We start from the raw sequence: 112959 nt of genomic DNA on the forward strand, positions 1-112959 counted from the left end.
TCCAGCACCCCGTGACAGTATTAAAGGATAATAAACATCACTCTCCTCATATTCTGATTCTGTCTTCATTGTGTTTTAATATAGAGAAATTTATTTTGCTGATTTGTGTTAGTTTTGCCAGACAACTGAAAGTGTGTGGACTGATAGCAGGGCTCTAGAGTGCGACCAATTTGGTCGCAAATGCCACCAAATTTTTCAATGGTGCGACCAAATGTTCAAGTGGGGGAAGAAAAAAAAGACTACGCAACTCTGAAAGTCTCCATGTGGTCAACAGCAGACACATATTATGCTCCTATCGTGGTCTAAACCAATCAAAGATAGTCAGGGGCGGGACCTCTCTGATTGGCCGTGGTCCAGTTGAAAGTGCAGGCAGATAGAGGTGAGTAGCTTGAATAAAGCCGTATCGATTCATTAAATCCTGAATTGACTTTTAAATATAAATGTATTTGGCCAGAAACGCCAGAATCTCAGGTTAAAGCTCACAAAACTATTTCAACAAACAGTAAATGAGAGCAGGTAAACGGATTCTGCACAAAGACGTAAACACACAGCGCGGACCCGACGCATCAGAATCAGCTTTCTCTTTCTCACCCGACGACACGGACACGCCGTCGGGGCTGAAAGCCGACAGCTCGCTGACTCTGATGCGTGGGGTCCGCGCTGTCTTTACGTCTTTTTGTGCTCGCTTCTGAGCAGCAGGTTTTGTCTCTCTCCAACCAAAATTCGCTGAACCAGCAGCAAACTACGCTTCACATTTGATAAACGTCGTCATGAATTCACTCTGACTTTTGCATTTTTGCCTGTGAAGGTTCTCAGTCATCCAGGTCATCGTAGTCTAAGAAGCTTGGAAAGAAAATGCATTTTTGCTTCCACCACGATAAAAATCACACTTCATGCACAGCTCTCTCTCTCTCTCTCTCTCTCTCTCTCTCTCTCTCTCTCTCTCTCTGTACTTCAAGAACAGTTTCCCGTCTCAAATCTCTGTTTTCTGTATTATTCATTTGCTTATTACCCACCAGTCTACCGTTGTTTACAGCGCTGTCAGCCGCTGTTTTTGTTTTTTTTATACTTAAATGTCCTCGGACAGGAAAGCCTAATTTCTGCTGTTCAATACTGAAGAAATTTACACTTTTTAAAATGATGCAAAATTGCAGAAGATTTTTAAGGTGTCTGCTATAAAAAGCCAGGCCAGGAAAATCTCCTTCATGTTTTTCTGTGTTTTATTCTCAGTTACTTTGACACAAAGGCATCTGCTGTGATGTTCACATCTCTGATAAAGTCTAGTGTCAGTACTGATAAATAATCAGAATTATAATATTTCTGACTGTCTGAGGCAAAATTTAATCGAATCGAATCGGGACCTTGTGAATCGAATGGATTATAGAAATCAGTGATGATACCCAGCCCTGGTGAGCAGCCTAGGCCCGACAGAGGTGGATGTAGCTGTGGGTAATGAGAAAAGATGAAAAGAACGATTGATAACTTTTTTGTTAAGTTAAGGCCTGATCCGTCTGAAATTCATAGCCAGTGCTCTGACATGGAGCCATCAATCTTTGAACGCTGAAAAAGCAGCAGTGTATCCAGAAAACACATTATATGCTGCGATAAATGCCCTAGTGTCCCCTCCCCCCACTGCCTTTCAGCAGCATGCAACAGCAAACAGGTCGTCAGAGGAGCCGATGTGATGATTAAGTTTAACATTACCCACAATATTACCAAAGAGGGCCAACGCACTTTAAGCACAAGCACAAGATTGTTAGTTAATCATTTACAAATCAATATTGTCTTTATGGACAGCAATTTTCCCCACAAAAAAGTGCACATGTAAAACTGCGGTGTTAAGCCATGTGGTTGAAAAATTTGGGTGCACCTAACTTTTGTGCTGGTTTCCCCCAAAGAAAAAAAAAGTTAGGTGCAGCAGTGCAACCGTAGCAAAAAGTTAGTCTAGAGCCGTGCAATGAACAGAGTAAGTGGTAAAGCATCACCCAGTTACAAGAATCAGATTCAGATAAGGACATTCTTACCCTGTGAAACTTTATTCTTCGTTTCCCCTTTCTCTACTTTCATTTTCTTGGAATTAGAGAAGAAGTGTTTTAAAAGTGTACAGTTACCATAATGTGCTGTTCGTAAGTTTCTAGGCAATTTTTTGTAAGGTTGCAAGGCTAAGAAAAGTGGCATTTTTAGTTGTGTTATTATGCAGTGTTTCTGATAATTCCACTTCTGTCACTGTAGAGAAGAATATATATATTTATATATACAATATATTTGTTTCAGCCATCCAATGAACAGAGACAGTTTATGTTCAACACCAAACCTCTGCAGGTCTCTGCAAAAACACAACAGCCTGCATCAGGTTTCAGCTTTAAAACTGCGCAGCAGATTCATTTGCCCACACAGTTCTCTCTGTAGACCAACCGGATGTATTCACTGTCACTGCAAAGACTGTCAGTGGGAAGTTGTGCCTGAACAATTAAGCTCTCAGCCACAAACTACAAACAGCAGAGTTTCTATGTGACCATGAGGTGAGACCGCCATAAGAGGAAAACTAAACCCAACCATGGTGCATCAGTGTAAACAATATTACTGAAGAAGAGATTTTCCTCTTCTCCAACTAGACAAATCTGGACTAAAAAAAATCATAACAATCATAAAAATAGAAATCTTCGAAATGTCCATACCACTAATACAATCATCAACTTTTTTGGTGGTTTGAGAACATTTGGTAATGTAGAAAACACAAAACACAGCTGAGGTTGATGGGAACAGCATGAGTCTGCATGCATTTGGCTACAAACCACTTCATCGGGCAAATTAAGGATTTGGCTCAGTTTATTTTTATAGAGTCAATTCAAAACAGTCATCGCCTTGAGACATTTGATATGTGGAGGTGATATGCAGGACTAAAATACTGCTCACGTAAATTCAAAATGTGTCGTTGTGTCTAATAATTATGGACAAAATGACTTCTTAATTGTCAGGAACCGAACAGTACGGAGTACACAGGTGTTTAATACAAAAATATGAAAGATTATTAACGAAGCCAAAAACTTAAACTGGCAGACCAATAAAAGAGGTCGACTCAATAAACTAAACTCAAGATAACAACTAAGAAAACCTCAAACAAACATGAGGCAGACTGACACATGAGGGAACTTAAATACTGGCTTAGCTAAACCAAATGACACACAAGGAGGAAAAAAAATGGCTGCGATATAACCAAACACCCCTGAGGCAGCGAAGCATGTGGTTCAGTCCAAAGAGGCTGTCAGCAGTACTTCAGGCCAAAACCACACGGTTTGCCAACCAGGAAGGAGAAGCCAAAGCCCGAGGTAACTCAAACAAAGAAAGCTGAACCAATACAACACAAAAGACCTTTGACCCTACAGTGCTGCTGTGTGTGTGCGCCATGTAAACACTGTAAGGTGTGGTGGAAAAACACATTTAATAAATAAACTGTGTTAAGTAGCGACTGCAAAGTAAACTAAAGTGAAACAACTAATGGTGAGCTGTGGATTTTAACATGTGTGGCTCGCCATCACATTTATCCTAATTTAAGGAAGTGACATTGGAAACTCCCACACCGTGCTATGATTACCCAAGGACACACTGAGTGTTTGGGGGAGGGGGGGAGGGGGGGAGGGGGGGGGGGCAATCATATTTCCCAGAATTACAGGTCGAATTTTAAAACACTATAAATTACTTATAACAGATATTTTTTATTATTTTTATAACAGATAAGTCCAACTTGAAGCTGAGCTCACATGGTGTGCAATATGATGACAAAGGTGAAGCAACACTTGTCTGAAAACTTGACTGCGTGAAAGATAGGCAGACGTAGGCTTTATTGCATTGTTGTTCTGCTATTCTCAGCTGTTTCTATGAACGGTTTTCACAGAACTCCAGTCAAATCTGCACAATATTCCAGTGAAAATGTAATGTGTTGCTTAGATCCCAGGCATCAGTGCACTGTAAACACATCTCAGCCCATACAATGCAGATCTAAAGATAAAACAGAGTAAACAGAGCAGTCGGCAGCTGGTCTTTCCTCCGTCTCACTCTTTGACTACGTCCACACTAGCCCGGATAGATTTGAAAACGGTGTTTGCGTCTGAAAACGCTCTGCGTCCACACTAGCGTTTTCAGTCGTTTTCACAGAGTTGTGCGTCCACATTGAAACGGTCGAAACTTCACCCTTCACTGTTTGCAATTTTTATTGAACCACTAGCAGCAGCAATTAGACAGAATACAGTAATTAAGGGCATAAAATGCAAGAACGTGGAACATAAAATCAGCCTTTGTGCCGATGATGTGTTACTTTTTCTCCAAAACTCACAAACCAATATCTCTGGGGTAATTGCACTGATAAACTCTTTTGCAAGAATATCAGATTATTCAATTAACTGGTCAAAATCTACAGTCCTTCCGATTAATTGCTCCTTCCATAATTCTTCTACACCACTGCAATCGGGATATATAAAATATTTAGGTATTATTGTTTCTCCCAAGCTTGCAGATCTAACTAAATTAAACTATATCCCACTTTTAAAGAAAGTAGAAGGTGATCTGGCTAGATGGAAATGTCTACCCATATCACTCATGGGAAGGGTTGCCGCTATGAAAATGATGGTCTTACCAAAAGTAAATTATTTATTCTCAGTGATCCCAACTAAACCGCCACAAGATTGGTTCAGATCTCTAGATTCATATATGTCCAAATTCCTTTGGAAAAATAAGCCCCCACGTATAAGCTTAAAAACACTACAAAAGACCAAGGATAAAGGAGGATTAGAACTACCTAACTTTCAGCACTACTTCTTAGCCAACAGGCTTCAATTTATCTCAGGATGGCTAAAACATACCCTCTTAGATGAACCTTGGCTAGATGTAGAACAAGCACTTTGCAATAGTCTAGAGATTTCAGACCTACCATTTATCAGCTCAAACATCCAACGACATGAATGCTTCAAAAGCGTCAGCATCAGCTCTTCTCTGACAGCATGGTGGGAGTTTCTAAAATTGACGGAGTCGTCATTAATCCCATGCAAACGTACACCTATCTGGAACAACCCTGACATATTACAAAACAATAATATGATAAACTTTCCAGATTGGAGTGGTAAAGGAATCAAATACTTAGAACATATATTAGAAGGAACAGAATTTATTCCCTTTGACAGACTAGTTACACAATATGGGATCAACAAGAAAAGATTTTTAGAATATCAACAAATTAAATCCATAGTAAAAAAGAAATTTAAACCGGGTCAAGTTGAACTACAAACACCACCAAGTGTGGTACAATTTCTTACTCTTAAAACCCCCAAATTACTTTCCAAAATATACAGAATGCTTTCTAAAACAGATGAATCAATATCACTTCCTATTGCAAAATGGGAAGCAGATTTATCAGTTAACTTAGACCAAAACTTCTGGTCTCAGATATGCATAAAAACCTTTCATTTAATTAGAAATCCCAGTGTTGGGTCTGTGCTTCCACAGGCCCTGCTGGTTTAGAGACTTATTCCCGTTAACGACAAGCAAAGAAACAAGACGAACATCTTTAACTGGTTTTTGCTTGCTAGCAAGGGAAGCCCGCTCGGTGTCTCAGGAAAGCACTCTGAATCCAACCACAGACGACCTCGACTCAGGCCTCCGCTTGCCGCCTTTTATTGAAAACAGTTACAGTACACACAAGCACCTCCCATTGTAAAACCCCCCCTATGGTCACAAAAGATAAGGCACTATGTGTATGTGTGTGCACGTGTAAGCATGTCTGTGTGTGTATGCATGTGTGAGAATGTGTGTGTGTGTCTGTGTGTGTATGCATATGCGAGAATGTGTGTGTGTGTGTGTGTGTGTGTGTGTGTGTGTGTATGCATGTGCGAGAGTGTGTGTGTGTGTGTGTGTATGCATGTGAGTGTGTGTGTGTTTGTGTTCGAGGGTGCGTTTGTGTGACCTCCTGCCCACAAAAGAGTCATAAAAGCAGGAAGCTTACTAACCAAGAAAACAGAACCCTCACATAGATGTCCCTATGATAAAACACTATAGCCTCCCCCACCAACAAACTGGCTGGGGAGGGAGTCAGCGACAAAGGAATGTCTTTGGGGTGATCGTGGCTCAAGAGTTGGCAGTTCATCTTGTAATCGGAAGGTTGCCGGTCCGAGCCCCGGCTCGGATAGTCTCGCTCGTTGTGTCCTTGGGCAAGACCTTCACCTACCGCCTACTGGTGTTGGCCAGAGGGGCCGATGGTGCGATATGGCAGCCTCGCTTCTGTCAGTCTGCCCCAGGGCAGCTGTGGCTACAACTGTAGCTGCCTCCACCAGTGTGTGAATGTGAGAGTGAATGAATAGTGGAATTGTAAAGCGCTTTGAGGGTCTCGAAAAGCGCTATATAAATGCAATCCATTATTATTATTATTATTATTATTATTATTATTATTATTAAAGGAATGTCTTTGATCCTGCTGCTTGAACTAAGACTTACAAATTTAAGTAAAACAATGACAACATTTAACAATTTGACTCCAACACCCAGTCTTCAATTAATTCAATACAAAATACTACATAGAGTGCACTATACAGGTCATCGGATGTTCAAGATGGGCTTTACGTCTTCCAACAACTGCTCACTAGGGATGGGTACCGGTGTTCTGACATAAACGGTAGTAACCAGACCGAAAAGCAGCGCACATTTCGGTGCTTTATTTCGGTGCTTTTGTTTTTCCTGAGCCAATTCTAGCCAATCATTTTACCTTTCCAAGGATAGTAGGCGGGGCCAGGTATGTACGTTCTTTTAGAGCAGAGCTACAGATTAAAAATGCCCAAGATGAAGCGGTCAAAAGTCTGGCTGTACTTCACAGCAAAAGATGCAAACTCAGCAGCCTGCAACAAGTGCTTTAAGGTGATACTGTGATACTGTCAAAGGAGGTAACACCTCGAATCTGATGAAACACCTGGCGACGCATAGCGTTTTTTTTTAAAGCCGAGAAATGCACCGTATTTGATAGCTTGCTGTGAGACCTCACGCCGTGCACATCTACTGCGGGTGTGGTGCCTGTTATCGGACCTGGAGTTAGCAACATCCCCCAAGAACCCGAAGAGTAGAGTCCTGGCCCCTAGCCCTGCCAGTGTAGCAGAAATGATGAGGATGATGATGGCAGCAGCAGCCATTCTTCTCTGCGTGAGTAGCTTAATGTTGTTCGTGTGTAATTTACGTTGAGTAGGCTAACCACGTTATTACATTAATGCACGTAAGGTGAACTAGCAAACATCATCATAGCTACATGCGGCTGTCTTCTTGTTTGATAGCAGATACTCCCTTCACCCTGGCCAAAAAGGCTAAAATGACCAAAAGAAAAAGTGGAAAACAGTTAAACATGAGAGGTTTTTGGACAAAGTTTGTGTTTTTTCCATTGTTTAAGCACTGCTTCCAGCCAAGAGTGATACCATATATGCCCTATAGCTGCAGAAAAGGCTAACATTGTTATCTTTTTACAAAAAAACAGCTGAACATGAGAGGTTTTTGGACCAATTTTGTGTTTTTTCCATTGATTAAGCACTGCTTCCAGCCAAGAGTGATACCATATATGCCCTATAGCTGCAGAAAAGGCTAACATTGTTATCTTTTTACAAAAAACAGCTGAACATGAGAGGTTTTTGGACCAATTTTGTGTTCTCCATTCTTTAAGCACCGGTTTGAGCACCGTTTAAGCACCGGCACAGTTTCAAAAGTACCGGTTTGGCACCGGTATCGGATAAAACCTAAACGATACCCATCCCTACTGCTCACACTGCCAAACCAATTCACCGGACAATTATATCCACGCTCTTTGGTTCTGTCCACCAGTTCAGAAGTTTTGGCGCAAGATATGTGAAGACTTATCAAAGTGTCTGAAATGTAACATTCCAACTTCCCCTTTAGTGTGCTTGTTGGGCAGCTTAGATTATGTCACTACAGAATATAGCCCATATGGTTTTCACTGCCCTATGCATAGCCAAGAAAACAGTCCTCATGAACTGGAAAAATAAAAATAATCTTAATTCTAACCAATATAGAAATTATCTATTAGATTACATTAGTCTTGATACAGCCTCTGCCACCACATCAGATCAATTGCTCTGGGCTCCTTTGATCAGCTCCATCACCTAGTGGGGGTGGGGGGTCATAGTTTGGTCCCACCTTCGCTGTTGTGATTGGAGGTAGGGACAGGCTTGGGGCGTCGGGGGATTACCTAGGAGCTAGTGATGTGTCGGTCGCGAACGAAATGGCTCTTAGAGCCGGATCTTTGACGTGAACGACGCGAGCCGGCTCCTTATCGCGAGCCGTGGGGTTTTTTTTTCTTTCTCTCACCCTCTCTCTCACACTTTTTTTCCCCTTCACTCCGCACGCGAGCCTTGTGCTTTACGCTGGGATGAGGGGGGAGGGGCGGTAGTTACACTCAGTAGCACTGTAACAGAGCGGGAGGGAGAGAGAGAGAAAGAGCCAGGGACAACAACGTCACATTAGAAAGGTATAGTAATCATCCACAACTATTTTTAGTTGCAGATGATAAAGGATTCAGAAAGTTTATTCATGCAGGCCCATATGACAGAGAATGTGCATCTTCTTTTTCATATTTTAATTTATATTTAATTGTGTTGTGGTTTGCAGTGTTTTGTGTTGTTTCATTTTAAATTTGTTTAAAAGGAAAAAGCTGAAAATTTAAATAGTTAAAAGTTGAAATGTGACTAGTTGGTTTTTGTATTATATGATTTATTTATTACATTTTATGTGGAGTGAATAAATAAAAGTATATTTACGGTGGCCCCTAGAGACAAAGCACGTACGAACTCCAAAACACGTAAAAACTCTAAAACACGTAAAAACTCCAAAGCACATACAAACTCCAAAACACAACAGAAGTGCTCCAGGATGCTAGGGACAGTGTTGCGCTTTTGTTACCTAGTGGCTACACAAGCCAGGAAGTACCAACGACCGGATTTGGTGTGTGGTAGTAACAGGTAAATGAACATTTTTTTTAAATTATTTGAATATATATGAGTGCTTGTGTATAAATACACAAACAATACACATATGCTTTCAACTGTGTAATTTAAGTGATCTAGGTAGCTCTGTTTGGAAGTTCAGTTAACTCTAGAAATGTGTTTTGGAGTTTGTACGTGCTTTGTCTCTAGGGGCCACCGCATATATTTATATATAAACATATATAAATAAAACCACTTTTTTTTTACATTAGTAATTCCTTTTGTGCATAATTTTATATTATTGTTAATAATAAATTAATTAAAGCAACAAAACAACCTGAGGAGCCGGTTCGGAGCCGAAAGAGCCGGCTCTGTTTAGTGAGCCGAGCCGAAAGAGCCGGTTCTCCAAAAAGAGCCGGAAATCCCATCACTACTAGGAGCGTCTTCCTTGGATGGCTCAACCCGGGGTTGTGGTCATGACCTGTTACGGGCTCTGGTGGCTCTTAGATGATGGTTTCCTTGTTGCTGCGTGCAGCGGAGATGGGGGAGGGTCTATGCTGACGGACGTGGGTTACTGACCTGGTAGCCTGGCTGCCCCTGGGTGGGTTCGGGGCGGGCGTGGGATTCTGGGGGTGCTCCGTCTCCGGGCTGGGGCTCTGGCTGGGCCTTATGGGCTTGGGGCCTGGTTGGTGTGTCGCCGAGGTTGTGGGCGGATGGGTGCATGGGGGCTCAGCCCTGGCGTGGGGGACCTCTGGTGCATCGAGCCAACTGGGGGCTCTTCAACTGGTGGGGAGGCTGTTACATCATTGCAGAAGTTCTCTGGTGTCCAGGAGTTCACTCTGCAGGTGGGGGAGAGAATATAGGAGAGGTGGAGAAAGAACTCAGCCTGGGTGTCTATTGTCTTGTGTAGTCTGGGAGATGAGTGAATGTTGGGGGGGCCCCTTGCCCCTCCCTTCCTTCCCTCCCCATTCCCAGCTGCCTCCCTCTTCCCGCTCCACCACAATCACCCACACATGCAGGGCCTTGGGGTGCAGGTGTGTCACCAGGAGGCATTCCCCCCTCTGTCCCCTTCTGGCCGCCCCTGTCCCAATTTTATTCAACAACTTACACATTCACATTACTCACACTCTCATAACACATACATATAGGACCTTGGGGGTGGGCATTAGGGGTGGGTTTTGATTATCTATTTATCGATTAAAATTGATTCTAGCTCGGATAACGTGATATTGATTCATTAAAATCCTGAATCGATTTTTTAATATAAATTTATTTTGGCCAAAACGTGAGAATCTCAGGTTAAACCTCACAAAATTTCAACAACCACCAAACAGCTAAAACAGTAAATGACAGCAGGAACACGGATTCTGCACAAAGACGCAAACACAAAGCGCGGACCCGCCGACGCATCAGAATCAGTGAGATGTCGCCTTTCTCACCCGACGGCACGGACACGGTCGGGGCTGAAAGCCGACAGCTCGCTGATTCTGATGTTTCGGCGGGTCCGCGCTTTGTGTTTTTTTGCGCTGATTCTGAAGCTGCAGGTTTTTATCTCTCTCCAAACAATATTGACTGAACCAGCAGCAAAAGAAGATCCAAACTACGCTTCACATAAACATCGTCATGAATTCACTCTGACTTTTGCTGTTTTGCTTCCACCACGATCACACTTCATGCACAGCTCTCTCTCTCTCTCTCTCTCTCTCTCTCTGTACTTCAAGAACAGTTTCACGTCTAAAAATCTTTTTTCTGCATTATTCGCTTACGCACAAGTCTGCCGCTGTTTACAGCGCTGTCGGGCCGCTGTTTTTTTTTACTTTTACTTACTTCCGAAAAGAAAGCCTCATTTCTGCTGTTCAATACTGAACAAATTTAAACTTTTTAAAATTATGCAAAATCGCAAAACTCTCAGCTGTGTCTCTAATCAAACCTCTGTAACTTTGCTTCACTTCAGCAGCATCAGGTAATGTTCATATGTTGATTAATGGATTTACTGCAGAATATTTTTTATAAAACCCAGACCAGGAAAATCACCTTCATGTTTTTCTGTGTTTTATCCTCAGTTACTTTGACCCAAAGGCCTCTGCTGTGATGCTCACACCTTTGATAAAGTCTCGCAAGTGTCAGCTTTCTTTTTATATGTATATATGTACTGATGCATGATCTGAATTAATAATTATTCTGACTCTCTGAGGCAAAATTTCCCAGATTCAAATCGAATCAAATCAAACTGAATCGAATCGATTCGGGACCTTCTGAATTGGAATCGAATCGATTCTAGAAATCAGTGACGATACCCAGCCCTAGTGGGCATGCCACACGGCATCCAGAAGACCATCAGGGTGTACAACCTCACCTCTGGCGCCGTTGCCCACCTCTCAATTTTAAATACACGTATACATTGAGGGTTCTCGGGAGGGTCTGTGCGCTAACCTACTGCTCTCTGGCAGGAAGCTCCATGCCCTCCTGGGTTTTAAATGCACCTTAGAACCCACATGCATCAACACTACATATGAGCGGGCGGAGGGAGGTTTGGAGTCTTCACACACACACACACACACACACACCCCCCCCCCCCAATTCTCTGTTGCCCGTTGGGGCAGGGCGGAGGAGTTGGCCGTCCTATTGGGGTCTGGAATGTGGGGCCACCCTGCTGCTGCGGATTTGGGAGCGGTCTGCTTGTCTCCACCCCAGGGAAAAGGGTGACACCTCCTGGGTCTGGGTGCTCCCCCTACCACTCCCCCTGCCAGTGGCTGACGCCCTCAGACATCAGTGCATTGGTGGTACAGCAGGGTGATATGACCAAAAATATTTATCACGATATACATTTGAAAATTTGCGATAACGATATAACTGACGATATAATTGACACGAGACAAAATACTTTACAACTCCACAAATTTATTAGTGCAAAAAAAACAACAATGTATTTTCACCTAAACAAGCAGCTGTTTTTTATGTGCATTAAAGTTATATAAAAATTTAACAGTGCAAATGCAAATTCCTTGCTGACAGTTTAACCAAAAGGCATTTCCAGTGGAAATTGGCCGACATATCCTCAGCATAACCATGTATAATATCAACAAAACTTAAAAAGAGGTTATACACACACAATACGGTAATATTATGTTGAAGCACAGTACGTATCACTCCGCGAGGCTCCTGCCTACGATAGCCGTAATGCTCCGACAATCCATCAAGCGGTGCGGGTTCGTAGCTTAGCAAAGTCGTACTAAAACATGTGACAGATTTTTGAGCGCCGTGTAGCACATAACATCGTTTCGAGGTCAGTAAACACAACCAGAATTCATACATAAGGCGCACGGGATTATAAGGGGCACTGTGGATTTTCAGAAAAATCAAAGGATTGATTTTAAGTGTGCCGTATTTTCCAAAAAACACGGTAATAACGACGGCCCGCTAGCATGCTCTACCAAAAATAGTGCTTTGTTGTGTATCTGACGGACGAAAGCTAAACCAGTTCCACACCACTGAAGTTGCAGCATTTTTACAAACCAGTTCTGGTTCATCCATTTCATTCAACGATCCGCTTTCGCCCTTCTCATTCTCTGTCGCCGCCATGATTTTTCCACCATGTGCGTATGAAAACAAAGGCACTGCGCATGCGCGTTTTACCCATATTCTATCGCCATATTTCATTTTCTTATCGTTGCCCAACATTATACCGGTATTACCGTGAACGGTATGATATGGCCCAGCCCCAATTGGTGGTTCTTGGTGTCCAGGGCTGCGCGCTCAAGTACGCACCGGCTCACTCCCGGTGGCTGCTTGTCAGGGCCTGGCGCCTAAGGCTCGGTCGGGCCCCTTCAGCCTCTGGGCCTGGGGCTCGGTCACTCTGGCACAGCTGGCTGCCGGTGGAGCTCACGGGCACGTCACTGCAACCCCCCCTGGCTTCTGCTCCGTGGCTGCTGAGCGACCCCTCACCTGGGGCTCTCCTCAGCTCTTTCCGGGAGAGTGGCATGGTTGCCCCTCTGTTGGTCTTCCTTGGTTTCTTGTGTTCTGAGGGCCTCTGGATGTCTGGAGTTTGGATCTCCTCCATATTCACATAGATCATCGCGATGATGTTGTTTATTATATTGCTCTCTTTTTTGCTTTTTTTTTCTCTCAACAGGTGATGCAGGTGATTGATATATATATTTGTATTTTTTGTCCCCCCCACCTCTTTTTTGTTTTGTGCCCTTTATCACCGTTCCTCTTCCCCGCTGTTTTTCTTTCCCTCCCTCTCTTTCTTTCTCCCTTTTCCCAGTCATGTCTGTCCCGTATGTAACAACTGAAAATAAAATAAAATAAACAATAAAAACAAAGGTCAATCAAATGGACGGCAAGGCCGGGATGGTCCACTTGGTAAAGTGAATCTGTTGGGCATCTTTCTTTGCCTTTAGACAATAATTCTGATGACAAAAGATCCAAACGGGACAGGCGAAAAAAAAAAAAAAATGAAACGGCCGAAAACGCTTACGTTCCAGTTCTGCGCATGCGTGAAACGCATGAAGATTCGGCCTGCCTCATTTCTGTCTGCCGTTTATTTACTATCTGGTTCGTTGAAACGTCGCCGCAGAGTGTGGAGGAAAAGCACCGAGTTTTTTAAATGGACTAACGATGAGGTGGAGTTGTTGCTGCGAGTAAAACAAAAGTACAAAGTTACAAAAGCGAGTGAGAATTAAAGAATTTGAAGAAAAGCTCTCTGGAGCATGTACAGACTGATATTAATCTTTAATAGGACTGTCAAAACTGAGAGCAAACAAAACAACTGCTGTATAATGCCCTCCGCTATCTTTGGTTAGTTGGTCACATGACTGCATCACATGACTAAAATACGTCATCGTTTTAGAAAGTCTCCGTTTTCGCTGTCCACACTGCGACGCAAACGCACTGTCTTCAAATGTATTTGTTTTCAAGAGTGTTTTCAAAACGCTGCGTTTTCCTTCGGGGAAAACGCCGTCTCAGTGTGGACGGGAGGCCAAAACGGAGAGAAAACGATGTGTTTTCAAACGAAAACGCATTAGTGTGGACGTAGCCTAAGTCTCTCTCTCTCTCTCTGTGTGTGTGTGTGTGAGCAGAGAGAGGTGAAAACACAGCGTCCCTGCAGTGTGAGCCGTAACACTGTCCCTGATGTTGTTGAGACTGTTGTGTTTGACACACCTGAGCAGACTTCCTGTGTTGTGTCTCCATGAGAGCAGCACATCTTAATTCACAAAGATCTCATATGAAACACTTAATGATATATGTCCACAGTGGACAATGTAAGTATATGTGATTATACGGTGAAGCTTCGAGTGGCTAACCTGTTTGTGTCACGCAGGCGAAAACGGACTCAGGCGCAGACCAGCTGAACTAAAACAGCAATCACAAGTTTATTTACAAAACACCACGTGAAAGTATATAAAGTGTACAGGGCAGTGATATTCAGTGGTCCAGGGGAAAAGGGGAGAAAGTCCAAAACATGCTCCGCTCGTTCGCTCCTTTCGTATTTGTCTCCAGCACACTCACTCTCACTCCACTCCACGCCACGCAGCCAGGGAAACAGATCAGGATTATGGACGAGTCCGAGAACCTATGCACAGGAGAACTGCGGTTAGCATAAACAGAGAAATCACACGAGAAACAGGGTTTATCAGGGCTGTACTGACGAGAGTAACTCGTCAGTACAGCTATTTAAGCTGAGGGCTCAGCTTAAATAGCAGCCCAGAAGTCCAGGTAAACAGGTAGATTCACGGCAGGTGCGTGGGCCAAGGGCGGGAGCCCAGCTGAGCTCCGCCCAGGCAGACAGGTGAGAGACAGGAGAGAGAAAGAGACACAAACTAAAAACAACATGTGGCCTGGAGCCTAGGTCCACCAAGGACACACAGACACCGTGACAGTTTGAGTGCTGCCTCTGAACAATACGCTTCTCAAATTTTTCACCACTTTTCACCAGACTAGTCAGAACCTCGGTCAGAGTGTTAAACAATCTCTGCGTAGGAGCATGAAGCTCATTTCCACGTCTTGTGTTCACAGTCTTATTCTTTGTGTCACTACCCAAAGCTCATGACCAAAGGATAGGCTAAGAAGTCACCACAGCTGACTGGTACAGTGCCAGTATCACTGCTGATCAACCTCCTGTTTCACTCTGCATGCTCGTAGAAGAAAGCCAAAAAATTACAGGTAATGATTAATTGCAGAGTGGTTTAAACGTATGGTGAGTGAAAAAGAAACACTCAGAGCATCAAACGGCCCCAAGTACCTCGGTCTATTGTCGCGTAGCTGAGGGAGGATCCAGGGTCACCTGACCCACTGCAACTATCTGCTTTATCATAAAGGAAAGCAGTCTGTTGCTGAAGACTGACGAGTATGAAATAGCATTTTTGCACCAACAAGGTGATTCTCAAAGTGCTGTTGGCCAAAAACGTGGTAGATCTCGGCGTGGTCTGCAGTGTGCTGTTAATAAACTGGGGAAACAGGACAAGTAAACGTCTAAAGAAGAAGTGGAGAGCTTTAAAAAATATCTGCAGCAGATGAACAGCATTTAAAAATTGTGTCCATAAGAAATAGAAAAAAAAACAGAAGAAGTGAAGAGTTAAAACATCTTAAAGAAGTCCAGTCACTTTCTCTCCAAGCTCCTTAGACTGTAATGTATGTACGGAGGTAGTCAAGAGTGTCTATGACTATTTGTACAGCACAGTGCTTTTCAGCCAGCAGTGTTGGGTATTTTGTCAAAATGTGTGGAATTGTAGATGCAGAGAAGTCAGATTTTGACCGACTACACAATGCTGTCTATAAACCATTGGTTGGCAACAGCTTCTTCTTTCAACGTGACAATGATCGGAATCAAAGCTGTATAGGAAACCACACAATGGAACTAATCAAGGACTCTTACCAGAGTCCAGAGCTCAAAAGTATTTAAGCGATATGGAACAAAATGCATCCAGCATCTAAAGAAGAGCTTAGACGTGTCCTTTCAGAAGGCTGGAGAACTATTCTCAAAGAAATTACAAAAAGTTTTCCCCAAAAGATTTCAGGCTGTATTGAAGAATAAATAGTCATATCAAATATGACTATAAATATATCAAATAATGTCAAGTTCATAAGAATTGTAAAAAGTCAGTTTTTGCCTTTTAAACTGTGCTTCCATATATGGTTGGACATGTTGTAATAAACTGTTGCACCCATTTCTCATTTTCCTAGCAAAATATGAGGAAATGAAATTATACTTGAGGCTTTTTCATAGTATTGGAAAGACCCTATGAGGAAATACTTTTTTAGACATAACATTTGCTTTCTCAGTGGAAAATCACGGAAAGGAACCAGAGAGAAAGAGGAATTTAAAAGAGGAAAAAGAGGAACAGTTTCTTTTAAGAGCAGCATAAAAGTACTCACACAGCTCAGACCTGAGTTTGTCATAGTTGAAGCTGAAGCTATGTCTCCACAAAGGTAACGTACATGTTCATCTCTGGTACATCTATTTTTCTATTTTATTGTACAGCTTTGAAACTGAATACAATGATTTTCAGATCAGTCAAATTCTCTGTTTGATGCTGGAATCATAGTCAAAATATCTTATTATGGCCGTATACTTTACTGTAAACTTTAAATGGTGTGCATTCTACTTTTATTTACATTTCAGGCGGTGCTATTTTTGGAAACATAGCTGTGCTAAGATATTCCTTGCACAATAAATGGTCGTGTCTTTGAATGACTTCTCTTATTCATGTTGGTGTTTTCAGCACATCTGTGGCTGTTTTGATTGGGACCATAGTCATCGTGTCCCTAATGAAACCGGACTGCACAGCTATTAGGGAAAATAACGAAGGATTCAAACTATGCGTCACATCAATGCGAGGTGTCAAAGACCTCTCACATCAAAATATCACCAGTGTTCCATCAAGTCTTTCCAACGAAACACAGTATTTGGACATCTCCTACAACGTCATCCAAACGCTGGAAGGAACTGAGTTTTCCGGACTATCCCAGCTTTGTTTTTTGAAAGCAGCTCACTGTGGACTTCGGGAGATTTCAGCCACAGTGTTCACCCACACACCAGCACTCAAAATTCTCAACATATCTAACAATGACTTACCTTTCATCCCTGACATTTCCTTGAAACAGCTGAAAATTCTTGATCTGGCCAACAATCTGTATACCAGCTATGAATTACCGGCATCCTTTCAGAACTTTACGAAGCTAGACTTCCTGTCACTGGGTAGCACAGCTGCTCTGTCAGTGAGCTACAATGACTTTGATGCCCTGATGAATGTTTCTGTTCAGCATCTGGCTTTGGGAGCAGGAACTCACTGGCAAAAGTATGAATCTGGTTCTCTTGCAAAAATCAAGTCTCTCAAAAAACTGTCCCTTTTTGCATCTTTCTGTGGAACCTTTGGAATGTTTGAGAACCTCCTTGTGGACTTGAATGTGACACAAGCAAAAATGTTGCGATTCATCTCTCTATTTCCAGACAGCTGCAATGTGAGCGACAACCCCTTTAAGAACCTGAGAACAATGCCTTTTATACAGAACCTCACCTTAGAAAACACATGGATAAACAGCACGTTTATGGTGGGGTTTATGGAGAACGTGTGGCTTTCCCCTCTCCACGAGCTCTCATTTGTCAACATCACTTACAATGAGGATACACCAGATGGCTTTCATTTACCACCCATTAATCACACAATCAGTCTTTCCTCAGTTATCTTTAATGGTGTGAACCATTATCAATACAGATATCCCACGATAAACATGAGCTTTGAGGCCTTCTCCAGACTGACCTATTTAAAGTTCTCTGGGACTGGAATGAATATTTTACCCTGCAGAGTCATGACTGCCCTGCCATCACTGGAGATTCTCGATCTGTCAGATAACCTGCTGACAGAGTCGGGCTTCTGGTGGACTCCGTGTTCACACAGCTCTGTTTTTCCCAAACTGCGGAAGCTGTCTTTAAGCAGGAACCGCTTCAGCAGTCTTTCCTTTATCTCTCAGAAGACACATCAGATGAACACACTAGAGTCTCTGGATCTGAGCTTCAACTCCATCCACTTGGATGGGGACTGCTATTGGCCTGCTCAGCTGACTGAGCTTAGCCTTGGAAACAACAACCTGGGCAACAGTGTCTTTGCATATCTGTCATCAGACTTTGAGAAGATTGACTTGTCAAAGACAGGAATAACGTCCATAATGCAAAAGGATCTGACTCGCTTTTCCAAGCTGACACATCTTACACTTAGCTCCAACAGCATCCAGGTTATCCCGGTAGATCTTAGTGTCCCAGCTCTGCTAAGTCTTCACATAGACCAGAATGCTATCACATCTATATCCATAGAGGTCTTGGCAGGGCTTCCCAGGCTTCAGAAACTCAAAGCTGGAGGCAATCCGTTTGTCTGCTCATGTGACTCCTATTGGTTCATCACTGCTTTCAACAAGTCCTTGTTAATGGACTGGCCCTTAGATTATACATGTAACACACCACTGTCATTTGCAGGTCTGCCATTGTCAGAGTACAAACCCAGTAAGCTGTCGTGTGAGATGTGGCTTCAAGCTGCAGTTGCGCTGCCCGTGCTAATAGTTATATCTGCAGCCGTAGGTCTGGTTTTTCATAAATGTGATGGAGCATGGTACACAAAGATGTTATGGGTCTGGATCAGGATGAAAAGGAGAGGCAAGAAACGTTCCAATATTTTGAACAATGCATCATTTAGTTATCATGCGTTCATTTCCTACAGTAATCAAGATTCTGACTGGGTGGACACCCACCTGGTTCCCACTTTGGAAGGTGCTGGATTTTCCCTATGTGTCCATGAGAGAGACTTTGTCCCTGGAGAGTGGATCATAGACAACATCATCAACTGTGTTGAGTCCAGCTACAAGACGCTGTTTGTCCTCTCCAAACACTTTGTGCAAAGCGAATGGTGCAACTACGAGCTCTTCTTCGCTCAGCACCGAGCCATCAGTGTCCATCAGGACTCACTGGTCTTCATATTATTGGAGCCCATTCCGACAGACTCTCTTCCTAAGAAGTATTTGAGACTCAGAAGTTTGCTGAGGCAGCAGACATACCTTGAGTGGCCAAAAGATGACAGGAAGCAGCAGACTTTCTGGGCAAGCCTGAAATCCACGCTGCATATTGCAGACAAATCTGTTGTTCTGAAAGACATTGCACTGGCCATTTCAGATACAGTACCTCTGGTTGCAGACCAAATGTAAGTCACGAAACAATTTTATTCAAGCATGAAATGTGCACATACTAATCTGCACAATGAAACAGGTTTGGGTTGATGATAAAAAAATGATTTTTGTCAATGAAAAAAATGAAAACAAACCATTATAAATATAATCAATAACTGGTCAATATTAAATCTGAAATATTTCAGTATTTCAATGATCCATTGTACTTTGCATGCAGAGAAATGTGGTGTCTGTTCTGATGTGGCTTTGTCTTTGTGTCTCCATCTACTGTTTTTAATGACACTTTGCAACACACAGCAAGGAATGATGATGCTGTACAGCACAGGTGACATATTTGTCCATATAGCACCAAATCACAGTCGTCTCAAGATGGTTTGTATTCTAAAGTAAAGACACTACAATAATACAAAGAAAACCCCAACAATTGGTGACAGTGAAAAGCTCCCTTTTAACAGGAAGGACCCTTTAGCAAAAACAGGCTCTGGGAGGGGCAAATATCTGGGTTAGGAGAGGAAGACAGGACAAAGACACAGTGTGAAAGAGAGATTAATAATAACTAATGATTAAATGCAGAGAGGCGTATAAATACACAGATAGTGAAAAAGAAACAAGGGCTATTTCTGTGTCATGTCTTTGCTCTCAGTTTATGTTGGCAGTCGTTACTCATCATTGCCATTGTACAAACTGCAGAAACGACTCTAACCACAATGACTTTAGAAGACTGAATTTTGTCCGTGTGAGTAAATATATGTTATTTCCACTTTTTGATTGGTTATATAACGCTAGGTACAACTGCTGTTATGTAGTCACTAACTAGGTGTTTTATAGAAACTGTCATCAGTAGATTATTATTTTATCTTTTCTATCTTTTACTTTGTTTGTTTGTTAAATAAACATTTTATTAAAAATGTATGTGTTTTCATATTTTGGCAAAGCCCTTCTCTGAGAACTCAGTACTATTCTTTTGATGCATGCTGTGTAAAATAGTGTTTTGGGACATAAGTTAAGATAAGATAAGACTTTTTGATCCCACGACGGGGAAATTTTTGCATTACCTAAGCTCAGGTACAGATATCAGAAGGAAATACAAAAATACAAATAAGTACAACCAATGAAAAAAAAAGTAAGATAATACACTATATACAATGGTAACATACTGGTTGTCAGTATCTTATAAAGGTGTGAAAAAACAAACATCTATTCCCTGAAGACAACTGTGCTTGAGCCCCAGCAGCTCAGCAGCTCTGTGTTGCAAAGTGAACACTGAGACATCTCCATTAACATCATGTAGAGAAATCTTCATGTACAGCAGGGTCTGCCCTGTCCTTCAACTGTTTGGATTTGGGATTCTTACAACACTGCCACAAAATAACCTAACAGCGTAAAATTACAGCAGGCAATAAAGATGCATGATTGTTCAGCCGAAGCAACATCCAGAACTGCATGAACTCAGACATCTAATATACCAGTATGTGAGGGAACACGAGCTACGCTGTGACAGACTGCTCCAGAGCACAAAGGTTACAGGCTACCCTCTGTTGACTTCAGGCAGGACTGACAGTAGCCAGTGGCTTTCCAAGATGGAAGCTATTTGGAACAGCTGCCTTAAAAGCTGCATTTACTTATCACCCATCTCAGATTTGTGTTGAGAACTTTTTTTTAGAGTCATCCTCCTCAACAGAGAGGTGTCCACAGGCAAGCCTCAGTGATGCTTTTTCTGGCCAAAGTGGCCTTAAAGTTTTCTAATTTGTGCAGTTTCTTAGTACAATGTTTAAGGAGTTCATTAATTTAATTATAAAAAATAAAAATCCTCTCTCGCCCCCGTGGGTGGTCTATCCTTCAAGCTGAGGTCCTCTACCAGAGGCCTGGGAGCTTGAGGGTCCTGCAGTATCTTAGCTGTTCCTAGGACTGCGCTCTTCTGGACAGAGATCTCCGATGTTGTTCCCGGGATCTGCTGGAGCCACTCGCCTAGCTTGGGAGTTACCGCACCGAGTGCTCCGATTACCACGGGGACCACCGTTACCTTCACCCTCCACATCCTCTCGAGCTCTTCTCTGAGCCCTTGGTATTTCTTCAGCTTCTCGTGTTCATCTCCCATTTTGACCTCGGGACTTCCAGGGTATATAGTCGGCACAGATGTTCCTGTACACTATGCCGGCCACTTGGTTATGGTGTTCCATGTATGCCCTGCCTGCTAGGATCTTGACAGGGTACCTGATCACGGGCAGGGCGTAGGTGTTGATAGCCTGGATCTTGTTCTTACCGTTCAGCTAACCTCTCAGAACTTGCCTGACCCTCTGCAGGTACTTGGTGGTTGCAGCTTTTCTAGCGGCCTCTTCATGGTTCCCATTTGCCTGTGGGATTCCCAGGTACTTGTAGCTGTCCTCTATGTCGCAATGGGGCGATCGTGGCTCAAGAGTTGGGAGTTCGTCTTGTAATCGGAAGGTTGCCGGTTCGAGCTCTGGCTCGGACAGTCTCGGTCGTTGTGTCTTTGGGCAAGACACTTCACCAGTTGCCTACTGGTGGTGGTCAGAGGGCCCGGTGGCGCCAGTGTCCGGCAGCCTCGCCTCTCTCAGTGCGCCCCAGGGCAGCTGTGGCTACAATGTAGCTTGCCATCACCAGTGTGTGAATGTGTGTGTGAATGGGTGGATGACTGAATGTAGTGTAAAGCGCTTTGGGGTCCATAGGGACTAAGTAAAGCGCTATACAAATACAGGCCATTTACCATTGTTGCTGTCTGGTAGCTGGATCCCCTCAGTTCTGACTACCTTCCCTCTCTTTGTTATCATCTGACTACACTTCTCCAGTCCGAGCAACATTCCAATGTCATTGCTGTATAGCCTGGTAGTGTGGATCAGTGAATCGATGTCTCGTTCACTCTTGGCATACAGCTTGATGTCATCCATGTACAGGAGGTGGCTGACAACTGCTCCGTTCCGTAGTCGGTATCCGTAGCCAGTCTTGTTAATGATCTCACTGAGGGGGTTCAGGCCTATGCAGAACAGCAGTGGGGACAGAGCATCTCCTTGGTAGATCCCGCACTTGATGGTGACTTGTGCTATGGGCTTGGAGTTGGCCTCTAGTGTTGTCCGCCACATCCCCATTGAGTTCCTGAAGGCTCTTAGGGTCCTGTTGATCTTGTATAGTTCTAGGCATTCCAGTATCCAGCTGTGGGGCATTGAGTCATAGGCCTTCTTGTAATCAATCCAGGCAGTGCACAGGTTGGTCAGTCTGGTCTTGCAGTCTCGGCTGACTGCTCAATCTACCAGTAGCTGGTGTTTTGCGCCTCTGGTATTCTTGCCCGTCCCTCTCTGCACCACACTCATGTATTGACCCATGTGCCTGTTCATCTAAGCCGCTATGATGCCTGACAGGAGCTTCCACGTGGCGCTGAGGCAGATTATTGGTCGGTAGTTGGAGGGGACCGGTCCCTTCTGGGGGTCCTTGAGGATCAGGACTGTCCGACCTTTGGTTAGCCATTCCGGGTGTCTCTCGTTAACTAGCAGCTGGTTCATTTGTGCTGCCAGACACTCGTGGAGTTCAGTCAGCTTCTTCAGCCAGTAGGCGTGAACCATGTCAGGGCCTGGTGCTGTCCAACTCTTCATACTGGAGACCCTTTCTTGGATGTCTGCCACTGTGATGATTACTGGTCCCTGTTCAGGGAGGTTGCTGTGGTCTGCCCTCAGATCCACTAGCCACTGAGCATTGCTGTTACGGGTTGTGTCCATCTCCCATATGCTCTTCCAGTATTGCTCTGTCTCCAGCCTTGGTGGTGCTGTTCTTTTATTGTTCACCTGCCACTCAGAGTACACCTTGGCTGGTTATGTGGAGAACAGCTGGTTTGTGTGTATATATATATATATATATATATATATATATATATATATAGGGCTGTCAGTCGATTGTCAGTCAATTAAAATATTTAGTCACGATTAATCGCATACTCATCAATAGTTAACTCAAGATTAATCGCAAATTAATCACAGATTTTTTTTTAAATCTGTTCTAAAGAAACTTTAACAGGATACTCTTCATGTTTCTAATACCCTTAACAGTACGGGAGTGAACAAATATACTTGCTTTATGCAAATATGTTTATTTTTATTGCAACAATTCAAAACAATGAAAAGTCCAAAATATTCTTCAGAAAAACCTCAAAGGTACTGAATGCTCAAAAATATGCTGAAAGGAAACTTAAGCATATACTCCCACACAATGTAACTATTTAATTTACCATTAGACAGTTAAGGCTCACAAAACATATTCCCATCTAAGTGGAATCAAAACAGGGAGACACAATACACATTAAAAATAAAAATACAATAAATAAATTGCATATGTAACTGTGAGGAGTGTAATACATAAGCCTATAAAGTGCAGTTAGGCTATACCTTAATACTTCCAGTGTCTTTGACTAAAAAAGTTTGGCTATACTTCTTGTTGCTCTCCAGTTGTATTTAGCAGAGGCTGAGCAACGCAAGCCGCTTCCTTTGTCTGTTTTCCTTACAAAACATGAACATGGAAACACCACAAAGGAGAAAGAAAAAAAACTAAAAGCATACAGTGCATGGGTTGTCCCTATTACTTTTGTTTCTTTGCACTGAACCAGTTGCTCAAACAGACAAGCATTTTGACATTTTCAGATGACAGGACAGCTCGCTTCTTCTGAACAACATGCTCAGAAAGTGAAAATAACCTCTCACATGGTACGGATGTGGCAGGTGCTGCCAAGTACTTGCGTGCAAGGTAGGCCATCTCACTGTGTGCCCCTTAATGCTTGGACCACCATTTCTGGGGACAGTCCTCAATGTCAATAGTTGGCTCTGCCCTGTATTGCTCCACACATTTCTCAATCCAGTCCTCCTCTTCATCAGATGAAGACTCTGAGGCAAGCATGAGAGCTGATCTTTTCTTAGATGGCTCATATGTTGCTGGTTGTTCAGGCTGTGCAGGCCTCTGCCTCTCCCTCAGCAATGCACTGATCAAGCGCCACACCTCAGCCCTGTCAGGTCTGCTCAGACACTTAAGATCCTTAAACCTGGGATCCAGTGCTGTTGCAACCCTGAGCCACATGATGTTAGTTTTTTCCTTGCGCTTCTCCAGTTCTGCTCTGAAGGTCTCCTTGAACTTATCCATGTACGCTGGGTCATCCTCAGAGACCTCCATCACTCGCAACAGGTGACACAAAGCTGGCAGCACCACAAACTTCTCCCCTGCAGTCATGGAGAAATACACTTCATTAAGGATTTGTTACATTCACTCACATAAAGTTAAAATACTTTACACACACACACACACACACACACACACACACACACACACACACACACACACACACACACACACACACACTTTCCTATGTCAAAAGTGGTAAGAGTAAGTATTAATAAATTACCTGCAGTGTTCCAGCACAGTCTCCAGCTTCTTCAGTTTCTCCAGTTCAGTTGTTGTTGGCATTGTGACATTGGTTGGATGTAGTGCCAGTGCATCTCTCAGTGGTTCTTGATTTCTTAGAACACGCTTGATCATCTCCACGGTACTGTTCCATCTTGTTGATACGTTCTGTGTAAGTGATTCTTTCTTATGAAAATGTGCAATTTGCCATTGTTCGAGCTCCAGCATTTGGTGGGCTATGCTTGAAATGACCTTTTTGCATTTTGCCAGTGCGCTGTTAAATGGGCTGTTCTGTAGAGAAACTGTGATTGCTCCATGGAGGCTGTGTGCGACGCAAGGCATGTGCTCAAACGGCAGCTGCCTGGCCGCTGCAACCATGTTGCGTGCACTGTCAGTGGTCAGCATGCTGACTTTATGTTGAATTCCCCACTGTCTAACTACCTGCATAAAGTGCTTGGCACACGTGTTAGTGAAGTGCCTCTCCTCTAGGGCTGCCACAAACGATTATTTTGATAGTCGACTAGTCACCGATTATTTTTGTGATTAGTCGACTAATCAGATCATCATCCATTGGACGTAAAACGTACAGCTTATTGCACCAGCATCATCTGCTCTTATATAACTATCATTAGCTTACAGCTTTAAGTGTTTAAGGTGCTAACTAAAAATAAAGACAAGATGATAGTTTAAACTTTTAATGAAATCTGCAGATTGTCTCGGTGGAGTTTAATAATAAACTCAGCCGTCTGCTCCTTGCTGCCTAAAATATATCAGGACACCGGAGTAAATTCTCGAGCATCTCACACTTCTGATAATCAGCTGTCTGCTTGACGTTTATTCAGCTGTGTAAAAACTATAACTTTAATCTCAGCCAAACCGATTTACTCAGGAACAAATAAAACACTGAAAAAAGACAAACAATAACATTTTTAAGTTATCTAAGTGACTTATATATCATGTTTAACCTGAGTAGCGAAAGACGGCGGTGGGTTTGAAAACGATTTGCCGGGAGTCCGGTGTTCTCAGCGGCTCTAGTGAGCCTTTCTCCCGGCTAGCTATCGAGCTGGTGGGTAACAGACGTCTCCGAAAACGTCGGAGCGCTTTTGAAAATATGTGGTGTCTTGATAAACTGAGCAGATATTTGATGTTTACACAGCTACATTCTCGCCTGAAAATATGTTAAACATTTATTTTGTGACCCAGAAAGATTAATAAGAGCAATATTAAAACTAACTAGCTGCCGCCATTGTTGGAAACTGAGCAGGGCCGCGCTATGAATTCTGGGATAGGTTGGGCCACGAAGTGTACACCCGACTCATCCTTCAAATCTGGGGAAACGAAGGACGCATTTGTCGGCCGCATTTGTTGGAGTCTTCGAATTTGGACAGCCTTTGTTGTGTCGCTCTAACGTAATCGGCCTACAAATGCGGCCTCAGGAGGATGCGGTTCGCGAATTTGGACACAGCTACAATACACAGCTTCTTCTTCTTCGGGGTTTAACAGCAGCTGGCATCCTTGTACATGCAGTGCTGCCATCTTCTGTTTCAGTCCGTTATTACACTCTTAAATCCAACTACTTATTCCTGCGTCTTTTGGGATCTTACAAAGCTTCAAACGACGCGTCGACTATTAAATTAGTCGTCGACGATTTTGATAGTCGACGTAATCGTGACTAGTCGACTAATCGTGGCAGCCCTACTCTCATCCGTCTTCATAGCAGTCAAAGCATGCGACTGAATGGTAAAATGGCCTGTATTTATATAGCGCTTTAATAGTCCTAAGGAAAAATAATGCGCTGTTACCCCAAGGTAGCTGTGATACCTTAGAGAAGTCCAATAGTCTCCGGTGAGTGCAACCGTGTTGGTCTGCCCCAAAGCCTCCTCAACTTTGGATTTCTTATTTTCATACAAGTTGTGTATCTTGGTTACTGTGGTGGCTCTTGAAGGCATTTCATACATGCAGTCGTTGGATGCTATGCAAATGATTTCAAGTAGCCCCTCATCCTCCACAATGTTAATCAGCCTGCCAGCTGTAGCCACCCATTTTGCTTTTGGTTGTAGAATTGTCCAGACGTCTCCTTTGAAAGCTATGGTCTGCCTTTGGCGAGAGGGAGGAGGGCTCTCTGCGTTAGCTGTGTGCTTGGCTAGCAAGTGGTATTTGAGGCTGGGCGTACTGCGGTGATAACACAGTTCACGTCGAGAGTAAATGCAAATTACTTTGGTCTTGTCAAGAGAATCATCTGGCATTGCTTTAAAATGGAACTTGCTGTTCAAAAGACCTTTTTCTTTATCCATTTCTGCTCACATCTACAACTGCCGCATCGCTTCCTGATTTCTGAAAAAACGGGGCGGGCCAAAGGTCACAGGCCGGAAGTGTGTGAGTGCGTTAATTCCACGTCAAAAAAATGTGTGTATATATATATATATATATATATAGAAGCCACTGACATAAAGACAAGAAAGCTCCTGACCATGCATGGAGGGTTTCACCCCAAGTCCAGCATCCTGAGGCTGTACGCTAAGCGGAAGGAAGGGGGCCGAGGACTGGTGAGTGTCAGCACCACAGTCCAGGATGAGACAACGAACATCCAAGAATACATTGGGAAGATGGCCCCAACTGACCGTGTGCTCAGTGAATACCTCAGGCAGCAGAAACCCAAGAAAGAGGAGGAAGACGAGGAACCATCATGGAAGGACAGGCCCCTGCACGGTATGTACCGCAGATAGAGGAGGTGGCTGATATCCAGAAATCCTACCAGTGGCTGGACAAAGCTGGACTGAAAGACAGCACAGAGGCACTAATCATGGCAGCACAAGAACAAGCTCTGAGCACAAGATCCATAGAGGCTGGGGTCTATCACAGCAGGCCAGACCCCGGGTGCAGGCTGTGTAAAGATGCCCCTGAGACAATCCAGCACATAACAGCAGGGTGTAAGATGCTAGCAGGCAAGGCATACATGGAACGCCATAACCAAGTGGCCGGCATAGTGTACAGGAACATCTGTGCCGAGTATAACCTGGAAGTCCCGAGGTCAAAATGGGAGATGCCCCCAAGGGTGATGGAGAATGACCGAGCTAAGATCCTGTGGGACTTCCAGATACAGACGGACAAAATGGTGGTGGCTAACCAACCGGACATAGTGATGGTAGACAAACAGGAGAAGACAGCCGTAGTGATCGATGTAGCGGTTCCGAATGACAGCAACATCAGAAAGAAGGAACACGAGAAGCTGGAGAAATACCAAGGGCTCAGAGAAGAGCTCGAGAGGATGTGGAGGGTGAAGGTAACGGTGGTCCCCGTGGTAATCGGAGCACTCGGTGTGGTGACTCCCAAGCTAGGCGAGTGGCTCCAGCAGATCCCGGGAACAACATCGGAGATCTCTGTGCAGAAGAACGCAGTCCTGGGAACAGCTAAGATACTGCGCAGGACCCTCAAGCTCCCAGGCCTCTGGTAGAGGACCCGAGCTTGAAGGATAAACCGCCCGTAGGGGCGTGCTGGGTGTTTATATATATATGTAAAAATAATAATAATAAAAATTAAATTAAAAAAATCCCCTGCTTGCACTCAACGATCCTTCTCCTATCGCACTTGGGGCTTGGTACCCAATCAGGGGGGTGATGATATCTCCCCCCTGACCTGGCGTCCTGACTCCCCCTTGCCGTAGCATTTATGTTGTACCTCGTCAATCTCTAGCTGTGAGAGCAGCCTCTTCTTTCGAATGTTGGAACACTGAGCTACTAGCTGTTTCGCCGTCATTGTGGATGTTGGGTATCGAAGCATCCATAGGTCCCTCATGCTATTCATGTAGCCCCTTCCGCCAGGGTTACTTGCGAAGTAGCACCCACCGATGCCTTCTTGTTCCAGTAGCCCACTTGTCGTCAGGGTGCCCTGGTTCCTCAACACCTGACGCGGACCTTGTTGATCCAGGCGACGTCCGAGCCGGCATGCCTTCATATTTATCTGTCTCGCTCATGTCTGTGGTAGGCTCGCTTAATATATATATATGATAAAAATAAATAAAAAAATACATGTAACATGTAATCTAATTGTAATGAGGAAGATATAAAGGAAGATATAACGAGGAAGAATATGTGTAAACTATTAATTATTAAATAGTGGAAAGGGGGTGGGACTAAATAAGCTCCATTTTGAACATGTAAGTTATTTATAATTGTTATTGTTTTGTTTTCCTTTTGTTTTGCTTTGTTTTTTGTCTTTTTTTTCTCTGTTGATGTTGTTGTTGTTGTACTATTATAACATGTTAGAAATAAAGATTCATTACAAAGAAAAAGAAAATACACATAGAATAGAATAGAATTCAAATTTATTGTCATTGCACGTGTCACAAGTACAAGGCAACAACATGCAGTTTGCATCCATCCAGAAGTTCTTTAGCCATAATATAGATATATTACAAAAATATATATTAGCAATAATATGGATATGTAGATATATTACAGAAATGAGTCTGTTATAGGTATGAGGGTACAAAAATATGGGTCTATTATGGGTATGTTACAATGTACACGGTATGAAGGTATGTTATGAATATGCTATAACTGTACAGGCTATGAACAGGATATAATTATGAAAACTTTACAGAAATATGAACTATAAATATGAAATCTAATGGATTCTAATTGTTGTTATGCTTTACAGGTGAGACAGATAGAGCACTGCCATGAAACTAATAAAACTCAATTCATAATTCTTAACTTCATTACATGATTTTTTAAATTTGTGGGTAGACATATGCTCATTTGGACCACTTGGTGGCAGCACTGCATGCAGGAACACCATCATATAAACGTCCAGTCTCTTTTTTACCACTTGGTTCCACTCTGCTGTGAAGAAGTGGAAATAATCTGTTTGTAAATCCTATGATGAATAATTATTTTACTTATTAAAAGCACCTCCATAAATGATCTCACTCCAGTCCACATCACATCAGATAAGACCCTCATGCTGCTTTAAACTTTAAACTTTTCAATTCATTACAGATACTGTATTGCCCAATTAAATCTCTTAACGCCATCAGCTCTTCCCATACCTTCTCTGTGCACTCACAGGTTGTAGAACAGAGTTTAGTGTAGATGAAGTGGTGAAAAGCTGAGACAAAAAAATAAAAATAAACTAAAAATAAAAGCAGCAAAATGAGTCAAAATTAACAGACAAGTTAGTTGTTGGAGCTGCTGTTGCTGCACAGTCAACAGTGGTAACAGCTAGTAACGAGTCCTCACGGGCACAGGAGGCTGTGACTCCATAGAGAAGTGCAGGAGGAGAAGCAAAAGTGAAAGGTGAAATTAGCAAGGTAAGAAAAATAGATGGAGGGACGACCATGTCCATGAGCCACTGCTCATAGATAAAGTGTATTTTTTGCCACATGCTGCAGTGCAGTGCAACTAAGAATTACTAAGAACTAACCCAATAACAACTGCACAAACCTGATTAAAAAGAAAAACTATTTCAAAAAAATTCCCCGCTTACCCCTGCAGGGGGTCTTCATTCTTCCAGCTCGGGTCCTCTACCAGAGGCCTGGGAGCTTGAGGGTCCTGCGCAGTATCTTAGCTGTTCCCAGAACTGCACTCTTCTGGACAGAGATCTCTAATGTTGTTCCCGGGATCTGCTGGAGCCACTCGCCTAGCTTGGGAGTCACCGAGTGCTCCGATCACCACTGGGACCACCGTTACCTTCACCCTCCACATCCTCTCGAGCTCTTCTCTGAGCCCTTGGTATTTCTCCAGCTTCTCGTGTTCCTTCTTCCTGATGTTGCTGTCATTGGGAACCGCTACATCGATCACTACGGCCGTCTTCTCCTGTTTGTCTACCACCACTATGCCCGGTTGGTTAGCCACCACCATTTTGTCCGTCTGTATCTGGAAGTCCCACAGGATCTTAGCTCGGTCATTCTCCATCACCCTTGGGGGCGTCTCCCATTTTGACCTCGGGACTTCCAGGTTATACTCTGCACAGATGTTTCTGTACACTATGCCGGCCACTTGGTTATGGCGCTCCATGTATGCCTTGCCTGCTAGCATCTTGCACCCTGCTGTTGTGTGCTGGATTGTCTCAGGGGCATCTTTACACAGCCTGCACCCGGGGTCTTGCCTGCTGTGAAGTATGAGAAATATGAGCACAAGATCCATAGAGGCTGGGGTCCATCCTCTATGGATCTTGTGCTCATATTTCTCTTTAAATCTTAAAAAAGGATTTAGAAAGAATGTTAGGAAAGCCTTGCATTACAGATGGTCTTGCACACCCCATGCCCCCCTTTTAAACTCACCCCTGCTTGCTGCAGTATAATATATACTCAACTGAATTAATTTGTATTTATATAGATCTAAGCGGCAGTCACCTAAAGGTGCTTTATATTTAAGATAAAGACTGTAAAATAAAGAGAACCCCAACAATCAAACGAGTGAGCACTTGGCGACAGTGGGAGGGAAAAACTCTCTTTAACAGGTAGAAACCTCTGGAAGAACCAAGTTTAGGGACCGGCCGCCATCTCTTGTGACTAGTTGGGGGTGAGAGTATAAGGGTATATTTGGAATATATTCCTCAAACTGTACACAACAGTATGGCAATTACATCACACTTCCCAAGAATAATGTGATCTGAGTAAGACCTGAGATCTGATTTGTATCCTGAGTCCAGGATTATACTCACCATTAGAAATGCACTCAGTCAGGCACTTGTTCTTATTACATTATTTCATAGTCTATTCCTTGGAGGACACACCCAGAGTGTGCTGCACAGTGTAGTCTGGGACTCTACTGTAGTGACTGCTTGTATGCTGCAGGCACGTGGACTTCCAAACAAAATTGTTTACCCACTAATGACAAAATTTGCATGACCTGGATGCAAGTGCACCCTCACATAATTGCAAAAAGTACAACACTGGCATGAGCCTGGAGTGCATGCACCTTTGGGCAAATTGTACAGCTGGTATATTTTCTGCTGTGGCTCAAAAGTAGATCTGTGGTTAAGAGCTGAAATCATTGAGGTCTGAGACACTGCAGAGAGCAGACCTCACGAGAGCCAGTTTCCATGGCTCTATGCATAATAAATACTGACAGTATGATTCATTAACCTCCATAACTACAACATCACTGCGGAACAGAACAGACTATGGAAATCATTTACTACAACATGTGAAGAGACGTCTTTACCATGTACATTTTGTCTAAGAGAGCTTCTACTTACATTCAGCTTTTTAATTAATTACTGTGAAGGAATAACCCCAAAAATGAGCAATACAAAGCAATCCTCCATCAGTATTCCCCTGTTATCCTCACTTAGCCCTCACCAAGGCCCTTTCTTCATTTTAGTCAGGCTGTCATTCAGGGATGCATCACTGGCATTAACATCACCACCTATGTTGCCATTTGCATCCACAGACAAACAAGAGCCACGATGTTTAATTCATGAGACTTCAAAATCACTCTTAAGTTGTCAAATGCCACTCCTTTTATAGGAATGAATTATTTAGCACTGCATTAGGTGATGAATTTTATGAGTGCTATGATTGGAAGAATGAGACTCATCTTCTTTAACTAATATCCTATAACAATTATATAAACATTATATAAGACCACAAGCTGCAAACGAGATCACTGCAGAAATGTGGACAGCTACAAACTGGGAGAGCAGAGCTGCATGGTCTGAATCATTTCTGTATGATCCATGAGAAAGCAGATTACTCTGTTTGCAAGCCGATACCGTAGCCTTATTTAGATTTTACAGCATTTCTAGTAGATAATTGCAGAAGGAATAAGTTACGGTTTGGGAAGGCCTCAGAGGCCAGGCAGATCCTCATATACTAATGAGAGGTTAATGAATTGAAAAAGGCAGAGTGGGGCACGAAAAAAAGAACAAACAGATTTTAGTGCAGGGGGTTTATATGAACAGAGAACCTGGAAGACGAGTCTGTGAGGTCTGATCCAACTCCTGAAGTTTACATAAATAATCTCCAATTCACAAGCTGAGACCACACACTCGTTTAGACTTGACAGCACTTCTGGTAGATAATGGATGAATTGAGGCTGCAGCTTGGGGAAGTAGTGCATGACTGTTCATTTGTTCAAAGGCCCTCCGGTTGGGAATCAGAGTAAACAAAGTATCACTGGTATTTAAGGTTAACTGTGTTTTACTTTAACTGAGTTGATCAGTTTGCATGTTCCACTTTCTGTGTTTCAAATATTTCATCTGCAGATTAATTATTTTCACAGAATAGTCAGCTGTTTAGCATCTGCTGCTGATTTAGGAAACACACCCAGGTTAACCAGTGAAAGTCACAGTTTAATGTGGGCGGCTGCCGGCTCAATATAACATGATGCCATTGTTATATTCTGCACAAAATAAGCAAATTTATCATCTTTCCTCAACTCAGAGCTGTTTGAGCAGTGAAGGATTCTCCTTCTTGGGTTTTCATTTTGACCCAGGTGTCATCACTGTACCAGTGGCCAGGTGCTGTCCCTAGGCCTCACAGTGGGTTGACCCGAAACTGTGGCTGATTGTGACCCACACCCGTTTTCACACCTTGGCTTGTGTGATTAGGTAGAGGATCAATAGGGGGTCCATGACCCTCTTGGCGGGACACTCCCATAGGACGTCAAATCTGGGACTCGCCACCACTCACCGGTCTTAGAACTGAAGAAGCTTCTCAGATGAAACGTCTTCAAGGAATCGTAAAGGAGTCCAGACGCTTTTCTTTTTCAGCTCCTTAGACAATTCTGGAGAAGGTATAATCAGATACCATCTCTCCTATGGACTTTTCAATGTCTACAGTCTCAGATCAGTCTCAACTCAGACTCAGACTAAGAAACATGAACTTGACACTGGGACTTGGACTCAACAGACATGGAGACATGACAGACTGGGGAGAGAAAGGAAGATGAATACGGGAACAGGAAGGGAGAGAACAGACGGACAGGACTGCTAACGTATTCACAGAGACAGAACATGACCAGGGGAAAGAAGGTAAACACGGGATACTGATGACAGGACACAGAGACGAGAAAGAGAAAGACTGGACCCTAAAGGGAACTAACATAAAAAACAGAGGGAGGGAACCATACTAAGGAACTAGAACATGAATATTTTATACTTTCAAAGAAATAACCAACCAGTCCAGAACAAAACTCAGAACACCAGAACCATCTCAGATGCTTGCATGCTATAGTTACTGCTGACTTACATTTCTAAAAATGAAAACACAAAACAAATATTATACAGTTACTTACAGCTGCTGAAACATTTTACATCTGTTGTCTTCTCAGTTTGTAAGTAAATTACTGAACATGTGAGAGAAAATATCCTATTATTGTTTGCACTCCTCAGTAAAAGGAGCCAGTTGTTGGTTCATTTATCTGATTAGGATGCATCCTGATCAGGAGCTGTTCTGGACGTTGTCACGGTCCTGGGTCGTGCAACCCAGTGTTTTGAGTTTCATTGTATTTTATTATTCATTTATGTTCTAGTTTCATTTTAGCTTATCTAGTTAATTTGTCTTATGCCTTGGTTGCTGTTATGGTTCATTGTTCATTAGATTCCCCTTGTGTCTTCACCCCTGTGTTTAAGTTCATGTGTTTCATGTCTGCATCCTGTTATGTTTCCTGTTTTATTTTGAAGAGGTCTGGCGTCCCATGTCCATTGTGTTTAGTTTTACTTGCCCCGTGGTGTCATTATGTTCATTCCAGGCAGTTTCCTCATGTGTCTCACGTCCCCTGATCACCTCCTCAGTATATTTAGTCTGTGTGTTTTCAGTCACTCCTTGTCTGCTATGTTCATGTCATGTTTCTAGGTTTGTCATGCATGCCAGGTCTTCATGTTCACATTCAGGGTTTTTTCATGTTTTAATATTAGTTCACCCAGTCTAGGTTATTGTTTAGTTTCACCTTGGCCTTAAATAAACGGCTCGTCCATAATGTGTGTGCAGTTGGATCCTCCTCCTCACTCCACAGTCAGCTTCAGCCAGACTGTGACCGAGTAAGAAAATCCAAAACAGAGCATAGTGTGCAACTATCATTAAACTGCCTTATTTTCACACTCAGTTCGCTCTTCCCCACAATGAACTGGTTTAAGTCATTGTTTAGTTAAGTTTAGCTACATTGTTAAGGTCAATAAAATATCAGGCTTTGGGTTTAAATGGACCTTTATGTAATGTAAATTTTATGTAATGTAAAAGGTTTTGTTTCTTGGTTCAATGAGTGACAAATTCCAATACTTTGACTTTTAAGGTGACAATAGTCGTCTCAAAGTGGACTTGAATGGGAAAATCCACCTGTTAGCTCTAATGTTTGGGTTTGTAAAACACCTTATGTTTATGTTTATGTTTGAATCAAGCAGACTAACAAGAAGCGTTGGTCAAGTTGCTTGAAAAAAGTAATTAGTAACTAATTACTGGTTATGTCACCTGACTCAGAAAGTTCTCCTCCACACAGCCCTCATTTATAAACTTCCTTACAAACCTGAACATTAGGGCTAACAGGTAAATTTTCCTGTTTCGGTGCAGCTAGCCAAACGTCGAGGAACCAGTTACTGTTTAAGAGACAAAGAGTGAAAGTGGAGACTATAACCTCATAAAACTCATTGTTACAGACAGGAACAGCACAAAAGAGACCTCCTTAAACTGATTCTTAGTTTTAGTTGAGTTATTGGTTCTGATACTAGTTAGCTAACATAAACTAACATAAGTCTATTGACCTCAACCAACCAAACCAGGGGTCCCCAATCTCACCCTGGGTCAACACACCTGAATCACATGATTAGTTCATTACCAGGCCTCTGGACAACTTCAGGACATGTGGAGAAGGTAATTTATCCATTTAAATCAGCTGTGATGGATCAAGGACACATCTAAAACCTGCAGGGACACCGGCCCTCGTGGACTGGGATTGGGGACCCCTGAACCAAACCAATGATGTCACGTTTTGTACTGACAGAAGATGGAGATTAACATGTTTTAAAAACTTCTTAAATCCAGCTTCACTGGGTTACATTTATGTCAGTTTTTGAAAACAGAGCTGTTTTAAATTAGTCTTTATACAGTTAGTGTTTCACGCCCACCTTAAGGTGTAGCACCATCCCAGTGATATCACAGTAATGGGACAAACCAAATTACAGAGATAAGTGTGAAAGATACACACTTATCCACAGGCTTCCCAAATGCTATTGAAATATTTTTGGACCTAGCTGTATATTTGATCCTATTTTGAGCTCAGTAGGCCTTGAGCTAGGTCTTAATACAGTCTCGTTGTTTCCACTGAGCTCTTTGCTTTTAAAGCAGCAACACATTCTGTAAATGCATTTGACAGGACAGACCTCAAAACCTTCAGTGCTGGCCTTTTGTCCTCTTGACTTGCTAAAGAAGGGGCAGCCTATAAATTATGGAAATATTTCTTATTGCAGCTTCTGTGTGCAGTCGCTTACACATTTGCCTAACAAGTGAAAGAATCCTGATTTGCTTCTGTGAGGAGACTCACATCTTTTTGGCGCTGGACCAGGGAGGGCATCCAACACTGGCCAATCATATATGTGGAGCTACCTGCTGTGGTGACCCACTGTGATTGAGGGAGGAGTCAAAAGAAGCTGGGAACACTTGTTTCTTTTTATATGTGACATTGTCAGACTTTCAGGAAAAATGACTTGTGTTCTTTGCTGATTTGCAGTGTTTAGTGATAATAATAAATTCATTAGGAGGGCTCTGTTTGTGGCATAAAGTTCAGTCACAGATCTTTCTGTTCACTTGCTGAAGGATTTACAGAACTTTAAAACCAGCGTGGATCTCTTTAATCTCCTGATTTTATTCTCATCCCAAACATTCATGACAACCAAGAGCATTAGTAAACACACTAATGAATTTTATTTTGTTATGATTTGACATTAATTGCAATACTTAAACATTTACCCTTTACTCAGCAGACACATTATCTCATAATGAAATTTGAAGTGTTTCATCTGCTCCAGCCCTTCTGTCTTCCTTAACTAGCTCAGACACTGTAAGGTGGTCGGTTGATGCTGATGTTGATTCTGGTGTGTCCTTTAATTGGTGGAGGTAGTCAAAGTTAACATTGTCAGTCCGTGCCCTCGTGTGTCTCTGCAGACGCTGCTTATATCACTTTGACCAAACAAGAAGCTGCTTCTTTACCTGCAGCGTACAATAGGAAGCCACACATTTTTTGTTTTCTATTGCAATGCATGGAGCAAGACTGACAGACTGTGCAATACTGAAGATGCAATCAAGAAACAGTCCAATGAATGAAAAAATACAAGAAGCTACGCGTGCTGCCCACCTTTCTCACTAAGCATCAGTTTTTACTGGGCTTTATTTGATGAACTGACCGAGCCCACATCCCCTCACATGTTCAGCCGTGTACAAAAAGGCTGTGTAGAAAATCAGCTTTACAAAATCAAACTTGACACTCAACAAAAATACCAGTTTGAAATAAAAACGTCAGTGGTCAGAAACAGGATTACATAGATTACTGTGCAAATGTTTAATGTACTAAAAGTAATGTGACGATTCTTTCTCAGTTAACATCAGTCATAGCACAGTGGAAGAAAAGTACACTCACAGTCAAGTTACCTGGACGTCAAGCTGTTCAGTGGCTTCAAGAACTTTTATCAGCGTCTCTTTCTTTTCATGGACTCTTATATTGGTTTTATCATATTGAGATCAGCGACCTATAAGGACCTCACTATCTATTTTCTTGTAGCTAAAGCAGTTGTTTATAAGTAAATGTTAGAGCTTGTTGTTTTGCCGAAGAGCGAGTGTGTCGGCGGGTGATCAGGTTCCTCTCTGATGCTACTGCAAGATCAAATAAAAACAATTCTCAAACCCTTTGCACAGTATTGTTTATGGCCATTTATGACTGAAGAAGTCACCTGGATGAGTGACGAAATGTTTCTCCCACTGAAAACGTCCCGATGAACAGAATCAACCTTTGGACAACAGAAAAACTACTTTATTTGCAGTATTTGATCATAATTTCATTTGTTGGCCCATTCTCTTTGGACAACTGTCTTTTTAATGTTGACTGACATCGAATTATTTAATAAAACAGTTTATATGTGATGATGACGTCTGCCTAAACATGTCTTACTTTTGCCATGTGTCAGACATCATGATGAAACCGACATGGACAGAGCACGATTGTCCCAATATACTGAAACTGTCTCCACACAGCATTAGATTTATAATATCATATGTTGTATATATTGTCAAACCCCCCCATTCATACACACACAGAGACAACCAAAAAAACAGACTGTCATAATTCATATAGAGGAAGTGAAAATAGCCATCGTGACATCACCCATTGATTTGATCAGTCAGAAGCTTGAGTTTGGAACCTTCATCATTAACATCTCAGTTTATTGGAGCCAGAAACTTATTTGTACACATATTTGTTTATGATGTTTAAAATCTGAGTTACATAAGGTTGTTTTAAACCAGCAATGATGAGAGATACAGTTAGGATTAGGGTTCAGAGTAATCCTAATTCATAACGACTTCATGTCATGACAGAAGTTTACTTTCCTTTGTATTTGTTAAAACGTTGGTCCATTGGAGCCAAAGATACTCGAGAGTCATTGCCTATAGCAGCCTTCAGTGATATTGCACTTTAAGGCCTCATTGATCCAACTTGATGGCTAGGTTCATCTCATACGCACAGCTCAGACGGGCCCTGACACTTTACGTGTGAATTCAATGTGGAGACAAAATATTTTTATCTGGAACATTGTTGAATTTACAGCCACACAGTTTCATCTGTTATGCTGTGTCTGAAATGATTCCCTTTTAGCCTAATCAGGTGTGACCCACCTTTGTAGACTGATAATCTGCCTCATAAGTATATTATGTGAGGCAGCTGGAGCTCGTCGAGAGCACTTTGATATGATAAAGCAACAAGCACACCAAAGGTTTTCTGCTATTAAAGGTTAATTCTGTTTGTGTCTGTGAAGGTTCTCGGACACCCAGGTCGTTGTAATCTGAGGGGGAAAGAAAAGCAACGAGTGAAAGAAGCCATCTATATGTCCACTGTGAACAAGAGGGAGTGGCTTATGACACCAACTGTCTGCCACCTATAATCTGGTCGTGAGATCCCTCCACATGTGTGAGTTCCTGTCACAGATAATCCTCCATTTGGAACCATGGTATAACCAAGATTTACAAAAGAGACTTTTTTAGTCAATATGACCCAAAATGAGTGACTGAGCCAATAAACTCAGCCGGGAAAGTATTTACAGTCAGAAAGCAACTTTCCCATAGACTTCTATAGGACTGCAAGTCTGTTTGCAACCACAGCTGTTGCCATGTGGTGACCTTCAGATTGAATGCAGGTTTTCATGAACTTCCACATTAGCTCTATTTTTCCTGACACATAAGCTACACCCATGTTTTCTACTGGGTATGTTTTTAAGTAATATATTTACTTACTGTACATGACATATGTGGGATTGTACTTATTGTTGGAATTGTTGTCACTTTATCATAAAGGTCCCAAATTTCCGGAAACACTAAAAAAAGAACGTCTTTCAGGTAACTTTGGAACTCAAAATGTGTCCCAGCTCATAAGCAGGATTAAAGGAACACTGCCAACACGGGTGCCAAACATGATAATCTTATAAAACTGGGACTTGGGAATATCAGACACTACATCCCCATGTTTTATTTACACTCCTGAAAACCATTCATGATGCTGAATTCATTTGTTACAGGACAAAAAATAAATAATAAAATAAAATTAATAAAGAAAGTCTAAAAAGAAACAACAAGCTTCTTTCTGAGGATGATACACATCTGCTGTCACTGCTATGAAAATAGACAAAGAACATTTTAAATAACAGAGCTCCTGCCTTCTAGAGAAATATTCCCATACAAGTAAACGACATTCTCAATTCTAATATTTTCATGTTAGATTTTGTCACAGATAGTCTCATCTATTTTTGCTGTTTATGTTCTTGCTCCTCTACTGACTGTAATGGATTGCCTTTGCCATCTGGGCTCCCATACGATGTGGATCTTTGAAACTCTGAGATATACTGTGTGGACAAAAGTATTGGGCCACGAATACCATGAAGCTCTGATGCATAGTTTTTGTCCTGATAATTCCACAGGACGTTGTTAAATCAGCAGACTGGTGGTGACTTAACTACGAGCATCAGCACTCAGTTACTCTGCTTTGCCACTTTATATGATCTGCTATCTCATGGTTGAGTCACTTTAGTTCCTAAGAGGTTCCACTTTGCAATAATACCACTTATAGCTGACTGTCGAATGTCTAAGATGGAAGAAACAAAAACTGACTTAGGGTGGTTTAGTATTAAAGCACCATGCTCAAATTCTGTGAGCATGGTGCTCAAAATCTTGAGGATGACCCACTCTTTTACAAACGTCTGTGACGACAGACCAGGTGAACAGGTGTTGGAGTTCATAGATCTGAGTTCATGATTGTGGCAATCTCTGAATTCAAAGATTAAGAAGCAGTGTTGGTCAAGTTACTTAAAAAAAGTAATCAGTTACTAATTATTGATTACTTCCCCCAAAAAGTAATCCCGTTACTTTACTGATTACTTATTTTCAAAAGTAATCAGTTACTTAGTTACTTAGTTACTTAGTTACTTTTCAAAAACACAATTTACAACCTGAATAGGTGATAAAGCGATAGATCTTTCAGCCCAATTCTACTTTTTCTGCATAATCCATCATATAAAACGTAATCAAATGGAAAAGTCTCTCCTTAAAACTTGTTTTATTAGTTTTAATCTTTTAACTTTATGCATCAAGCAAAAATTAAATTATCTGCAACATTCTCTGACTGGAAGAAATTTGTTTAACATTTAAACCTATTTTCTGCACATTCCTGCACATAAAATAAAATATTTTTTTGTGTTTACACTCACTCTTTCAAATAGATGCAAGTAAAACACAGCAGAAAATATATAAAGTCAAAGACTAGTTGCTCTATTTTCACCTGTAAAGCAGGACTGGGATAGGCGGAGGTTTGCCCTGGTGCAGGTGTGCCGCAGCGGTCAGTGGAAGAATCCGCGAGTTTCTCTGTGAATTTCCCATTACGTGGTAGCGCACTCGCTGCTTGCTTGGAAGTTTAGGGTTTTTCGCTGTAAAAAGAAGTTTTCTTCCCACGCACAACGGACACTAATGTTTTTGTCACTTTTTATGGACTCAAACTCAAAATAAGGTCAGTACTTCCACGCTTTAAACGCTGCATGCTCATACTCTCTCCCGCACTCGATATATTATCCATTGTTGATCTGCACACAGCTGTTGTCACGAACGTCGCGCTCGCTTACGTCATTGTCATGAGACATTCTTGCAAAAAACTCACGGTTTTAGTAACGCAGTAACGCAGCGTTCCTACGGGAAAGTAACGGTAATCTAATTACCGTTTTTGCAATGGTAATCCCTTACATTACTCGTTAGTTGAAAAAAGTAATCGGATTACAGTAACGCGTTAAGAAGTGTGCCCCAGTATTTGTCCATAAAATAATGTATTTCATATTTTCTCACATTTTTCATTTTTTCTCATAAAGAGCATTTTGTCTTGAGATAAAAAGATGTTTCTTTGGAAATGTCAGTTTACTTGTATGTGAGTATAAGTGTTATAAGACATAGTACGAAGATTGTTTGACTAGCTGACCATCAGTGCTGAAAGAAAAAGGCAGTTCGATAATGATGTTAATTCAAACTAAGCAGTTTCTGACAGTAGCTGCTAATCCGCATCCACGTGTCACAGTAACCTGGTGTCAGAGTACTCCATCATGTTTCTTAAGCAACACATAGACAAAACTATGAACAAGAACAAAAACAACACAATCAAAAGATGAGTATCAGTAATGGCCAATTGATGTCCAAAGCTAGAAAAACATGATCCAAGTTGTAATTAACCTAAATTATTCTGAACAGATCCCAGTACAGTGTTTGCTTTAAGTTTTGGCTGGATACATTGTAACATTTCAGTAGACAGATCCAGTGGGAAATGAAATGAATGTCGTCGACTGCCTCTCAGTGGTCCCGTCTTATCTTCAAGACGTCGTAGTTCTGCATCACCCCAATATAACACACCCGCTCTACTTTAGACTTACAGTGAGGGCTGGATCAACTGAATCCTCCCTTAACTAACCAGTTGCAGCAGATGGCCCCGCCCCTCCCTGAGCCTGGTTCTGCTGGAGGTTTCTTCCTGTTAAAAGGGAGTTTTTCCTTCCCACTGTCGCCAAAGTGCTTGCTCATAGGGGGTCATATGATTGTTGGGTTTTTCTCTGTATGTATTATTGTAGGGTCTACCTTATAATATAATGCACTTTGACGTGACTGTTGTGATTTGGTGCTGTATGAACTATATTGAATTGAATTGTCTGTCCCTGGTACGGTACTGTGGTATTTAAAGTCTCCGCTTTCACAAACTGGATGTTGTCAACAACTGCCTGCTGGATTCAGTCTTGGTGAATTGTCTTTAATGATGTGAGTAAATTCAAGCCCATGTATTTGTGATTCATGGTTCGTGGCTGAGATCTTTCTTCCTTCTTCTAAGATGAGACCTTTCAAACCTTATGCCTAGATACTGTTTCAAGAAGGCCCTGCAGATAACCTGCTGGCTCTGCTGATCCCCAGGGACAAAAAGTGTTCTCATTAGATGTAATTACTTAAACGTTCCCTAGATGTTCAGCAGAGCTAAACGTGCTGTCCCCTTTTAAAGCGACTTCTTTATCTGCCGGGTCAACTGGGGCTCTCCAGAGAAGACGAGGCAGATGTCAGTTTGGTTAAACGGATACTGCGGCTCCCCGTTTCATCTCACTGCTGATCAAAGCTTCTGTTTCCTACATACTCAGGCTGAGGCGCTGCTTTGTCAAATTGATCACTGTTTTGTAAAGACTTGAAAATAACTCGTCTGCACGTAAACACACACACACACACACACACACACACACACACACACACACACACACACACACACACACACACACACACACATTTAGCCTTATAACTAGAATGAAAAAATTAAACACATTTGCACTGAGCGAGTCAACAGTTCATTCACAACATGAAGGTTCAGTAAAAAGCAAAACAGTTTCAGTAAAAGAGGAATGCATGTATGAAACGTTAAATGGCATTAGGATCATTAGCTGGAATGTACTGCACCTACACAAAGATGAAAATGGTCCAACATGACAAGGCCTGGTTGTCATTTCTCTTGAATATTCTGTACAATAATGTACATCAGTGGAAGTCCTGGATCTTCTCTTCTGGACTTGCCTGATACTAGTAACTGGAAGGACCCCAGAAGTTGGAGAATTCATGTGATCCCACTCCCGCTAGTCACATGGTTTCATGTTTGAGCCACGGGTTTGTGAAATATTCCACAAAAAGCTTAAAAAGATCATAAGAAGGTTCCACCAGATCTTTACTTGATCTTCTGAACAATCTGTTAATCCATTAGCGTCTCCACAATCACAGTAGACCAGTAAACAGAAACAGTCCTCAGGCTGGACCTTCTTGTTCTGGGAGTCACTATTTTTCCACAAGCACTCACTCGTTACAATTTAGTCTTTCGTGGTCTCCGTATCATTTCGTTCACGTCTTTCCTGGTCACGATCCATTTCTGCATCTACTCCACAAAATAAAAATAAACACAACTTTTAATTTTTGATATTTCTTCAGTTCTTCAGGTTTTTTTCTTGTATTTTCAAGATATCATCAAGACACCCATTTTAAACACACACACACACAAAATCTGTAACCAGGATAGAGTGGATATGAGCTGACACATGAAAACATGGAATAGCTTGTTTTTTTGTCTGTCTGTCTGTCTGTGGGTTCAGCTGGCCTGCACAGCCAGCTTTAGCACACGGTGCCGTTCTCCTGTCGAGATTTGGGACAGGTAGACCTCGGTATTGGTTGAACAGAGGGCGCGAGAGTGCAGAAGAAGCCAGAGATAAGTGTGAGGCCGAGGCCTCCCCAGGCGCAGAACATGGACCAGCCGTAGCCGTGGCCGATATCATCGGGCAAGCTGTACAGGTACCGAGGGTAACGGGAAAGCTCAAAGTTGATGCCGGCGACGCAGGTACAGAGGGAGATGATACAGAAGGTTCCTGCAAAAACAACAAGATGTTGAAAGATGTGATATCCGTGGTGAGCACCAGCAGCAGGAACTGAACAGGTCATATCATGCAAAATTTAAAATACAATTGCAGTTGCTTTAATACTTTTAATGCCGATTATCTTTGAATAGATCCAAAACACACTGTAACTTTTTCCCTGCATTGTGTTCACTGGAAATGCTTCACCTAATGCATTAAGTGTTATTATTATTAAGTATCCATGAAGTATTTGTGAGAATTCACAGTGAAAATGTCACAGTGGACTGTGGTAGAGCAGCAAAGTTACCTTAATATTAATCTCAAATACAATTATGATTTTGACTTCCCACAATAAAATGAGCATGACTGAGCAATGTTTCAAATACAAAGTTAAAGCACATCACACACTGCCTAAATCAGTGCCTGCATGTGTTAGTCACAGCCTAGTGCAGCCCTGGATGATGCAAACACAACAATGACATAAGATTTGGGATAAGGCCATGGATTATTAGTTAAACTGTTGAAGCACTTGGTTATGAACATTTTCCATCCTTCACTTTTCATCGCTTCAGTTTTTCAAATAGTTTTTTAAATAGTTCTTTTATGTCATGTTTTCTTTCTGGATTTATATTTGAAATTCTCTCTCATGCAGTTAAATGAAATGTCAGAAAAGTAAAAGTTCATTTCTTTGGAACTGAGTAAAATTACAGATTCAGCAGGCGATCGAATAGCTATTTCCCCATCTTCACAGATCCTCCGTCAGAACCTCTGAACACGTGTACAAGACATTATACTATGCACATTGTTGTTGATCAATGAGCTGACCTCCCAGCCCATTGTTCATTCAGTCAGCTGGTTTCAGTCATTGTGCAAATGTCCTGTTTATAAGGTTGGAAACCTGCAGTCAGCTGATGATGATGAAACGTTTCTCCCACTGAAAACGTCCAGATGAACAGAATCAACCTTTTGGAATCTGGTCGAAGGCTTTGCTTTCTCTTTGTGTCTCCCTGTCCTCTCGCTGTGCTTGTGTGTCTATGTTGATGTTGATGAATCAGTTACCTTTTCCCAATGATTTCATCAAGAGGCACTACTTAAGATGGTGGCTGAGGTTCAGTCTTTGCTGGATCATTGAGCGACGCTGTTAATAAAGCCCCGGTTCTTTAGTCTGGTGTGTTTTCCTAGCAACTAATGTCACCGTTCTTCCCCTTGTGTACAGACCTTCCCTGGATTGTCCCCTCCTCTGAGTGCTTGGAGAGACTGTTGTGCATAGATTATAAGAACCCAGTTCCCGATGGAAGAACCCACCAAAGGTGTTTAAGAGCAACAGGGCCAAGTTAGTGTCAGCAGCAAGTCAGTGGTGATTGACAATGTGGAGAAGACTGCAGTTCTGAAATGTATCACACCCATTGGAGAGCAAAGTGGGAGTGAGGGAACATGAGAGAAAAACACCAGGGTTTGTAGCCATGGTTCATTTTGTGTAAGAAAATATAGACTTTGAATCATTTGAATGATGATAAAAAATTTGCGTGTGTGTGTGTGTGTGTGCGTGTGTGTGTGTGTGTGTGTTTCTGAGACTCACCTCCCATTAGGAAGAGGAGGCCAGCCACATATTGCATGAGGCCTCGGTCCCAGCAGCAGCCAAGCAAACCAATGACCCAGCCGAACAGGATGATGGCCACAGCCATGCCCATGAAACCAGCTGTCATTCGCCGCAAGTCTGAGGAAAGACAATAAGTGAAATTCAGTGTTAAGGTTATAATTAGCCTAAATACTGCAGCTTATTTATTCTGTTTGAGTGACGAGAAGTCAGAATATAGTAGTCAGAAACAACACATGAATAGTTCATGGCCTTGTTTTATTGCATGTTGCAAATGAACACTTTGTTTTTTTAATGTATTATTTTAAATAGACATGTGCTTCATTTAACTTACACACTAGCAACATCTTCTGGAAAAGTTAGAAAAGGGGCAACAAAATACTGTAAAGATTATTGCCAACATGTCAGTAACATGATTTTTCAAAGACCACACCCTGCATATATTCCAAAAGCATGGATCTGTTGTAAAGAGTAAGAGTGAAATCCAATACGTTCTGGACCTGAGAGGAAAGCTGCACGTGTTAGGGATGTTATCACGAGAGAATCTGCCCCGGGCACAGGAACGTCAGCAGCACCTGTACAGCAGAGGAGCTCGACTCAGGCAGTTTTCATCAGGAGATAAAGGGCTTGTACTGCTTCCTTTATTCAGCTCAAAGTTACTCGCCAAGTGACGAGGACCCACGTGGTCACACGGCAAGTCGGGTGGGCGGACGGGGTGGAGCCAAACAGATATATCACTCTTAAAAGCATGGAGAGAAGCTGAAATATCTTGGTGCAGACTTATTATAAAAATGTTTATAGAAGGTGAAGCTCTGCTGCAAATGACCAGCTACAAACCAAAACAGAGAGACAGGAAGATAGACACAGAGTGCCCCTCTGGGGGTAGCAACAGGGCAACCTGATCTGGAACTAGATTCAATTCTGTTCAATTCTATTTCTACAGCGCCAAATCACAACAACAGTCGCCTCAAGGTGCTTTATACTGTAAGGTAGACCCTACAACAATACACACGGAGAAAAACCCAACAATCATATGACCCTCTTATGACCAAGCACTTTGGCGACAGTGGGAAGGAAAAACTCCCTTTTAACAGGAAGAAACCTCCGGCAGAACCAGGCTCAGGGAGGGGCGGGGCCACCTGCTGTGATTGGTTGGGGTGAGAGAAGGAAAACAGGATAAAGACATGCTGTGGAAGAGAGACAGAGATTAATAACAGATATGTAATTAAGATAACTGAGGCCGCAGAACAAAACAAGGACTATCAGCTACAGCTGAAGATGGAGGAATAACAGTATCCTCTCATCCAGCATTTCTAAGCTCTTTTGCCAGCTTTAATGGGTAGCAAAACCTGTGTCCCATGACCAGGAGGACTGCACATCAGTGTCAACTACGATCAAAGGATAAAGTGAGTAAAATGAGCATCTTTGCTAAATGAATTCATATTTTAAATTACTGATGGTTGAAAGCAGAGGAAGAAACCTGCTGGAAAAAAGGGAAATGATCCAGTCTGGTGCCTGGATGTCATTTCTCTCTTCTGCCAAGCAGGATGGCATTTTTGTCTTCCAATGTACAACATGAGTCTGTGTCTAAAAGGCCATGAAACTAAGCGAGGCCAAATGCAGCAGATTGCACAGAGGCGCTGACAGACAATGGCTGCACAGCATTATTACAGCATTGGTTTTGCACAGAACTGTCTTATTGGCTGCCGCGTGTCCCTTTGATAGGCCACACTTCTGGCACTGCTGATAAAACCAGACTTGTCTGACTCAGCAATTTTTGACACAAGATTTTCTTAATCTTTTCAGGTCCATTGCCAAGTTGCTAAGTGAGCGACTCTCCAGACTGGAGCCAGAAAGCCATTTGAATGAGTCAAAGGCAGGAGAGAAAGTGAGGGGGAGGCAGAGAGCACTTAAAGGTAGAGCTCAAAGACAGTTTGATAGTAAAGCTCTAGATGTTGAGCGTGGAAGAGAGTGTTACTCATTTGGAAGTCGCGTGTAGTCGTCAGAGCTTGTTTAAGAAGTTAACATACACACAGATTCCTAATTTTAGTAGATTAAGTCTTCCTATTACACATGAAAACTAAAACAAAGACCTCAGTTCACTGTAACGGTGCATTGAGCAAAACTAAAGATATTATTTACAGCTTCAAACCATTTAGAAATTCTGCTTATGAAAAAGTGGCCCTGAATACTCTGGTGCTTGGGTAAAGATCACAGCAATCAGGATTAATCGCCTGGTGTACATCGCTACACACCGGAGGTGCTAATAATGAGTCTTTCTTTATGAATGGACCTTTGTCAAAGTGATGGTTGACCATGTCTAAGAAGTCCAGCTGGACACAGAAGGGAATAAAAATGCTGATTGTCTGGACATGATATGGAAACCAAAGCAATGCTGCTTTTGTGTGGGTTTAACTGTTAGGTCAGTTTCATTCTTGGAAAATAAAACACATAACGGACCAAAAGATGAACACAGGTGTGTGTTTCTACGCCCTTTAAGACACATTTGAGCCAAGCTTAACGTTTTCACTAGCAGCCACAAATGCATTAAAAATGATTAAGATCAAGTGTGAGAGTGTTTTTATATCCAGTGCTTCTGTCACTCTGTGAATGTGGTTCAACTTAAAAAATTGATGCATTTTAATGCACTTTACATGATCCTGTTTCTGGGAACAACCGAAATATTGATTTGTTAATGAAATTAGCGCTCTACATAGACAGAATGGAATTTTTAAAGATTCCACACAACTCTGTATTCATAACGTGTCACTCAAGAGTTCGACAACATTTGGTCATGGTTAAGGTTTATAGAGATGCATAAGGCCATAACAGAAGGCTCTGGGTGAGGTGTTATGGGCACCTCGCCATCCACACTGAACCTGCTGTATCTCTAAGGGAGAAGCCAGTCATCGTTTCACTGCTTGGATCCACGACCTCGTTCCAAAGTTGATGTGAAAGATGACGGTAGCAATGTTCCCTCTAATGTTTCATGTGTCTGAGCGAACACACAAACTCCCTGAGCGTCCCTTGGACCACTGTGAGCAACAGCAGACGTGTGCACTGTGGTCACACCAGCATCCAATCCATCCAAGTTACATGGTTTATTAAAATAATCAAATTACAGCATTTATGTTAGACTACTTTTAATTAACTGCTTTAGCCCACTTACAATGAAAATGTAAATAAATCTTGTTGATGACCTGTGTAGTATGTTAACACTATTGGAAGTAAAAATAACTTGAACTCCAATTTTGAAAACACAACTTTCTTTTTTTTCTAAAGCTCTGACTTGTATTATGAGTGTGAGTCTGTGGTCTGGGAGAGAGTCCTGTAACTCTGTCTGCAAGATACAGGAAATAATGACCAATGTTGGGCAATTAATTACATAGTTACTTCTTCAAAAAAGTAACTGAGTTTTGCAAACAACAAAGTTTTTTGCAGCTGTTTACCTAAAAATGCAGCCAAGGCGTTTTTTTAAACAAACATTTCAAACTATTTACAGAACAATCAGCTGTTCTGCATCAAATTTGATGCCACACAAATTATTTGTGCCACTCCAAAAAATAATTTGTGTCCACTATGAGATAAAGGAGAACAACAGCCTGATACCTGCAGGCCTGACAACAGGAGATGTATCACTCCTGTAACACCTGTAACATTCAGCAGTCGCCTCATTGTTCTGACACACACAACAAAACTATTGACTACACTACACACTAACTACACACTAACTACACAAGATTTGTGCTAAACGTCACAAATCTCTCACATCTCAAAACACGCCGTCACTCCTAAAACTTCCTCCTTCCTAAACAACTAAATGCCATGTTGCCATATCATGTTTTGATTGGTCCACATGGTACATTTTTCCACCAATAGGAAAGGGTGGGGGTTTTTTGGTTTTGTTTTTGCTCACAGGTGGAGAGCGCTTTCGAGCGTTTTCCTTATAAAACGCAGTTTTTGCCGTTTCTTCCCGCAGTAAATATAAACAACGACAGTATTCAGGAAGAAAACCAAACATTGCAGATATTTTTATCATAGCTCTGGTTTTACGTGGCCGATCAACACAATTTAAAAACTGGTATAAAGTCCACACTTTTCCCGTCAGTTGTTCCGTCTGTCCTGCTCACATCTCCAATGGTTGTACACGTTGTCATTAACGTGGCTTCACTCCACATCAGCCGCGCCGCTTTGCTAGCTAAAACACCGGCACATAAGGACGCTGTCATAGCCTGTCAACCACGCTGATTAGCTGCGTATATACGAATGTGAATCGCATCATTGGCTGGACTATGGGATAAGGTGGCATCGTTCTAATCCCATACGGGAGCAGCCAGTCACTTACTGACTAACACTGCAGAACAGAATTGTTAAAGTTTTAATTTTAATTTCAATTCAGGTAGATTATTTTGTGTGTGCGCAGAGACCGTGCCAGCAGTGCGCAATTGCGCACGCGCGCAGCTTAGAGGGAACATCGGACGGTAGGGATGTGGATCGAAAGGTAAATTGACAGCTTCACTTTTAAGCTCAGTTATCACTTCACTCAATCGAGACCTCGGCTGTACTAAGAGCATCTGGCTGGATGATCTCAGCGCTCTTTTAGGGTTATATATGTTGAGGAGTTTGCTTGAGTAACTGGGCGCCATACCAATTAAAACTTTGAGAGTAAGTAAAAGAATCTTAACTTCAATACGATAATGGATAATAATAAAACTGGAGTGATGTATTCATACCTTCTAACACCTGTTAAAAGATGTGCAGCAGCATTTTGGACTAATTGTCAAGTGATGGAGAGCTGAGTGCTGAAGACCCAAACAGAAAGAATTGCAGTAGTCCAGTCTAGAGGGGATGGAGGCATGAATACGTTTTTCTAGCTCTTTAGGAGGAAGATAAGGCTTTGCTTTGGCCATTTGGAAGCTGGAGGCCACCACCCGATGAAGTCAACAGAACTGCATCATCAGCGAAAGGGATTACGCTTCTACTTCTACCTTTGACAACTGTAATTCTACCTAGTCTATCACCATCTGTCTTCAGGTGCCTGAGGCATTCTTGGAGCAGCTCAGGGACCCATTTTCCTGATGTATTTGCAAATGTTCTGTGTTTCATCCTATTTTATGGCTGTGACACTCACTGGTCCTCCTCCTCCCCTTTCTGTTGCTCACAGAGCCTTAGGGTGCTGGACTTCAGACAGAGGCCTCCGTGCACTGTGAGGAGTTTTTGCGTCGTGACTTGACATGTCTCGACATCAGTGGCATCTATCTCGTCTAGAGGCCAAATTTCCTCTTGTGGGACAATTAAAGGATTATTCTAATCTATTCTATTCAGTTTATTATTCCAGCTGAGTATCTGATGACCAGTAGGGCGTACGCATCGATGCCTTGGATATTATTCCTTACATTTAGCTGGTTTTTCAGCACCTGTCTCTGGTGGTATTTGGCCGTGGATGACCTTTGTATATGTTTATCACGGTTCCTGTTGGTCTGTGGGCTGCTCAGGTACTTGCAGGTGTCCTGTATGTCTGCTATTCTGGTCTACTCTGGTAGCACTGGGCAGACCTCCAGTGCAAACGACATCCTAATCAGAGTTATTATAGTTTTGTATTTTCTAATTAGTTTTTATTTTCATTTCATTTTGACTTTCTGTTTTTAATTTAGTTTCAGTGAGTTTCCAGAGTGGATTGTCTTGTTTCAGTTTAGTTTTTATTGTATGAAAATGTTTAGTTTTTTTAGTCTTTTCCAGAATGGATAGAAATTCCATCTGTTTTTCCTACTGTACAGGGAAACAATTGAAATTGAATGGGTGAAGTTCTGACAAATGTAATAAACCTGTTTATTTGCTTTTTTCAGCATCTAGCAGTTTGTCTTTGGCAGTGCATGCTGCATCTGAGCAGTACTGTGTCTGTTCTCACACGCCACAGAGGGAGAGAGACGAGGGAGATGACCTTGGTTTCCCAGACTGCAGAGCTATCCTGCTGCCCATGTGCACTGGGGAGATAAGCGACAGTGCTGAGAAGCCAACTTGACAAACCTGATGCCACACAGCTTTAAAGCTCAACACAGTTTTTCCATTACACTGAGGTCCTGGCTCAGTGATGCTTGTATTCAAGATGTGCAAACCCACACACAAACGCATCCTATCTGCTCGATTTTCTGTCACATTTTAAAGCAACTTTAAATGCAGTTGCATGGTAGTAAATAATGGAGCTCAAAACAACAAATTCTGGAACTGTTTAATCTGTGTGCACATTTTACGTTGTCTGTTCATTCAGTTTAACCCCTGATGGAAGACGCAGGTATGCAAATAAGTGTTCAGGGCATGCATAAGGTATAATGTAGCTATGCTTCACAACAGGAAGCACTTCCACCTCCACTGTGAAAGGAAAACAACAGACATTTTCTTATTGTGTCCGGTATGTTTGTATCCCGTGAGAGACGATCCGTTTAGCGTGCAAAATGGGTGGGATCATTATAACCAGTAAAGTAGTTTCATGCTGCTTTGGTAGTATGTAATTCACTGTAAATTCTAATTAGTTAACCTTACTGAGAAAAGCCATGCAAAGTGATTGCATTAACGCACAGTATATCATATCTGATACATGAAGTTTTTTGTTAATTTTGAGACTTTTACAGAATCAGTGTGATATTTTTCCCCCTGATGAACCAAAATAAATTGCACAATACAATTTGTTGCTTAACCTTTAAGTCATATGTACTCTTGATTTAGTCTTGAAAGGAGGCAAATGGATGTTTTTTGAAGATGTTTCACTTCCCATCCAAGAGTTTCAGATCATGTCTATATTGGGTCCGTCGGCCAGTGACTTATTCTGGACATCCATACGACGACCAAACTAGGTCCACAATTTGGACATCCAATCATCACCGAACTTGGACGTCAACATGACGCTCAACATTTGAACTTTGGGTCATTTTTTTGGACGTCATGACTCATCTGGATGTCTATTACAGGTTCAGGAAATTTACACGATTAATATATATAATATTTTTTTACAAATACCAACATGGTTGATGAATATCAACCATGTTGGTATCAGCATGAGACATATGAGTTCTCATGTTCTCCCCGTGTTTGTGTGGGTTCCTCCCACAGTCCAAAGACATGCAGTTAGTGAGGTTAGGTTAAGCGCTGATTCTAAATTGGCCGTAGGTGTGAATGTGAGTTTGAATGGTTGTCTGTGTGTTAGCCCTGCGACAGACTGACGACCTGTCCAGGGTGTACCCCGCCTCTCGCCCTAAGGCAGCGGAGATAGGCTCCACCCCCCCACGAACCTGAAAAGGATAAGAGAATGTATGGATGGATAAAAAACAAATACGATTTATTATATGTTAGTCTACTGATTTATTGAGTACATGTGTTTAAAAAATAATAATTTTACATTTTCCTGTTTTTCTTTAATTGGTTTATTCATTTCAATTAATCAAGTTATTTATTTGTAACCAGGTTAAAACTGCCAGTTATTAAAATGTGTTCAAATATGAAAGCCATTGAAATCCATGTTTAAATGGGTAAAGTATTTTTGGAATTCCCTTTTAGAAGGAGTGCAGTGTGTTTAATAAGTTTAAAAGAGCATTTGGATTATATATTGTTCATTTTTACAAGTTTCCTGTTTTGCTCCTGATTGTAGGAGGAAATGAACGTGGCTGTGATCGTCGATGGACTGAGAGAAGTTGTGAGAGTATGAGCAGTTTGCTCGACAGTCTTTGTCAATGCGCACATTTTGCCACCTGCCTGTGAGAAGCATCCCCCGGCTAGCTGCTCATGTTTGTTTTAGCTCATGTCAGGGACCAGAGTCTGGAGACTCCGTGTTTATGTTTTGTGATTATTAATATTCATTCATTTGGTTAGTTTTCTGGTTATTATTTCCAGTGTTTAGGTGTTCTCTGTGCCTCCCTCGTGTTCCTTGTGTTGTGTCTCATGTTCTTGGTTCTATGTTCATACTTCCTGTTTTACTCTGGAGAGTCTGGCATCCTGTGCTTCAGTGTAATCGGTTTTTCTTCTTCCCGGCCTCGTCCGTCTGATTAGTGTCAGCTGTGTCTCCCTCCTGTGTGCCATTTCCTCGTTTCCCTCTGTGTATATATATTGTGTGTGTTCACCCCTGTTCCTCTTTGGATTGTCTGCGTTATCTCTGTGTACCTCTGTATCTCCCTGCTGATCGTTCTGCATTTCCTCACACATACCCACATTGCAAAATTGGTATGGCCCCGACCTGGCCCACACAATGTGCTTACACATGGCCCACATACTGCAAAGAATGACGGCCCTTTGGTGGCCCAGATCTAGTTTGCCAGAGGTGGCCCACACATGGGCCAGCACAAGGCCAGTTGCAGACACACTGCTGGCCCTGTGCTGGCCCAGAACAGTTTCAGCTCTGGCTCCAGATGTCACCCTAATGTGTACCTTAATCAAGCCATGTAATAACAACATGTGCCGGAACATAATAGTGCAAAAGTAACATGACGAAAATCTGTTCCCACAGTGAATGGACTGATTCTTATATAGCGCTTTTCTACTCTCCCGGATTACTCAAAGTGCTCTAAACAACATGCCACATTCACCCAATCACACACTTTCTCTAAACTGAGTGCTTCCTGACTACATTCATACACATTCATACTCTTGACATGCAAACTGCTCTACCTCCTGAGCTACAGCCACCCAGTGGTAAACATGAGTAAACCTTCCACATGTGACAGCAGAGCTGACAGAAGCAATATTAAAAAGTCTGACATTGAAAAGACGTCCACAACTTTCACTGGGCAACTTCAAAACCTTCATTTTGGTTTTGAGCCATTCACAGGTGGACTTACTGATGTGTTTTGGATTCTGTGTGTTTGAGCTTCAGGACATGAACTCATGGCCACACTTTCTATCTCATGGTTCCATCAATGATGCCAAGTCGTAACACCACCACCATGTTTGACTGTTGCTAAATGTTCTTTATATGAAACACATGTATACCACTAATAAAACTGCAACAGGGTTTAATGTATTTGATGAGCTTCCTGCAGAGTTCTGTTCACCACATACTTTACTGTGTATAGAGAGCAATGATGCTGCGCTTTAGGTGGCTAACTTGGAGGTAATTACAGTATACTAAGAACATCGTGCGACACTGTGAAATCTTCTGTGGCAGCTGGTAATAGTAAGCTAAGCTCTGTCTCTCTCTTCTCTTCTTCCTTACTTAAGTCACCATAAATGACTCGAGGATTTCTGGGCTGGTGGATACAGAAGCTCTGTGATGTGACTAACCAGATTAACGAATAGGAAGCAGTAAGGGAAGAAAATGCAGCACGGACTCGCCATCTTTCTGCTGCTATGGCAACACATTAAATGTATGGAAAGTACAGCAATGCACTGACACAACACACATCAAAGTAAGGATAAACTTTGTTCTCTATTCTGCTTTTAAACTGGAATTTTCCACTAAATCACAGTTTTAATAAAGCTCACTGGTTATCTACCAGGTATGACTGTCGTGTAAATATCATAGAGAACAACAGAATCTGCTTATTTAAAGAAGAATATCAGTGTTTATTTCTGATGCATGATTCCTTTTGACTGCGACCTGATCTCTTCTGTTATTTGGGCAACGCGGGTGCAGAAGTAGAAATCTACCTGCCTTCATACCCAGACTATTACTGAATACCTGATCAGTGACGTGCTGTCAATTAGCCTTTTCATAAGTTCATCTTCATTCTTCTGTTGAAAAGATGGATTCATGTGTTTTTTGTTTGTTTGTTTCTTAATGTTTTGGTAACCTTTTGACCTTTTCTTTGGAAGCATGGTCAGATTCCCAGTCATTAAAATCGAAGGAAGATGTTAAACATTTCTTCACTGAGCTGGATTATTCAAACATTTTCCATTCTGACATGTTTTTCTGTTACATGACTAAATGCAAAATATCAATATTTTGATATTAAAGCTGTCATTTGGATTTTGACCCATCGTGGTCGGACCTGCAGGTGAACTTTGACATTAGCTGATTTAACAATGATAATGAGATCAGCTAAACTCTATTCTTTGGATATTTGAAATTTAACAAGAAATCGAACGGCAACATTAAAGTTCTGTTTACTATTTTCTGAGCTTCTGCTCGATTCCTGTCCTGGAGATTTCCCAGCACACACAGAGAAATGCTTATGGTACAAAAAAGGACAAACAGGTGAGCGATTATTGAATATGCAGCTTTGAATGGTAAAGCCGGTGGAGCTGGAGGAGAGGGTTTTGTGTACCAGGGACAAGTTGCTGAGCACTGACAGGTAGGAGGGGTCTCTGTAAGGAGATTAAGTGGGCTGTAGTGCGGCACCGCTTTGAAGTCTGTAAAGTGATGCTGCAGACAACCATGAGACGGCTCATTCAGTTTTCAATTGTGGCTCATAGCTCTGTGCAAATATGAAGGAACTGAATTCATTCATGTGTGCAGTAACATCACACATACACGCGTGTTCCTAGGCACATCACACAAGTCATCTGATATTATCTCGTATTTTGCATGTGATATAGTCACATGTTTTGTGGATGAGTGTAAGGTCAGTGTTATTTTCAACATCAGTTTTCAGATATGAAGATAGTTCCTTCCATTCCTAACATTCAGGTTTCTGGACTGTTAATACTCAAACACATTTGTAGCACTGGCCCCAGGTTGGCCCCAGCATGAAAAAGAAGAGTTGGTGTCGTAAAGAAAATTGGCAGCTATAAGACTGGCTGATCAAACAAAGCATCGTTTTCTGTGAGAGGGAAATGTCTGTGAAGGTTCTCAGTCATCCAGGTCATGGTAGTCTAAGGAGCTTGGAAAGAAAAGCGTCTGGACTTCTTAAGTTTCTTGAAGACGTTTACCTCTCATCTGAGAAGCTTCTTCAGTTCTAAACCCAAATGATGGAGTCCCAGGTGTTTAAACCCTAGTGGGAGTTGTCCCTTAAGAGGGTCGTCGACTCACTACTGATCATGAATATTTTAAATACAAAGAGAGTTTCTACAGGCAAAAAACATGTATGTGCTATAGAGCCCAAAGTGTCCAACCTTTTCATGGAGGGAGTGGAAAATATGCTCTTGGCTCTTTCAAAGAAACAGCACCTAGCCACTGGTATGGATACATGGATGTACCTGGGTCAAAATTAAAACCCACGAAGCAGAAGCCGTCACTGCTCACATCAATGCAGTGGATAGAAACAAAGTTCACCAGGAAAGACACAAAGGATAATCGTTTGATCTTCCTGCACTGTGCCGTGTCCATTGAGGAGAAACCTCAACATTGAAGTTTACCTGAAGCCCACACACAGAGACCAGTACCTCCTCTGTGACTCCCACCACCCTCTGGACACAAACTTGGAGTAATCAGGACCCCACATCACTGGGCAGAAAATGTTCCCTTTAAGCCAGAGGGGAAAGAAAGGGAACAAGAAAAGAAGCTCAGACAGCAACTGGGGAGAAACGGAACAACACTGTCATCCCTCATGTAGCAGGTTTATCAGAGAAACTCAGGAGAGTCTTCTCCAAGCACGACATCCCAGTGTACTTCAGACCCAGCAACACACTCACACACAAACTGGTTCTATAGTTCTAATAAAACACGACTATCAGGTGGATCATTATCTGTTAAGCATTTTTTGGCCTTCAGACAACAATTCTGATTGCTACACTGCCGGAGAGGACGGGGGAAAAGAAAAGAACCTCTGCTGATAATGATGATGAGGCAATAGTGGGTCTGTGACCCTCCTAAGGGACAACTCCCACTAGGGTTTAAATACCTGGTTTGGGTTTAGAACTGAAGAAGCTTCTCAGATGAGAGGTAAACGTCTTCAAGAAACTTAAAGAAGTCCAGACGATTTTCTTTCCAAGCTCCTTAGACTACCATGGCCTGGATTACTGAGAACCTTCGCAGACATTTCCCTCTCACAGAAAACGATGCTTTTGTTTGATCAGCCAGTCTTATAGCTGCCAACTTTCTTTGCTACACCAACAGTTTGTTTGTTTTTTTCATGCTGGGGCCAACCCAGGCTCCTAAGCATTCACAGTCAGTTCAGTATTTGACTCGATCTATGTATTTTTTCTAAAGTGTACATTGTATGAACAAGGAGGAGGACTGGAGCTGGCCCTACTTGTGCTTTGACAAACATGAGCGTGAGAATCGTACCAGTGAATCGGCTTTCCATGTGAGCTGTCTGGATTAGACAGTTGTTGATCTGCTGGACTGAGATAGTTTAGAGCTCTTCCCCCCAGACTAAGGGTTTGTATTCATGAGCAGTGATGAATCACTTGGCCTGCAGGGGTTGTGGTCACGTGGCTGAATAGAACTGAACCAATAATCGCGAGTGCCTGAAACATAAAATTTTAATGAGGTCATCCAGGACTGACAGCTATGTGTTTCTCTGAGGTTTCCGCCTTGTTAATTATGCTTAATTATTTTTCCTATTGGTCACAAGAAAGCATGAGTCCATAGCAATATTAGATGATGCTCAAGCCTGAAACCTGCAGATATACTGCATGCTTATATGTTACAGTGTGTGTTTGTGAGTAATGTTTCTCTTGTCAGTCAGAAACCCTTTTCATTAGGTTTAAATATGGTGATTTCTGTGCCAGTTGTTATCATCATAAAGTGTAATTCATTTAACTCAGCAACAGTGCATGCAGGATATTTTTAAAGCTTTAATCCCTGTCACAACACAAGATGACTGTTGACACAGAATATGATGATCCTAGACTGACAGCAGGGAAAAGGACAGAAAAGACCAACAGCACTGATGCAGATGAGACACGTGTAAGGACATCCTCGTACCTGCAGCTCAATGAGTCTTGGACCTCGTAAATAAATAGCTGCATGTATCGGCCCTTCTCTCATCAGCTTTGAACATATGGTAGACTGAAAGGGCAAATTTGAAAATGATCATTTTCTGCAAGAAAAAATTAACACAATGCATCTGGCAACTGTTCAAAAGAGCCTGAATGTTGCTTCAGTTTGGCCGACGTTACTGGACAGTTTGTTCCAGATACAGTTCACAACCGTAACAAGAAGTTTAGCTCTAAGAAAGCAGGTTTGGTTTGAAGCAACACTGAGAGCAATATATTAAATCAGTTTCATATATTTTTATGACAAAGATTACAAATGAAGATTATAGACAACTGGCACAGATTTATTTATAATAGATCACTTCCTACTTGCAAGATTCAGTGTTCACTGGCAGCGTTGGTCAAGTTACTGAAAATAGTACTTAGTTACCAATTACTTCTCCAAGAAAGACTGACTACTTATTTTCAAAAGTAATTGGTTACTTTATTACTTAGTTACTTTTGAAAAACACGATACACAACCTGAATACGTAATAAAGCAACAGACATTTCAACCCAATTCTATTTTTTCTCCATAATCCATCCAATTGAATCAAATGAAAAAGTCTCTTTTAAAAATGTCTTTTATTAGTTTTAATCTTTTAACTTTATGCATCAAGCAAAAATTATATGCAAAATCAGTGTTGGTTAAGTTACTTGAAAAAAGTAATCAGTAACTAATTACTGATTACTTCCCCAAAAAAGTAATCCCGATACTTTACTGATTACTTATTTTCAAAAGTAATTAATTACTTAGTTACTTAGTTACTTTTTAAAAACACCATTTACAACCTGAATAGGTGATAAAGTGATAGATCTTTCAGCCCAATTCTACTTTTTCTGCATAATCCATCATATAAAATGTAATCAAATGAAAAAGTCTCTTTTTAAAACTTGTTTTATTAGTTTTAATCTTTTAACTTTATGCATCAAGCAAAAATTTAATTATATGCAACATTCTCTGACTGGAAGAAATTTGTTTAACATTGAAACCTATTTTCTGCACATTCCAGCACATAAAATAAAATATTTTTTTGTGTTTACACTCACTCTTTCAAATAGATGCAAGTAAAACAGCAGAAAATAAATAAAATCAAACACTAGCGGTCCTGTTGCTCTATTTTCACCTGTAAAGCAGGAGTGGGGTAGGCGGAGGTTTACCCTGGTGCAGGTGTGCCGCGGCGGTCAGTTGAAGAATCCGTGAGTTTCTCTGTGAATTTCCCATTACGTGGTAGCGCACTCGGTGCTTGCTCGGAAGTTTAGGGGTTTTTTTTCGCTGTAAAAAGAAGTTTTCTTCCCACGCACAATGGACACTAATGTTTTTGTCACTTTTTATGGAATCAAACTCAAAGTAAGGTCAGTACTTCCACGCTTTAAACACTGCATGCTCATACTCTCTCCCGCACTCGATCTGCACACAGCTGTTGTCACGAACGTCGTGCTCGCTTACGTCACTGTCTTGAGACATTCGAGACAGTAACGCAGTAACGCAGCGTGCTTACGGGAAAGTAACGGTAATCTAATTACCGTTTTTGCAATAGTAATCCCTTAGTTTACTCATTACTTGAAAAAAGTAATCGGATTACAGTAACGCGTTACTGCCCATCTCTGTGCAAAATCATGGTTTAGTAACGCAGTAATGCAGCATGCTTACGAGAAAGTATCAGTGATCTAATTACTTTTTTGCAATAGTAATCCCTTACTTTACTCCTTACTTGAAAAAAGTAATGGGATTACAGTAAAACCCACAACTGTTCACTGGCGCAAACCCATTTTATCTCAGTAGTGACACACAAGTCTCTTACTTACTTACAGCATCACAGCTATAAAACTGTCACGGTCCGGCGTCTTTGACCCACTGTTTAATGTTCTCTGCGCCTCCTTCCTAGTGGTCTCTGTGTTTCTTAGTTTCGCTGTCTCCCCTGTCAGCTGTATCCCGAAGTCAAGTCCGCGTCTCAGTGTTACGTTTCCTGTTTTACTTTGAAGGTCTGCGTCCTAGGTGAATGTATTGACTTTGCTTCCCTTTGCTTCCCGTCTCGTCATGTCTGATTTCTCCCAGCTGTGCTCTCCTTCTGTGTCTCATTCCCCTCGTTATTCCCCCAGTGTATTTAAGCCCTGTGTTTCTCTGTGTCAGTGTCGCATCCTCCCTCATTGCTGTGTTTCCTCATTACCTTAGACTTCCCGGTGTAGTTTTGTTTTTCCCCTGCCAGCAAATAAAGCTGAGTTTTTTTAGTTTAAACCTTGTGTCCGTCACTCTGCGTTTGGGTCCTTCTCCTGCCGGCACACAGTGTTTCATGACAAAAACTGACTTGAGTCCTGTTGCTCACTGTCTCTTTAAACAGTGTGGATCACGACAAATAAAATATATACAAATGCTCCTTTTGAATTAGACTCAAAGTAAAGTGAGTACAATACAATAAAAGAGCACTGGATGTGGAATACTAAATGAAACAGTTAACTGTATTTCCAGAAGTTTTGACCAGTCTGGATTTACATGAATGTGAACTAGGAATGTGTCCCAATCCTAATCTGGGTTTAATATGATGTCGGCCCACCCTGTGCAGCAATAACAGGAAGGCTTTCCACGAGGTTTAGGAGTGTGATTATGGGAATTTTTGACCATTCTTCCACAAGCACATTTGTCAGGTCAGACACTCTCCATGCTAATTCATTCCAACAGGATTCTACTGGATTGAGACCAGGACTCTTTGCACGTCTTTGCAAGGACGTATCTTCATGAGCTTTGCTTTGTGTACTGGTGCACAGTCGTGGTGGAAGAGGAAGGGTCCATCCCTAAACTGTTCCCATATAGCTGGGAGCATGAAATTTCCCAAAATGTGTTGAAGCATTAAGAGCTCCTTTCACTGGAACAAAGGAATCATACACCGGAAGGGTGAGTCGGTAATTTTGGCAATATATCCCAAAAGGTTCATTCTGTTCATTAGACGCAGTGTTCTCCTACTGAAAACGTCCAGATGAACAAAAACAACCTTTTGGGATTTACTTACCTGGATGGTTGAGCACACATCAAGACACTTTTTGCAATATAGTGTATTTCCTTTTTTTAAAAAAGCAGCCCAGAGAGGCTGGGTCTGCTAATCGTGATAATAGATGGATTCAACACTATGTGGAAAAACTGCATGACTAAGAGTTCAGAATTGCTGTAATAATGTTTCTCGTGTGGGGGTTTGATCATGTACCCATCATGTATACCGAACATTTAGAAAACATGCTTTTCTGCTCTGAGCATTTAAAGCACTTTACACAACTTCCCTCATTCACACCCATTCCTAACCCTAACCCCACACTGCAGCAAAACTTGAGACTCTGAAGACCGCGTGTATTTCAACTCTTCTATTGTCCAGTTTTAGTTTGCCAGTATGAATTATAGCCTCATTTCCTGTTCTCAGGTGGTCTCATGTAATCTTCAGGTGTAGTCTTCTGCTAGCTCATCAGTAAAAAGGATGGATGTAGTGTCTTCTGGATGTGGTGCATGCTGTGGGGGCGATCGTGGCTCAAGAGTTGGGAGTTCGCCTTGTAATCGGAAGGTTGCCGGTTCGAGCCCCGGCTCGGACAGTCTCGGTCGTTGTGTCCTTGGGCAAGACACTTCACCCGTTGCCTACTGGTGGTGGTCAGAGGGCCCGGTGGCGCCAGTGTCCGGCAGCCTCGCCTCTGTCAGTGCGCCCCAGGGTGGCTGTGGCTACAATGCCATCACCAGAATGTGTGTGTGAATGTGTGTGTGAATGGGTGGATGACTGAAAGTGTAAAGCGCTATACAAATACAGGCCATTTACCATTTACCATGCTGTGGGGTGGCTACATCTCCGGTGGTCGAGCATGTCACCTACCAATGGGAAGGTTGGTGGTTGTCTGTTTCAGTCTGCAGGGAGCAGACAAGATGCTGACCCCAAGCTGCTTTCCAGTGCCTCCGTCAGAGCATGAATGTGTGTGAACGGTGGATAGAAGCACTTACATAGAGCACAGAAAAAAGTGCTTGTGTGAATGGATGAATGAGGCACGTTGTGTAAAGCGCTTTGAGTGCTAAGAGTAGAAAAGTGCTATATAAGAACCAGTCCATTTACCATTTACTTGATTATAATTCTCATCTGGCCTGTGGCATAACTAACATGTGGCACTAACATGTGGCACTAACAAACATGCCATGTTCGAAGTCACTTAAAGCACATCTGCTTCTCTGTCTGCCCTGCTTTTCCCAGAAGCACATCTAGTGAGTCCCCTATTGACTTCGGCAGTTGTTACCAGTTCATAGCAGGTCATGGTCTTTCATAACCCAAACTCTTGTCACATGACTTTCCTCCTGTGAATTGACATTCACCATCACTGACAAGTTTTCACGAGCAGCTTATTTCATGGCTCTCCTCAAACTTCCATCAGTTTTAAAAACTGTTAACCTTCCTTTTAATCACATTTCCATATCCTCGAGATCCCTTCTGACCTAATCTCTGATCATAATCCTTCATTTGTTTAACAGTTTTAGGAGCTAGGAGCTAGTGTTAGCCTGTTATCACATTTCTACCACCAGAGACATGGGCAAACATGGTGGACAAGCCGGGAGTTGGAGGCTGCCCTGTGGTGTTCCATCTCCTCAAATCCCTCCTCTTGGTCCTTGGAGCTGGCCTGGATCAAGTATGCACACAATGCTGTGACTTCAGGGAATATTAGCCTGCAGCCTCCTGAGTTGTAGACCACCCCTGTTCCTGCTCTAGGAAGAGGAGATTGTTGTTCTGCCTGTCAGTGTAGGTAAGTGATGAACTGCTTCAAAGTAGCCTTCCATGCTCCTTATCTTCTTCCTTTTGGATACACCAAACACCTTCTGGGCAGTGTCCCTCACCTCTCCAGCTTTACTTTCCCAGTCACCACCCAGAGTCTGTCTCATCTAATTTCTGAACTCTTTGCAGCATCATTGGCCTGTGCCCTCACTTGCTTTCTCTTCTTGATTTCCAAACTCATGCTACAGATTACCATTCAATGCTTCCTAGCTGCACTTTTCCTGACGTCACCTTGTAGTGTCCCATCTCTTTCACGTTCCACTTTCTGTATAGGATATTTTAAGAAGAGGGAGTGTTCCTCGTCTTTTTCAAATATGTATTCACCACTGTCATTTCCATCCTTTTCACATCTGTCATTTTGCATTTCTTACCGTAACACCATCCCCACCCTACACCTCCTTATTGTCTCTATTCCCTTATGTCCATTGAAGTCTGCACCAATCTCTGCTGCGTCCTCTCTGGAGACACTCTCTACAACTTCATCCAACTTACTCTAGAATTCCTCTTTCCCTTCTAATAGACGTACACAGTCACAACAATCAACATTATCCTTTCAGTTTCCATCTTCAAACTCGTTATCCCCTCAAACACTATTAACACGTTTTTTTTTGTCAACATTACCTCTATTACCTCTTTATTACTATATCATGATAGAACAGCTTGACTCCACCTCATGTGATCTTGGCCTTTGTTGGGTTTATATTTTGTTATTGTCATTTGTATTAAGAAATATTTAACCATATATGCTTAGAGGTGTATAATCGATTGTGTAGTGATAGGATGTGTGATCTTTAGTAGTCTGCAGAACGTTGTGTGCATTCCAGAGTGTTCTGGTTTTCACACCCACATCATTGGAGCATGGGAGAGGTCGTACCTTGTCTTATTGTTTTATGGTAGGATAAACGTATCTATATCTGTTTTAGTCTAAGTGCCTTTTGTTTAGATGAACTGCTGGACTTCCAGGCCAGCAGGTTTAGGGAAGTCATTTATGGGGTCATGGTTTGACCCCCCCCCCCCCACACACACACACACACACACACACAGGGTATTCTTTGTTCACATGTATACCTATGTAATATGTTAATGACTCTATGCATATTCATGTAACCACAATAAAAGGAGTGCTATGGGGAACCTGGCTGAGAGTCTGACGGAGGTCAAGTGGTTGGAACGACACTTGGCTCCAGGCAGGCCTCCTCATGCATGAGTAACACAAAGAACGTTGCCTACTTGTGTCTTGTTTTTGCTGTGTAGCGAATTGTCCTGAACGTTCCAGCGAATAGGTTTATGCTACAAACCTTTTTACCTTCCACCTGGTCTCCTGCTGACAAAATATATCTGCCTTCATTCTCTCCTCCATATCAGCTAGCTCCCTCCCTTTATCCCTACTTATACCTTCAAACATAATTTTATTATTACTTGGAAAAGCAGCGAGTCCGGCCAAGCCTGACATTGACCCAGATGGGAAACTTTTCAGCAGGTGAATTTAATTCAACGAGAAGGCTCACCGATCACAGCATAAACAGTAAAAGACCAGGCAACAAAGGAAATTTCATTTACATGCTGTACCTTAGAAACACCAACATATTATAAACATAACTTGATATCAAATGGTGTGTACTGGTTTCCACTAATACTGGGAAGCATATATGAGATTCAACGTCCAAGCACAGAGTCACAGAGTCCCGTGGATGACTTAATTTCCTGTATAAGCCAAATGCTGAGGGAGGCAATCTCTGTTTGTTTATGTGGGAGTGGTGATGAAGTGCAGGGGTGCAGGTTACACCTCCTCAGCTTACAAGTCCAAAAGCAGTGACCTGCATGTTTTAAATAGCAGTAAACCAATGCTTCTGAATGTGTAAAGCCCCTGTCATCTTTTCGCAGGGCTTCCACCGCATAATTACCAACTGCAGCTGCGATATCAGTGCAATAAGACTGAGTGGGAGTGGCTGCCTGGTGAACAATTAGCTTCAGCCACAACCTTTAGCCGCTGCCTCGGATGATACGCTGTCACTCATTGGCAGCTTTCTGCAGCTTGTTATTCTTTTTGAAGAAACAAAATCCCTGAGCTCCAGTTTGAAAACACGTCCCAGCATTGACGGGCTGGAAGACGGATGTTCTGTTCTCTCTGCTGCTGCTTTGATGTTCAGCAGCAACAGAAAAAGGCTTTTCGGTTCTCAGCTGCACAAGTTCTGCTGCGAGTCACTGCAGCTTTGTTTGACTGACAGAAACAAATGAGTAACATGTTCATCTTCGAGTCTTTGAAGCGCTGTCAGTGTCACCCCACTGTTTCCTTAAATCTATGTAATAGGAGTGAGAGAAATTGTCAGCCCAGCCTGAGCTCAATTTCACACACTTGATGAAAGTCAAGACTACGTTGTCATTCTTACTTAATCCATACAAGGCCTCAGGCAGTGTGGGTGGATTTGGTTGTTGACATCTGTGAAGATGAACAGCAAACTATTAAACTTTGCCTGCTGACCAAACAGCCTAGAAAGTCTGAGATGAAGTGGGGTTACTCAGCTGTTAAGAGCAGTAGCTGGTCTTTCACTTCCAGAGACAGGCTGCACATAGATGCGTATGCTTGGGCCAATCTTTGTTTTCATCATATAAAACAAAGATTGGCCCATCAACAAATAGAATTTGTTTAACTTTAAGCTGTTTATTGTTCATGATGATGTTAGAAAGGTGCAAACACGCCCATCTGTCTAATTCACACACATACTTTACTCCTACCAAGTCTAGCCAGTATTAATAATCTCATGGTGAAAGCAAAGCTGCTACAAATACTCATTAGAGTACTCGGCTGCTGGAGAGCAGGTAACGCCTGTCACAGCTCCCCAAGACTTCTGACCTGAGGCCGTCCGTTCCAGTGACTATGACAAAGGAAAAGGGAGGACCCACACGGAGCCCCGATGGCCAATGGCAAGAGCTGCAGAGGACTAAAGGCAATGGGCAGCCAAGACCAGCACTCCCACCACAAGCCAAGGATAGGACCCCAGGTGACTAAGAATCACCCAGCAACTGAGCTGCAGTAGTTTTGCACATAGAGCTAAAGAAAAAAGAGAAAAGCTACAAGAAATGTCTGTAAACATGGATTACTATGTGCCTGACAGTACTGACAAAACTGGACATGTCTGAGTTGAAGATGTGGAGTACAGGAGCTGCACAAGAGGCAGTGCTGCTTTCATTCTTCTTCACTTTGTACACCTCGAACTTTCATGGCTCTGGCTCATGCAACATGAAGAAATGCTCTATTAATTCTGCAGTAGTTGAAAGTATTAGTGGGGAGCAGGAGGAGCAGTACAGCTAGTGGATGATTTTAGGGAGTCATCTGCGAGAAATCGTCTGCTTCTGAATGTATATAAGACCAGAGAGATGATGATCAACTTCAGAAGGAAGACAACAATTACACGGCCTGTCTCTATCCTGGGACCGGATGCTGATGTGATGGAGGAGTACAGGTACCAGGGTGAACCACCAAATCACAGCAACAGTTACCTCAAAGTGCTTCTACAGCTACATCGATTGCACTGCAAGACCCAGGCTGCATAAGGGAATGAGCAGGCTCTATTTCCTCGGTAACCTCAGATCCTTCAACATGTGAAGCAAAGTGTTGAAGATTTCCAATGAATTAGCTGTGGCAAGTGGAGTGTGCTGTAGTCTGCTAGGGAGGCAGAATCAAAGGTGGTGACATCAACAAATTGAATAAACAGATCAGAGAAGCTGGTCTGTGACTGGCTGCTAACTGGACACCTTTGAAGCTGTGGGGAAGAAGAAGTCATTAAACAAACTCCATCATGGACTATCCTTACTAACCTCAGCACCAGAGATGGGCAGTAACGCATTACTGTAATCCGATTACTTTTTTCAAGTAACGAGTAAACTAAGGGATTACTATTGCAAAAACGGTAATTAGATTACCATTACTTTCACGTAAGCACGCTGCGTTACTGCGTTACTAAAACCGTGATTTTTTTGCGAGAATGTCTCATGACAGTGACGTAAGTGAGCGCGAAATTCGTGACAACAGCTGTGTGCAGATCGAGTGTGGGAGAGAGTATGAGCGTGCAGCGTTTAAAGCGTGGAAGTACTGACCTTACTTTGAGTTTGATTCCATAAAAAGTGACAAAAACATTAGTGTCCATTGTGCGTGGGAAGAAAACTTCTTTTTACAGCGAAAAAAACCCCTAAACTTCCAAGCAAGCACCAAGTGCGCTACCACGTAATGGGAAATTCACTCGCGGATTCTTCCACTGACCGCTGCGGCACACCTGCACCAGTGCAAACCTCCACCTGCTATACAGGTGAAAATAGAGCAACAGGACCGCTAGTCTTTGATTTTATTTATTTTCTGCTGTGTTTTACTTGCATCTATTTGAAAGAGTGAGTGTAAACACAAAAAATATTTTATTTTATGTGCAGGAATGTGCAGAAAATAGGTTTCAATGTTAAACAAATTTCTTCAAGTCAGAGCATGTTGCATATAATTAAATTTTTTGCTTGATGCATAAAGTTAAAAGATTAAAACTTTATGCATGCAAGATTAATTAATTACTTTTGAAAATAAGTAATCAGTAAAGTAACGGGATTACTTTTTTGGGGAAGTAATCAGTAATTAGTTACTATTACTTTTTTCAAGTAACTTGACCAACACTGCTCAGCACCACTCGCTGGCAGTGTTGGGCTTCTGTAATCACACTACATTTTTCAGTAATGCAGTAATGTAAAGTATTGCTGTACTAAAATTACATTACAGCTGCAATTATGTGATTACTTGAGGTTCTTCAGTTCTCTGCATGTCAGGCAGATAGAAAGAAATAAAATATGTAAAACGTTTTTTTTTTCTTCCTGTGCAGGTTTCAGTTTGTGTGCAGGCGTGTTAAAGACATATAGCTTTTCAGTAGCAGACATATGGAGATGACTTTTATTTTCTTCAATTTTTTTTATGCTCAACACAAATAAACAGAAATAAGATAACTCTGGTAAATATATATTGGCCCAACTACGACGACCCCTTATTCTTTAACAACTTAATTATGAAACTGGCTACAATTAAGGATCAATATATTGTGGGTGGAGACTTTAATTTGGTCCTAAAGCCTTCTCTGGATCGGTCTTCACCCAAAACATCTTTATTATCCAAGGCAGCAACAGCACTGAACCAAGGTATGAAGGACATAGGCTTAATTGATGTGTGGCGAAACCTTCATCCAGGCCAGAGGAACTTTTCCCTTTTTTCACCAGTACATAACACACACTCTAGAATTGATATGTTTCTTGTACCACAAAATATGATGGTGGCGGTGATTGATTGCTCCTCCTTAGCAGCTACTTTTTCGGACCATAATCCCCTCAAACTCTCCTGGGCTATTAACATGTCACAACCTACAACCCACAGGTGGAGATTTAACAATTACATGCTAGGAGACCCTGACTTCATTTCATATATGAACACTAATATTGAAATATTCCTAGATGCCAATTCAAATTCCTCTTCGCATGCCAATATCTGGGAAGCTCTTAAAGCCTATATGAGAGGTTTGGTTATGTCATACAGTGCCAACAAGGTTAAAAAAAATTAGAGAGAAGATAACCAAATTGGAGGTTGACATTAAAAACCTGGAGCAGGAATATATTGCCACCAAAAAGGAAGAATACCTCAATACATTAACAAAAACAAGGATGCAATACGATAATTTATGCACCAGCAGAGCGGAAGCAGCCATGGCCAGAACTAGATATCACTACCACGGATTTGGAAACAAAACAAGTAAACTACTGGCCTGGCAAATTAAGAAAGAAACAGCTGACAAATTTATACGGACAATATTAACGGAAGATGGTAAACTTCTTGACGAATCAGCGCCCATAAATGCCGAGTTTAAACGATTCTATGAAGATTTGTATAAATCTGAGCAAGGGGCTTTTTACTGCTGAAAAAAGATTTATAGATGGAACAACTCTTCCCAAATTACATAATGAGGACAAAGAACTGCTTGATGCAGATATATCTGAGACTGAGGTACTCCGAGCCCTCAAGTGTTTACAAAATAATAAGACCCCTGGATCAGACGGGTTCTCAGTCGATTATTATAAGGCTTTCTCAAATAAATTACTGACACCACTCACGAATATGATTAAAGAAGCTTTAGAAAATAATAAATTACCAGAGTCTTTGGAAATCGCAACAATCACATTACTCCCAAAACCAGGCAAATACAAACAGAGATGTGACTCTTACAGACCCCTCAGCCTCTTAAATGCAGATTATAAAATATTATCCAAAATAATCGCACTCAGATGGGAAGACATTGTGCCTAAGATAACACACACTGACCAAACAGGCTTCATTAAGAACAGGCACGGAGCAGATAATGTGCGACGTTTGCTCCATATATTGAATACTGCTCAAAAAAATCAAGACCCCCTGCTAATAATCTCCATGGATGCTAATAAATCATTTGACAGGATTGAGCCAAACTTTCTATTTCGGGCGTTGGAAGCTATGGGCTTTGGAGAGAGGTTCACCTGTTATGTTAGGACACTTTTTAATGCCCCCAGAGCCAATATCATAACAAATGATGTGCTCTCAGGCACTTTCTCTTTAACCAGAGGCTGCAGACCAGGTTGTCCAAGCTCCCCCTTGCTCTTCGCGAATGCGATCGAACCTCTAGCCGCTGCCATTCGTACTAGTGCCTCCATATCTGGAATCAAATTTGGTACAAGTGAACATAAACTTTCTCTATACGCAGATGACCTCCTACTATACATAACGGACCCACTTAAATCAATTCCCTCCTTAATGAAGTGTCTTAAAGTGTCCCCGGCCTCTCTGTCCTGGTCGTTGTGTCCTTGGGCAAGACACTTTACCCTACCGCCTACTGGTGTTGGCCAGAGGGGCCGATGGCGCGATATGGCAGCCTCGCTTCTGTCAGTCTGCCCCAGGGCAGCTGTGGCTACAACCGTAGCTTGCCTCCACCAGTGTGTGAATGTGAGCGTGAATGAATAATGGCATTGTAAAGCGCTTTGGGTGCCTTGAAAAGCGCTATATAAATCCAATGCATTATTATTATTATTATTATTATTATTATTAAAGAATACAGTGCAGCCTCAGGATATAAGATAAACTACACCAAAAGTGAGATTATGCCATTAAATATACAAGATAGCCGTATTAGAGCTCTTACTGACCCATTACAGTGGTGTAATAATGGCTTCACGTATTTGGGTATACAAATTGGTAAATCCGAGGATCAAATATTCAAACAAAATTATATCAAATTCTTGGAGCAATCCAAATTTAATATTCAGAGATGGATGGATTTCCCTTTATCCCTCATAGGCAGAATAAATGCTATTAAAATGAATACTTTGCCTAAGTTCATTTACTTATTTCAATGTCTCCCTACAAATGTTCCCAAAAGTTTCTTCAAAGAGCTTAATAAAATTATAACTTCTTTTATATGGCAAAAGAAAAATCCAAGAGTCAAACTCTCCTCTCTGCAGGCCCCGTATTTAGGAACTATTATCTTGCCTCCCAGTACCGATCAGTTTGGATCTGGCTACATGCAGAGAGGAGTGAGGCTAGATGGGTTCCAATAGAACAACATGAGGTGAACCCCATACCATTAAAAGATGTTCCATTTTTAGGTACAAAAAAATGTCTATCCAAACTCACAAACAATTTGATAATATTAAACACCTTCAGCGCCTGGCAGGAATCCCACTTGCTTCTGAAAATAAATATCTCCTTTCTTAGAAGGACACTCCTATGGGGCAATCCTGACCTCTCTCATCACATTGCCGACCCAATATTGCGGGGATGGAAGGACAGAAATATTCAAACTGTTGCTGACTTATACAATAAAGATACATTTATTGACTTTCAACAACTAAAGGAAAAATTCAAACTTCCAGGACAAAGTTTCTTCAAGTTTGTACAAATAAGAGAGCGGGTCAAAGAGAAATCCAAAGGGGCATTCCCCGAGATACCAAAAGAAACTCCTCTTGAAACCCATCTTTGTACCAAACCATGGAAGTCAACAAAAGGAATAGCATCGTCTGTATATGCTATTATCAATGAAAAGTTACCTGATCACAACAAAGCGTCCATAAAAAGAAAATGGAAGACAGACCTGGGCTATGTCTATGAAGAGGTAGAATGGCACCACTTATTGGAACAGGCACAGACCGTGTTAATTTCTACAAAACACAGGTAAGTGCAATTTAACATACTTCATAGGATACATTACATCCCTTACAGGCTACATAAAATTGATAGTAATTACTCCCCCAGATGCTTGAGATGTAAGGTGACAGATGGCGATCTCCTACACATGCTGTGGAATTGCCCAGTGAGACAGGCCATTGAAATAATCTCGAGGGTAATGGGGATCCAAATTGAACTGGACCCAAAACTATGGATTCTAGGTGACACAGGCTCTATCAACGTGAATTACCATAAGAAATATTTTATTTTACTTGCGAGTACAGCAGTGAAAAAATGTATTCTGCTACATTGGAAAGCTGAAAATTCCCCAACACTGAGACACTGGATTAATGAGCTAGTGTCCTACTGCACACCTGAGAAGATATCGTATAGTGTAAAAGGGAAGTATGGAACCTTTGAAAAAATCTGGGGCCCCTTCTTGGCAGTACTACCATCTCTGGACCTAACAGATCATAGAGGTGACGCAAGCCCCCCTGGGTCTGCTTTGAGTTGATCCCCGGTTGGGCTTTCCTGACTCGACTTCCTGAATGGTGTGGTTTTATCGTGGGGGGTGTTGATTCCTGTGCATGGGAGTTTCTATAGATAGGTGTAAATATGGGCTGTCTGGATATACGAATGTGATGAGGTTGAGAGCCATACAGGGGTAGAGGGAGGGTGGGAGGGTTTCGTATGACGTGTTCTGTGCTTTTTGTTTTGCCGACTTTTTTGAGTTCTTGTTCTTGTTTTTGTTTTTTTGTTTTTTGTCCTAATTCTTTCTGTAATTACCAATGTTATTATGTTATTATTATTATTGTTTTCATTATGTTTTTACTTTTTGTGTTTGGTTTTCGGATGTCTGAGGTTATCCTTGAATGGCATGGATACAAGAGTGTTCACCTAGGAGTGCTCCTGTGGTCACAATGGCCTGCCATGTTGTGGTTAGTTGTAGATGTTTGCTGTGTGCCATAGTTGTGAGACTTTTGTTTTTTTGTTCGTTTGTTTGTTTGTTTGTTTTTCAATTTAAAAATGAAAATAAGTTGAGCCACTGTCTGTCCGTCTGTTGAATGGGACGACACTCATATTTCACCGAGTCGCTAACCTGTCACTGAAGTAAAGATATTAAACATCTGGACTGGAAAGGTTTGACCTTCCTGTCATAACTATGAGCTGCGTGTTTCTTTGACTTTGCCAAGATAATGGAGATGAGATGCATCCATCCCTTTTCTATGCGTTTTAGTCAAACCTACAGTGCATTTTATAGATATTGGATACATCCACTATTTCCCTTATTGAGACCAATGTGATGGCTTTTGTCCTCGGCTGCAGCTAAAAAGCCTAATATGATTTGGGGTCAATAATGTCCTCTTAAAACTTGATAGAGTTGAGTCTGTAAAGCCATGAACTGCCAAAGACATGGAAAACAAACAGAGGATCTGCTACTGACTGCAGAAAATATACTGTATTTCTGACCAAGTGCAACACAGAACTATAATGTAAATGAATGTTTGTTACATTTTAGCTAAATGTGCTCACACAGTGCTGATTACGGCTACAATTGCAACTTAAGCCTCTCTTGTATCTCACAGCAGACTAGAGTTGTAAAGCTAATGTCTGTGGTAGCACTGACATTAGCTTTAGTGCTGTCTTTGTGCATCAACCAGCAATGACTGGAAATACAAAGCTAAACATGAAAACAACCACAGAGCAAGACACAAAAAGGCCACACCAACTCGAGAACCAGGATTTTTATCATTGCAGGGTAAATAAAACATACACTGCAAAGTAACAGAGAATATACTAAACATAACAAATTAAATATTACAGAAAAACATTTAAAATAACACCAAGAACAGTTTGATGTTTTCTGTGAGTGGTGTCCCATGTGCCCTGTGCCACACACCACAGGACACTTCCTGGAGCCAAGTGTCCATGCCTTGATGTTCACAGCTGTTTTGGTGGCACGAGACACCTTTACATAATATAACCTAAGAGCTTTTAATGCTGTCGGTGATTGTGTAAGTCTTCAAAAGGCCCTGAACCTGAGAACATGTAATCCCTTCCCCTGACACCAGTGTGTTATGACTGTAAAGCAAAAACTGTGTCAACATATTTAGAGAAGATTAAGCATTAAACTAGAACTTTCCTGTCAACAATCATTCTGCAGTGTTGGCTTTGCCAGAAAAACTCTGAAGTTTTCAGTGTAACGTCTAAGCATTAGCTATAGAAAGAGCAGCTCTTTTCTTTTCTTTTGTTACTAATATTTGTTTGATTTATCTTCTGTATGATGTTGTCATTCATACAAATATTATGCTAAAGCATAATTTAGCTTAAAATGCGAAATATACAACAAGCCCTGTAGCACAGTGTATCTTTAATGCCGCCCTGTGTCCAGTGTTTTTAGCTGCCTTGCCGTCTGAGGCTGTTTCTTCTTTCTTTCATGGTTTTGCAGTGACAGTCACACTGGACTGAATCAGTGGGTGAAGTTCCAGTTTCTACATGTAAATTTTGCAATTTCTTATAAAATTCTTTCATTTATGGTGCAAGTCTAAGAACTTGGTGCACACTAAATATTTATTCAGATAACATAAACAGAAAATTCAAGTTTCAAGTTTTATTGTCATGTACAGATAAACAGTGTAGCCACATTTATCCATAATGAAATTCTTTGGCTCGTGCTCCTCAGCTTTACATGAGCATATAGAGAGTGTGCAGTTATATTGAGAAGAAAATAACGGAAAATGGCAGTGGTAGTAATAAAATAATAATAACAACAATAAAAAGGAGAGGAACAAGTATTAAATATTAGAGAATTTAGTTGGTATTTACAAATACATCCATAGCTTCAACCTTCAATATATTCTAGAAAGATCTGAAGGTCAAAGTTGTGAAGATGACACTCCTTTGTGGTTTTATAGCAGAGCGGAGCTTTTGTGTCACCTGACAGTTAAGGACTATTCAGACTGATAGTTATTTCCATTTGGCTCAGTGGTTTAGTGACTGACTCTCTACAAGTCACCACACTGCTGTCGGAGACACTGACGTTAAAGATGGTTTCTAGTATTTCAGTTAATTTGAACTTTATTTCTCCTGTATTGGCTTCCCTTCATTGGCTTCCTGTTAAATCCAGAATTCAAAATCCTGCTCCTCACATACAAGGTCTTAAATAATCAGGCCCCATCTTATCTTAATGACCTTGTAGTACCATATCACCCTATTAGAGCACTTCGCTCTCACACTGCAGGCTTACTTGTTGTTCCTAGAGTATTTAAAAGTAGAATGGGAGGCAGAGCCTTCAGTTTTCAGGCCCCTCTTCTGTGGAACCAGCTTCCAGTTTGGATTCAGGAGACAGACACTATCTCTACTTTTAAGATTAGGCTTCAAACTTTCCTTTTTGCTAAAGCATATAGTTAGGGCTGGACCAGGTGACCCTGAATCCTCCCTTAGTTATGCTGCAATAGACGTAGGCTGCCGGGGGATTCCCATGATGCATTGAGTTTTTCCTTTCCAGTCACCTTTCTCACTCACTATGTGTTAATAGACCTCTCTGCACTGAATCATACCTGTTATTAATCTCTGTCTCTCTTCCACAGCATGTCTTTATCCTGTCTTCCTTCTCTCACCCCAACCAATCACAGCAGATGGCCCCGCCCCTCCCTGAGCCTGGTTCTGCTGGAGGTTTCTTCCTGTTAAAAGGGAGTTTTTCCTTCCCACTGTCGCCAAAGTGCTTGCTCATAGGGGGTCATATGATATGATTGTTGGGTTTTTCTCTGTATTTATTATTGTGCATCTATTGTACAATATAAAGCGCCTTGAGGCGACTTTTGTTTTGATTTGGCGCTATATAAATAAAATTGAATTGAAATTGAATTGAATTGAATTGAATTGAATTATTTATATAGTTCCAAATCACAACAACAATCACCTCAGCATGTTTTATATTTTAAAGAAAAGACCCTACAATAATAGACAGAACCCCCCTGAAAATACCCCAAAATCAGATGACCGCTCTTTGAGCAGATTTCAGTCCTTAATTATTGGATTATTGTCAAAAGTGGAAGAAATTTCTTGTTCCAAAACAAAGTGGTGGACAGATGAACAGAAGAAGTGAGCGCGCTGTGGTGGACCTCCTGCTTTGATTCATCTACAACGATCTTTGTCCCACAGAAGTGAATTTCAGAAAACAATCTGTCTCTTAGTCAACAGCAGAACAGCAGTGAGAAGCCTGTGTTGATGAATTAAAGGAAAAATAATAATGCACTGATTGATTTAATTAAGGTTTAATTGTAGTGTAAGTTTCCTGCCTTTTTACCACCTTTTCCTTTGAATATTATTATTGGCTGAAACTGTAATTTGAAGGGAGGAAAGTCAGTAAAGTCATTATTGAGACAGAGGAATTCTGAATCTGTTCATTAGTAGATATGAACATGTAACTGTGTGGTAGAGACAGAAAACAAATGTACTCAAGCCAAACCATCTCTACATAAAATGAAAGGAGTTTAAGTCACAGTAGGAAAAAAAGTAGCAGACTTACGGAGGGCGTGCCATTCGTCCTGCCTTATTGTCTTGGTGATGTTGTAGGAGAGGTTTTTGGGTATCGTAGCTGAGGAATAGTGATACTTGATGTAGGAGCACCGAGTAATGGAACCTGCAAAGGAACAAAAGGTTTTTGTATTGTTTGTTTGTTTGTTTTTATAAACAGAATATTTACACAAACATTCACTCTAATGATACACAGACTGAGCAGAAGCTTCAGTACAGATGTGGTTCAGCTGGAGAGGCTGCGTTTGCAGTGGACACACAGTCAGGTGTCGTCCCTGAAAACCATTTGCTTTGATAAGAGCTTCCTGTGCCAGTGGTGAAGAAACTCTTTTAACATCTCTACAAACCACAGCGGTAACACAATGGCTGCGTGAAAAATTATGTTCTTCTAAAACTATTAACTAATCAATCAGGAGAGCCATTCAGTGTGCACTCATAACAGTACAGTGTTGGACAGAGCATCTATCATAAAAACAAGAAAGCACAAATATTTTAGAAATCTGTCAAATACTTGATCAAAACTAAACATTATATCATTACTTATGAGGAAAATAGCAAACTAAATTCATGTTCAGGAAGGCAAGTATGTATAATAACTAAATATAATACTGTAATCTATCCATCCATCTTCTTCCTCTTATCTGGGGCCGGGTCACGGTTGCAGCAGCCTAAGCAGAGAAGCCCAGACCTCCCTCTCCCCGGTCACCAAGGCGTCTCTCGGCTGGCCTGGGTCTGCCCTAGGCCAGAACACCTCATCCAGGAGGCGTCCTTGCCCAAACTTGTGCATAGTAGTGGACTGGCCATTACAGAAAGATAACAAATTATTATGGTAATTACCAATACTGTTAATTTAGGCAGCAGTGGCATAAACACTACATTGTCAGTCACTGAGATTGCTGTTATCCACTGTGATCTCTACAATCTGGGTGGAGGGTGCTGTTGGGGAGGTGTAGGGGCAGGTGATCTTAGTGGGCTGTTTGTTTGCTTTGAAGCCTCTCCAATGTGGATTTGGCTATTAGAATGGACTGGTACTTAAATAGTCCATTTCTAGTCTGACTCACTACTTAGAGCACTTAATAAACAAAATCCACACAGAGGAAAAATGGCTTTTATTACTCAAACATCACAAAATCATGACCATTATCAGCAGAGATCAGTTGACCTGACAGAAAGACCCTAACCAGGGATCAAACGAGGAACCGTCTCGCTGTCAGACGTAAGTGTTACTGCATACCCATCATTCCAGTGCTCTTAGACTGGAAACTTGTGGCCACCCTGGCAGCATGTGACTCTGGACAGGACACACATGACTATCCAACTCTCACTGTTTTTCTATTCCCCTTTGTTAAGTGTAATGGTTATGTTTAAGCAAACTGATGCTCCATAATTAATTCCAACATCTTCCTACTGTGCACTGCTGCAGCATTGCACATAAAAAATCCCCATGTGTGCTGTTGTTACGTACATTTAGAGCCCAATTACTCAATAAATCGGAAAAATACAGGTTTTTTGGCATGTTTTGGAAATTCTTTTGTTACAAAAGTTAAAATACTTCATGAATATGATGAAGATATCTTTCCATCATATTTCTGCTTACTCCATTGTCAACTATTTGTTAAAGGCGATTGTTTCATCTGCTTTTTTCTAGCTTAGTGTAGCCTTTACATACATTCCTCTTGTAGCTCTGTGGCCCGGTCCCACGCCAGAACAGTGACTGTGATGCTGTAGGTTCATAATGAGGCTGTAATTTCCTGGCTGGTAGAAAAAGAGCCGTTTCCTTTTGACACCATTACTGCATGTCTCTGGCAAGGCTACGTGGCTTTGGAGGTTTGAATTACACAAACAAGACAATCATACCACCACACACACACACACACACACACACACACACACACACACACACACACACACACACACTGCTACACCGTGGTTTATGTGAGCGTAACATAAGGGTTAAAGCAAAAGCCAATTCACAGATAAAGGTGAGGTTTATTGCTCTGCCTATAATACCGAAAGCATAAACTCCAAGGTGAACCAAGGCCCAAATAACAGACAAAACAAGCAAACCTAAGCAAGTCCTAGCCCTAACTCCCTACCCAAAGAAAACTTTCAAAAAAAGTAGTTCCCACTTTCTGCTTCAATGCTATTTACAAATGGGCAAAGCTATTGGCAGCATTAATCACTATTAATCACTTAGAGGCTGAGGACAGTCTACTGCTGAATACGTTTGGACATGGCCAGCACTGGTTGGCCAAGAATCTCCTAGTTTTTTATTTTTTTAAGTTTTCTTCATCATTAATGTAATCCAGTGATATTTACCAGTATTTCCAATCACAGAGAGCACAGCTAAAAAAAAAATTAAAAAGTCTAAATAAAATGCTCAAATACTATATCTCACAGAAAACATTTTATATTATCCAGAGATTATTTAAATAAACTTTAAATAAAATAATGCAGAGCAAATTTTTCATTTCACCTTTGTAAAGCAGAAAATAGGTAAACAGGTAAATAACGTATTAAGCTTTGTACCCAAGAAAACAAAGGAAGGAGGATTAGTTAAATGGTCTTTCTCTATAATGAACAATTCAAGCTACATTAAATGCATCACAGACAAGTGATGGAGCTTTTTGCTGTGAGGCAACAGTGCTGACCACTGTGCTGCCTTGTTTGTTTGTTTGTTTGCTTTTTGTTGACACACTGCAGTGGCAACATTTTGTAATTTTAGTAGAGAGCAGCTGTGATCAACTATAACAAACTACATTACAAAAATCTGCTTGGCTAAATAAATACAAAGGAGAGCTTCCTGTTTTAGTGTGAAAAGGGCATTTCACGCAGGCCTTTGCAGTGTGCACCCCATGATTAACGGGCTTATAGATTGAACCAGCTTTAGCATCAGTAACTTGGTGTAATAATCTTCTGTATCACATGATCATTGTGGAGGAATTATGGCCAACTTTGCTTCAGTTCACTGAGGTTTCTGTCACAGGATTTTAGTCGGGTTAAGGTCTGGACGTTCGGCCACTGCAACAGCTAAAGTTAGCACCTTGAGGTGCCTCAATATAAATAAAACTGAATTCAGTGCTGCCTGCTACGCTTGGCATCGTTGTCCTTTTGCTTGACCTAATTTTTATCCAGCTGTTCAATTAGCAATCGAATTTTATATCTAAAACAAATAATAAAAAAGCAATCCCAGAGATATAAGATATTAGGTTTAGTCATGACCTCAGTGATACTATTAACATTGAAATAATTAAACTATGAGTTTTGGAATATAAAATATATCAACATATCAGTAACTGAAGTCAATCAGGCAAAGTATTTAGAAAATAAACATCCTCTCCACCATGTGCTGCTAATCAGAACCAATCATAGGAGTAATGCGTGGCCTTGGCATGAGTCAGAACAATCAGTGTTTAGGAAAGTGAAAAGAAGCAAATGAAGAATGACATCACCGCAATGACATCAGACATCAAACGTATTCACCCAGTTATTTCACAAAATGTCACATAAAGCTATACACTCTACACTACTGTATGTTCTTAGTGTATAAATAAATACACAATGTCAAAATTTGATAACAGAGATTGCACTACTGTCAGTTTGCTCCATCAACAAACTCCTATAGAGGTGCTTGCATTATTAGACACAGTACATATAAGGACTATAATGTGACACCGAGCTGAAAACACAGCAACACACAAAATATAGAGAAACTGAATTAATATGACACTGGAATAGAAGGAATAATTTAAAAAACAACCGTTTCTTCATTGAGATCTTTAGAAGCCATGATGTCAAAAGTATAGAACGCAAATAAAAATCGAGTGTTAATGTCTCCTCCTCTTCTTGGAGTTGTACGTCCTCGATACCACATTCTGACTTGCTGAAAAACAACACACTTCACTGTGGAGACTGTGAGGAGTTGATATCAGTGGCATCTATTTCCTCCTGCGACCGGCTGGTAGCAGCTGTACGGCACATATATCAATGGCTTGACTCTTATTCATACTGTTCAGCTGGCTTCTCATGTCTTACCTTCAGGAGGTTTTTGGCTATAGCTGGTTCCCATTTGGTGTGTAGGTTCTTGTTGCTGTATTGTATGTCTGCTAATCTGCCTTCTGGCAACTCTACCCCTTCAGTCAGGATCACCTTTCCTCTCTTTGCAACCGTTTGGTCACACTTATCCAAACGGGCCCATTCATGTCCTGATGAATGACTCAACGTCTCTCTTACTTCTGACATGCACCTTGATATCATCCACGTACAGGAGGTGGCTGACGGTAACAACACTCTTGAATCGTTATCCATATCAGCTGTTAGTGATGAGCTTGTTCGGGGCAACACCAAGATGTTCCCAGGCCAGCCAAGAGATATAATCCCTCCAGGTTGTCCTGGGTCTGCCCGGGGGCCTCCTCCTGGTGAGACATGCCTGGAATACCTCACCCATTAGGCATCCAGGAGGCATCCTTGTCAGATGCCCGAACCACCTCAACTGGCTCCTTTCGATGTGAAGGAGCAGCAGCTCTACTCTGAGCCCCTCCCGGATGGCTGAACTTCTCACCCTATCTCTAAGGGAGAGGCCAGCCACCCTTCAGAGGAAGCTCATTTTTGCTGCTTGTATTCGCGAGTTCGTTCTTTGAGTCACTACCCACAGCTCTGACCGTAGGTGAGGGTAGGGACGTAGATCGACTGGTAAATTGAAAGCTTTGCTTTTATACTCAGCTCTCTCTTCACGATGGACGGTACAGCATCACTGCAGCCGCAGCAGCGATCCATCACATCGTAAATATAAATGATTCTATCTGCAACTCTCAGACAAGATTCAAAAGTCTGGTCTCTGTCCAAAAAGTGTTTGGTTTCAACTGAATTTCACTGCAACTTTAAGAGCACTTGCACTATTTTCTTGATCCTTAAAAAGTCACTTAAATTCAACCATAGTTACTGGTTCTGACAGTTTCAGCAACTGTTTCCTGCTAAAAGGGGGCAGTATATTCAAAACCTATAAGCTCTGTTTGACTTATTATTTAAATAACTTTTTCAATATGACCTGTTGGATTGTTGTGTTTCACCAACACAAAATAATTTGGAGACAATCTGCTTTTGCTAAATCAACATAATTACTTAAATCAGGTTAGGCAGGTTATGTTTTGAGTAATGGGGAGAATCGGCAGTCTAGTCCATGTTTGAAGTGGGGAAGGGAAGTTTGTATGAAACATTCGGCATCCTTCTGCTCTCCCCTTGGCCTGAAGCTGCCTGTGTTTCCACATTTGATTTCCTGAGAAGTGCTAACCTCTCCGGTGCTCGTCTCTGTGGACAGAAATGCTTGAGCAAGCCAAATTCCAACCCTTTGGCATATTTGTGTGCTGGCAAACACATTACATTACATCCTTTCACTGAGATATCCTCCTTCCAGCAGTTAGACTCAGGCACACTGCTCTCACAAACCCAAATGGATTTCTATCTCAGTCATTTTAGTTAAATTGCCCTTCAGCCTTCTGCAAACATCTCTGAGCCAGACACCATTTCCTCTCCATTACTGATAGTGACTGGAAGTGATACTGAATGAGTGGGGCTGTGTGCATTTCTATACACATCCACTCATGTGAGTGCTTTTCTGTTTTCAGTCTCTGGATGTCTAAAGCTTTATTTTTGGGCTCAAAGGCCTTAGAATAAAGAAGAGCAAAGGTCAAACACCATTGCATCACATTAAAGGTTCATTGGAATGTTATTATACTCTGCTTACTTGAATATGATAATGAAGAGTTGTTATGTGAACATACAGTTAATAGGACTCCGGCTTGCTGCTTCTTTCTGCAGGAGAGGATGGATCTTTCGATGGTTACCTGAAATCCTACCTGAAATATCCTCTACACTCCTGTGTGAATCTAATGTATTCATATGTATTATTCTTTCGTACTGGAGGGGCTCGAAGCCGAGTGTGAAGCGGTGGGAATGAGAATCGGCACCTCCAAATCTGAGGCCGTGATCCTCAGCTGGGAAAAGGCTTTGAGTGCCCACTCCGGGTCAGGGATGAGTTCCTGTCCTGGAGTTTAAGTATCTCGGGATCTTGTTCACGAGTGAGCGGAGAAAGGAGCGGGAGACGGATCGGTGCTGCGGCTGCAGTCATGCTGTACCGGTCCGTCATGATGAAGAGAGAGCTGAGCGTTCCTGCTTATCACGACTATCACGACTATTCTTCAGCTTTGTTTTAAAAGGTCCTCTGCCTACTGACAAATCTGAAATATTGCGTCAAAATTCTTGGAAGATCTGGGGTGGCTCTAGAGGTAGAACAGGTCATGTACCAATCTGAAGGTTGGTGGTTTGATCCCTGGCTGCTCCAGTCTGCATGCAAATATCCTTGGGCGAGATACTGAGCCCAGGGTGCTCTCTGATTCATCCATCAGAGTGTAAATGTGTGTGTGTTTCCCAGATGAGCATCAGTGTGTAGTCTGTAAGGTCTTAGATACAAATTTGTTCCTGGATTTTCTCGTTTTGGCTGCAAACAATTTTAAAACAACTTCATTGTTTTATAAGCATTAAACATGATCCTAGAACAGAGCAGCTACTTGTGCCTGATGATCTTATATCATTTTTGAATGTAGCTTAAGCTAAACCCGAGTTCTGTGCTTATATTTATTCCTGACTCTCAGAGGTGTTTAAGTCTGAGAGTCAGGCGAAATGATAAAAACTAAAATTGTCCTTTAAACATTAATTTAGTGAAATATTAGATTATCCTATCAGATTATTATGAAGGACAGACAAAGACAAATATATACACAAACTATACTGCCAAAGATATTCACTCATCCATTCAAATCATTGAGTTCAGGTGTTCCAGTCACTTCCATGATCATAGATGTATAAAATCAATCACCCAGACCTGCAGACTGCTTCTGCAGACATCTGTGAAAGAATGGGTCGCTCATTTCTTCAATGCTGAGATTTCCACAGTTAACTGTTAGTGGTATTATAACAAAGTGGAAGTGACAGCAGCTCAAACACAAAGTGCTGGGCCACATGAAATCACAGGTCGGGTTCGACGGACGCGCAGAGGTCACCAACCTGCAGTTGCATTCAGATTTCCCAGAGGACATTGGGGAATGGGATTCCACGGCTACACAGCTGCCTTACATCACCAAAAGCAAAGCATCAGACACACTGCTGTAAACCATGCTGGACATCAGAGCAGAGGACATGTGTTCTCTGGGCTGAGGAATCGCACTCCTCTGTCTGGCAATCCGACTGACGACTATGGTTTTGTCAGTTGCTGGTTTTATGTAGACTGCGAAACATTCCCAGTGGAAACCTGAGCTTTTACTTTTTCTTTGTTCTTTGGTGGTCATAGTAGAAAGGTTAGACAGTCCTCTGCCAGATGGAAGGTCATGCTATAGTTCAAACCCTGCATGGACTCATTTTTGCATGACACACTTCATCTCTCCCTCTGTCCATCCTCCCTCCTCCTGCCAGTAGGATTAGAAGGGAAAGCTGACAGCCATCCCTGATGCTGTGTTTTCCCAGTTGGGAGACACAGAGACACAGATGGGTGTTGGAGGCTTTATCACGTGAGTGGGGGAGCTTGTTCATGTCAGTGGCACAACAACCTTTAAGGAAGTGACTCCTTCAAGGCCACACGCCAACACAATGCAGAGTAACTACCTAAACTTTACTCACACAGAAGCTGATTATGTTGTTAATGGGTGAGTTCTTATACAGCACTCAAAGCACTTTATGCAATATTACCATTAAAATTTAGATTTGTTTTGGAGCCTTTATTTAACCTGACAGTGGAAACCGTAGCTAACATGGTTAGTGAGCATGTGTTTCAATGGAAGGAGAAATCTGATCTCTGAAAATGTGCCCAAGCGTGAACAGAACATATAAACTAGGTTTAAACCTCGGACACGGTCAAGTGATTGCTTTACTTAAAAAGCCAATAATCCAGCTGATTATAGACTGATTTCAATCTTCCTTCATTTCAACATTTTTCTCCAAAAAATCATCAAAAGAGAGATATACATCATCTATTTCACCATCTGCAGAGCAGTGGTTGATTGATTGATTGGTTGATTGATTGATTGGTTGATTGATTGATTGATTGATTGATTGATTGATTGATTGATTGATTGACTGTAATCTGAATGCTACATGGACACACAGCCAGTCTGCAGGAGACATCTACAAATATATAATTATTTCTATCACTGAATTGTAGCTACAGGTGCTTTTGACTTCAAATTCTCATCAAATGTCGATAACAACCCGTCCAAACCACACGCACACTAAAATCAAACTAAACATGTCCATAAATTAAGTTACATGTAATAACGAGAAATGTCACAGGGGAAAAGTGCTGAACACAACGCATGGAAAGTCACGACAGCAGCTGAAATCTATCAGTAATTAGAAAGTAGTCCTGCCACTTAGAGCAAATTAATATCAGCTGATTCAATCCTGATGCCTATAAAAAGGTCTCTCATTACTGAGGCGTCACACACTCACTCAAGACCTTCACAACCTTATTGTTGCAAAACATACTGGTGGCACTGGTTACAGAAGAATTTCTAAACTGGTGAAGGTTCCACTGTTGGGGCCATAATCGTGAAGTGGAAAAAACCCCATTTCTGGCCACGACCAGCTGCTCCCTGTAAGATTTCAGACAGAAAAGTGAAAAGAATCAGCAGAAGAGTTGTCCCAGAGCCAGGGCCCACTTGTAGAAAGAAACAAAAAGAAATGCTTTCACTACCATGGCCTGTATGCATGCTCACCATGTAAGACTCCACCAGTGAAGAAAAAGCATTTGTCACAGGCTTGGTGAGTGCTGTGTGGGTTTTCTATGTTTTGGCCACCCCTGGGTGGAGTTTACATCAACCTGGTCTCATCAGTCTTGTGACTCGCCTTGTGTTCCTTGTGCTCCTAGTATCTCCTCAGATCTGGATCATTGCGTGACTTCACGTTAGTCTCTCGGCCAGTCAGTACGGTTAGTCTGCCGCATTACGTGTGTGTTACGGCTGCCTGTTTGTTATCTCCCCAGGAGGAGCGTGGAGACGAGAGGGCAGCGAGCACGAGGTGCTCAGACACTGAGGAGCGGGGACAAGGAACACTGACACTGGGAAGAGGACATGTCACGGGAGTTGGGAACGCACTGCGGATTTATTGTTATTTTCCCTGCACTGTAAATAAACACACTGCTAAGCACACAGAGTCCAGCATTTGGGTCCTTCTTCCTCACATCCCCATGGTTGGCCAGCGTCAACCGTGACAGAAAGATCCAGCCAAACATGGGCCTAGCGGACTCTGAGGAGAGGCTCAGGAGCGAGATGATGGACAAAGTTTACAGACTGTGTGATTTGTGGTGGGAGAAGCCCGGGGAAGGGTTGCGTTGCGCCGTGGAGAGGCGGCTGCAGGAAACGCTTTTTAAATTTCCCTGGCTGGTGGGCTCTCTCAACCCAGTAGTCATGGACTTCCTGCTTTCAACCCTCCACCTCCACTCTCCTACTCAGGCTGCTCACCGGCCCGGACAGCCGGTGGATTCACAGCCTGAGGAGGAGCCCGCGCTACCCGTGGAGAAGCTCAGCGAGCCGGAGAGACCAGCACGGCCAGCGCGTCCACGTCCAGCACAGCCAGCACGTCATGGATCGTGTGCCATGTGACACTGTGGCTCATTGGAGCTGCGCCGCCGCCACTGGACCCGTGTCAGGCCACCGGAGATGCAACGCCGCCGCCACCGGACCCATGGCCGCCCGCCGGAGCTGCAGCACTGCCGCTATTGTACCCGTGGCAGGCCGCCTGAAGTGTCCTGCCGCTATCACGGCACCCGAGGTAGGCCACCCGATATCTATTTTGTTATAGATATCGGCTGCCTGAGACTGTTCTGTGGGGATTTTTCTTTTTTTTGCACTACTGCTGGATGCGCGGTCTGACTTTGGGACTGTGACCTAGGAGGGTTTGTTGTTTTTGCTTGTTTTTGGGTTTGGTTCTTTGGTGACAGTGGGAAGGAAAAACTCCCTTTTAACAGGAAGAAACCTCCGGCAGAACCAGGCTCAGGGAGGGGCGGGGCCATCTGCTGTGATTGGTTGGGGTGAGAGAAGGAAAACAGGATAAAGACATGCTGTGGAAGAGAGACAGAGATTAATAACAGATATGATTCAGTGCAGAGAGGTCTATTAACACATAGTGAGTGAGAAAGGTGACTGGAAAGGAAAAACTCAATGCATCATGGGAATCCCCCGGCAGCCTACGTCTATTGCAGCATAACTAAGGGAGGATTCAGGGTCACCTGGTCCAGCCCTAACTATATGCTTTAGCAAAAAGGAAAGTTTGAAGCCTAATCTTAAAAGTAGAGATAGTGTCTGTCTCCCGAATCCAAACTGGAAGCTGGTTCCACAGAAGAGGGGCCTGAAAACTGAAGGCTCTGCCTCCCATTCTACTTTTAAATACTCTAGGAACAGCAAGTAGGCCTGCAGTGTGAGAGCGAAGTGCTCTAATAGGGTGATATGGTACTACAAGGTCATTAAGATAAGATGGGGCCTGATTATTTAAGACCTTGTATGTGAGGAGCAGGATTTTGAATTCTGGATTTAACAGGAAGCCAATGAAGGGAAGACAATACAGGAGAAATCTGCTCTCTCTTTCTAGTCCCTGTCAGTACATGAGACCAGCTCTGTCACTGGGACAGTCTTGATTGGTTTCATCCTCTCTTTATGTGTTTAGCTTATTGCTCCCCATCATATTGTCCCTGCCTTGATGCAAAGTCCCATTTCCAATCAGTTGAAAGTGTGAAATTTGCATCAAATTTGCATAATGATGACAGCCTTCCTCAAGAACTGCTGCAGACTGCGCTCCCTGTCCGCCTCTTCTCTCCTTCTGTCTTTCCTGTTTCATGATTTTTTTTGTGTCCGCTAAGCTCTCCGCCTCTCCGATCCTCTTTGTGCCCTGCCTATTCATACAATGAGAGAGCGGTCTGGCAGTCCTCGAGTCTAAGCTTGTTGCTATTATTAAACCTGTGGTGTCAACGTCCACCACTCCAAATCCAGGAAGCAACCAGCAGATACAGACACATAGTTACAATCACGTACCTGACACCAAAATGAACATCTGAGTGTGCTCATGTTCCTCCTGTCAACATATGCACATGTGCATCTGTGTGCCCTCTGTGGTCTGGAACTATCAGCTCATTATTACAAATGATATTTTTCATTTTCAACAACTTGGCTCTGTAATATAAATAAAACTGCCACACAAACCACACTGTCTTAAATGTCATTTAATGTTTTTAGTGTCGCTCGAGGTCAAACAAAAGTGAGGGGAGAGGAGAAGAATGCATCTTGAACCTAATCATATACATTGTGTTTACATGGATGGTAAATGGTAAACAGACTGGTTCAGGTAGCACTTTTCTACTCTGAGCACTCAAAGCTATCATTCACACACATCCATACTCCGATGGATTCATCAAAGAACAACTTGGGGGTCGTATTGCCCGAGGATGTTTGGCATTGTAACAACCCTTATTATGGCATAGCACCACTATGCCATAATACAATAATGTCCCTGCTACAATAATGTCCCATTATTGTAGCAGTTGAAGAGCCTCCTAATGTGAGTGCAGCGGCAGCCATTACAGCAGAGCATGCTGCTCTCGGTGCGTCTGTTTAGAGAAACTGTACCATTGTAACGGGCTGGAGCGGCGACTACCTAACCCCGCCACATGTATGTGTGACCTTGTATGGTCTTGTTCTGTTAACACCAAATAAAGGTCTGTTGTTCTATTTAAGTGGCTGGCCTCCGAGTTTTCCGGCTAACATCCGCACCACATGCCTGCTGGACCTGCTAGCCGCTCCTTCCTCGCCAGACCGCTGTTGCCAACTGGAGAACCACCAAACTTCTAAATCAGTAAGTGATCTGCGCTACCGTTGAGCTACAGCCACATCTGTAGGGGTGCCTGGCCTGTTATGGTGTCATAATTCATGTTGATTGTATGGATGACGGTACATACAAGAACCAGATTATGTTTGTATGCAATGATAGATCAGTCATTTTGTTATCAGACCACACTGAGTGATAGTCTGATGGTTTTCATCATACTATAGGAAGACCAACCTGTTTCAAAATCAAATGCTCTGTTACGAAGACACTTCCCTTTGTAACACGAATGCACTGCTGGACAGAATTATTGTGTGAGAGCAGTTTACCATATGTGCTTACTCTTTTTATATTGCATCAGTTTATTTCTTTGTAACGTAATGGGTCCGTGCAGTCACAGCAGGCTATCCTAGTGAGACAGCAGCTGCGGGCAGGCCCTACAGCAGATAGATGAGTTCAGTGAGGGGGAACATTAGCATTCTTCTTCATCACTGACTATCACACAATATGAATCTTAAAATAGTGTCTTCATACAAATTTGAGGTGTCCATGTTAATGTGATTTGTAAGAACAACTAATAGTATGTAGAGCTTTTGAAGCCAGGACCATTGGCAAACTCTCTGAGACTGGTGGGGGGCCGAGGGGAATTTAGTCCAGTTCAGCTGGGTTTGGATGTCTAACTGGTCTTCATAAAGTTCAACATATAGTTCACGTACATGCAACAAATACACATCTATCAGTACTGAGCTTCTCAAAAGGTAACGAGGCAAGAGGCTGCCTGGCATCAGCGTGATGATCGGAGCCCACAGATCATCATTTCTTGCCTTTCGCTGTGATGCCGGCTGCAGCTTCTAAAATGTCACAGCAAGCTGCAGAAGGCTGTCTACTAAACCACAAATTCACCTCAACAGGACAGCATGACACCCATGATGGACGGCATCCCTCTAAATGTCTCTGCACTGCCTCATGCTGCAATCAAACTTTAGGGGAACTCTTAATTCCCACTGCTGCTTTTTGCTGTCATGTTGTTGGAGTTTGTAGGGCCTTTACTTTTTCTTTAGAACATCTTTGATCTCAGGCATTCCTGATTACAGAAGAAATAAAATATTCAGCAGACAGAACACAAAAGAATAAAATCAAGCAAAGACCCATTTAAAAATCTATTGGATAAATAATTTTTCACAGCCTAGCATAATAAACTCAATGATATCAAAGGGTTTGTTACATTTTAGAGTTCATTCCATTTCAAAGGTGCGTAGTACTTCAGACCAGCTGCAACAAGGTTAGTGCACTCGTGGAGAATGTATCGTAGCATACACAAGACTGCGATGACTAAACAATAAAACCGGTAGAAGGTTCTATGAAAAAAATCCAAAACATCTTCATTTTACAAACTAACATTTCACAAGATTGGCTGTAGGATGGGTTTTGATCAACCGCACACCAGACGAGTAACATACCGACGACTGTGACAGATCCTCGGTATGTTACGCATTGGGAGGCATGAGAGCGGGTTGGCATGAATCTATACATGTGTTTTACGTGTCACTTGAAAATCAACCTAACAAAGCATTATGTATGTTAATCACTTTGGAAAACTGATAGGGTTAAGGTTAGGGCTAGGGCTGGAATGGACGGCTGGACTCCGCCTAGGGGCGTGGCAAATCTTTGGTATATCACACGTTGGGAATGATAATGAGCATGGAAGAGTTACCCCCTCTAAGTGTTACTACTGCTACTAGTAGTAGTAATATATACACTACTATATGTACTATTGAATATAGTAGTGTATTTCAGTTTCATAATACATGTGAAGCTCACAAGGAGCTAGATGATTCACAGACAGCAGAGCATCTGTAAAAACAGTTACTGGGATTAAAAAGGACATCGATGATGTAAGAAGAATACCAAGCAACCTTCATCTTCTCTTCAGGCTTTCTTACGAGCGCTGTGTTGACTCCTTCACATGCTAAATAGAAAACATTTAACCCGCATAGTTTATGTGAGAAACTTCAGAGTTATTAATCAAGCAGGATTTAGAGACTACACTAAAGTTCTGTTTTGGAAGTCAAACTTCATGGACCTCCTAAAACAAAAAACTGTACGTTGTATAAAACCTGATAATCTGTTACCATGCAATGTTTTTTGACAGAGAAGGGGACTCTAACCAGAAGGGAAAATTAAAATGAAGAACTCTTAGTTCACAAACGACCCTTAAAACCTTTATTTCCATTTGTGGAGTAAAACTGTGGAACAGTTTTCCAGTTTTATTCATTTGAAAAAAATATTTTGAAACCTGTTTTTGGAAGATTTCAAACTTGATGAAACTGATGACTAATGGTACATATAATTGTGCAAATTTATATCTAAACACATCAATCGATAGAGTGTTGAGGATGTGGTAGGGATTAATAAGTACATAATTCTTCCTCCTCCATTTCTCACTTCATGATTGTATCGTTACTGTATGCCATGCAGATGTTTGGTGATATGATTTGCACACATGTGTGTGTTTATTTGTGTGCAAAAGTATTTTTGCATCTGTGCTGTGTCCCATACATAAAATTTTTTAATCCTGTTTAGAAATGCTTCCAGGCCTATAGAGTGAGCCGTATGTGTGAAGCTAAAGCCCAAGCACCTGGCAGGGCACAGGTTGACATTAGTAAACTGCAGCTGCTCTCATGTGCCTGTTTGATTTTCTGATTCATATCTGTTCCAGGGAGCCACCGGCATCTACATACAAGGTGAGACAAAACAGCCCTGCATATCATCTGTACTATCCTGTAGCATACAGTGCAGTATGTAGCTATGCAACTATGAAATAAAAAAATCTGTCAAAAAGAATTTGGTCGCACCATGACAACCACGGAGGTAAAAAGAACCACACAGAACTTCCATCTCAAACAGGCTCCTTCAGCTTTCAGTCGATAAATATGATGAAAAATAAATATTCCTCAAGTAACGCGATTCTCAGTCAAATGAACTTTAAACATTTTGTTGTACATGTACAATGACAATAAAGGACTATTCTATTCTATTCTGTTCTATTGTTAACAAATGTAAACTTTATCAGTAAAAGCAAACATTCATTCATTTTTCATCTTCCTCATCATGGGGTGCACCCCAGACGAGTCACCATCTATCACCGGGCTAACAAAGAGAGACATACAACTATTCACGCTCACATTCACACCTACTGCCAGTTAAAGTGAGCCATGCATGTCTTTGGACTGCAGGTGGAAGAAGACCACTGGATACCCAGGATGTTGGCTCTCACTGCAGTATTGCATCACTTCCTCCTCCTGCTGCAGCACACAGTGGTGATTTCTGTAGCATAATCTGTGTAGCTCAATTAATCACAAGCTTTTACACAGCAGGTTCTCTCACCTCAGTTGAATTCAATTCAATTTTATTCATTTGTCATGGTTCTGCTACTTTTTGTTGAGTTTCGTGTCTTTTATATTATTATGTTCTAACTTGTATAGTTTAGGCTTCGGTTAGTACTGTTTTTATTATCTGTCCAGGTTCCTTCCATGTCCGTCTTCCCCACTATGTTGGTTTTGGTGTTGTGTCTTTAGTGTGTGAGTCAGGTCCACTGTGTCTAAGTCCTTTGTGTGTCTCAGTGGTGTCTCCCTCTGTGTCTTGTCTCCTCTTGGTTACATGTTTCCCACATGCTCGTGTGTCTTGGGTCTGCATCTCTGTACTTCCTGTTTTATGTTGACAGTCTTGCATCCCATGTTCAGGTTGCTTCCTGTCCTTATGTTTATTCGTCTCAGCTGTGTTTCCTTTTCCCTCGTCACCCTCATGTGTATTTAGATGTTTAGCCGTCTTTCAGTCCGTTTCCTTCCCATGTCTCCCCATGCTGCAAGTACCTCGTGTTTACTGAGCTTAATGTTAGCTTTCCCAGTTTAAATTATTGTTTAGTTTCATGTTGTTTCACCTTTGCCCTTTGTTTTGTATTGTTTTACCAACCCTTATTAAACATCGCTTTTTGTTAATATCCATTTCTCTCCTCATGTTTAATTTGTCTGCATTTGGATCCACAACTCTCCACTCCTCACGGTCTCGCTAGCACAGTCCTTACACATATAGCACCAAATCACAAGAACAGTTAACTAAAGGTGCTTTATATTGTAAGGTAAAGACCCCACAATAATACAGAGCAAGCTGAGAAAACCCCAATAATCACAGGACCTGATAAACCTGCTTCCTGAAATAGGGCCCTGGTATATCTGAAAACTGCTTTTACAACGTAATTTTGAAAATATTTCTATTATTAGTTAAATATATTTTTAAAATGTGGTTCCCCAATCAGCCACACAAGAGTAGCTGTGTTAGCTGCTTGTGGCAGTCCAAGTTTGTGTGCTCTGTCTCGTGCTGCTGTCACGTCAGTTGGAGATGGTAGCATGGTGAGGAGTAACCCTGAACACCGCAGCCAAGACCCACGAGCCAGCCTGACACAGAGACACTGACAATGCTTTGCACAAGTCAGACTCACAACAACTCACACTGGAGTGCACCACAACACTAACATGCATGTGTTCATTGTATGTAGTGTGTGGTTGTAGGTGAAATGAACCTCAGAGTTGTTTGGATGTGATTTCACTGGAACAAAGTAACATAACAAACATGCTTACAGTACTGGTCCTATGGCCCAGGGTTTTTCAGGGTTTTCAGGAAACACTGTTAAATGTTCAGTTTCTATGCCATATGTTAGAACAAGATCTAGAGTGTGATTAAAGTGGTGGGTGGGTTCTTTTACATTTTGAGAGAAGCCAATTGAGTCTAATAACAGATTAAATGTTGAGGCTGTCATTTTTAGCATCTACATGGATGTTAAAATCACCCACAATAATTATTTTATCAGAGCTGAGCACTAAATCAGATAAAAAGTCTGAGAAATCAGAGAGAAACTCTGTGTAAGGCCCAGGTGGACGATAGATTATCACAAATTAGACTGGTTTTTAAATTTTTACAGGCTAAGCATCAGGCTTTCAAATGAATTAAAAGTCTGTCTGGGTCTTTGGTTGATTAATAAGCTGGTGTGAAGCTCATGTACCTTTAGTACCTCTTCTAAATAATAATTGGACTGGTATTTTCCCACTCTACTTAAATACTCAAAGCACTTTATACAGTATGTCTAACTCACCCAAGCACTTTCTTTCTACACCCAAGTATTTTCTCTCTAACATTCAGGACACACGCATTATGCAGGCTGGAGCAGCCGGCAATCGAACCACTAACATTCCAGTTAGCAGATGACCTGCTCTACCTCCTGAACCACAGCCAGTGTTACACCGGTCACTAATCAGTTCTACTGGTAATTGGCCAAGTCTGTAGTAATTTTCCTAAACTCGGTGCAGCCTGCAATACTGCTGTCCACAGTATATTTTACTTAATAGACTTCAGCTCTTGGCTGTCAACCATAATACCCAATTAGAGTGATTAGAGCACGCTGTAGGTATTACAGGTGCTGCGCTGCAGTGGTTTGTATCATATCTATCTAATAGACTCCAATTTGTGCATGTAAATGGAGAGTCCTCTTCACACGTTGAGGTTAATTATGGAGTTCCACAGGGTTCAGTGCTAGGACCAATTCTGTTTACGCTACTTCAGGCCCCTCTTCTATGGAACCAGCTTCCAGTTTGGATTCAGGAGAGAGACACCCTCTATACTTTCAAGATCAATCCTAAAACTTCTTCTTATTTTTTTTAAAAGCTTATAGTTAGGCCTGGATCAGTTGACCCTGAATGCTCCCGTAGGCTGGGATTCCCATGATGCACTGTTTCTTTTTCACTCATTATGTGTTTATACATGACTCTGCATTTAATCATTACTTATTATTAATTCCCGGTTCTCTACCACAGTGTGTCTCTATCCTGTCTTTGCCCCCTCACCACCAGCTGCTCACAGCAGAACATCTAGCATCACAAGTTAACCCGCTGCTAATGGATGAGATCCCCCCAAAATGGCTAACTGAAAGATGGATAGTCCCAATCCCCCAAGGATTCCCAGAAGGGACCAATGTCATCTGACTGCAGGCCAATAATCTGCCTGTCGCAACCACCAAATACCTACAGAGAGTAAGACAAGTCCTGAGGAGTCAGCTGAATGAGAAGAACAATATCTGGACAATTAACACATGAACCCTGCTGGTCATCAGATACCATGCTGTCATAATAAGCTCTCCAAAGAAGGAGACAGAATTTACCCACATCAAAACAAGAAAGCGCTCTACCATGCATGTCGGGTTTCACCTCCAAGTCGAGTATCCTGAGATTGTACACTAAGCAGAAGGAAGGAGGCCGTCACTGGATAGTGTCAGAACCACTATCCAAGATGAAATAACAAAGATCCATGAGTGTATTAGGAAGATGGGATCTGTTGGAGCCCCTCCAACAGGAGCCCAGTTTGGGGATCACTGCTCCCTTCACCCTCCACAACCTCTCTAGCTTCTGTCTTAGTCCTTGGTATTTCTTCAGCTTCTCATGTTCTTTTTTCCTGATGTTGCTGTCATTTGATGTAGCTACATCTATCACTATGGTTGTAGTCATGTATATTACACACACACACACACACACACACACACACACACACACACACACACACACACACACACACACACACACACACACATTTTCTAACTTGGTCTGTGAACTGGAAGAGATAACCTGGAACCTCCATCAAGGAGTCACAAAAACTATCAGGAACAAAACTTCTTCCAACTCTTTGATTTTGGGGTTCAGGTTTAGTTGAACATACTGTGGCTACTGTGGTAAGAATTTTCCAGCCTGAGTAATGAGGTTCAAAGTGAAATGGCTGAAGAATGGAGAGAAAACAGGGATGACAACGTTGACTTTGGACCCAATCCTGAAAATAATCAGGGCTTGCATGGTCATCAGTCTGATCAATGCATTTACATTAATAATAAAAACACATAGTTTTTTATAATATTGAACCACTGAACCAACATGTGCATGACCTATATTCAGTGTTGGGGAGTAACGGAATACATGTACCGCCGTTACGTATTCAGAATACAAAATATGAGTAACTGTATTCCGTTACAGTTACCGTTTAAAAAGGTGGTATTCAGAATACAGTTACTTTGGTGAAATAAATGGATTACACGGCGGTACTTTCCTGTTTCATATTGTCGCGGGTCAGGACTGTTTGGGTTTGTTTGACAGCTACGCTCTGTTGTTCCAGGCGGCAGCGTTACGGTTGCCATGGTTACAGGGTGACGCTCTCTCTCTCTCTGCGTGTTTCCTGGGTGAGAGAGCGCTTTTTTGTTGTTGTTGTTGTGCTAAGCTAAAAGGCAGAATGCTACAGGCATGGCTCTAAAGCATGTAGCCTCATGGGCAGTGTAGTCCGTGCTGCAGCGAGAATGGACTGCCATATACGTTATGTGTCTGAGCGAGGGAGGGAGAGAAAGGAAAAGTCCGAGCTGTCACGGAGCAGAAACGGGAGCTGGAAGCATGTAAATATAATAATAACCACTGCAGCCAAGAAGAGTGCCTGACGAGCCCAGCTGTAAGTAAGCTATTAAGACTCAACTGTACACTGTGTTCGTGTTTTCCTCCGAAACAATAAGTTCCGTTGGAGCAGCCTTTCAACGCCTCTCTCTGTCTCTGCTAGCAAAGTTGACCCAGACAACAAAGTAAAGCTAGTTTTCAGCTACGAGCTCGACACGAACCAGACGTATTAGCCAGAGGTCCCTTTACTACGGTTCGGAGCCGCGGACCTTCAGTAACAGTAATAAATCACAGCAATAGTACATTCACGTAGTTGTAAACAGCATGATAATATATTAAGTAATCCAAAGTATTCAGAATACGTTACCCTCATTGAGTAACGTAACGGAATACGTTACAGAATACATTTTGGGGCATGTATTCAGTATTCTGTAATGGAATACATTTTAAAAGTAACCTTCCCAACACTGCCTATATTTATATGCTTTCCTGATTACAACAAGCTGCACCTGTCCTGTTAGTAAATTACCTGCAGCTGGATATCATCTCTTAGTTGGTACCTTGCTCTAAATTGCCTGGCTCTTGGCAGGTTGGCCGTGTTATATTTGAAAGCATGTTTCAAGCTCACTGCATCATATTAAGGTTGAAAATGAAATCATCAAGATGTCATCTAGCAGGTGGGTATTAGGATGATTTCTACAAGCTCCCCGGGTCCATATGGATGCAGATGAGAATACTGAGCTGCAGAACTCTAAAGTCTACTGAAGTCGACTTGAGTCTGAAATGCATTGCTTTCATTAACTGTTTTAAAACCATTTGATTAGGCATTAGGAACACACAAATTTCTGCTGGTTTAAATAAATGCATAACCGCCTGAATAAACAAAGACATAGAACAAAAGCAAGTATAGAATCAAATAATGGAGTGAAGATTTAAGGGAAACAAAGCGGCACGTTGTGAGCCGGTAAGAAGACTGACTGTCATGCATGTGTGTGCATGCGCATTTTCTGTATCTGCTTAGAAGATCCTAGTGAGGAAGGGCAGCTTTACTGAGCTCAACACCTATCTCCACCTGTCAGCAGACAGGCCTCAGCCAATTACTCACAGAGAAATGTGTGTCATTCAAATGTCAGAGGCATTCCAGTGGCACGTGTTGCCTGAACCACATGTCAGGGTGTTAATTAAATGCATCTCACAGGCTGCGTGGATCAAACCTGAGTTAAAAACAACAAAAGCAAAAACCTGCTGAAATGTGCAGGTGTGCCTTGGTAGGGGGTGTGCCTGAGCATATTTCCTGTTGTGTCCTGATGATGCAGGTAGAAGTGTGCGGTGGCTGGTACCCTGGACACGAATTATGGATTTGATCAACTGGTCCCATAACGGAATTGACACCTTCCTGGGCTTGGGAGAGCCCGATTGTCCTGCAGAGACGTTTGCTGCCGGATACTCAATGGTCGGTTGCGTCGTGCGTCTGGCGACACTCTCGATGGAGGACATTGAATGACATCTACCAATTTGGAACCACGATAACAGAGTTCTGGCTGATTGGAGCCGGATCGGACCTGGCTTATCGAATAACAAGAAGCGGCTACAGCTGTTCAAAATCCCATAAGGCTGGCCAACATGATAGACGATTGGCTGTGAGTACTCAGACTGTGTTTTGAACTCAATATGGATAACATCTTGGAGAAGAACAACAGGAATTGAGAGAATTGGTGACCAGTGATGGACATTAGACCAACTGTAAAAATTGAATGCAGTTGTTCACACTAAACCCAAACATTCACCATCTTCACTCATGCGGCTATCCCACTGGCGCCAGCTTAAGGCCTGCCAAGGTCGAAGCTGACTGCAACAACAAAATTCTCCATGACAACAGGATTGTTGTCAGAACTCTATTTATGGACATAACTGTATATGTTATGATTCTCTGTGATCTGAACCTTGTCTCTCATGACTTAAAGTATAGTTGTTACAATTTTTTTACTGACATTTCTCTTGCTATAATGAACACCAAAATACTTTTGTTTGCTGTAATAGTTGCTTGTGTCCATACTGGTCTTCTAATGGAAGGAGCTGAGACAGCTGGAATAAATCCAAATCTTCTGCCATTTAATTCATATCAGTCAAACCAAGTAAGTATTATCTCTAGTACAAGTGTTAATTAACAATTAATTAATTGCAAATTAACAGTTTGTGTTAAATTGTGTTTTTGTGTTTCGTTGATAGAAGGATAACTGCTACGATTAGGTAAGCATGTACTCACACTCATGGTTTTTTCATCGTCACCGTGACAGCAGTGATGAAAAGTTAATATACTAACGTGTATATCTATACACTGCTAATCGAAGGTTTGGACACACATTCTCACTTAATGGTTTTTCTTTATTTTTGCTACTTTCTACATTGTAGATACAAACTGAAGACATCAAATATATGAAGCAACATGCGTGGAATCCTGCACTGTAAACGGCACTGTATAAGAAATTCCAGATTCATGTAAGCAACAAATGGCTATGCTAAATTAAGCGGTATTTACAAGTAAAATAATCACTTATAAAGTTAGAAGTGTCGTTCATGTCTGTATTGGAAACCATGACATCTGCTGAATGAGCCTCCCTGCTCCTAATAGTGCTGGCTATTCTCACACGGACCTCTTTCTGAAAAGCGCATTCAATGTTGATTTAAAGCTACAGATACATGCAAGGTGCAGAACATGAGCTGTGGGGTATTTGGGGGCTGAAATCTACATTCTGGGCACATGTAAACTAACCTTGATGATACTTAAAGTGGAGGAATATGAGGCATTTAAATAACCCATTACAAATGAAGCTTGATCAAACTTTCACTTCTGTTATTTTTCTCTAAGGTTTGTGTATTTGTTTAATGATTGTTGCTGATGCTCACTAATGAAGGTGCTGACACTTGTGTAGGAGCTTTAGCTGAACTCACCGCAGATTTACTTAGAAAGAGAAATAATTTTCATCTTTTTTGCAGGAGTCACCTGGCTTCTCTGCTCTGAGCAAACTGCCCAGAAAACCCCCACCCCGCCAGCAGTGACGCTGTCGTCGTGGGAACAGCATTTTTCTTTCCACGTCTGTTGTCACCCGGAGCAGGAAGATTTGTTGTCTAACCTCCTGACGTTCAGAGAAACATTCATCCTGACCTGCTCTCATCATCTCAGCTCAGCTCAGCCGCCGGCTCAATCTGCCCGAATAACATCTGTCAAACAGTCAATGCGTGTTACCATGACGACACAAACTAGAGAGGGGGGGGGCGTTCTTGATTGTTACAAAGCACATGATAATGAGGCCCTTGTTTAGTCCCCCTTGTGTTAATCAGCAGTTGCAAATTAACAGTCTGTGGTTAGTGTGAGACGATGTTATGAGCAAACAGGGAGCACAAAGCTGATAACTATTGCCTTTCACTGAACACCCTGCCTGGATCCTGCTCCTGCACAATAATGCTCCCTTCATAGGACATAATTCTTGTGCTGTCCTGCAGTCCTGAGCAGTGAAAAGGACTTTCTTGTGTGGCGGAGCAGCTGTGGCTACAGAGCTCCCTTCATCAGCTCTCCCTCCACACAGGCAGCAATTCTTTGGGGCAGGCAGAATAAGGGCCTGATTGATGTGGGCTCTTCCTAGAGGCCCACAGCACTCTGTTGACTTGATAAACCATTGATTAAATGGGCCAGAGGAAGATGAGGCTGGAGAGACACCGCGGGAGAGAGAGCTGCCTTCTAAAGAATGGAAATGTCCACTGATGTGAAATCAAACATGGTTTTTATGCTGAATGCTTCAGGAAGTCTCAGCAGTGCATCCCAGCTCGCTGTAAGTGCACTCTGTTTTGTGAGGTGTCTGGATTTGCTTTGCTTCTTTTATCTTGTATTTTATGTTTCAACTGAACTGCACTGTTTCATTTGTTAGGGTGCATTTACACCACGCTGCATGCTAAAGTGCATGAGCCAGGTGGCCTAAAGATAAAAGTAACAACGTACAAAATATAACTACTTTTTACATTGTAGACACAAACTGAAGAGATCACATATATGAGTGAAGATATATGAAAGTATGTAGCAATGGAAAAACTGATAAATGACTCTAAATATGTTTTATATTTTAGATTCCTCAAAGTAGCCGCCCTTTGCTTTGTTGACAGCGCTCCAAACCCTCAGCCTTCTCTCAGTGAGCTTCATGATGTAGTCACCTGAAATGGTTTCACCTTATCAGGTAAATATGTTGAGAAAATTAGTTTCTTTCCTGGCACCCATTATTCTCGTTTATCTGTGGTTAAACACACACAACCCCCAGATAGACTGGTCCAAGGTCTGTATTGCTGGATGGAGCCTGTCGTGCCATGAGAGCTGTCTACGCTCTGCTACACCCAGTGTCTCATCCTCCGCTCCATCTGAATTTGTCAAGTTACTCAAGTTCCGGTGGTCTATCATGACCTCGCTAAGGTCTTTAGCAAAGACTTAGCGCTCTCCCTCCCTCCACATCGCCAATACCACTGTGGGATAGAGCTGCTCCTTGGTGCTCTACTTCCCACTAGTAGCCTGTACAGCCTGGCCAAACCTAAAAGCGAGGCCATGGAGCGGCATAGCACAGACTCATTAGGAGCCGGAATAATCCATCCATCCACATCGCTGCCTGAGCCACATTTTTTTTCTTCGTGAAGACGAATGATAAGTCTCTGTCCGTGCGTAGACTTTCAAGGATTAAACAAAATCACCATTAAGTATCCTCTTCCACAGCTGTGTTCCGCCTTTGAACTTCTTCAGGGGGCCACTATGTTCACTAAGGTGGATTTAAGGAATGCTTAACATTTGGTCAGGATAAGGGAGGGAGACAGCTTTCAGTACTCACCTCGGACATTTTGAGTACTTGGTCATGCCCTTCGGTCTCACCAACGCCCCAGCAGTTTTCAGGCATTGGTCAATGATGTATTGAGGGATTTCATTAACCACAGTGTTTTCATGTACCTAGACAACATTCAGATTTTTTCAAAGTCTTTGGAAGAACACTGGCAGACCAATCTTGTTAGAGAACCGGATGTTTGTCTAAGTAGAGAAATGTGGGTTTCACATACAGTCTCTCTCATTTTTTGGGTTTATTGTGGAGCAAGGTCAGCTTCAGGCTGATCCGGCCAAGATTAAGGCCGTGGTGGAACGGCCGGAGCCCCAGACTCGGTAGCAACTGCAGGTTTCTTGGTTTCACCAATTTCTACAGACATTTTATTCCAGACTTTAGTGGAATTGCTCTGCCTCTGACATGCTTGACCTCTCCCAAGGTTTCATTTCAGTGGTTCCCGGTGCCACAACAGGATCGGGAGTTGTTGACCATAAAGTTCACACTAGAGTCTGACTGGAGGGGACGGAACAGCCCCTTAATAGCTTATCATATACACATTGGTAAGTTGTCTTGGTAAGGTTATTATTTATACATGCATTCTTTGTGATGTGTGAATTTTGTACAGTGCATCTTTCTATGCAGCCATTGTGTACCTTATCTCTTAGTGTACAAAGGTTGCTGTCCCACAGTACAGCTGCACATGCTCTGTATGTATCCATACAGCGATGGTCTGTGGGAGAAACCATGAGGTCATCAAACATTAATGTTGGCTTTGTAACGACGGGGAAACAAACCACATCTTGATTCTTCCCCCTCATCACTCTCGCTTTCTCACCGTGTCCATCTACTCTGCCTGTGGTTATAGGAGTCACACTGGATGAGTAAGCCTCCCAGAGCTGCTGTCTGCTTCTGGACTCGCACGTTAAAGGCAAAAGAGGAATCGGGTTTGTGTGCTGAGCTGCCGTCATCATTTGTATTGCATTTATATTCTCATTTTCCATGAAAAGACACAAAATGATCATAATATAATGGATCCACTTGACTGGATGTACAACATATTTGGAGTGATTTTCAGTTGCTTCGCTCATGCAGTAGTTTAATGTAATGAGGAGAGAGCGCGAAAGCCCCCTAGTGGAGGATGGAGCCACTACCAATCGATCCCAGAAAAGGCTTACAAGCCGATTAGTAACGTACAGATCGCAGTTCACTGAAAAATAATGAAAATTAATAAGTTTTTTAACAGATTTCATACCGTATTTAGATTGTTTTTCATACTTATGTCAACTTATATGAATTCATATTAACCTTTTTACTGTCAAATCTTGTGAATAACAGCTGCATGGAGTCTTTTGGTGCTGCCTAGGGGGGTCATAGCAGCAGTTTTCCAACCTATCACAATTATTCACAGTTTAAGGTTAACAGTTAGCAGAATGTAAGAAAAAGTCACTGCTCTGTTGTGTGTGTGAACTTCACAGGTTCCTTAATAAACATTATTCTGTAACCCAGTGGTTCCCAAACTTTTTTTGCTAGGCCCCCCTTTTTTTTACAAGAAAAATCTTCGCGCCCCCCCACCCGCGCGCACAAACACATCCTCCAACCACACACACACATATTTTGTTTTCAAACTCCATAGCAGTTTATTTCACACCTCAAACATTTAGTAAACAATTAAGCAAATACAAGTAAACAGCGATAAATTACAGGTAGTAAGAAAATAAACTACTAACTACGTCCGCACCTACACGGGTATTTTTGAAAACGCAGCTGTTTCGTCCACACGTAAACGGCGTTTCAAATCACCGAAAACAGAGATTTTTTAAAACTCCTTTTTTGCGTTTACGTGTGGACGAGGAATACAGAGTTCGTCACGCAACGTCAAAGGTATGTGCCTTTTTTCACGTCACGCTGTGCGCCACATTATTGTTTACATGAGATGAATTGCAGAATGGCAGATAGAGACAAAATACTGTTAATCTGACTATCTGCAGGTTTTACACGCTTACACACGCAGTTACTGTCCCTCCATTTAGAAAGGCAGAGGCGTCACGGTGTGATTATTTTACGTGTAGTTGTTTTTTCCTGTGTAATAATATTCATCATTGCTATCAATACATTTTCAAAAAATGTCTCTCTGTGCAAAATGGGTTCAAAAACATAAACAACTGTGGGATACTGTTTGTCCGTGATTTGGAGAGCCCAGCGTGTGCTCCCGACAGGGAAGACCAATTCTGCAGGGGAGACCTACCTTGGCACTTGTGCAGGTGAAGCCAAAGGGAAGATATGCTTCACCATATTTTCTAGTCTTTGACTTGGAATGAAGTTGGTTTGGAAACATATATGGCGATGCTTCATCTCCTGCTTTGCGTTTGTGTGGGCGCCCCATCAACAACCTGTCCATTATGCTAGCAGTGTCCAAGCATTCTTTTTTTTTTCTTTTCATACCCCGCCCCCCCTGCAATGGCTCTGCCCCCCCCCCCCCCCCCCCCCCCCCAAACACTTTGGGAAGCTCTGCTGTAACCAGTTGTCTGGTTCTATGTGTTAATGCTCAGTATTCAGAAAAATGCAGAACAGATTTTGCTGTACATGAATCTCATATTCTGAATATGATGAAAACCTGGATACACATATTCACAGAGAAACACTGAGTGTAATGGTTTGGCCCATAAATTCCCTTTTCTGTTTATTAAATAAATATTGATCTTTCCTTGGAACTGATTGTGAACTGAAACATGCTGAGTTAACTCCTGATCTTTACTATTTTACAAAACTCTACTGGGATTTCTGTTACGCAGTCAAAGAGCTTCCTGTATTAGTAATAGAGAACATGTTCACACAAAGCCCTTTAAAGGAGAAACAGAGTTAGTTTGTATATGTCAAAATGAGTGAAGCAGCAGAAACCAGGTCATTTGCTTGAAGTCGAACCTTATGTTTAACCTTTGTGCGACAAAACTAGCAAGAGTCTCCTCACCTCACAGCCACTGAGGCTACAGACTCAACCCGACTCCATCTCTGAAATATTACAAAGAGACAGCAAAGGCATGAAGGAGCATTCAGTACACTGGCACTGAAGCTTCTGTCAAATCTCATTACATCTGTTCATCAGGATCATTCTCTACTAAATAGCACAGAAACATCAGATTAGCTTTGTAGCGCTGAAAGTCAAACCTCTCCTGGTGCCTGACTACAGTTCTGTTTGTATGACATTACTGCAGAGTGACACACAAAATAAAGGTCTACCTTATACTGCTCAGGGAAATATTTTTGTCTATGTTTCATTACTCTTGGGGTGTAATGGCTGCACCGGCACCTAACATGAAGTGAGTGAGTTTGCTCAGCCTGTCTTCAGTCTGTGGGTGCACTAATGAGCACAGAGTGCAGCCACATGTGAATAATTTAACTGTTTCCAGGAGGATGAGAGAACTCCTGGCTGTGTTTCCGTGGTCACAAGAAAACATGTTTCACATAAATAAGCTAAATAAAACCTGGATTCTTAAAACGATGGAGGCTATAATAACCTGACACACAGACGCGCCTATGGCCTGGTTACGACCCGGTTTAAATGAGGCAGAAACTGAATCTGAGGCCATCGTTTGTCATCTGCTTGGATATTTTTTACAGTAGTATCATCAAGAACTGATACAATGATTTAGTACTTCACTGGAAGGTAACACAATCAAAACCACTAAAATATATGTTTTTGTCGTGTCCATCTTCAGAAGGCTGCCTGAGGAAACCCAAACCAGCACTAAGCTCCTCACCTTTACTCACATGGCTACCTCTTTCCTGAATTAGTAAAAACAAAGTTTTGCTTCCTGAGTTTAACCAAGAGAATCAAAAGAGGGCGTGTCACTCTAGTACTGGCCAATGACAGACCAGGAGTTGGGCCTTTCACTTTCTCATAACATTGCAGGTATGAGAATGGGTGGATGGATGGAGTACTTGTTGAAATGTTACCAGCGTCACTGACTTTCAGGTGTGCTCCTCTTTTATCGTCCTCTAATTGCAGAAATCATTTTGACGTTACAGTTTCGGTTTTTGACACCGAGCAGGTCTGTGATATCAAGTTTAAATAGGAAACTTGTTATTTTATTGTCATTAAAATTAGACCTCATAGACAGTTTCCATCACAAAAGTGCCACACCCACCTGCCAAACCCTCCATGTGTCTATCAAATGAGTAGTTCAGCCAGTGGGCTCATTTACAAGGAACCTGTGAGATACCTTTAACCTCCCGTAGTATCTAATTTAACCCTCCCCAGGTCTCCTGGGGAATCGAGTAATCCAATCCGAGGCCTTTCCCTGCTGTTTCTGCTTGGACAGGACTGTGAATGTCTTTATGAGGAACTGAAAGGCCTTTTCCTCACAGGGTGACGGCAGATGGTACAGGAAACCTCACTCCCCCACCCCCACCACACTCTCTCTGTAATCCTCCCCTCCATGTTCATCCTGTTCTCCACAGCCATCATTGGTTTTCTCTTTCTTCTCATTTTCTGTCTCATGCCACTTTTTAGCTGATGTTTGAACATTGTTGTTTTATCTGTCCCTTCCTTAGGACAGACAAAGCAGCAGAGTGAGCTGCTTCCATAGCAGTACATCCCCAGCAGATCGCCCACCATGCCCACTCACTGTAACCAAGATCATACAACACACATTTGGATTATCAACATCACACACACACACACACACCATGTTTTCACATCCTTGTGGGGACATGTAGTTGACATAATACTTTCTCTAGCCGCTTACCCTAGCCATCAAAAATAAATGCCTAACCCACAACCTAAACCGTAACCTAACTGTAACCTTGACACTAAAACCACATTTTGAGTCTGAAGAAGTACCTTTAAACTCGTGAGGACGGGGATTTTGTCCCCATAAGGGTTGTTGGTCCCCACAAGCATAGTAAATTTCCAATTGTTTGTCCTCACAAAGATATGTAAACACGTATACACACACACACACTTTTTGTATGTGTGTGTCGTTTGATATAGACTTACAGACTGTGTCATTCAGACTCCACCTGAATATGCTTTGTGAGGTTTGTTGTAAAGAAATAATTTATAATCACTTGATAAGTCGTCCTCTTACTGTAGCCGTTGACCTCATACCTCATCGTCTCTGCCCTCTTTCCATAAATCTGCATAATGATGCAGCCTGCTATTATGGAAGATGCTGGAAAATGAGGAGATGAAGGGATGTTGCTGATCTGGCTAAACACTGAGCGCTGAAGCAATATTAGAGCACATGCCAGAGAGATGAATAAGGACCAAAACATTAGTCTCAGATCTGTTAAGTTTGAAATTAAATGTGAAAGGCAATCAGATTTGACCGTGCAAAGTGATGGACAGGTTATGATTCATGTCTTATATTTAACAAGTTCTATATTTATTTTTTAAAAAACAGCATAATCTATTTAAAATGGACAGGACACGATTCATCAGTGTTTTGATGTGTGTCCAATAACAAGGATGCAGAGCAATGAAGAAGCAGCAGTATGTGGTCACTTTGTGTATTTAGTATCTTGTCCAGAGACACGTTGACGTGTGTGTGTGTGTGTGTGTGTGTGTGTGTGTGTGTGTGTGTGTGTGTGTGTGTGTGTGTGTGTGTGTGTGTGTGTGTGTGTGTGTGAGTGTGTGAGTGTACACGCTCACTGGGAGCAGCTGGGTGACCCTTAGTACAAGTTTATGCACCAAAGCAAACACAGAGGAGACCTCATCAAAGGGCTACTTTGGCGTTTCAATCTCTCACCTGGTAATTGTGAAAAAACTTTAGATATTAGCACTATAAAACTTGAGCTCTTTGTTTTTTAAAATATCCAGGTTCATATTTGGTTATTCAGTTAATTTATACTGTACTTTAGACCAATAACAAGTTTCCTATTTAAACTTGATATTACAGACCTGCTCGGTGTCAAAAACTGAAACTGTAACGTCAAAATGATTTCTGCAATTAGAGGACTAGTTAATCTTCATAAATGTGGAGAAAGATTCTCCTAAAAGTCGATCATGAATTAACTGAGGTTAACAACATTTGTTGGAAAGCTCAGTTCAGTTTCACGAGCCACACCCTGATTACTAACAGGCCTGTTGAATCAAGTAATAGAACCTCTCTGACAAAGTAAAGCAGGCTCAAAGATCTCATACAGCTACACATAATTTCATGCTTTAAAGAAACAGCTGTAAAACAAAGTGACAGCTTTCAGTCTGGAAAGAGTTACAAAAAATTTCTAAGGCTTTGGGACTCCAGTGAACCAAGATGAGAGCCATTATCCACACATGAACCTTCCCAGGAGCGACCAGCCTACCAAAGGTACTCCAAGGGTTTATCAGAAACTCATCCAGGAGGTCACAGGAGAACCCAGAACAACATCTAAAAACGTACATGTCTCACTTGCCTCATTTACAGTCAGAGGTCGTGATTCAACAATAACAAAGAGCCTGGGCACAATGGCATCTGTGGGAGAGTTCCAAGGAGAAAACCACTGTTGACCAAAAAGAACACAAAGACTCGTCTCGCATTTGCAAAAAATTCAAAAAAGAAACATGTTGATGATCCCCAGGACTTTTGAGAAAATATTCTGTAGATTCGTGAGGCAAAAGTTGAGCTTTGTGGAAGGTTTGAGTCCTGTTACATCTGCCATCAAACTAACACCATTTCTGAAAAGGACATCAAACTAACAGTCGGACATGATGTGTGCTTGTGTGATCGTCTGGGACTGCTTTGCTGCTTCAGGGCCGGATGACTTGCTATAATTAATGGAGCCATGAATTCTGCTGTCTAACAGAACATCCTGAAGGCAAATGTCCAGCCATCTGTCCTGAAGCTCAAGAGGACTTGGGTTATGTAGCAAGTCCACCTCTGGATGACAACAAAAACCAAATGGAGATTTTTGAGTGGCCGAGTCAAATTTCAAATGTAAATGATTGAGATACTTTGGAATGATCTTAAACAGGTCGTCCATGCTGGAAAACCATCAGTGTGGCTGAATTAAGACAATTTTGCAAAGCAGAGAGGGTCAAATGTCCTCCACAAGGAAGCGAAACTCATTGCTAGTTACTGCAACACTTACAGTTGTTGCTGCCAAGGGTGGCACAACCAGTTATTAGGTTGTATTGATGCATGCTCAGTCATCCAGGTAAGTAAATCCCAAAAGGTTGATTCTGTTCGTCTGGACGTTGTCAGTGGGAGAAACGTTTTGTCATCATCAGGTGACTTCTTCAGTCTCAGCTGACTGCAGGTTTCAATCTTATAATCAGAACATTTGCACAATGACTGAAACCAGCCCACTGAAGGAACAATGGGCTGGGAGGTCAGTTCCTTGATCATTAATATCCAAATTGCCGTGATGATTGATCAATAACCACGAGTATCACTCACAGAGAGTTGGGGAATGGCTGCAATCACAGCATTGTAAGATGGTGACAGATGTACCCTTAGGCCCCCTCCTCCATTCAGAGATGGTCTTTCCCTTTTCATGTAAATGGCTTCCTTGACTCCGTGTCCAGGATGTGTACATCCTCATCATTGAAAGAGTGATCAACAAACTGGCCTCACAGCCCATTGTTCATTCAGTGGTGCTGGTTTCAGTCATTGTGCAAATGTCCTGATTATAAGGTTGGAAACCTGCAGTCAGCTGAGACTGAAGACGTCACCTGATGATGATGAAACGTTTCTCCCACTGAAAACGTCCAGATGAACAGAATCCACCTTTTGGGAACTACTTACTAGGTTTAGGGGCAATTACTTTTTTTACATTTTGAATACTCATTTTTTAATATGATTTATGTTTTCTTATTTCTTAACATCACAAAAATGACATTTAAACAGGCGTTTGTACACAGCCATAAAAGGCCGCTGCGGTATGCATGATCTGATATCGTCGTGTTGGTGTTGTTCCCAGATCATCATACTAAATGTTGTTCCAGGATCAACATTGCAAGTGACATTGTTGTGACGTCATACTTTTGCGACTTCGGAAAAAACCGCCGTAAAACAAAAAACTGTACTTAAGCTGCGAGAAACCGCCTCTGTCCGCCTCTGACCCTGACCCTGACCCTAACCCTTTAATAAACGGTAAGCATAATTGATATTGTCCTTGCAACATTGGAATTTCATAAATGCACGAATGGCTTGGCGCGCAAAAGAATAACGTCACAACAATGTGATTGGTCACTTGCAATGTTGAACCTGGAACAACATTTTCATGATGATGTGGGAACAACACCAACACGACGATATCAGATCATCGGGGCCGCTGTCATCATCCTACTGGGGTGCCTGTCTGGTGTTCCCACTGAACTTTTATACTTTTAACAGTAGTATTAGTAATACCAGTATCACTAAAAGAATTGGCAGTGATTGTATTTGTGGTGTAGTTGCAGCAGTAATATGGTAAAATATGGTACTAATAGGTTGCTGCTTGCAGGTGTCACTGCTGACTGTGTCGTTGTAAAGCAGCTGCATGTAGCTACAGGAGTTGTTAGATGATCACACAACTGTACATGCATCGTGCATGGATTTAAGTGTTTATGTCCACAGCTACGTCCTTATTGATCCATTATGGTGAGGTGACACTCAGAGGCATCATGGAGACAAACCACACATAGTTTTCCAAGCTGATGGAGATGGAACAGATCAGAGCTCTCTATGGAGGCATTCATCTGATCACTGAGTGCTCTGACTGTGGGCTGCCCATTACTGCAGATGGTAGGCCATCAAGGCCATTCAGGCATCGTCAAAGGAAGGCACAGCTGCAGCTCACACACACATATGCACATATCACCACACACACACACACAGTCTTGTTCCATTTTTGACTCGAGCCAGTAACTTCCATCAGAAAGCTCATCCTCCTTGCCTTAACACGCAGCTCGCCTGTGAAGCACAGTCAGAGGCAGAAGGACGGACCTGGACTTTGAATATACAAATCATGGTGGGTGTTTGTTTAAATGCAGGAATTAGCATTTGCATAAGCAGTAACTAAAACTACCATGTCTCATATGGTCCTCATAGGTTTAGCCTGACTCTATTTTGATAAATAAGCTACACTTTATAATTGCAAACAAAGGTGACATGACTCCATAATGCAGCAGTTTACACATTCTTCTAACGAGCAAAAGATCCCAGGATCACAAACAAATCCCTTATATGTGAAGCTACGCTGTGTCAATAAGGGAGTAACTTGGCTCCAGTTCCTGTTTATGAAGTAATATGGACAGTACCACAGTCTGTGCTATCCTGACCATCTGCACATACTTGTTGTACTATAGCACAGTTAACATTTTTGATTTGCAATGCTGCATTCCTGGTCACTGAGCCCATGCTCATTCACAGAGTGTCACATACTGCTCTTTAGCTCCTTTCTTAACAAGCAACTCTTCCTGTTTCACGCTGAGTGCTTGGCAAGCCCATGCACATCCTGAAATGATTATGTCATATTTTGCAGGAGCAGGTTCACACACACGCACACACACTGCTGCTCGGCGTCATCGTCAACATGCAAATAGCATGACAACAGGCCCTAACCCTGAGCCATGCCCGTGGAGCAACATGAGCTTCCAAAACAGGATGATTTATATTGTTCGATCAGTGACCACAGAGCAGCCTAAATCCTTTCCTGCGATTCATGTTCCAGCACATCCATCGTGTTTCTGTCACTCTAACGTAGCGTCTATTTCATTCTTGTCTTACCTTTCCGGATGCTCTCTTCGATTTCGTGGTCGAAGGCCAGCCGATGGCATTTCCTCCACAGCCCCATGTTGGTGGAGTTATACTGCCTACTACATTCATCTGCGGCGCTCATGGCGAACAGCTGCCGTCTGCTCCGGGCCAAAAGCAGCTTCTCTTGCCAGCGGGACACGCTGCTCCGGCTGGCCCGCAGCGGTAGGCTGTTGTTGGGGATGTAGATGAATCCCGGGTCCTTGCGGCGGCTGGAAAAGCTTCGGCACCGCTCCCTGTACCGTCTGGCGTCTGTCTCGTACCAGTGGTCGGAGCACATCGCCACGGCCAGCATGCCCAGGGCGCAAAGAGAAAGAGAGAGGCCGGCGTAGAGCAGTAACTTCCCCGCAGCCATGCTCGGTTCTGTCACAGCCGCATCAGCACCTCGACAGACGGACAGCTCCTCTGCGGCTTCCCCACCGCTTCAACTCACATCACCTCTGGAGAGCAGCGTCGGGACCATCCTCCGGGTGACCTTTATGTACAAACGGAAGGCGAACCTTTCCGGCGGCACAGTCTGCAGACAAATACGTTTAATCCCCGGACGCGGAGGTTTTCGGTGATAAAGTGCCCACGTCCGTCCTGCGTGCGCGGCGCTGCAGCACCTCGGCGGAGAGAAAAAGACGCTTATCTCATCTCAGCTCCCAGCCACGGATCCGTCTGTCTGAGTAGGGCGACACCATCAAGCACAAAACACATCAGCACGCCGCTAAGGGTTTAGTTAAACATGTAGTAGGCCATACTTGACACGAACCACTGCATAACCCACCCACTGACAGAAACGATGAACGAAGAAGAGTGCAAACAAGCAACGAGTGATTTATACAGCCGTATTTACCGAATGTAAAGGTGCGATTGAACCACCACGAACATGCACCACCTATAACGTGCAGCTCATAGGTTTAGAGGACCAACCTGATGTGTCCACAGAGCCCACGCAGACCGCAGCCCACCAGCCAGAGCACAGCGCAGGGGTATCAGCGCCACAGTCAGCATCCCCAGCACGTCTGAGGGGATGACGGCAGCTGCTACACAGCAGGCCTGTGCGCTGACCAATCAGCACCAGTCTGTCTGGAGCAGCGCCGTCAGCTCACGGGCTACATGACTACAGCTGCCCGCGTGAAATCTCCAGTCAGGTTTGATTTTTGATTCGGATTCAACTTTATTGTCATTACAGTTTGAATCTAATCACACGTGCAAGAGCCGTAAGAGCAATAGGAGCAGATTATATACCAATAAGGGTAGTATAAAAGGTGGGAATAGTTATGAACAGATTATGCACAAATAAGTTAAGTATACAGATGTTTATATTGCTATACAGACGGGCAGATTTACAGATGTAGTATGAACAAATACACAGATGTACTACATATATACAGATGTATCGATCTGTGGTAACCAGATCTACAGAGTGCTACACTGACATTCACTTCAATGGAAAAATCCAACGAAGCAACAATGGAGGCGGAGTGGATTCCCTCACAGTGTTAGAACATTCTGCTTGAAACACTGAAAGCTAAAATCACCCACTTTTCGCTGAGCAGGAAAACAGGAATTTCTGCTGTGAAGTTACCAAATGTGATCATGTGAAATAGGTTTTCAGTTGTTTCTAGTGTTTTGCCTTCCTGCAGGAATACAACATGATGTGTTTGACACAGTCACGTGACCATACATAGCTTCAGCTCCTGAACAGGCTGCTGTCAGACTGCTTCATAGTGTTTAAAGCATATGTTGGTGGACTGACCAGCAGTGACACCAAGGCTGGTATTACTGTTCTTTTGAGTGTGTGTTTATTGGTGGAGACATTTACCTCAAAGGTGGTTTTGATAACTATGGTCCATGTTTATGTCTGTGTAGCTCAAACATTTTGGGTCACATTAAAATGAAGGGACAGCTGAAACCATGTTTTCCTGAATTCAAGTAGTGTTGGTTCTTAAACCTGACTCAAACGTTTCTCAAGTCAAAGAAATTGGATGTTTTTCATCACCCATAAAGAATATGCCATATTCTGCAGAAACTGGCTGTTTTAGGACCCAGAAGAGCAGCTTTTCAGTTAGTGTAGGCAATATTGAATGCATTAAGATATTAGTATGTTGTATGCTGTTTATTTAGCCTGACACGTTTGTTTTGTAGGTGCTTGAGCACTGCAGCACAAAAAGACATTGAGTCACATATTTAGAAGGAAGCTAAAGTAATTTATGATTGGTCATAATTATGCTGATCAAAGCTGTTTAAATAATTCATTAAGGTACATAAAAAAATGCACATTTTAAAAATTTGGACTGAAAACATCCAGAACAATCTTCGGCTTCTACTTTCTGTTTCTTCATATCTGGCGCCATCTTCTGTTATTAAACTGTAAAAACATAAGGGCAATAGACTGGGGGTGCCACCTAGAGCTGGAATTAATTTCAGTGACGATTCAAAAGATCCATTCAACTTCTCAAAGTAGCTTCGGCTTAAATGAAAATTGGGAAAAAACTGAACAGAATGAAAAATAATAAATGGTATTGATCGAGAGTGAAAGCACAGTCAAAACACAGAGCAGTGTTTGCAGGAAGCTGGCAGGAAACGCTGTGTGTGGCAGGCACAGTTGCAGACCCAAATTTCAGACAGCAGGCGGGACTGTGCTCGGAAACTGGAACTGGTAAATCCCAACAGACAGGTTCAAACAGAGAATTGACACTTAGACAGGACACACAGTAAGAGAGAGATGGCAACACTGGACGGAGGGAGACAGACACTAAATACAAGAGGGGATCAGGGCAAAGAGGAAACACCTGGGGAACACGGTGGTCAAAAATATTAGCCCTATGTGAATGTTTGCTTTCAAAACACCTAGAGTAATTAACCAATCAGCTTTGAAACCACATGTGTGCAGTCAACTGGCTTCCTAACAACATTCAATCAGCATAGAAAGGGTCCAAGGAACAGGGCACTTGAACACATGAGAGGAACTACTGTTATTGACTATTGCCAAAGACAAAGGAAATAATTCTGGAGCTCAGAAAAAAGATAGTAGAGGCTCGTGATAAAGGGCAAGGCTACATTGCCATTTCCAAGCAATTCACAGTGTCTAGAAATGCTGTACGTTGCATTATTGCCAAGTACAAGGAGACAAATTCTGTAAGAAATAAACCTGGCCGTGGCCGTAAGTACAAGATTACAAGAACTCTGGAGACGAAAATAGTCACAGATGTCAGCAAGGAACCCTGGACATCTGACGATTGTTGCTGACCTGGCCTCTTCTGGAGTTGATGTTTCAAGGAACACATTGTGACGGCTCTTCATTGTAGTGGACTTCAGCGGCATGGTCCCAGAAGATCCCCTTTACTCAAAGAGCAGCACATCGTAGCCCAACTGAGGTTTGCCAATGAACATTTGAAAGGTAAAGATGAGTTTTGGTAGTCTGTGCTTTGATCTGATGAGACTAAACTGGAACTG

General features: G+C 42.1%; 2 protein-coding genes across 2 annotated transcripts; one reads left to right on the forward strand and one right to left on the reverse strand.

The window, feature by feature from the left end:
* The first annotated feature begins 16354 nt into the window (after positions 1-16354).
* LOC134647084 (toll-like receptor 1) lies at positions 16355-19175 on the forward strand. The gene is made up of 2 exons (XM_063501237.1): positions 16355-16394; positions 16688-19175. The coding sequence occupies exons 1-2, from the start codon at positions 16381-16383 to the stop codon at positions 19155-19157; spliced, it is 2484 nt and encodes an 827-aa protein (XP_063357307.1). The 5' UTR covers positions 16355-16380; the 3' UTR covers positions 19158-19175.
* A 17212-nt stretch (positions 19176-36387) lies between these two features.
* Positions 36388-111731, reverse strand: tmem178bb (transmembrane protein 178Bb). The gene is made up of 5 exons (XM_063500863.1): positions 110431-111731; positions 109489-110179; positions 75605-75718; positions 45211-45348; positions 36388-43643 (listed from the first exon to the last, which is right to left on the reverse strand). The coding sequence occupies exons 2-5, from the start codon at positions 109868-109870 to the stop codon at positions 43393-43395; spliced, it is 885 nt and encodes a 294-aa protein (XP_063356933.1). The 5' UTR covers positions 109871-110179; positions 110431-111731; the 3' UTR covers positions 36388-43392.
* Between the last annotated feature and the right edge of the window lie 1228 nt (positions 111732-112959).

The sequence above is a fragment of the Pelmatolapia mariae genome, linkage group LG17 (genome assembly GCF_036321145.2).
Source record: "Pelmatolapia mariae isolate MD_Pm_ZW linkage group LG17, Pm_UMD_F_2, whole genome shotgun sequence".
NCBI lineage: Eukaryota > Metazoa > Chordata > Actinopteri > Cichliformes > Cichlidae > Pelmatolapia > Pelmatolapia mariae.

Excerpts from the sequence above, each read along its gene's own strand:
- tmem178bb (XM_063500863.1), bottom strand. The coding sequence starts at position 109,870 with ATGGCTGCGGGGAAGTTACTGCTCTACGCCGGCCTCTCTCTTTCTCTT. Across the intron at positions 75,719-109,488 it reads CGAAGAGAGCATCCGGAAAG|GTTCCATTACTCGGTGCTCC; the intron begins GTAAGACAAGAA and ends GTTCCTTTGCAG. Across the intron at positions 43,644-45,210 it reads CCTCCTCTTCCTAATGGGAG|GAACCTTCTGTATCATCTCC; the intron begins GTGAGTCTCAGA and ends TTGTTTTTGCAG.